Here is a 143,434-nt window from a genome sequence, read left to right as displayed (position 1 = left end):
TGGCTTCAGATGCCACCTGCATTGAAATGGGAACTCACAGAAGCGGAACATAAACCCACTGAGAAGAGCAGGGGGCTACACTTGCCACCCCTTTCCCAACACCCAGTTCCAGGAAAGGGACCAAGAAGAATGGAAAAGGTGGAGGAACCAGAGAGAGAAGAGAGAAATGACCGACCCAAGGGCTTTGCGAGCTATAGCTCTATTGTTATGATTATTTTAAGTTGGATCACACCTGGATGGTGGGGCAGGGTGCGTCTAGAAAGGTAAAAGTAGGAAGAGAAAGAGAAAAGGAGAAACCATTTCAAGAAACAAAATACGGTCAGGGCTCCCGGGTGGCTCAGTTGGTTAAGCAACTGCCTTCGGCTCAGGTCATGATCCTGGAGTCCCAAGATGGAGTCCTGCATCGGGCTCCCTGCTTAGCAGGGAGTCTGCTTCTTCCTCTGACCCTCCCCAGTCTTGTGCTCTTTCATTCTCTCTCTCTCAAATAAATAAATAAAGTCTTAGAAAAAAAGAAACAGGGAGCCTGGGTGGCTCAGTCGTTAAGCGTCTGCCTTCAGCTCAGGTCGTGATCCCAGGGTCCTGGGATTGAGCCCCACATCGGCCTCCCTGCTCAGCGGGCAGCCTGCTTCTCCCTCTCCCTCTGCCTGCAGCTCCCCCTGCTTGTACTCTGTTTCTCGCTCTCTCTCTCTACCAATCAATAAATAAAATCTTAAAAAAAAAAAAAGAAACAAAACGCAGTCTTTTCTTGCCTATAATCATGTCCGTATCATTACAAGTAAGAAATGACAAAAATGGTATCATCATAATCAAATAATCCATCATATGGGGAATGGAGAGAACCAGGAAGAGAAAGAAGAGCACCACCACTCACAGAGGTCACACCTTTTGCAAACGCCACCATACACACTGTCTCCACAATAACTGGGTGACAGGTGGGCAGGCACTGTTCCCCCGCCAGGGGACATAGTAATCTCACAGCTAGTGTGGGGCGTACCACACACGGTCACCTGGCCTGTGGACTGGCACTGAAAGGGCTGCACACAAGTTGGACAGGACAAACATTTTTGCTTCAATCCACTATCCATTTCCCCCCGTGCGGAGTCCTTCGTGGAAAGGTGGACAAAAAGAGGCCACCTCCATACAGCGTGACCTAGGGAATTTCCAGATAAAGTGTATGTATTTTTCCCTAAATATTAAAGAACCTAGAGTTATTGCAAAATAACAAAAAAAGGAAAAGGAAAACACAGAATAGTGTCAGTAAGAAAATAGATCCCACACGAGCCCACCATCAATAGACAATATTAACATGGTGGTGTGTTTTTTTAGTCTTGAGATGAACTGACGCATAGCATCCTGTGTGTGCAATTTAGAGTCTTGTTATTTTTCACTTAACACCACAATATACGGATCTCACATGCTGTTACAAACTATTTGTAAACATTACCTTACTGACCGCTGGTAATGTTCCAGTATGTAGAGTAATGCTCTATCAGAGGTACCATCATTAACCACTTTTCTGTTTTGAGACATTCAGTTTCTAGCTATTGCAAGTAAAACTACAGAGAACTTTTTCTTTTAAGATTTTATTTATTTGACACAGAGAGAGAGCACAAGCAGGGTGAGAGGCAGGCAGAGGGAGAGCGAGAAGCAGGCTCCCTGCTGAGTGGGGATCTCGATATGGGGCTCAATCCCAAGACCCCGGGATCATGACCTGAGCGGAAGGCAGACGCTTAACCGACTGAGCCGCCCAGGCGCCCCTACAGAGAACTTTTCTCTGCATAAAGCTTTTCCCTCCGCGCAGAACAGACTTCACAGTGTACAATTACACATCCAGGCTAGGGGCATTTTAGGGCTTTCCCAAGTGTCTGGGGTGGGTTTGTACTGGCACCCAGGTGCCAACTCCACCTCTACCCGCTGAACTGAGTCCTGGAATGTCACACGCGGACGGCGGACCCCTCTGAGAGCCTCCTCCCCAGGAGAGCACCCAGCCCAAGGCCCAAGAAGGAGAGTGAAGGAAGAAGATCAAGCAGAGGGAGCATCTTTGGGCCCTAGGTCAGGAAACTTCTTCGTTTGCTCCCCACCTGCAGAGGCCTGCAGAGCGTGAGCCTGGACCTCATTCCCCAGAGCTTCCACCGGCCTGTCCTTTGGAAATGGCCGGGGCCTGGTCTCCCCTCCCACGCTTGTGGGCAGCGGCCGTGAAATTTGCTGGCAGGTCACTGGGGCCCTTGTGCGGTTTGCCCCTCGTGGCCCGTCCCACTGCCCCCAAGGACTTTGGAGAGCCCCTGCCAAGGCGTGGGTGGCCCCAGCGACTGACTCCCGCGGGCCGGGATCATTCCTGTCCGGTGCACAGCTGCACCTCCGGCTGGGAGCTGGACGGACACCCAGTGCTGCATAATTTGGGCGCATAGATGCACGGACACAGCTGGGTTGCGGGATGCAGCTAAAAGGAGTTGCTGGGATTGTGAGTCTTTAAGTTATTGTTTGGAGCTGTTGGAAGGGACTTTTGTCCTGGCTCTCTGCCGAGGGTGGGGGTCTCCAGGAATGCCTTTCTCTTGCTTCTAGCCTGCCCACTGCAAAGTCCCGCGGGAAGGTAGATCTGCCTGTCTGTCTGGCACTTGTAGTAATACGGACCTTCGGCCGGTCCGGGGCGCGATCCCAGGCGCTCAGCCGGGGACGCAGGCAGCGGAGGGCCGGGTGGGCCGGGGCTGGTCCGGGGTGGGTCGGAGCGGGGGGTGGGGCGGCGGGCGGGGGGCCGGGGCGCGGCCGGGCTGCGCGGGGTCGGGGCGGGGCGCCCGCGGGCTCCGGGAGGCCCCGCCCGTCTGCCTGCGCCGCCGCTCGCCCGGTAGCGCGCTGCCTCGGGCTCGGCGGTGGGTGTCCTGCTAGCGGCCCGGCCGACCCGCTGCGCACCCGGCTGCCTCGGCGCCCCGGACCGGGTAAGTGCAGGCTCCCGCCTCCCGGCTCCTCCCCCCGCGCGCCGGCGCCCCAGTCGGGCCACCCTGATGGGGGCTCCAGGGAGCGGGTCTCAGCCCCCCGGGCCGGAGGCGCCGCGACCACCCCCTCCCCGCACCGAGAGACGGGACGGGATGGAGGATTCGGTCCGTGCCTCCCTTCCCTCTGCCCGGCCTCACTTAGAGACAAACTCGTCGGAAACTGTCTCACCACCAAATAGCAACCACATTTCCCCATTTTTATGAACTCGCAGACATTCTTGTAGAAAACTTGGGAACTACCTCAAAGCACCCAAAGAAAAGTAAAACCGCCCACGATCCCAGTCCCCACTGGGTTTCAAAGACCTCCATCCAGCTCAAGCAATACTTGCAGATACATTCGGCCTCAAAGGGAATTTTTTATTTTTTGAAGGTACTTGGGCCTTGGCATCTCCCTGGGGAAAAGGCGTGGGACGTGGAGAATACTGATGTATCTGCTCTTAACTGCAGTAACTGGGGAAAATGTGGAACTTCGGGAAGAAAGTTGACCGAGTAGCAGCCATGTGTATGTTCGGGGTCTGTCACCTGTTACATTGTCCCCGCCTGGATTTTTTTAACTGCTGTATGTGAACAGTTTATTTTGAGTCCACATTTAGGTTAAGAAGGAGCTTCTAGTTCCCTTAAGGAAAGTTCTGGTCAGTAACCACTGTTTTCATTTACGTCCCCGGTGGTGGGAGCTTTGCTGTGACCGCACAGCTGTTTTAATTCATATGTGGTGACTTGCCAGAAAGCACCTTGACTCTGACCTATGGATTGCTAAGGAGGGGACCAAAACCTGCTTTCTGTGGTCTATTTCATATACTCATTAGAGGTGAGGGAAGGATGGGTCTGAGGAAGGCGTTCTGCCTTTTAAGAATATCCCTGGAGGTCTGGCTTTGGACAGGTTCTTAGAAAGTGGATTTTTTTGACACTAAAGTACACTGTGAAGACATCAGCGGGACTCAGTCTTGTCATCTTAAGTCTCGGATGGTAGAGCTGGTGGTTCGGGGCTTTCTGGTAGTTGAATGGGACATTTATTCATTCACGCATTCATGCATGCATGCCTGCGTCCTGTGAATATTTATTGCACTCCTACCATATACCAGATACTCTTCTAGACCTTGAGATACATGCGGAAGAACACACGCAAACATCCCTGCCCTCAAAAGCTTGCGCTTTGGTGGAGAAGACAAACAAAACAGTAAGCAATGGACATAATAAATAAGAAAACCATATTATATTAGCAGGCTTTAAGTAATACGGAAAAAAGAAAGGGAAAGCAGGAAAGGGGTTATCAGGAGTTAGAAGAAGGGATAAAAATTCAGCCATACTATCAACAATTACTGACTGCCTTAAACCTTTTTTTTTTTAAGATTTTATTTATTTATTTGAGAGAGAGAGAGAGAGAAACAGCATGAGAGGGAAGGAGGTCAGAGGGAGAGGCAGACTCCCTGCTGAGCAGGGAGCCCAATGTGGGACTCGATCCCGGGACTCCAGGATCATGACCTGAGCCGAAGGCAGTCGCTTAACCGACTGAGCCACCCAGGCGCCCTGCTGTAAACCTTTTTAAGAGTTAAGTAGTTTGTGGATATGCATGTAACTATGTTAATAATATCAATTTTAATATACAAAAAAACCCCACTAATACATAAGTATAAGTAAAAATAGTTTACATTTTATTATATAAAAACATACTATATTGAAAGAGGTTTTCATTTGGCTACCCACCAATTTCTTTCAAGAGTGTATTATACTTTTTTGGTTATTTGCACTCACAAGCACATTGTAGTTGTATTGAATCTAATGCTTTGCATTGCCCTTTAATTCAGCAATGTCTTATGGAACGGTTCTGGGTGCTGGAGTGGGGACAAGGTGAGCAAGATAGTCTCTGACCTTCCTGAGCTTCTGGAAGGAAATGCCCAGACAAGTCTACAAATTATTGTGATGCAAATTAGAATATTAGTGGTATAGACAAGGCGCCATGTGATCAAAGGGAGGGAGGGGCTTTCACACCCAGGCTGGCATAGGACTAGGCATTTGGAGGACCAGTAGAATTTTGACAAGCAAATATGGCGGCCACGCCTCTCTTGCAGAGAGAGCAGCAAAATTTAGACGTAGCGAAGTTGTGGGTTTGTTTCATGCCTCACAGAACGCTGTGCTGTAGTCGGGGGAGATTCTATTATGCCCAGTGTTTGGATAAGAAAGCTGAGGCTCTCAAATTTATGTAATTTGCTGAAGGCGGTAATCCGTCTGCCCTCCTATGTGACTTCAGCTGCCCTCCAGAGTCTGGGAATCCTCCCGTCCATTCTCCCCGCCAAAATGCTCGTCCCTTTTTCCATATTGAGTTTGGCTGGGTCCCTCTTACCAGCTCACTGGTTCACATTCCCATCCTTCACACCCCGGAAGGGTCTGAGGGCTCCTGTTGGCTTTTCTTCTGCTTGGGGGTAAATATGTCTCCAGAACTTGTTGAGATAAAGATGAAAATAATTGGCAGTTGCATCCAGGAAAAATATGCTTGCAGAATTCTTGACTCCATAAGATCATATTCACCAAAATTAGGCTAGTCCATAATTGGTTTTACCCTAATTCTGCTTCCTGAAGCAAGTAAAGCTTAATGAGGATTTCAGGACTGGCTGCTCTTTGAGGAAATGCTTAAGGAATGCTGTTAAGATGACAGGAACCTTATGCCTGCTTACCGAGATAAGTAAACCGAGGCCCAGGGAAACGCTGTGTTTTATCTAGGCCTGAGCCAGGCCTGGAACTCAGATCTCCAAGCTCTGAATCGGACACCCCCCCTCCCCACCTCCCCCGCCCAGCATCTAACCCTCTCCACAGAAGTACGGATGGAGTCAGCCCACAAAAGCCTTGGTTGCTCAGTAGTAAATGCTTCAGAAAGAAGGAAAGGTAGCAGGGCTAGGAAATCTGTTCTAAAAGCCTCCAGGCCATCATCAGTGCTGACAGGCCACATAGCCGAAACGTGGGAGAAATGCAAAAGGGGGTGATGAGTGCCAGCACCGCGTGACATCACTCCCTGCCCCCTTCTCCTCTGGGTGCAGCTGGGGGCCTTCCAGAATCCCAGGGTGCTGGAGACCCAGTTGGTATGCATTTGCAGCTGTGAGCTTTGGAGAAAGAAGAAAATTGTACTAACCTTGATTGGGGGCAGTATCTGTTCTGCACGAGGAGTCTCAAGCTCACGCCAAAGAAGACACTTTTAGAAGCCCCCTCTTTGTAGGCCCACTAAGGCCAGTTTGAGAATATTCAGCATGGGCTGGGCATAGAACTGGTTGTGTTTAGAGTTGGACCTCCCCGGTTCCCGCTGCTTCTGCCTCTCCCAGCCCCCCTTGTCACTGTGCAAGCTACAAAAAGTTGTGGCTCTCCCCAGTAGGGGAGGGGGTCTTCTGATGGCATCTTTGGGCCCCAAGCCAGTCCTCATTTGGGTAGACCTGGTTTTACCTGATATCAATGGCCAGGTCCTCAGTTCCCTTGACCTTAAATATAGAATCTGTCTCCTTTCTGCTAAGTCCTGAGAACTCCTTTTTCTGTACTAATAAAATGTGAGTTCATGGCTACAGGATTACATTTTAGCTGTATTTGTGATAAGAGACATGACCTTGGGCAGGTCAGCTCAACTCTATGGAGCCCAGTTTCCTGTAAGTTAAGATTGCTGGCTTCGTTGCTCTTCAAATCCCTGTGAGTCCAGTGGTCTGAAACCCTGGCCAGTGGGCAGTGCGTTGGCATTATAATGGAAGTGAACTTGGAGAATGGGACATAAACCCCCAGCTGACATGCAGATGAGTTCGTTTACACCATGCTGACTAGTAAGAGGGCATTGCCAAACTCATTTTGAGACTCATTACAGAGAACACCACGTGACCCAGCAGGCAGGCCTTGGGGGCACAGAGGGCATTTCGCAAAAGCAATACAGTAAATTAAGTGTAAAGTAAGAAAAAGACTTTTTTCTTTAAAAATTCAGAGTTGTTACTTGAAAGGCAGTTAATGAACTTGACTTTTCGGGTCTGGCGGAAGGCTCCAACAGGCTCCGCATCATTTAAGGTGACAGCGTGAGTCAGGTGGGAGGCAGCTGTGCTTATAGTGAAGGCTTGAGAACTTCTCTCTGCATCTCCTCTTCAGATTATACCAGGGACATATAAGATCAAAAAAGAAAATCTAAAAAACAAATGAGATTAGAAAATTATTTTATGAAATCATTTCTCTTATCAAATTCTTCCTGGCACCTTGCAGCAAGATTGGTCAGTTCCCTTTTTTTTTTTTTTAAGATTTTTATTTATTTATTTGACAGAGAGAGTGCGCACAAGCAGGGGGAACAACAGAGGGAGAGGGAGAAGCAGGCTCCCCGCTGAGCAGGGAGCCCGATGTGGGACTCGATCCCAGGACCCTGGGATCATGACCTGAGCTAAAGGCAGACGCTTAACTGACTGAGCCACCCAGGCGCCCCAGATTGATCAGTTTCCTAAGGTTCCATAGCCCAGTGGGCCTCAAGCTTGACTACAAATCAGGATCACTTAGGAAGCTTTATGCCAGAAAGGAACCCACATGAGAAAGGACATCACAATCTTTGGAGGGGGGATCCGACCATCAGTATTTTTTTAAAGCTCTCTAGGTGATTCCGATAGGTCACCAAGTAGGGGGGGTCCCTGGACCAGAAACATCAGCAGCACCTGTGAATTTGTTGGAAATGCAAATCTCAGGCCCCACACCAGCCATTCTAGATCAGAAACTTTGGGAGTGGAGCCCAGCACTCTGCATTTTTAGAAAGTGATTCTAAAGTATGCCAGGGGTGCCTGGGTGGCACAGTCCAATAAGCAACCAACTCTTGGTTTCAGCTCAGGTCCTGATCTTAGAGTCATGAGATCGAGCCCCGAGTTAGGCTCTGCACTCAGCTCAGAGTCCGCTTAAGACTCTCTCGCCCTCACGACGTGGATGGACCTGGAGGGTGTTATGCTGAGTGAAATAAGTCAATCAGAGAAAGACATGTATCATATGACCTCACTGATATGAGGAATTCTTAATCTCAGGAAACAAACTGAGGGTTGCTGGAGTGGGGGTGGGGTGGGAGGGATGGGGTGGCTGGGTGATAGACATTGGGGAGGGTATGTGCTATGGTGAGCGCTGTGAATTGTGCAAGACTTGAATCACAGACCTGTACCTCTGAAACAAATAATGCAATATATGTTAAGAAAAAAAAGAAGAAGAAGATAGCAGGAGGGGAAGAATGAAGGGGGGGAAATCGGAGGGGGAGACGAACCATGAGAGACGATGGACTCTGAAAAACAAACTGAGGGTTCTAGAGGGGAGGGGGGTGGGGGGATGGGTTAGCCTGGTGATGGGTATTGAGGAGGGCACGTTCTGCGTGGAGCACTGGGTGTTATGCACAAACAATGAATCATGGAACACTACATCAAGAAATAATGATGTAATGTATGGTGATTAACATAACAATAAAAAATTTAAAGAAAAAAAAGACTCTCTCTCTCCCTCTGCCCCTTCCCCCTGCCAAATAAATAAATCTTAAAAAAAAAAAGAAAGAAATTTATTTTTATTTATTTATTTATTTATTTATTTATTTATTTATTTATTTATCAGAGAGAGAGAGCACAGGCAAGGGGAGGGGGCAGAGGGAGAAGCAGGCTTCCCTCTGAGCAAGGAGCCCGATGAGGGACTTGATTCCAGGACCCTGGGATCGCGACCTGAGCCAGGGGCAGACGCTTAACGACTGAGCCACCCAGGCGTCCCAAGAAAGAAAGAAATTTAAAGCATGCCAAAATTTGAGCACCACTACTTTATTTTTTTTTTAAAGATGTATTTATTTACTTGAGAGAGAGAGTACATGAGAGGGGGGAGGGTCAGAGGGAGAAGCAGGCTCCCTTACTGAGCAGGGAGCCCGATGTGGGACTCGATCCTGGGACTCCGGGATCATGACCTGAGCCGAAGGCAGTCGCTTAACCAACTGAGCCACCCAGGCGCCCGAGCACTACTACTTTAAAGCAAGGCTGAGGATGGTTGGCCTGGCAGGTTTTTTAAAGCAAATGTTTCTGGTTGCTTCCTCTGGCCATAGTAAAGTCCGTCTGGTTTTAAGTAACAGGTCTTCTCCATGATCCCACCCAAGTGAATTAGTTGAACTCAAGTTAACTTGCTGTGTGGAGCTATTAGCTCTAAACCAATTAACCTCTGGAGGTTGCCTACCATAATTCTATTTTTTTAAAGATTTTTATTTAATTTGAGAGAGAGAGCACAAGCAGGGGAGTGGCAGACGGAGAGGGAGAAGCAGACTCCTTGCTGAGCGGGGAGCCTGACATGGGGCTCGATCCCAGGACCCTGAGATCATGACCTGAGCCAAAGGTGTTTAACCAACTGAGCCACCCAGGCGCCCCCGTTGTCTACCATAATTCTAGTGTCATGTGGTCATGGAGCGACAAGAATGCTCTAACAGTAATTGGTAGCAGGATTCCGTGCTTGTGGTCATTCTGCGTTTTTAGAAAAAAATTATATTATCTGCTCAAGGGCTGTGTATTTTCTGGGGCAAGTTTCTATGCATTCATAAGTGGTTTGAAGTCATTTAAAAAGAAAATGTCAGGCATCGTGTTTGGAAAGCTCAGCTGCCCACAACCTTGTCTTGAGTGATTTCCAGCAGACTAGCAGCTCTGGGTCTAAGCTTCAAAGACAAAAAAAAAAAAAAAAAAAAATGTTACCAAACAATTAGAATGGGGCAAAATGCTGGTTTTGTAGAAGAATCAGTACCTGGGAGTCTTTTGAGCCTGTGTGGCTTAACCCATTCTAACAGATCTTAGGGCACAAACTCAAAAGCCCCAGAGATGTCAGGAAAACCCATTAAACACATTTGTTTCTTATTCATGAGCAGGCATGAGGTACCACGAGGTAAAGAGAGCCACAGTGGTCAGCCATGGAAGAGCCAGACCTAAAACCCCAAACCTCCAAATCTCTGGGCTGGGCTGCTTTTATTTTTCCTTTCTTTTTTTTTTTTTTTTTTTAAGAGTTTATTTATTCATTGAGAGAGAGAGCAGAGAGCGTGTGTGCACAAGCAGAGGGAGTCGCAGAGAGAGAACACAGGGCTCGATCCCACGACCCTGAGATCATGACCCAGAGTCAAAACCAAGAGTCAGACGCTTAATTGACTGAGCCCCCAAGCTAATATTTCTTAATGAGCTGGAAAAACCAATCCACTCACACTCAGGGCCCTAAGTGCACACCACTACATGTCATATGTTATGTCAACCCCTCTGCACGCTGGGTCAGTGGTCCAACAGCTGCAGATGTCAGTGATATTTCTCCCAGTTCCCAAAAGGTAAAAGACTGAACAAGCCTAAGGAACCTGACCAGAGGCCAGCAGGGCCAGACTCCAAACCTGGAGTGGAGGTGTAAGTCCAACGACCGATCGCTTTCCCCTTCTCCACTCCTGCTCCCTGAGCCTGTGGCTCTCAGAGGGAGACAGTGGGGGCCTCTGTTAATTAGGTACTCGGGTTGTGAAGAATCAGGTATTACACCGTCAAGAAGTATTAAGAAGTTCATGGACGGCTCCTGAGCTGCTGTGTGCCAGGCGCCAGGCTAGGGAAACTGAGGTGGGACAGGGTGGGGGACAGGGATGATGGCCGTGGCGAAGTCAGCGGGGAGCACAGCGGACTTCATGGGCATTCATGTTGGTACTAAGCCAGCCCCAGCATCAGAGAAGGCTGAACTGGATTAAAGCATGAGGAGGTACCACTTCCTGGTTCCGTGGGCCAAGAAGGAGGGCCTGCCTCTGCTGGAGATGTGGAAAGAGATGGTGATGTGTACAGGGCTTGGCAAGCATGGGGTCTGGGCAAGCGACAACAGTAGAGCAAGAGAGGGAGGCAGGTGGCCCTTGCATCTAGGCCCACATCCATGCTGAAGACAGGGTGTTTCACCCCGAAGGTAGGGAGGAACCTGGGGGGGCCTCTGAGCTGGGGACTGACCTATTGGGATTTGCAGTGGGGACCGCAGGTTTTGCGGTGGGTGGGTACATGGCCTCCCCGCTCACTGAGGCATGGAGCAGGAGGGGTGGGGGCTGAGGTGGAGGGGCCTGGGGATGGCTGAAGGTACATGAATCCTTGGCAGGTCATGGGGCACCCAGCTCTGGAGCTCAGAAGAGTACCTGGGGTCATGGCCATGTGGGTGAACCTGAAGGGACAGGTGCAGCCACACAGGGAGAGGGCAGAGTGAGAAGAAAGGAGGGCCAACGAAGGAATTCTGGGGTGCACCAACATCCCTGGGATGAGTAGAGGGAAAGGGGCCTAGGGCAGGTGCCAAGCATCTTGCCCAGGGCTGCGTTCAGAAGTTTCAAAATTAAGCCAATTCTAAAAAGTAGCTCTAGATTGACATTTGTCCTAGCAAGACAGTGTGTGATGTCACAGCCCCCATCCCAGCTGGGAGAGGCTGAGCACCTCCCTGCCCCATGTACATTGGAATTTCTCTTGCCACAGGGTTTCTGGCCAGAACCTATGGTCCCAAACTGTCACCCTTAGTTTCAACGGCCACCCCAGGGTGCCTCGAGTGAATGTTACACACAACTGAGAAATGAGTGAGGCCCTCGGAGTCTGGTCAGCCCTCGGTAGCCCCTTGTGGGTCGAGTTTCAAGGGTGGCCTCATCTGTTTGGCTCTGGATATTTTGTCTCCCAGCAGGACCTGGGGGGGGGGGGTAGAAGCCAGCATTTTCTCAAAGATACAAATGAAACCTGTTGAGCTTATCAGTGACCATGAGGTGGGGTGTCAGGACTCATGAACCCTCTGACAGAATTCCAGAGTTTCCTGGAAACAGCTCTCACAGTTCCCAGGCCTGTTCTCTGGGTTTTCAGGGACAGTGTCATCCAGAGTGAAATGGCCCGTGCCAGCCACTCAGCAGAGGACAGGGGACAGGGAGGGGACAAACATAGTACAAGCTGGAACACTGGTCCTTTCGAGGCCAAAGGCCATAAAACCACAGTGGATAGAGGAATAGGAAAGAGAGGCAGAAACGTAACCCAGCACCACTTAACGCGTCTTAGCTTGGGCCACCATGACAAAATCCCACAGCCTGGGGCTTACACAACAGACGTCTATTTTTTCACAGTTTGGGAGCTGTAAGTCCAAGATCAAGGTTCTGGAAGGTTTGACTCCTGGAGAGAGCTCTCTTCCTGGCTTGCAGGTGTTGCCTTCTCATAGTGTCATTGCGTAGGAGAGAGAGATTTCTCTCTCTTATTATAAGGCCATGGTCCTAGCAGGTTAGGGCCCCACCCTATAGCCTCCTGTAACCTTAATTACTTCCTGAAGACCCTATCTCCAGGTGCAGTCCCACTGGGGGTTAGGGCTTCCAGATGTGAACTGGGGGACAAAATTCGGCGCATAGCATATAAAGTAACACACACACACACACACACACACACACACACACACACACACAAAACCCAGGGTATATATTAGAGGAACTCATTGTGGGGGTTGCCTATGGAGATAGGCAGTGGGAGTGGTGAGTGGAAATAAGAGGGAATCGGGGCACCTGGGTGGCTCTGTGGGTTGGGAGTCTGCCTTCGGCTCAGGTCATGATCTCAGGGTCCTGGGATCGAGGCCTGCATCGGGCTCCCTGCTCAGCAGGGAGCCTGCTTCTCCCTCTGCTTCTGCTGCTCCCCCGTTTGTGCTCTCTCTGAAAACTAAAGAAATAAAATCTTAAAAAAAAAAAGAAAGAAAGAAAGAAAGAAGAGGGAATCAATTGATTTACTGATCAATCAAGAGAGGCGCTGTGCAGATTCAAGGTGGCACACGCCAGGGACGCAGTGGGTATATGTCCAGGCGCCCCTCTCCCCCAAGATTTCACAAAACAGGAGAGCATGTGCCTCTGTGTGGGTTTGGGCCAGGACACACTTTCTGATTTCAGATTGCACTTCTCTTTCAGAAAGTTTTCTCGGCCAGTTCAAGCTCCAGCGGTGGAAATTTGAAGCCCGGGATGATTCCGTCCAACACGACGGTGCCGACGCCCTTTCTGACCGCACTGTGGCAGGGGACGGTGGCGCAGGGTGGCAACACATCTGGCCTGGCCCGCAGGTCACCCCGCAGTGATGATGGCCAGCTGGCGGCACTCTACATCCTCATGGTGCTCGGCTTCTTCGGCTTCTTCACCCTGGGCATCATGCTGAGTTACATCCGCTCCAAGAAGCTGGAGCACTCCCATGACCCATTCAACGTGTACATCGAGTCTGACTCCTGGCAGGAGAAGGGCAAGGCATACTTCCAGGCCCGGGTTCTGGAGACCTACAAGGCGGGTTACGTCATTGAAAACCAGTTGGCGGTGGAACGACCCCACACACACCTTCCCGAGATAAAACCTTTGTCATGACCCCACGATTGGTTAAAACTGGGCCAATCCTACCTGGTGATCTGATTTTTCCCATCATGTGCCTTTTGTATTCTTTATGATTAGGGATGTCATTGGGGTTTTTTGCAATCGTAAGGGGTGAGGGGTGGCTTCATAACCCTGTCTCTCTATAATCACATTCCGTCTCTCATGACTGCCAGACGTTCTTACAAGAATCTGATGATTCCTTCTCTCAGGATCTGTGCCTGCCTTGTTGATTTTAGCAGCTCTGTTTCCCAGACTCCCTTGCAGCTAGCAAGGCCATGTAGAAGTGGGAGCGATTCTTGAGAAGGAAAGGGTGGGCCCTCCATTTGCCTTTGCCCCCACTTCCCTGTGGCTGGGATGGGGATGCGGTAGTGAGCCAGCCTTGCCTCTGGAAAAGGACAGCATCCTCACAGAAGGCAGAACATCAAGAGTCTAGGCAATGTCATGGGACAGGGTCTCTCTGCCTTCCTGCTCACCCACCAGCTCAGGCATTGTGGGAAAGAAACACTCTGATCTTCCCTGGGCCCCTGATATTTTGGTTCCTGTCAAAATAACAGAGTCACTATCCTAACTTAATGTCTTATTTTACAGGACTGAGACCAGAGGCATACTATTCCCATATTTGTCACAAGCATGCCCCCATCCTATCTTCCTCCCTGCCTCCTGCGTCTCCCTTACATCTACCCTTCACACGGACCCCCTCCAAACACACCCACACTCACACTCACAGATACACACACGCACACACAGAGAAGCACACACACCCACAGATACACACACGCACACACAGAGAAGCACTCACACCCACAGATACACGCACACACAGAGAAGCACTCACACCCACAGATACACACATGCACACACAGAGAAGCACACACACAGATACACACACGCACACACAGAGAAGCACACCCACCCACAGATACACACACGCACAGAGAAGCACTCACACCCACAGATACACACACGCACACCCACAGAAGCACACACACCCACAGATACACACACGCACACACAGAGAAGCACTCACACCCACAGATACACACACGCACACACAGAGAAGCACTCACACCCACAGATACACACATGCACACACAGAGAAGCACACACACAGATACACACATGCACACACAGAGAAGCATACCCACCCACAGATACACACACGCACAGAGAAGCACTCACACCCACAGATACACACACGCACACACACAGAAGCACACACACCCACAGATACACACACGCACACACAGAGAAGCACTCACACCCACAGATACACGCACACACAGAGAAGCACTCACACCCATAGATACACACACACACAGAGAAGCACACACACAGATACACACACGTACACACACAGAAGCACACACACCGACAGATACACACACGCACACACAGAGAAGCACTCACACCCACAGATACACACACGCACACACAGAGAAGCACTCACACCCACAGATACACACACGCACACACAGAAGCACACACACCCACAGATACACACATGCACACACAGAGAAGCACACACCCCCACAGATACACGCACACGCAGAGAAGCACTCACACCCACAGATACACACATGCACACACAGAGAAGCACACCCCCCCACAGATACACGCACACACAGAGAAGCACTCACACCGACAGATACACACACGCACACACAGAGAAGCACACCCACCCACAGATACACACACGCACACACAGAGAAGCACACCCCCCCACAGATACACGCACACTCAGAGAAGCACACACACCGACAGATACACACATGCACACACAGAAGCACACACACCCACAGATACACACATGCACACACAGAGAAGCACACACCCCCACAGATATACACACACACACACAGAGAAGCACACACACCGACAGATACACACACGTACACACAGAGAAGCACTCACACCGACAGATACACACACGCACACACAGAGAAGCACACACCCCCACAGATACACACACGCACACACAGAGAAGCACACACACCCACAGATACACACATGCACACACAGAGAAGCACACCCCCCCACAGATACACGCACACTCAGAGAAGCACACACACCGACAGATACACACACGCACACACAGAGAAAGCACTCACACCCACAGATACACACATGCACACACAGAGAAGCACACACACCCACAGATACACACATGCACACACAGAAGCACACACACACAGTACACACACGCACACACAGAGAAGCACACACACCCACAGATACACACATGCACACACAGAAGCACACACACACAGTACACACACGCACACACAGAGAAGCGCACACACACGCACACACAGAGAAGCACACACACGCACACACACTTCCTATTCACACATGTCAATCTCAAAATAGCTCATTTCCTACAGGACTGAGATGCCGGATAAAAAGTTTCCACTTCAGAACATGTACCAAGGGGAGGGTGGGGTGCACCGCCCACCTCAGAACCCAGGGGAAGGAGTGGGTCTGGGTAAGTGACAACACATGGGATCAAGGGCACAGGGCCTCTCGAGGCGACGAGCCCGTTGTGGTTGAATTGTGTCCCCCCAGAAGACGTGTTCCAGTCCTAACCTTGGTACCTATGAATGTAACTGTACTTGGAACGCGGGTCTTTGTAGATGTCATCGGGTGAAGATGAGGTCACTGGGGTGGGTCTACATCCAATATGACTGATGTTCTTATAGGACGTGAGAAGTCAGGTCATGGGCACGTGGGGAGAACTCATGAAGACAGGGAGAGACTGGAGTGACCCATGCATGAGCCAAGGATGGCCAAGGACTGACAGACACACCAGACCAGGAGAGGCACGGAGGGGCTCTCCCGTACAGGCTTCACAGGAACGTGGCCCTACCACACCATGATTTCAGACCTCTGGACTCCAGAACTCTGCGACAAGGAGTTTGTAATGTTTTATTTGGGTTCTGTTAAGTCAGCCACAGGAAACTCGGGCGGTGTCCCCCTTCCCCCCCACCCCCCACCCCCCGGGACAGCAGCTTTCCCCTCCACTCTCCTCCTCACTGGACAGAAGATTCTCTGGGAATTTTCCCTCACAGATGGGAGAGGGGAAGGGATTAGGGTGGAGGTGTGTGGTGCTGGGGCCGTTGCTCAGGGTGGTAGAAGAAAACCCCCTTAGTGTTCCCTGACCTTCGAGAATCTCAGAGAACACGCACCTTGGTTTCAGCATGCTTCTCCACGGGCTGCATTAGCGCTCTGGGACATCCTGCTTGCTTGCCCATTCCTGAAAAGGGTGGAATATTTAAGTAAAACATTAATTGTTGGAAACCTGCATATAGTATAAATGAAAACAACACATAAGCATTGTTGGCCGTCCTCAGTGCACGAATGACGCCCAGCTGACTGTAGCCCTTACTTCGTGGGCTAGCCCATGGTGCCTGCAGGCGAGCTCGGAGGCAGGGGTTAGGGCACCTCTGGCATGGAGGACTATGTCCCCGTGATGAGTGCTTCTTTGGGTCAGAAGCTTTTGAAAATCTAATGAAAGCTATGATTCCCTGTACCTGAAAAATGCACACGGACACATTTTGCCCAGCATCTCAGGGGCTCATGGAAACCCTCTCACACCTGCTTGCTCCTCATGGACCCTGTGTGAGCTCTCTGCTTCCAACAGATACACATTGCCCACGGGGAAGGCAGGCGGGCCAGGAGCGCAGGTTTGGAGGGGGACCTGGTGCGCACGCGACCCGCGGATGTGAGTCAGGGCGGGCACAGCGGCTGGGACCCCAGGCCCAGCAGCTAGCTGGCGCTTACCCCCACAGGGGTTCCTGAGACCTTAAAGGCAGAGGGAGGTCCCGTGATCTGTAGTCCTCCCAGTCCTCAAGAGACCAGGGATCCAGCACCTTCCCCGCTGCACCCCTCAAAGCTTTTATAAGCCACATATTTTCAGATGCCTGTGACCACACATTAAATTTGGTTCAACATGCACAGAGCACTTGGTGTGTCCAGGTACTGTCCTGAGCTCTTTAGAAACGGAATCTCAACATTTTGTATGCAATATTTTATGTGTTCCCCGGATAGGACAACATGCCTTGGAGGAATTAAGTTCTTTTTAAAAATCAAAGTCTTTCATCATGATCTGTGGCGTGCGTTTTCTTCAAATCATTAGGACACTTTTAGAAATGGAGGTGGGCTCTGGGGAGGCTCTGGTGCAGCAGCCCCAGGGGCTCAGGAACAAGGAAATAAGATCGCCTCTGGTAGTTAAACTCTGCCGTCAACCCCCTGATGTCTACAGATAGAAAGCAGAGGGAGCGAAGGGAGCCGTCTGGGAATGCAGACGCAGTCTTAATGGACCTGCGGGGTTTTAAGAGAAGCTGGAAATACAGATATTTCTTTGAAATCTCTTGATTTTGAAATGTTGGCACCTAATTCCATTTTTTAAAAAAAATGCGTAAGCCAAACGAAAAATGACCTTGAGTTGAATTCTATACAGAGACCACTGATTTACAAGCTTGGCTTTGAGGGACAGAAGAGCCACCCTCAGCCCCAGGTCACACTTGATAGAGAGCAGTGTGGGGGAGGGGTCCGGCCATCTGACAGGCAGCTGCCTCGCCAGCGGGATTCACTGGCAGCACTCCCCACAGTGTGGTCCCCTGGCCACCAAACCCTGCATCCCAGCCCCATGATGAGGCTCTGCCTCAGGCTGTCTCCCTTCATCAGACTCTCACATTCAGTCCCCTCACCCTGTCACCCTGCAAGAGTACCTTACAACCCCGATTCTGCTCCTCAGACTCTTGGGACCAGTTGTGAGGGTCCACCCTGGAGAGGTGGACCCACTCTACATGCAGACAAATCAGGCTTCAGAGCCTCTTAAGAGACTGAGGGCTGAGCGGGGACCGCAGTGAATTAGCCAGACGAGGAATGTCATTTCCACCTCTGCGTCTCCTGGAGCCACCTGGCCTGGCTGGGCAAGTAAGCGTTAGAACTTCTCCAGTGTAGACAGGCCGTGTGCAATTCAGTGGACAGTGGTCCCTGAAGAGTTAGCTCCAAGTTTAAATACACCTCCCGGAGGTTCAAGGACACACCCAAGGTCATTGGTTGCTTAAAGGAGGACGCCCGCAGGAGTGCTGCTTCCTTGACTTTGGACCCTGGCCCTCTGCCCTCCTGCAGCCGCTTTAACAGGCCAAGGGCTCCTAGAAGCCTTGCGGTGGGAAAGGGAATCGCCGCCCTTAGCCACCACAGGAGCAAGGACTTAGTGAACACTTGCAGGAGAGGGTGGAGACTGAATTTACTGATTTTATTCGTTTGCACACACTAAGTCCACCTAAGCATTTTTTATAGGATATCATTTAAAAACATCAGACAATTTACACTCAGAAAGGATCCTTTTTTTTTTTAAAGATTTTATTTATTTATTTGAGAGAGAGAGAGAATGAGAGATAGAGAGCACGAGAGGGAAGAGGGTCAGAGGGAGAAGCAGACTCCCCGCTGAGCAGGGAGCCCGATGCGGGACTCGATCCTGGGACTCCAGGATCATGACCTGAGCCGAAAGCAGTCGCTCAACCGACTGAGCCACCCAGGCGCCCTCAGAAAGGATCCTAATATCATCTCCTCTCTATACCCAGAGATCTGCTTAGAAAGACATAAGGTAGTCCAGTGTATCGATCGGCCAAGTCATTAAACAAAAAGTTGGGGCAGGGGGTGCCTGGGTGGCTTAGTCAGTTAAGCATTGCCTTGGGCTCAGTTCATGATCCCAGGGTCCTGGGATCGAGCCCCGCGTCCGGCTCCCTGCTCAGCACTGAGTCTACTTGTCCCTCTCCCTCTGCCCCTCTCCCCTCAGCTTGTGCTCTCTCTCTCTTAAAAAAATAAATAATTTTTTTTTTAAAGAGCAAACCAAGCCACAAGGAAGGCAAACTGCAAAATATGAGAATATGGTTTGAACTATTGCCTTTGCACTGGCCCCTAACTTCATCACTCCCTTCCCCTTCAGGATGCTGCCAGAATCCAATAGCAGTCATAGCCAAGAGTTAGAAATGAGCGGACAGGCAGAGAACATTGCTGTGGATTCCATAACCCTTAAACTCCCAGGCAAGGCCGTGCTGAGTACTGCTAATGTGCGTGGCTCACTGGAGACTACACCCTATTAAATCCACATCAGCAGATGACGTCTCTGTGGGCACAAATGAAATGTAAATACTAAATCAGACTAAGAGAGATAACCGAAGGCTGCAAGGACTGGCAGACAAAAGAAATGTACAGGAAGCTGTGAATGGATTGATAAGGGGTGGCAAATTCTTTAAGTAAGCCGACTGGCTGGATACATAAAAATCTAAATACGGAAAAAGGGAGTCTGGAGATTGAGAGTAATTGGCCCCTCAGGTGCACTGGTGTGTCTATTTGACGTCAGCAGAGCTGGTGCCAGGTATCGAGATTTCTAAAAATACTGGGTGTTGTGCTCGCTTCGGCAGCACATATACTAAAAATACTGGGTGTTGTTGGCCGGGCTCCGCGTGTGAAGGCACCGCGGGCGCGGCTGCCCCCTGGCGGTCACGTTGAGGATATGTCCCAATGCGCGGAGAGCCCTGAGCACCTGAGGTCAAGTGATGCTCTGCTTGAGCCCGGGCCAGGTGCTCAGAGGCTAAACTTCTTTTCTTTCTTTCTTTCTTTTTTTTTTTAAGATTTTATTTATTTATTTTAATGATTTTATTTATTTGAGAGATAGAATGAGATAGAGAGAGAGCATGAGTGGGTGAGATCAGAGGGAGAAGCAGACTCCCCGCCAAGCAGGGAGCCCGATGCGGGACTCGATCCCGGGACTCCAGGATCATGACCTGAGCCGAAGGCAGTCGCTTAACCAGCTGAGGCACCCAGGCGCCCTAAACTTCTTTTCACTTGTCAAGTTCCGCGAGACAGGGCTCACCGTGGGCACCATTATGAAACAGGAAGATGAAAGCCTGAAAAAAGAGCAGCAGTCCCTAGGAAGTGTCTTCTCTGGGCAGGGGCCCTGAGGCCTCCGAATTCTGGGGAAGTCACTAGGACCCTTTCCTTTGTCCTGGAATCTGCTCACCCCCTCCCCATTTCCAGAAACGACTCTATCATCCTTTCCAGTTTTGGAAAATGGTCTCTCATTTAGACCTAAACCCCTTTCACTTCCAGGCCTATGACCCCTTATGCTCTGCGTGGAGAAAGGTCTCTACACAGGCAACCTCCCAGCGCCTGACATTTTTCACCTCCTCCTCACCCCAGCGGTGAGGGAGGGATTCCTGCCCCAGGGTTATGGGGATGGTGAACACACCACACCCAACCCTGGACAGATGAGACCAACAGCAGGCTGTTAGTCTCATATACTGACAACCAGAGGGAGGGGGGACACCACACGCCACGGAGGGGCCACACGAGAGTCACAATCAGGAACAGAGTGAACAGGCAGGGCTCTGACAGGCAGGCTTCGTAGTACCAAGAGAGTGAGGTGGCCCGGTTCCCATGGGAGGGTGTGATGGGCTTGTCTGAATAATTCCACGAGCTGGGAGGGAACCAGAACCCACTACTCAGGGGTCTGCGGGCAAAGAGCTTCTGGGTGACAAGAAGAGGTGTTTGGCTGGGGGACCTTCTCCACAGGAGTGGCGTGGGGGAGGGGAAGCTGCCATTAGACCCTTCACAGCCCTCCGATTCCTCCAGATATCAAGGCAGCACATAATAATGGGCTGTAATTTTAGGCCTTGCACCACCGCTGGGGACGTCTAGGCAGGAGATGCACCGAGTCGGGTGCTGGGCCATGGGGGCAGGTGAAGGCCACATCCAGCCCCTGCTCCTCTAGCCAAGTTCTGGGCTCTGGAGTAGGACCGTGGCTGCTGAAGGAAGGAGCGCCTTTTGCCAACTGGCTCCAAGGACACTGTCTGGGCTTGTAGAGCTGTTGACTCTCATTTCCTTGATAACTTCCACACCTGCCACTGAGTGTGGACTTAGTTTCAAAGATAAGAAGTGGTGGGAGGGTGTGCAGGAGGTGAGCTGGGCTCCCCCCAGGAGGACGGAGGTGGCTCTGAGGTAACGCAGCAGCAAACGGCCTTAAAACAGCATGGAGAATGGAGAACGTGCCTGCTTTCTGGAAAACCCAGGAGATCCATAGGAAAGAACCTAGGGTTTCTAGGCTGCTTTTGAAACATAGCTTGTCTATGAGAATTCAGTGATTATATTAATCTTCTAAGGCTATCGTAACAAGTTCCCACAAAATTGGTGACTTGAAATGATAGAAATTTATTCTCTCACAGTTCTGGAGGCTAGAAATCTAAAATCTAGGTGTCAGCAGGGCCGTACTCACTTCCTCTGAAGGCTCGGCAGGGTGTGTGTGGGGGAGGGTCCTTCCTGTCTATTCTAGCCTCAAATGACCCCAGGCTTTCCTTGGCTAATGGCCGCCTCACTTGGTCTGGCTTCACTTGGTCTTCTCCACTGTGTGTGTATTTTTCCTCTTCTTCCAAAGACACGAGTCCTTGGATTGAAGACATCATCCTAATCCAGGGTGATCTCATGTAGATCCTTACTTTAATTACATCTGCCATGGCCCTATTTCTAAATGAGTGCCCATTTTGAGATTCTGTGTGGACATGAATTCCATTCAATCCACTACTGTGATTCTAGGCCAAGAGTTTAGAAAGTGCCTGGCCCAGAATGAGTGCAGAATACTCGGTCAGTGTTACTCGTTCTCACCAAATCAAAGTTGCTACTATAAGGCCAACTGTGATTTTTCTCAAGTGACATTGCCACTGCATATTCTCATCCCTCAGCAGACGTGCCTTATCACTTACTTTGTAGCTATCAGTCAGGGTCTGCTCAGGAAAACAGAAGCCTATTTGTTTTCACAGAGAAATTAATATGAAGAGTTCGATGTGAATATGAAGAAACAGATGTGAAAAAACTGAAGAGACAAAAAGGGAACTGGAGATCCTAACTGCATGGAGCAGTCTGCAACAGGACAACAGGAAAAGGTGGGGGTCTTGTTACCCTTTTACTGCCGTGTAAGGGATTGCCCTGTAAATCCTACACTGCTAGCTGAGCAGGGACTTGGAAGCAAGACTGTTTATTTAGTATTGAAGTGTAAACGCACCCATGGGAGCTAGTCCTTACAGGCTGGATGCTGCCTTTAAAGGGTACATGCTGTGCACACACTAGATTGATGCTTCCTGCCTGTTTTACTTTAAAGGGTGGCCTTTCCTGGGGGCACCTGGGTGACTCAGCTGCTTAAGCATCCGACCCTTGAGTTCCACTCAGGTCATGATCTCAGGGTCCTAAGATCAAGCCCCCTCGTCAGGCTCCACACTCAGTAGGGGGTCTGCTTCCCCTCTCCCTCTGCTTGCTTGTCCATGCTCTCTCTCTCTAAAATAAATAAATTTTTTAATAAAATAAAATAAAGAGTGGCTTTTCTGATAGTGGGGCAAAAAAAGAAAAGAAACACTCCACAAAGCTTCAGCTATTAAGGAAGTCCCCAACAGCTGGCAAGACTGAAGGCGGCCCAGTCAAGAATTCGTGAATTCAGGGAGCTGCTGAGTCAGGCACTCAAGGGCTGGCCCTGCCTTAGGAGAGAAAAGGAAAGGCATCATCATGTGGTCAAGTCAAAGGGAAAAAGCAAGGCCCACATAGAGCTGGCAAAACTAAGAAACAGAAACCTCATTTAGAATGGAGTCTGGAGGCAGGTAGGGGAACTAGCTTGCCGTACCACTTAGGGTCAACAGCCAACCAACCGGAAGACACATACTTGGCATTCCCAACACGAAGCGTATACTTTACTACCCCAACAGCAGGAAGAAAGACTTTTGTCTCCTCCTCCAGCAACAGTGCAGCCAATGAGAGACAATCACAGCCCAGCCAATGAGGGACAGTCATAACCCAGCCAATGAGAGACAGTCAAGCTCAGCCAATGAGGGACAGTCATAGCCCAGCCAATGAGAGACAGTCACAGCTCAGCCAATAACAGACAGTCACAGCCCAGCCAATGAGAAGCCACTACACTTCCACCTTGCAATTTTCCCCCAAGGACTTTGTGTTTACAACGACCCCTCCCAAACCGCTTTTACCTCCATAAAAGACTTCTCTCCTTTGTTTGCCAGACTTGCCTATGGTTTTGCGGAAGTTGGCTTGTCCTACATTGCAGTTCTCTGTTATTCCTGAATAAACCCATGTTTTGCTGGTAAAATGAGTCGAGTTTTATTTTTAAGGTTGACGGAGTCATGAAGGAAACGAGGCCAAAGATGTATTTTCTTTGTGCACGTGTGTTCACAGGATCTTAGGGAGAAATTGAAGCAGTTGTGTTTTGATGCAGCCAGATGAGGATGAACACATTTGATGACTATAGTTTTGGAGCCGACTTCTTAAATCAAAGACGTTGGGGCCATCTTCATAGAATCTTTTTTTTTTTTTTAATTTTATTTACTTGAGAGAGAGAATGAGAGATAGAGAGCATGAGAGGGGGAGGGTCAGAGGGAGAAGCAGACTCCCTGCTGAGCAGGGAGCCCGATGCGGGACTCCATCCCAGGACTCCAGGATCATGACCTGAGCCAAAGGCAGTCGCTTAACCAACTGAGCCACCCAGGCGCTCCGTTGGGGCCATCTTCAGCACTGAGGTATTCAAGGTGTCTTCTCCCCAGCTCACAAACGGTTATACCTTTACTCAGTCACCAGATGTCTGGACATATTGACCTTGGGACACACTCGAAATGGACATGCTAACTCAGCAAAGAGCAGCCACTTGTCCCCCTGCTGAATTGCACTCAATTCTGGGACAGCGACCGCAAAACATCACACTGCCAACAAGGTAGCGTATCATTGGATTTCGAAGACGTGGGGGAACATTCTAGACCAGAGTTTGGCCAACGATGGCCAACAGGCCAACTCTGGCCTGCCACCTGTCTTTATAGGCCTGTGACGGACATCATATGAATCACAAATCCAAAATTATTGACTATCGGCCCTTTAAGGAAGAAAAAAAAAATGTGTGCTGACCCCTGTTCTAGAACCATCCTAAATATTCTGATTATGTGGCCGAACTTGGTAACGTTGGCCACATATGGCCCTGTGGACGCACAGGCTGGAGCATGCCCCTACAGGAGTCGCAGGTGCGAGGCGCCGTGAGCACTGTCTGAAGTCAAACTGAGGCGGGTCCCGGCTGAACACACCCCACGGATCTTCATAGGAGTTTTGTCTGTTAAGCATAGAATACCAGAATTTGGAATTTAAAAAAAAATCAGGAACCATCATGAAGCCCAAAATAATGCACTTCGTATTTTTTTTTTTTTTTAGTGCTTTTGTGTCTGTTAAAATCAACATATCTTACTACTGTGCTAAAAAATACACGCCCAGCTCCCGCGCAGAAACACGGCTGTCTTATCAGCGCCCTCCATGGAAAACCCCTGGGCTGGATACCCAGGGAAACATCCGGAGCGGCTTCTGGTTGTCATAGCAGCCGCTTGCCACGCGGGGGCAGAACATCCTCGGCTACCACAGAGCCCTGCCCTGCAAGAAACCCTGAGTGCCAAAGTCTCTGCCTTCAGGCGGCTCTCGGGACCCGTGGGAGAGAGGAGGTCTAGTCGGGTGAGCATCGGGGCAGCGTCCACTGAATTACTGAATCAGTAATTACCTGCGGCACTGAATCAGAGGCAGAATGAACTACTGAATTTCAAAGGGCTTTTTTTGGTTAAAGTCCGGGCAGCCTGCACATACGGTTTCCACTCTTCATTTGATGCTATTGTGAGGCAGGCTATTTCTCTCGCACAGGGGAACGTTTCTACAAGAAGATGCAAATGGAGCTTTAGAGGATTGGATTAAAAAATGTTTGAAAGCAAGAATTTTAAACATGCTGGCATAGAAACGGCTGATTCCCTGCAAAGAGCTAATATGTTTATTGCAAACTCTTCACTCTTAAAAAAATAGATTTGTCTTTTTAATAGATAATGGGCACACGGTAAAACAAACAGACCCACAAATCATCAAAAAGGATACTGCTCAGAAGCAATACAATGATTCTTCGGTCTCCTTTCAGAGATAGTCTGTGTATATACCTTTTTATGTACAAAGGGTATACAACACACGCTGATCTGCCTCATGCTTATTTTTTCCTACTTAGCACTATATTGAAGATTGTTCCACATTAGTGCATGGACATCTTACCTCATTCCTTTGAATGCTTGAATGCTTCAATAAGGATCCCATTGAATGGATTTCCATGCTTTTTTTTAATGAGAAAGAGAGAGAGAGAGGCGGGGGTGGGGGGGTTAGTGGGGAGGAACAGAGGGAGAGGGACAAGCAGACTCTGTGCTGAGGGCAGAGCCTGATCTTAAGACCCTGAGATCAGGACCTGAGCCGTAACCAAGTGTCAGACCCAATCGACTGAGCCACCCGGGCGCCCCTCCAAGCTGTCTTCAACCAGAACTCTCTGGATGGACATTTAGATGACTTCCCAGTCTTTTATTGTTACAATGGGGTGATGACTAGGCTTGCACATATATCCTGGAAATCTGCTCACAGCTCAGTCCCCCAAATTCCTAGAAGATGACTGAGTGATCAGAGGGGATGTATGTTATAAAATTTTAGTGATGCCAATTGATCCTATAATGATACTAATAACTGACTTCTATGAGCTGTCACTATACGTCAGACACCATTCTGACCTCTTTGTAAACTGTGGCACTATGGGTAAATTCAACGCACAGGTGATCTTTCCTCATTTATTGGAGTAAATGAGATCTCTTTATAATTTCAATTTGCATTCATATTATGAATGAGAATGAGCGTATTTTCATTTTATTTTAAATTTTTTTAGTGTGCGAGAGAGAGCCCGTGCTCACGAGTGGGGTGGGAGGGTGGTGGTGGAGGAGGGGCAGAGGGAGAGACAGAATCTTAAGCAGGCTCCACACCCAGTGCAGAGCCAAGGCAGGGCTTGATCTCAGCATCCTGAGATCACGACGTGAGCCCAAATCAAGAGTCAGATGCTTAACCAACTGAGCCACGCAGAAGCCCCATTTTTTGTTTAGAAGATGATTGTACTTCTTTTACTTTGTGACTACTTGTTTATATCTTTTTACCATCTTTCTGTTGAGTTGTTGACCTATTTCTTAATGTTAAAATCCTTTGAATATTAAAAAATGCAAATGCTTCCCCTGGTTTATCATCTCTTGACTCTGCTAATAGTAGTTTGCTTTTGCCCCAAAGAAAATTTTAATTCTTATGTAGTTGGTTTTTATTGATCTTATCTTTTGCGATTTCTGACTTCTGTGTCATGCTTGGAAAGACTACCACAATCTGGGTTTATAAAAATAAATCCCCCGTGTTTGTGCTAGCACTTTCTTAGCTGTATTTTTAAAAATTATAACTTAGCTCCATCTGGAATTTATTTTGGTGAAAGTATTAAAGCAGAGATCCAATTTTACTCATTCCCAGATGTCTCCGCAATTGTCCCATGCCTTCATGAGATAACCCAGCTTTTCTACACTAATTTGAAACATCCTTTTTATTTAATATTATTTTCCTGAATGCTTTTGAGTCTGTTTTCGGACTTCATTCCGTTCCATTGATCTGTCTGCTTGTTTGTATGCTGGAATGAAGCCCTTTTAATTTCTGTCGCTTTACAATACATTTTAACAGCTTGCAGGGATATTTCATTACTCCTCCCCCCAACCCCAGAATTTTCTTAGCTATTCCTGCTTGTTCCATTTCCCATATAAATTTTTGACTCAACTTGTCTCTGTTAATTTGAATGAGGCCAGGCTCTCAAAGTCTGTTGAAATGAGAAATCTAACAGATTTATTTATCTCATTCCTTCTGTGAGGGAAGAGAGAAGCCAAAGAAAGAAAGTTCGTGAATGGAAAGTTCACCTTTGGAAAAACAGAGGCATCTCTTTAAAATATTTCTGTCAGAGCCAACTTCATTAAGACGACCAGTTGGCATCATAGCCTTTGGGGAAGTTAAGGTTGCCTTTCTCAGGGTAGAGCAGCAACCTTGGAAAACCAGGTGACTTGCCTACTCCTTTGTTGGGAGAACGTCTGCAACGATGGATGACGATGATGCAGGATGCCGTCTGCTCTTCTCTGCGGCTGCAGGGGGGCAGGAAAGGATTGCTTTCTCCCTTCGATTTTGCTGCAATTCTGCTGTGATTTTTTTTTCAAGACTCAAAGCCGGAATTCTGTTCATTGGCACTGAGAGAAAAAAAAGATGGGTCTGAAAAGCATAAAATAGGTTACTGGAAAGGAAAAGAGAGGAGTAAGATCATTAACAAATGGAATGTAGGCTGGGATTGTTTGACATTTGAGTAGTTCTGAAATACAAAACAAAACCAGAATGACAACAAAAACCAAATAAAAATCTCTGTTGATGTTTTCATTAGGATTATACTAAACCTACAGATTTATTTGGGAAGAATTTGTCATCTTTACACAAGTGAGCCTTTCTAGCAAAGTGTAGGAAATTGTTGCATTTAGTCAAATCTTCCTTTTTGTCTCTTTTAGATTTTCTTTGTGTATGACTCTTAAACATTTATTGTACTCTCAGGTGTTTTATCTTTTTTGGTTCTTAATTCTTTTTTTTAAAGATTCTATTTATTTGAGAGAAAAAGAGCACGAGCAGGGGGAGGAGCAGAGGGAGAGGGAGAGAGAGAATCTCAAGCAGATTCCATGCTGAGCACAGAGCCCGATGAGGGGCTTGATTTTATGACCTTGAGATCATAACCTGAGTCTAAATCAAGAGTCAGACGCTTAACTGGTTGAGCCACCCAGGTGCCCCATTTTGGGTTCTTATTGTAAGTAGAATCTTTTCTTTAATTATATTTACAAAGTGCTGTTAATACAGATCCCCAGATATTGTTTTTTTTTTTTTTTTACTATTTATTTTGTACCCACTCAGCTTATTGAATTATTCTACGGTTGCTCATAGTTTTGTCATTGATTCTCTGCATTTTTCCACCCACACAGTCAATAGTAATTTTTGCTCCCGCCTTTCCAGTTTTTGTACCTCTTGTCTGAGTCAGACAATTCCGCCATGTTAAATGGCAGGGGTGGTGACAGGTGATTTTGTCTCCCCATCAAGCACAAGTCTTATTTCTGTCTTGAGGTATATTTAATTTGGCATTTTACAGAATTAGCTATCTTCTTATTTATCAAGACTTTAAAAATCAGGGTGAAATTGGTATTTAACAAATACCTATCATCTGTGTAGATGAACACATCTTCTTTGGACTTATACATGTGGCAAATCACATCCATAGATTTCCTAGTACTGGACAACTCTTCCATAACTGGCATCAACTGCATTTGTCTGTCGCATTTATTCTTTTAATGCACTGTTGGATCTGTTGGATAGTATTGTATTTAGAATATTTACATCTGTCTCCATAAGTGAAGTGGGTCTGTGGTTTCCTTTTATCACAAGTAGTTTTGTTGGGTTAAGTTATCATTGATCTGCTAGCTTCATCAGAAAAACTTGGAAGTTGTTTTCTTTCTCCAGGCTCTACAGCAGTTTAAAAACAGTATTCTCTAATCAATAGAGGTTTAGTAGGATTCACCTGTTGAGCTGAGCCAGGTGCTTCCCTGGGTGGATGACTTTTCTTTCTTTCTTTCTTTTTTTTTTTTTTTGAGAGAGAGCATGCACACAGGTTGGGGGGAGTAGGGGGAGGGGGAGAGGGAGAGAGAGAATCTCAAGCAGCTCCACCCCCCGCATGGAGCCCATCACGGGGCTCGATCTCATGACGCTGAGATCATGACCTGAGTCGAAATCAAGAGTCAGATACTTAACCAACTGAGCCACCCAGGCACCCCTGGATGGATGACTCCTTAGCAAGTTTTTCAGCATCTTCTATGGTAACTGACATTTTCTGATTTTAAAAATCTCTTTTGGGGTCAGTTTTGATTATTTATATTTTCCCAGAAAGCCACTCATTTGCACAGAATTGAGCAGAAGGGCATCATTTCTTTGATTTTCTCTACAGCTATGGTTATTCCATTCACGATCCTTATTTGGTGTGTTTGTGCTTTTTCTTTTATTTCTTTGTTAGGGTAAATAATAGTTTCTCCATTTTATTTATTTATTTATTCTTCAAGGAACCAACTCTTAGATGTGTTATGAACATTATTGTTTTTCTGGTTTCTAAATTCTGCTCTTATCCCTTTTCATCTTTTTTCTCCCTGCTGTCTTTAGGCTCATCTTGTTATTTCTTACCCACACATCTGGAATTAGGTACTCAGTTTAAAATCTAAAGCAACTTTGTTGAGATATAAATTATATACCATAAAATCTGCCCACTCTAAGGCTAATAACTCGATGGCCCTTCTCGCTCAGGCCTGCAGGGGGCAGAACTGCAGTGGGAAATGGCAGCTGGGCTTCTTCCGTTCAGCACTACTCGTCTGTTTCCACTCCAGACACTTGTTAACTGTGCTGTGCCTGAGCAACAGGCCAAGTGTCTAGAGCTAATGCTTTGTCTCCTGGGCGCGCTCTTGAAGCCTTTGAAGACTTTGCACCAAGCCGGTGTTCAACAGCGGCCCCCCATGGCACCTGGAGGCAACAGCAGCAGAGGATTTTTGAAGCGCTGGGCCTCTGCGCTGGGCTGCCCTCCCCACCGAGTCTGGACCAAATCCCAGACAGTCCTGGTCAACCCGGAGGCCTTAAGAGGGAAAGAAATGTAGGATTTCCTGCTAACCAGGCACTGGGAGCTCAGGTAGTTAGTTGGGAGAAGACACGAGGTGTGACTGTATTTGTACCTTGGGTACAATACCTTGGATTTGTGGGGTGGTTCATGTCATCACAGTTTATTATTATTTATTGGTTTTAAAGCTAAGGTTTGGGGTGAGGAAGTGACTTGACCACATTCCCACAGTTAGTAAGTGAGAAAGCCCCAGCTAGAACCTGGAACCTCCAATTCCAAAGGCTAGGAGTGTCCCTCTGCACCTCCCTGGAGACAGGATGTGACACTAAATGTCCCTAAATGATGGAGACAATGACATTAAAACGGAAAGGAAAGGGGCACCTGGGTGGGGCAGTCGGTTAAGCAACTGGCTCTTGGTTTCATCTCAGGTGGGGATCTCAGGGTCGTGGGATTGATCCCCACCTGGAACTCCATGCTCAGCTCTGAGTCGGCTTAAGACTCTCTCTGCCCCTCCCCACTGTGAGTGCTCTCTCTCTGTCTCGAAAATAAGTAAATTAAAAAAAAATTTTTTTTAAAGGAAAGGCAAGAATGACATGTTAAAGATTTTTAAAATATGCAAAACATCTTTTAAATGGTCTCTGGAAGTTTGTACCCCCTGCAAAGGCAGAAACATTTGGAATCTGTGCTCCTGGTCAGGAGAACCTACAAGCATCCTTTGTCTGGGGCAGGGCAAGGAAGAAGTTTTGCGGCTGTCCGCAGGACTCCCGAACTGTCATTTTTAATGTCCTTTTGCACTGCAAGGAGTCAGAATTGGTTGGCGAGTTCTGCCTCCCCTGGAAAAATTCCTTCAAAAGAATGTCAAGTGTGGTTATGAGCATGTGTTTACTGACTTTTTTTTTTTTAAGTGCCCATTCTGACATCCTGAAATGCAAAGGCACTTTGTTGCTTTTCCTTTTTTTTTTTTCCTTTTCCTGGCTGGTCAAATCCACATCCTTGCTACCGTGGCCCCCCATTTAGACATCTTCTAAGCTGACTGGTTTTTTAGTAGAGAAAAGAAGAGAGATAAGAAAGAAAAAAAAAGAAAGGAAGGAAGAAAGAAAGGGAGAGGGAGAGAAGGGAGGGAGGGAGACAAGCCATGATCCTCTGGAAGAGTTTGGTCTCTAATGTCAGAGGAGCCAGAGGGTATTGGGGTCCCTTTCTCCCAGAACTGTAGCTCAGAGAAATATTTACCAGGTGAATGGCTTTGCTTGATTGCTCTTTGTCTAGACTGAACCAGAAGGTCTAAAGAGACATACACAAATAGGAGGAAAACTCTTGGCCCTCATGGTGGCACACGTTGTTCCATTTCACTGTTATGTAAGCATTCAGGAATGGCAAATAGCATCATCCACACTGCATCATCGGGCCGGGAGCTGCCCAGTCCCCAGGACCATGATCTTCATCCCCCTCCCAGCCCCAGGCAGGGCACTTTTCATCAGATGGTACCATGTGGCCATAGCCATGACAGGATATAGAATTCTTTTTCTAAAATAACATTTGTATTTTCTATATAAACCTTGAACTTCGTTTTCCCGTCGTCTGTCAGGGCTTTCCACGTGAAAGAAACAGGGTGAGGTGTACCTCGAAGTGAAATATGCATGCCGAAAAGCGAACACAGCGCGAGGGTACAATTCTATGACCAAACCCGTGAGGCAGAGTGTGACCGGCACCCTAGAGTCCTCCCGCCACCCGCCACCTTTCGTTACTTATCTTCAGCTGAAGGCGTTATCCTGACTTTTACCATCACAATTTCATTTTGGCCAACAGGCAGGGTTTCAAGGTCACGGATATCCCTCAGCAAGGACAGTCTGCCATTCAAGCTGGAGGGCGAGCGGTTGGGAGAATTCATAGGACCCTGGGTCCAGCCTGCGGGTGCCGTTCAGGGTGTGAGAGGAGACTGCCTTTGGTTTCAGCCATCCCCGCTCTGGGACCTGGGAGCTGTGTGACACTAAGACAAGTCACTTCTCTGAGCCTGAAAGAGTGTCCCCCCTCTTTAAGGGGGAATAAGACCCCTGCGTCCCAGGATTAGAGAGGCAGAAACCAGGCCGAGAGCACCTGGCGCAGAGCTATGCCTTCACCTTAGTGCCCCTTGTACGGTGGGGATGAGACTGAAGGCCACCTCTCTTTGTCCCCCTCCCATTTTTCTGGAGCTTCTTGCTCCCCACACCCCATGCCATTGTCCTGCTGGGCTGAATGCTGAAACCTTCTGACCTCACAGATGACACACTGCACTGCCCCCCTTCAGCTACCTCCACGGAGCGGGAGTTGCTCCTCCCCACGCCTCCCCAGGCTTCCTTCCTGCCTTCCTGGGACCAGAGGGGATCAGATCCTGCTCTCCTCCTCTGCCTTACAGGGGAGGAAACTGGCTCCACGCTGGGGAGGGACTTGCCTAGGGTCACAGGCAAGGGCACAGCTGGGACCAGAGCCCTGGCTGCTGACCCTGTTCTGCCCTTTGCTCTGTGTCACCTGGCATCCTCCTTTCTGCCCCTTCTCACCTCAGCTGGTCAGTGTGACAAATCCTTGTCTGTGTGGCAGAGAAGTGTGGGTCCGGCCATCCCTGGACAGAGAGACGGCAGGAGCCTAAATACAGCTTGAATGGAGATTTGCCTTTAATGAATGGATGTGGTCGTTATTGAATAGGGAACACACAGACATGGTTAAACTTCTTTGGATTCGTAAAGAATATACAGTGAGAATTCTCCCCCCACTGCTGCCCTCCATCTACCGAATTCTCTTCTCCAAGTAACTCCTGTTCTTACTTTCTCCGGCATCCTTAAAGCAGCTTTCCAATGCCTATACATGCAAACTAGAGCTATGTGATTTCCCCCCTACTCTTTTTTTTTTTTTTAAGATTTTATTTATTTATTTGAGAGAGAGAGAGAGCTCGAGCAGGGGGAGGAGCAGAGGGAGAGGAAGAGAGAGACTCTCAAGCAGACTCCAGGCTGAGCTCAGAGCCCGACGCGGGGCTCTATCCCACGACCCTGAGATCAGGACCTGAGCTGAGACCAAGAGTTGGACGCTTAACCGACTGAGCCAGGTGCCCCTCTCCCTTCCTCTCTTACGTGGAGGGTAACATGTTGTCTTCTTTCCTGTTTTCATTGAACCACACATGTGGGGCAGCTCTACACATCAGCACACAAAGAACTTCTGCATCTCTTGGTCACGGCTCCACAGTATTCCTTCGTAAACCTGTGTTACATTATTGAAGCAGAATTCATACCCCATAAAGTTCACCCACTTAAAGTGTACACTTCAATGGCTTTTAATATGTTCACCAAAGAAGAGTTGTGGAACCAGCACCGCACAATGAATTGTTGAACCTTATGTCGTCCCTGAAAGAAACCCCGTACCCCTTAGTTATCACCCTGCAAGCACCACCCTAGCCCTAGGCAACCCCTAATCTACTTTCTGTCCTTATAGATTTGTCCGTTCTGGACATTTCATACACATGCAATCATATACTATACTGTTCCTTGTGACTGGCTTCCTTCACTTGGCTTGACGATTTCAAGGTCCATCCATGTTGTAGCGTGTGTCGGAACTCCATTCCTTTTTACCATCAAAGAATACGCCATTCTAAGGATCGACTGCATTTTATTTACCCCTTCATCAGTCAATGGACATTTGGACTGTTTCCACTTTTTAGCTATTACGAATAATATTGCTATGAATATCCATATGCAACTTTTTGTCTGGGTGTATGTTGCCATTTCTCCTAGATACACGCCTAAGAGTGGAATGGCTGGATCATATGGCCTATTCGATAATTTACTTATCTAGTCCTGTACTGATGAAAATTTGATCAAATTCCATCTTACTTTTTAAATTTTTATTTATTTTTATTTTTCAATCTTTAATTTATTTATTTGACAGAGAGAGCAAGCGTGCACAAGCAGGGGGAGTGGCAGAGGGAGAAGCAGGCTCCTCGGTGAGCAAGGAGCTCTATGTGGGGCTCGATCCCAGGATGCTGGGATCATGACCTGAGCCCAAGGCAGATGCTTAACCGACTGAGCCACCCAGGTGCCCCTACAGCTTACTTTTTATTTTTTTCTAAAGATTTTATTTATTTATTTGAGAGAGAGAGAATGAGAGAGAGAGAGCACGAGAGGGAAGAGGGTCAGAGGGAGGAGCAGACTCCCTGCCGAGCAGGGAGCCCAATGCGGGACTCGATCCCGGGACTCCAGGATCATGACCCGAGCCGAAGGCAGTCGCTCAACCAACTGAGCCACCCAGGCGCCCTACAGCTTACTTTTTAAAAGATTTTATTTATTTGTTTGAGACAGAGTGCGTGCAAGACGGGGAGGAGGAGAAAGAGAGAGGGACAAGCAGGCTCTGCACTGAGCACGGAGCCCAATGTGGGGCTCAGTCTCACAACCCCGAGATCATGAGCTGAGCTGAAATCAAGAGTCAGACGCTCAACTGGTTGCACCACCCAGGCAACCCTCAATTACATCTTAAAAGCCAATAACCCTTACAAGTTTGGCAGGTGCTGGTCCTCTTAGTGAGGATTCAGGAGTGGAGTTGGGAACATCGGCTGCTCAGAACCTGCCAAAGCTCCCTGCTTTTCTTTTCTCCCAGACTCTTATTATTCTAGAACTTGCTGGTTAAATGTACTTAGATTCCAGTGTGGGCCATGACTCAGGAATGTGGGAAAAAGAAGCCCCACTCTGAACAGCCTGGCCTTCTGGCCCACTGTCCACTGATCCCTGAGGGGGTGTCCCCCACCACCTGCCCCACGCCTGGGCCTTCCTGTCTGGGTTTCCTCATCTGGGAGACAGTCCAAGAGGAAGCTGGTGACTCCTGACCCTGGAGTTTCCTGACCCTGTGACAACAGGCCTCTGCCACACCTGACCATCTGTCACTCCTAGGACAGGTGGAGAACAGGGGAATTCAGGAACCATCCAGGCTATAAGCTGATGAGCCAGCCTCTGGGCCAGCCTCCCACCACTGCAGGCCTGGATGGGACCAGGGAGAGCTGGAGGCCCCTTGGTACCAGCGTGTTTTTAAAAATTCTTTTGCTTTAGACCTTCTCAACATGCTTAAGCCAGGAAGTACTTTGTATTCCGAGCCAACAGTAGACAGATTGATTGCAATCCCCTGATGAACTAGAGAAAACTAGTCCAGCTCTTCTCTGCAAAGTTTCTATTTGGTACTGCCCTAAAATTCTCTGGGTATCGAGTTACTTCCAGCCCAGGAACCTCAGTGCAGCCCGATTTCAGTAGGACTGTGATCACCTGCAGGGGAAGACTTCTCATTTTATCTTCTCCATCCACGGCAGCCGCTTAAACTTGCCTCCCCAAGAGTCAAGGAAAAGACCGCCTCATGGAACGTGAGTATTCTGCTTTGATACAGGGATGGGCTGTTCTAGAAGGACTGCTGTATTTCCCATCAGTAAATTATAAGTGCAAAATAGCACAGAGGAAAATGTTTGTCTTTCTACAGGATGTGCTTATCCATCAAGATGCAACCAACTTATTCTTATTTTTTCACAAAGAAAAGTAAAGAACAATGTACTGCAATAATTAATATAGTGAGATTCTCTTATGTGGAAATGGACTAGTTTTAAAATAATGTAATGTCCTGTAGTTCTTGGTTGGGTGTATTTTATATGTATTTGAACATATCACATCATTCTATAACAACTCTCAGAAAAGCTCTGAGCTTATATACACGTGTTCTCTTGCTCTAGTTGAGATTTATGATGTTCTTGTTGGGTTGACTTTTTTTTTTTTTTAATAATGATGGGCATTTTCCCCCTTCTATACTTCAAGTTCTCAAACCCTTCCACCAACGGTGGTATAAAATTCCTCATCATTGTATCATTCCTTACGGGTGACCGATTTTATATAATTAAATCTGTTCATTTGGGCTTTGTCATATGTGGTTTATAGAGTTATTTTTAAACTGTTTCTCCCTTCATCTAAAAGTAATAAGATCATTCACTTATTCTGGCAATTAACTATAACTAAAAAAATACCAGCCTCTCTGCATGTTGCATTAGCAAAATGAATTAGCAACAATCAAATATCAGATAGACAACATTTGTGGAACAGCTGTAGTCCATGCTGCAGGCTATGGGATATAGCCTGTGACACCTCTGAATACATCCGTGTTTGCAGAGGGCAAGAAATGGGGATTTGAGCCAGTCAAGTTCAATTGGAAAATGTCTCACAGTTTTATGTACTATTTCTGTGGCTTTCATTTCATTGTGCACTGGCTCTTCGAGGAGAGAAAACAGTTTTGAATTAAACAGCAATTAAGATTTTAATCTTCTGGTCTTGGAAGGGCACACTGTGTCATTACCGAGGGGCACTTCACCAAGGAGACCAAGAAAGTGCCCACTTGTACCTTTTCCTTTTTAAATTAACTCCTTTTTGAAGATAAATATACAGGGTACACAATGTAAAAAAGGGCGCTGGTGAAAAGTACATCTCATCCCTCAATTTTCTTCCCCAAGGGCAACCGCAGGTGCTACTTGTGTGTTCTCCCAGAGATATTTTATGCATATATGAGCTTCGAGCAAATATCATGTCCTTCCTTCTTTTATGCATATGATTGCACACTATATCATGGTTAGTTTGCTTTTTCATATATTCATATTTAGTACCCCTCCCCCCAAAAGACCTCTCTTTATATATAAGTTGTTAGACTCCTGCCCATTCAACAGAGAGAGCCCCTTGAAGCAGTCCCCCATTTCCACCACATTTCCCACTGATCATTGGCTTGGCCAGGTAACCCTCAGCCCAGGATGCCCGGTCTCATCTGGCTCTCTCTGTTTCTCAGTGACCAAGTGGAGTCCTCAGGGAGCCCCCAACCAGACCCAGGACAGCACTGGCTTCAGCTACCTGCTGAGAGACCACATGGAGGGGAAGAGCAGCACCAACTCCACCAGGGCCCTGAAACTTCCAGATGGGACCAGTGCTGCCTGGTACATCCTCACCATCATTGGCATCTATGGCGTGATCTTCCTCTTCCGGTTGGCCAGCAACATCCTCAGAAAGAATGACAAATCCTTAGAAGATATTTACTACTCCAATTTGACCTCTGAACTCAAAAAGAAAGGTCTCCAAAGCAAGGTGGCCAAATGCTCTGCACTGATCATTAGCAACAGAGCTGTCCTGCAGCCCAACCAGGCCAGCCTGGGGCCAAAATATAAAAACAGTGAGTGCCAAACTGAAATCCAAGGGATCCCTTGAAAGTCAAGGCAAGCCGACCTCCACAGAAGAGGCCCAACCAACCTTCCTACAAGGGGAAGCAGCTTTGAGTTTACCTGGAACCTTGAGAGAAGAGTCAGGTCATTGAGTGGGGCTGGATGAGCATCACTGGGCTACTTAGGCCGATGGGAGTGTGACCAAAAGCCAGCATCCTGTTTCCTTCTCAGACTTTGTGGCACTTTGAGACAGGACAGCAGGGACAGCAGATTCTGGTCATACCCTTCACTGGGAAAGCTTGTGTTCCAAGGAAGGACTTGGAGCATCTTGTGTTCTCAGAGAATCTAGGAGATTCCTGAGGGTATACATGAAAGTATACATGAAAGTAGTCTCTTGTCATGGAAAGAAGGCTGAATTTGGAGTTGAGAGCCCTGGATTCAAGGTCAACTTCCAGGGAGGTCACATGAACTTTGATGACTGGTGGCTCTCACCTGGAATGCATGGCAGTGGGATATATGGTTTCAAAGAGCCATTCATTCTAGACGTTCTCACTTGAATATAAAACGAAGGTTGTTAATAGCAGAAGTTAGAAGTTCTTCATTTTCATTGAGGGCATGGGGTCCATTGAAAAAGAGCATTAGTTTTGGAGTCAGAAGAATCAAACGCTAGTCAAGAACCTCACAGCTCTGGACCTTAGTTTCCACACAGATAAAATGAGAATGATAATGTCTGTTCTGCCAATCTTATAAAGTAGATAAGAGCTAATGAGATCATGCATATGAATATATTTTTCAAAGTAAAATAAGTATGTAAAATATAAGCCTTGCGTTCATAGCAGTGACAGTGGTTGATGCTGATGGTGGTATTAGTGTTAGTGGTGATGGTAGTGATGGTTGATGCTAGTGCGTTGTTGGTAGCGGTGATGTTGATGGTGGTGTTGGTGGTATTGGTGGTAGTGTTGATGGTGGTGGTCGATGGTTGACGTTGATGATGGTCATGTTGGTGGTGGTTGATGTTGATGGTGATGGTGGTGGTAGTGGTGGTTGATGTTGATGATAGTGGTGGTGGTTGATGATTGATGTTGATGGTGGTAGTGTTGGGTGGTTGATGTTGATAGTGGGGGGTGGTGGTTACACTATTTGGAAAAGGAAATGACCGGTCCAATGGCAATTAGTCTGTAAGCAATGGCTACAGTACCTTGTTCTCTAAGAGGACCAATCTGCATAACAGTTGATGACCTGAGCTCTGAATCAAGTCCATGAGATTCAAGTTTTACATGTAGACAAAACAAACAGTCACTTTTAGGTTTTGTTATATGAGACATCATATGATTTAATAAAATGTTTTATAAATATCTGTTACTTATATGCTTGTCTCTGCCTAAAAAGAAATAAGACCTTGCCTAGATGAGTAATTAATTTAGAGACACCATGATTAGCCGAACTTCTGGAAGTGACTTTCAGCAGGCAAAGTGATAAATTATATGTTGTACCAACTTCTATGAAATTTATCCAGCTCTGTTGTTGGAGACATTCCCTGGACGACGAATGAAATATTTTTTCCCCCTGTCTGCAGATAGTGGTCTGCAACCAGCCCCACAATTTCATAAAAGTCAGAATTAAACCTCAAGCTTTTGTTTCTAGAGGGTGAGGTCAACTTCCAAGTATTTTTCTTTTTTTCTTTTTGTAAAAATATTTTCCACAGGTTATCCAACAAAAGTGGATATATACTTTATATAGTTAGGGCTGGGCATCATCTGTATGTTTGAGATGCTTATAGGGCAGGATAAAACAGAAGGAAGAAAAATAGACAAAAATGTAATCCACAGTGAATAGGAACATGGAATGTATTTACAATGGGAGTGAAAGGTCAGAACTTAAGTGAATTTGAAGATTCAATCCTCTCCTTTGGTTGCTTCCCCAGCATGCATTGCTGCCTTCTTTAACCCAACCACCCCTAATTTGCATTTGGAGATCCATATGGCTCTAAGGAAGCTGAAACTGCTCCCAGTTCAAGGGCTGAAATAAGAGACCTAGATTAATCCAACCAGCACATTCCATTTCCTGGCTTCACTGATTGGGCCCCAAATGAACTCATGACCTAAGAGAGCTGACCCAGTCAGAATGACTGGAAAGATTTTAAAGGGAGATTCTGGGACACTGAAGTTTTGTCTTGCTCAGGATGGTGTTAAATGCAGATCTGAGCCTGTAATTGCTGGAGTCTTTTTGCCAACATTAGAAAAGCCAATTTGAGGGCAAAAGCCAACATAGAGAGGAGAACTGAGAAAAATCACAGAGACCAGACTCCCAATCAAACTGTGCCCAAAGTCTTAATTTGCCACAGGACTGTTTCAGTTTGTGAGCCAATACATTTCCTTTATTAAGCTTTCTGACCCGCCTCAACCAAAAATATCCTATATGGTACTACTGGATAAATAATTTCCTGAAGGAAGTGGGCCTTGAAGTAGAATTTGAAAAGAGGAGCCCTGTGATGTGGTAAGTGGCGATCCCTTCTTTCACCAGGGTTTTGTATTTCTAGGATTTTTGTTTTGTAGGGAAAAGATAGATTTGGTATGCTTCTTACACCAGCTCAGTGATCACTTGTAAGATTTCACATTGCTTGACCCTTCAGGGAGCATTCAATGAGATTCCATTTCATTTAATCCCCAACCCTTGACTCCATCAATAAGCCTCCATGGAAACCCCAAAGAGAGCTTGTCACATTAGGCACGTGGTCAGGGATGGGCTCCTACGGTATTTCCTAAGGAGCAAAGCTGCCATCTTCCCATTGACACTCAGACACAGTTAGTTACATGAGATCCAAGGACATTTTCCCAGACCACCTAACTGTTTCTTCATCCAAATTCACCTGTTTTCTGGGGAGCTCATCTGAGAGTTTGCATGGGAAATGTGTTCCTGGATGGAGACAACATCCATGTAGTCTCCATTTTAAGCAAGACTGGTGGGACACAAGTATTATGAATATTTTATGCAAAATCCCTTAACTCTAAAATGCTCAGGCTCAGAGCAATCCACAGCTATCTTGGCAAACCCCACGTAGTTGGACTAGTGGGAAGGGTACCCGCACCACAGTGGGTGGGTGTTCAGTTCAGCAAGTGGGAAAGAGATCTGCACATTCCACCGACCCCGGTGGAGACAAGAATAGAGCAAGCTGATTCCTAACATTCCAGACACTTTTTCTTTATTTGTCCCTATGGTAAGTGAGCCCCAAGATTAGGGGATGAGGTCAGATAAAGGACTTTCTCTGAAATGGAAATTATTTAAAATCAATGCAGAATGGATCCAGTTACCAGTTTCCAGGAATGGCTCCTCTGGGGATTTGTGGCTGATGGTACTATGATTTCTACCAAATCAAATCCAGGTTCCCTGAGTTTTCCTGGGTGTTTGCAATACTTCTATTCTAAATGGAATTCTAATCGGCTCAGCTGCATTTCCATGTGTCTGGTGTGATGGTGGTATCACAACATTTTATTTTATTTTATTTTTTAAAGATTTATTTATTTATTTCAGGGGGAGGGGCAGAGGGAGGGGGGAGAGAATGCCAAGCGGACTCCCCACTGAGTGTGGAGCCCAACACGGGGCTCAATCCCAGGACCCTGGGATCACGACCTGAAGTGAAACCAAGAGTCAGATGCTTAACCAACTATGCCACCCAAGCACCCCATCCCAACATTTTCAAAAAAAGATTAAAAAAAATTAAAGACTAAGCATTTGTTAGCATTTACCCAGATCTTCCTAGAGTGGCTGGTGACTCTGATTCTCATAACTGATTCTGATTGTCTAGATTTCTACTGGAGCAGAAGAATATCAACTCACTCTTCAATTAAAATTAAAGTTCTTCTCTTGGCAACAATGGAAACCAACTCTAGCTAACTCATGGCCTCTCCTCCCCCCAAAAAGAGGATTTGTGGGAAGGCAACTGAGATAGCTCCCAGAATCAAAAGGACAGCAGCTTATCCAGGCCTTGGGAAGGAGAGACGTTAGTTTGCTTGAAGCCTTCACTCACTCATTCAAAGGCCCCCACTGGAGAACCGTATCTCTAGGGTCCTCCCAGAAGATGGTTCACCTTCCATGCTACCTCTCTGTACCTCTGCTCAAGTGTCAAATGTCAGAGAGAGTATTGCATTGGATCAGGTATAGCAGGGGCCTATCCCTTGGACCAATCACTGAGGGTGGGCCCAAGGAATAGAGAACTCTGATTGGCTGAGGCTGAGTCATGTGCTCCCTTCTGTGGCCTGAGGGCATTGACCTCTATGGAGGAAATACCAATAAAAAGACTGTTCCCCAGGTATTATCTTCTGTGAAACTTTCTTGACTTCTAAGGCAGAATTGGTGGCTCTTCAGGGCTGCTATCACACTTTGTAGACACTTGGATGAATCAAAGAGAAAAAAATTTTTTTAAAGATTTTATTTATGTATTTGACAGAGAGAGACACCGCGAGAGAGGGAACACAAACAGGGGGAGTGGGAGAGGGAGAAGCAGGCTTCCTGACGAGCAGGGAGCCCGATGTGGGGCTCAATCCCAGGACCCTGGGATCATGACCTGAGCCGAAGGCAGACGCTTAACGACTGAGCCATCCAGGCATCCCAAAGAGAAAATTTTATTTAACGGAATCTCTCCAAGGATGGGAACTGCATTTGTTTGCCAAGTGTTTGGTACAGGAAGTGAGACCCCAAGGGCTCATGAATGTAGGTGGAACCATTCTACAGGAGACCAAGAGAATTTGCTTCTCAAGGGAAGGGGAAAAGAGAAAGAGGGAGGAGTAGGTTAAGGACCAAGCAGGATGGCAGAACACATTGAGAAATGCCTTTCCAATGACTTGCCCACCACCAGAGAAGGACAATCATAACTCAAGAATAAGGACAAGAATAATTTTGACATTACCAATTCCTTGCAAAACACACAATAAATATTTGCTGAATGAATGAAGGAGGCCTACTCTAGTGTGTCAGCTTAGTTACTTATAATGAGAGCTATTTCCTTGGGAACAAGAGATCCTAACAATTTTCAGTGGGTACTTCAGTGGGAGGTGGAAATGTCCAATCTCCAGACAAAATATAATGAGCATGGAATTTGAACAAGGAAATTCGTTGTTCTTAAGGAAGTAGTTCCAGCAAGCAAAGGTAATTGGATTGTTACTGTTTACAATCTCTCTGTGTGTTTACAAAGTACATTTATCTGTCTATCTCACTTGGGTCCTTATAGCGGCCTTAGGAGCTGGGCGAGCGTCCAGGCTTGGCGCGGGTGGCTGCCCTTCTGCCCATATGCCCCGTTCATTTGTCTGTCTTCAAACCAGCTCAGATATCATTGCTTCCAGAAAGCCTTCTCCCCTTGACCGGCCTCCTAACAGATGTGCTTTAAAAAAAATAACAATACTCATGTGCAAATAATAAAAGTTAAAATAAAAGGACTCGTATGGACCAAGTACTAAGCGTGTTGTACCTCGATTATTTCTTCCGCCCGTTGCCCATCCTCCGTATCCCCATGTGCTATGCTGCCTCGATGGTAACACCAACAAATAAAGCGGGAGACAAACCATATGGTCATGTGAACAGAGGAAGTTTCATATAACGAACTATCCAGTTATGATAAGAAACTATAAAAATATAAAAAGAACTCTAAAGCATATCCTAGGGCTGAGGGAGAGTGCCCAGGAAAGGACAAACTTGGAAGGGGGTCCCCTCCCCAAGGCTGGGGTTCAGACCCCATTGGTGAAGCTCTGGTTAAAGCCACTAGATGGTAAGAAAAGTTTGTGGGGTTGCCTGGACCCAAGCTGGGCCACAGTCTCTGGGCAGCAAGAAACAATTTCCCAGGGCACAGGGGAGCCAACGCTAGTGGGCAGGTGCACAGAGAGAACTGGGGTGTAGGGAGCCCACTCACTGGCAGGAGGGCACCTAGTCACCCGTGATGAAAGGCAATGGTAACAGCTGTCCAGGACAGAGGCCAGCCGAGGATGGTGGATGCCACACAAGGGAGTCAGGGCATTGATAGTGTTCTCTGGACTGAATGTTTGTTTTCCCCCAAATGTGTATGTTGAAGCCCTAATTCCCATTGTAATGGCATTTAAAGATTTATTTATTTATTTGAGAGAGAATGAGAGTGTGCACGTGCACAGGGGGGAGGTACAGAGAGAGAGGGAGAGAGAATCTCAAGCAGACTCCGCGCTGAGCAGGGAGCCTGGTGCCAGTCTCTATCTCACGACCCTGAGATCACGACCTGAGCTGAAACTAAGAGTCAGACCCTTAACCAGCTGCACCACCCAGATGTTCCCCCTGCCCATTGTAGTGGTATTTAGAGGTGAGATCTTTGGGGAATGTTAGGTTTCGATGAGGTCATGAGGGTGGAGCCCCCATACGGGATTAGTGTCCTTATCTGACGAAAGACGCCAGAGCTCTGTCTTTCCACTGTGCGAAGCAATACGTGGCAAACCAGGAAGAGTCCTCACCAGACCCTCAATCTGCCAGCACCTTGATCTTGGACTCCTAGCCTCCAGAACTATGAGAAATAAACGTCTGTTGTCTAAGGTCCCAGGCTATGGTATTTTGTTATGGTTGTCCGACTAAGGCACATTGTCAAAGAAAAAACAGCACTGGACACTTACTAAAAAGGCAGCAAGGCAGATTGCATTCAGATGACTGCAGAAGAGGAAAGAGACTCCAGTGGAGACTGTGCTCCACTCCAACTGAGACAAAGGTGAGAACAGAAAAGGAACAAAAAGGGACTGGAGCTATGTGGACATGGAAGATTCCAGAAGGAGGTAGGTGGAGGATTACTGAAAATGGTTTGGCAAGACGGGTTGTACACAAGATGCACGTTGTGGGACAACGTACATTTAGTGGTTTGGCAGCATTGTGTTTTCTTGAGTGAAGACTCAGCATGGGGTTGGGGTCACCTTTATGGAGATAGCCTAGCGTGGGTGGAAGCCAGTTTGGTCAAGTCCCTTAACACAGTATGTGGGTGAGTCCTTTGTGCCAGTTGGAGTTCAGGTTCACAGGAGCCCGCTCACTGGCAGGTGGAGCCTGGCCTGGGCTGTGGGGCACGTGGTATCCGCATCGGAAGGGACACGGGAAACAACCCTCTGGGCCTCACATGGATGGCGGTGCCCAGCTCCCCTGCACCTGCCCACCAGCCTCGGCTCTCCTGAGACTGGGAAATCGTGTCCTGCTGCTCAGAGACCATGGCCCAGCTCCAGCCCAGGCAGCCCTGCAAACTTCTCCTCTACCCAGTGGCCACAATCTTCCAACAAGGTCTGAACCCCAGCCTTGGGAAGGGGACCCCCCCTCCAAGTTTGTCCTTCCCTGGGCACTCTTCTTCAGCCTTAGAACACCTTTCGAGTTCTCTTTACATCTTTATAGCTTCTCCCCTGTTTCAGTTTAGTAATTCTATACATTAAACATCCACAGCTGATCGTGTGGCTTCAGTCTCCTGAATGCCCCCAGAATGATACAAGGTCTGAGTTAAAGAATGAAAGTTCACGGCCAAGCAAGCTTGAGCAGTGGTAGATGAAACGAAGGCCAACAGGCTTCTGGACCCTGAGGTTACAGGAAGCCTTTAATATAATCTGCAGTGTTACCCAGACAACGGGCCACTTCTTTCGCTGAGCTTGGTGAGGGACTATGGCCCAGTTTGGGATGTGATCCACTATACCGAAACATTCGTCATAGAAAGCAAGAGACAGAGCCCACATGATCGTGAGCCTTTCACTTGTTCTGCATATACTCTAACTCGAGTTACATCACCCGATAAGCTAGTATGTACTCAGCACCCACATCACATACACTTTGCTACAGAAAGCCCAAGACTGCTTGGGTTTAGGGAGCTCACAGCGGGGAGGATGTAAGTGATGCAAGGTTTGCCTTACTCCAATACAAATGTTGAAGCAAAAGATGCCCTGTGACCGTATATAATGAACCATAAAACGGGGGATCGCATGCGCTCGGAAGTCAGGAGGGGAACAAACCACATATTTATTTGTATTGAGGATGCTTCCCAGGTAACAACCTATAACCCACTTTTTCTTTACCCCCCTCTCTTTTCTGCTCTCAACCTCATCTTTCTGAGGCAGGCCCATCAAAGTAGCACTTTACACCAGCGCAGTGCCCATAATTCTGGTCCTGAGGTCATGTGATTTCCGAGACACGTGGTAAGGGCCCCGAGCTATTTTTTGGCTCACTTGTGACACCAGATGTGTGGGATTTCCACACCAACAACCAGTTCTCCAGTCCTCCAGACCCCAGTTGACTGTCCTATAATTCAGTTCCATTCTGACACTAACTGCCCAGGGTTAGGGCAGACCCCACAGGCTGAAGGCTCAATCCCTGAGGACCATCCCCACTCCAGATGCCAGTCCCAAGTTCCCGAGGGTCACCAGTGCATAATAAGGGACACAGCTCAGGAACAGCTGGATGGAAGAGCTTAAGGGGTGAGGTGTGGGGAAAGGCGTGTGGAGCTTCCAGGCTGAGAGGCACCTCCCACATCCTCCCCAACACCTCTCTGTGTTCACCAACCGAAAAGGTTTCTGAATCCCATTTTTAGGGGTTCTTAGGCAGGCTTCATTATGTAGGCATAGAGAATTAAATCCGTGGCCACTGGTCATTTAATTCAATCTCCCGCCCCTCTCCCCACCCTGGAGGTCGGGTGTGGGCCTGAAAGTTTCAACCCTCTAATCACACCATAGGAACCCCTATGGCAGCCAGCACCCAACCTGCTATGTCAGGGCCCACCAAGGTCACCTTATTAGCATAAACTCAGGTCCAGTTGAAAAGGGCTTGTTTCAAATAGTAAAAGATGTTCCTCTCAGGATATTTCCAAGGGTTTTAGAAGCCTTGAGCTAGAGGGGCGTCTGGATGGCTCAGTTAACCGTTGGGTGTTGGACTCCTGGTTTCGGCTCAGGTCAGGATCTCAGGGTCCTGGGATGAGGCTCTGCACTCAACATGGAGTCTACTTGAGATTCTTTCCCTCTCCCTCCCTCTGCTCCTCCTCCCCTCCACCCTCTGCTTGCTCACATGCTCTCTTTCTCTTTCTCTAAAATAAATAAATAAATAAAATCCTAAAGAAGAAGAAGAAGAAGGGGGAGGAGGAGGAGGAGGAGAACCGTGCTAAGAACCAAAGCAAAGACCAAATATACATTTCTTATATAGCATGCACCCGGGCACTGTGCTAGGACCAGCAAGACAGAAAAACACAGTGTCCTGGAAAAGGTCAAGGGACCACACAGGGCAACACAACACAAACAAAGCTGGAGGTAAGCCAGGATCTTCGGGAGCAGGGAAGGGGCAGGTAGCCCTGGTCAGAAATAATGTGTGTTGGGGCGGGGGCAGGGGGGGATGATGTAAAGGAGGGCTCCAGGAGAAAGGTTGCCCATCAGGGACCTTGCATGTAATAAATGCCTCTCCAGAGGGACAGATTCTGTGCAGATCACTTTCAGAAGGCATCAGGGTCTCTCTTAGGTTCTGCGTGGCATATGGACCTCCCCCCAGTCAGGCTCCTCCTCCCAGACCCGGCCAGATGACTACATCAGTGTGTGACAGAAGGCGAGTCTTCCACAGGCTGGGAACTCTTTGTAAGAAAAGCATGGGCAAAGTGTTGATGATTCGGGACGATAGGTTACAACACAACAGAGAAATTGATCCATAAACCTCCGGTAAGGGCAGACAAAGAGATTTATGTCCTCCACCATCGGCATTAGCCATATAATTTGACACACTGGAAAACATAATGGAGTGAAGCCAACAAGCAGGATTATGTTGATAAGTCTTCATGTTAAAATGAAGTCGTAATGTTAAATTAAGCCACATCATTTCCATGACATGGATTTCTGTTTGCTCTCCCATGCACCCAAACGCTAAGGTTCTTTGGAGAATGTTATTATTGTACTTAGTATTTGCCAGGGAGATGCTGAGCTGTCTGCCCTCAAGTCATGTCCTTCCTGTGTGGTTTGAAACCCTGATTATCTCAAGCCTTCTGCCCCAAGCTGTCCCCAAGGCCCAGACAAGCACTTGCATGTGCGTCCCTTTATCCCACACCCCCTGCCTTGCAAACCCACTCAGTACTGTTCTATTAGGAAGTTTAATTAGCAGAAAAAAAGTGGGGGTCCCAGCTGGAGCCCAGGTTGCATCCCCTGCCAGGGTCGGACATGTTTGAACAAGTGTTGGCGAGGCTTTTTGCACAGAGGACAGGTCTGTTCCTCGGGAAAGAGAGATGCAGGGAAGCAAGGCTAGTCCTCTCTTGGAGCCTGAGTGCCCAGAAGTCCAAGCAAGAATCCTGAGATTTATTGGGGGGCTGCTTCTCTCACAGCACACCCCGAACCATGTGATGGGGGTGGGGAGCGGAATATGCGGATTGGCTTGAGTCTGGAGTGGGAGTTGGCGTGGCTTCCTCCAGAAGAACCTGAGCTTCATGGAAGATGAGTGAACACCTGAACCAAACTCACGGTACTGTCAGGAAGGGGGGTTGGGGAAAATGCATGCAGGGTGTACAATCAGGTGTAAGAGGAAGAGAAGAAGACTAACACTGCATGAATGCTACCAAATGCTAGGTGCTCTGACATAGACCAGCCCAGGCAGTCCCCTTATACATTCTGGAAGGTGGGAACTGAGGCTCTGAGAAGTTCAGAAACCTGTCAATCATCACACGGCTGGCAAGAAGTTCAAAGCTAGGTCTATCAGATTCAGAAGTCCATGTGATGTTTCTGTTAAGTCTTTGTCCAAAATACACTTCTGTTTTCATTCAAGGTAAGGAGTGGGGAAGGCTACTAGTTTGGTTGAGGTTTATTTTTTTTATTTTTTTTAAAGATTTTATTTATTTATTTGAGAGAGAGAATGAGAGAGTGAGAGCACAAGAGGGGGGAGAGTCAGAGGGAGAAGCAGGCTCCCCGCTGAGCAGGAAGCCCAATGCGGGACTCGATCCCAGGACTCCAGGATCATGATCTGAGCCGAAGGCAGTCACTTAACCAACTGAGCCACCCAGACACCCCTTGGTTGAGGTTTATGTCTCTCTCATGCCACAGGTGCACTGCAGGTCAGCTGGGGCTCTGCTCCATGTTATTATTGTCCTTATTCTGAGACCCAGGTTTCCAGAACAGTCCCTCTCTGAAACACTGCTGGTCTCAGTGCTGAAGGGAAGAGCTCTGGAGGGTCTCACTTGGACCATTAAATGCTCCAGGCTGAAGGGACACCTATCACTTCTGCCCGCCACTCCTTGGCTAGAATGAACCCATGGCTGTGCCCAACCACAGGGGGGTGGGGAAGTGCTCCTACCTACCATGTGTCTGGAAGGCCAAGAGCCAAAGTCTGGGGAACAGCACTAAATATCACATAGAGTTGAACCAGATAGATTCTCAAACCATGTGCTATGGACTGAACGTTCATGCCCTCCAAAAAGTCACATTGAAATCCTAACCTCCACTGTGATGGTAATAGGAGATGGAGCCTTGGGGAGGGTGATTGGGTCATGAGGATGGAGGCTGCATGATGGGATTAGTGCCCTCTGAAGAAGAGATGGGAGATCTTGCCTCTCTCTACTCTCCCCCAAGTGGGGATACAATGAGGACACGGTTGTCCGCAAGCTAGTGGTGGACCTTCACCAGACACGGGATCTACTGGGACTTTGATCTTGGACTTCCAGCCTCCAGAGCTGTGAGAAATAAATGTCTGCTGTTTAAGCACCACCTGAACCCCCACCCCTACTGCCCCAATCTGCAGTAACTTGTTATAGCAGCTGGAATGGACTAAGACACCATGTTCCATGGGGTTCCTCAGGCCACCAAAGGGAGCAAAGAGAAGCTCAAACCCATCCCCTACTTTCTCCCTTCTGCATTTATATAAAACAAATATTTCTATATTAAAAAGTCATTAAAGGGCACCTGGGTGGCTTAGTCAGTTAAGTGTCTGCCTTTGGCTCAGGTCACGATCCCAGAGTCCTGGTATAGAGTCCCACATCGGGCTCCCTGCTCAGCGGGGAGTCTGCTTCTCCCTCTGCCCCTCCCCCCACTTGTGTGCTCACTTGCTCTCTCGCAAAAATAAATAAAATGTTTAAAAAAGATCATTAAATGTGGTTCTGTTCCTTTCAGAATTAACACTGCTGGCTCTAAAATTCTGCTCCCCAGAGGCTCCCCACTAGGCCCTGATTAAAACTTGTTCTAAGACAGAGGTTCTCACCTTGGCTTCACTTCAGAATCACATAGACACTTGTAAAAATCTTTTTTTTAAAAAAAACTTTTATTTTATTTGAGAGAGAGAGTGAGAGCAGGGGGAAGGGCAGAAGGAAAGAGAATCTCAAGCAGACTCCTCACTGAGCATGGAACCCAATATGGGGCTTAATCTCACGCCCCACGAGATTAGGACCTGAGCCAAAATCAAGAATCAGATGCTTAACCGACTGGGCCACCCCGGCGCCCCCACTTGTAAAAATCTTGATGATGCCCAGGCTTCATCCTAGACCAATGGCATCAGAACCTCTGAGCTTGGGGCCCAGATCTAAACAATTCCGTAGAGCTCCCCAGACGATGCTTCCATGTACCCCATTGAGGGCCAGGCAGACCCTTGAGGAAGCTTTAAACTCTGAGGGCTGGTTCTTCTCTGCTGGGTTGAGGTCCCACGGGGAAGCCAGAGTTGGGAGTTTTGCTGCAGCCAATGAGGCAGGAGGTGAGCTGAGGAAGGTTGAAGGGAATTTGGTAGTTCCCCTGACTAATAGCTCCGGCCCCAGCCCAGCAGTGGGAGCTGGGAATAACGTGGGAAGAGGGCCGTGGGAGCAGTGTGGAGCAGGAAAGTGTTGTCACTCCAGGCCGGGCCTGAGAAAAGCATTCCCTGTGAGCAGGTCACTCAGCTGCAGAGAAAACAGGAAGCACATCCGGAGGTGGGTGTCCGGCACCAGGTTCTGGGTAGTTAAAATCCACACACGTGTGTATACACACACACACACACCCCACGCACACACTCATGTAAACACCCCCCCATAGAAACACATACCGATTTCCACACACATATACACATTCTAGACACACACACATACTTACATCTACACTCACACACATCTTACTTGTTCCACAAGAAAAAGATCAAATTTTAGGGCGGACGAAACTCAGCCTTTGCCTGGTCCAATTCTCTCATTCTACATGTGAGGAAAAGAAGCCCCAGAGAAGATCCAAGGCGTATGCCCCCATGGGCCCTCCCTTTCAACTCTCCTTAGCTCTAGAAAGTACACGAAGTGTTTTTATTAAGAGTCCATTTTGTAGGAAAAAAGGCAACTGAGGATCCTTCTCTTGGTTGGCAAGCAAGGAGAAGGGGTCCCTTTGCCCTCTCTTCCTAAACACTTCGTCCTGAAAATGGAGCAAGAATCCTTCCAACTCCATGGGCTGCATGGAGAGTTCACCAAGGTGCTTCGGGTAGAGGGCCCAGGGCCGTTCCCAACACTAAGTTTGCGCATTATTGTTACCCCCAGTCGCTGGCCGAGCACATCAGACACGTTTCACTGGGAGTATCCTCCCAACAGCGAGTTTGGGGAGTAGGCAAGAAGTCTGACATACACCTGCTCACACAGGTACAGGGGCAGGTCATTTGTGAGTTGTGAAGCTGGGTTCATTCTCAGCCCTTTTCCCTTCCTTCTCTGCCTACCGTAGGGGAGGCCAGGCTCTGGGCCTCAGAGGAGGTTCAAGTTGCCAGGCCAAAGCCCGAGGGCAGCCCCTCCCCCGCCTCTGTGTATGGGAGACCGAGCTACTTGTCCCAAGGTGGGAGCAGGGAGGCCAGGGCCGCCGAGGGGAATGGGGCAGAGCTATCCCCAAGCCCAGCTTTGGACAGAGGCTCTTAGGTGGGGGTGCTGGGGGTCTTTGACTTGCTCGTTCTTGGTCCCCCTGAATGTAATTGGGCCTCCTGGGCAGTGGCTTTGGGGCACAACTAGAAGTTCTTAACCCCAGCAAAACTCCAGGGCCCAGGAGACAGGACCACAAGAATTGGGTCTAAGCGTCTCCTGGGGTGCCCACAGTGAGCAGCATGGACGAGCGACCTCAGTGCCCTGCCAGGGCTCTGGCCTTGGGAATGGGGGTTAAGAAGCCTCAACAATGCCTGAGTCCAGCGTCATTGACCTAAATAAATGCACACATACACAAATCTATTTATAGGTGTGGCGACTGTTTCAGTTTTTTTTGTTTTGTTTTGGGTTTTTTTTTGGTGCAACAAGTTTCCAAATGTTTCTTTCTTTCTTTTCTTTTCTTCTTTTTTTTTTTTAATGCCAAGCACGATTTGTGTCCGGCAGAACTCAATAAAACTACAACAATCCTCACCAAGTTTAGGATCCCCCAACAACCCCTCCTCTTGTGAATTCAAGTTAGGACTTCTGTCACTTTTTGTCTTTGAATCAAACAAACTTGATTTTCCAATTATACAAAATTAATTTAAATAAGTTAAACACACTACAGTGTTCTACCTTAGAATATCAGTTACCCAGGCCGTAGAGAAGAAAGAACAGAAAAATTTTCTAGAAAAGCAGAGGGTAGTTACTATTAGGACTGAGGGAGAAGGCTGTGATTGGGAAGGGATGTGAGGGTACTTTTGGGGCTGGCAAGGCCTTCTCTCCTGGGAGGTGATTATGGTGTTGCTTATAAGTCATCATGGACACAGATCCAGACTGCCCCCTGGTGGTCTTTCCATCACCCTCCAACATCTCCAAAGTGGGAGGTAACCCCGAGTTGCCATATTCTCTCTCCCAAGCCCTCAGGAGCTCTCAGGAGAGCCTACAGCCAAGGAGGGGAAGCGGAGGAGGTGCAGAACCAAGGGAAGGAGGCAAAATGAAAGGTTCTCTGAGTTTCTCTGGCTGTGTGTGGTACAATGATTTGCTTGAGTCCAGGCCCCTCTTGTCCGGCATGTCAGGCTACTTCCTGGTCCTGCCCAGACGCTGGCGAGGTCTCCCACTAGCCCAGCGAGGGTGGGCTGCAGAAGGAGTCTCTTCAAGGGCTGCTGTGGGTTGGCATTGCATCACTCTGCTGATCACTCTGACTCCAGAACCCCCTCTCTGGTCACCTCCAAGGCCTGGTGGGCAGCCCACTGGGAGCCCACCTGGGCCCAGCCCCATGGCTCCTCCTTTGGCTGGTTCTTCCAAACCCATGGCCCCTGTGCCCTCTCTAAAAATAACCCCCAATGGCATCTAAATGTGTGCATTTTATACCAAATTCCTCTTGTCAATGTTTTCAAATTCTATGGCCGGATTTACTTATAATTAATGGAGTTAAAACAGTGAAGTGCCATTTTTGCCTATCAGATTGGCAAAGATTAAAGATTACTAATATCAAGTGGTGCTAGCAATCTGAGGAGTACAAATTCGTACAAACTTTTTAGTGGATGATTTGGCAATATCTACCAATATTTAAAACATTCATGGCTTTTGACCTCTACTTTTCCCTGCATATATCTACATCAGACCTTCGTAACTATGAGGAGATATTCATCATAGCATTATTTGAGATAGCAAAGACCTTGAAACAATCTAAATAACCACAACATAGGGCATTTTTCAAATAGTGTGTGTCACATCCAAACAATGGAATACAATCTAACTATTAAAAACAATTAGGTCTTCCGTATTAATGACATGGAAAAATGTCCGTGATTTATTGTGAGGTTTACAAAAGCAAGTTACAGAATATACAGTATGATTCATTTTTTGAAAAATTATACGTCTGGGGGTGCCTGGGTGGCTCAGATGGTTAAACATCTTCCTTCGGCTCTTGTCATGATCCCAGGGTCCTGGGATCGAGCCCCGCATTCGGGCTCCCTGCTCGGCGGGAAGCCTGCTTCTCCCTCTCCCACTCCCCCTGCTTGTGTTCCCTCTCTCACTGTGTCTCTCTCTGTCAAATAAATAAATAAAATCTTAAAAAAAAAAAAAAAGAAAAATTATACGTCTATTCATGGATCTGTATTGTACTCCTAAATCCAGGTAGAATAGTGTCTGAAAGACACAGAACAATCCAACAGCTTTCCGGCTGGTGAGCAAAGCAGGTGTGCATGAACAGTGACTTCTGTAAGGCTGGAAATTATCTACAACACCTATGTATTGTGTTTATAACTTAAAAGGTAACAGAACATTTTTTTTTTAAAGAAGTCTCCACACCCAACATGAAGCCCAATGTGGGGCTTGAACTCTCAACCCTGAAATCAAGACCTGAGCTGAGATCAAGAGTCAGATCCCCAACTGACTGAGCCACCCAGGTGCCCCCCAATTTTTTTTTATTTTCAATTTTGACGGTTAACAGATCCTCCCCTTTCCCCCTGCCCACCCCCTTCCAGCTTTCCAGAGCTTCCCAGTTCCTGAAATACCAGGAAGTACTCTCACCTCCCAGGTAGGGGTAAAGATTTAATCAACAGACCACTTAGCAAGCAGGAAGTGCACAGATAAGGTATAAACAAAGTGTCCCTCCTAAATAGCCATTGGTCCCTCCTCCCCTCCCCTGCTTTGCATTCATATCTTTGTGTCTCTCTACAGAGACCTAACCATCCCCCTCAATGGAGAAATCTTTGAATTCGGTGGCTGCAGTCCCCCTCTACAACCACCATTGGCTGCACATTCTCTGGGCTCTGTGGAGCTCACCCCTTCCTCAGCAATTCAAGCCGGAGGAGAGAGGTCAGGAGCTCCTTGAAGATTTATCTCAGCTGAAATACAAGCTCTTCCCCATGGCCACCCCATCCCTAGGTTTCCACACTTGGTCTGCTCCATCTCCTCCTTGGATGGTGTCCCTCCCGTGGGGACCCATTTTTAGAGCTTCTTTCCCCAACCAAGACCCATCTCCTTTTACTGAGACTCATTGTTGACTCTTCTCTCCCACAAGATGGCGCTTTCCTTGAGGGGACTTCAGGGAACTCAAGTTTTTCCAAGATTTACACAACCTGGAACCTGGAAGCATTCAAAATTTGTTGATGAGGTTGAGAGGGAAAAAGAGAGGAACGAAGGAAGGAAGGAAGGAAGGAAGGAAGGAAGGAAGGAAGGAAGGAAGGAAGGAAGGAAGGAAGGAAGGAAGGAAGGAAAAGAGGAAGGGAACACTTTCCATTTTTGTCTCGGGGTAGACAACTTACTTCATTTCAGTGTTAGTCCTCAGTCTTGATTTTTCTTTTTAACTTTTCCTTCGTTTTCTCCCCCTTTGCCCTTCCCCCCATGACTTTTTTCTTTTCTCATCAGTCACTGCCAAACTCTCTGAGGGTCTGTCTTCCCAGCCAGTCTGTCTCAACAATAGCAGGCATTTATTAAGCTCCATGCCAGGGAATTATATTTGCTACTTCATAAGTCCTTGCCTCAATACTTTGCCATAGGTATTCTCCCCATCTTACAGAGAGAGAAGTTGAGGCTACTGAGAGTGGAGCTAAGATTTGACCCCCAGGTTTATCTGGTACCAGAGCCTCTGCCCACGACCCCAGTGCTCAGATTTACTCTACTTCCCTACACGGCCCAGTGGGGCCACATTCACACCCATCACCTTGGACTGACATCTGCTTGGACTCGCCATCCTGGCATTTCCCACTCTGAAATGGAATCCCCACAGGAAAAAGCAAAGTAAGCATTTGATTCTTGTTTATTTATTAATGGGCAAAATAGTGCAATGATGCTCTCTAATGTCACCTCTGGGTAACAACAGATTTTTTGAGTGTTTTTTAAATTGTGTGTTTGATTTGTTGTTTGTTTCAGTACCATTATGAACTCAAAGATTTTTATACATTCATTCTGCTTCAATTTCTTGCCATCATTATTTATTTCTTTATTGATTGATGCTCAAATTCTTCCATTGTTGGCCATGGGAGCCTTTTTAAATTGACTCCAACAGAACCTGGTAGTCTTTGATGCCTTCCTTGCTTTCAAGCTGGACAAGATGTCCCAAGCTTGTCTTATACATTTCCTTCCCCTAGAACCAAAGGACCTCCAATTCCTCTAATAGGAGACAATATTAGGGGCTACAATCTGGGGGACAGAAGTACACACTACAGCTGGGTTGAGTGTTTTTATTGATGTTGCTATTATTGACATGATAAGCAGGTTCATTAGTTTCAGCTTTATTTCATATTTTTGTTTTATCTTTCCTTTTTAACTTTTGTTTTTAAAAAATGCAAAATGTTTATATTTTCTGGTTAGAACTATAAAACAAGTTACGTTCAGAAAAGACTATATTTCTTGCTTTTTCTGTCCTTCCTGTTCTATTCCTCCACTTGTAGGTAAGCAATTTTAATTCTTATTTGGTTCATTCTTCTGTTTTTCCTACTTGAAAATATAAGTAAATATGCATATTTATTTGTCACTTAGTTATATGTATATATTTACACAAAAGATAAAATATGACACATTCTGTTCTATACTTCTGATCATGTTTCTCATATCCATACTTGAACATTGGATGAAAGAAGCAAAGAACTGTTGTCTTAGAATTGACCTCATTGCTTTATATAGTGTTTTCACACTGCCATTCCAGAGCACAGGGGACTTTGGGACAGTGGGGAAAGGAAGTGGCTGAAAAGGGTGACTCGGGGGCCACCATTACCACTTCAACCACAGCAGCCACACCTCTGTTCTACATCTTTGGCATTCCTATCAAATTTGGTCTGAAAAATGGTCCCCACTATTAAAAGAAAAATCCTAAGAGAAAATGGCCATAAGCTAATAATCAACCCAACCTCACTGTTTCTGGCTTCTGAGAGGCTGTTCAGAGAGCACATGCTTCATGGTAACTAGGCTGGGGAAATCTTACTGTCAGGGTTGCCTAAACTTGAATCCCAAGAAGACCCTGGTGAGAAGAGAAATACTCATCCATTCAACAGTTGAGCGAAGGACCTAACAAATCACGTTGTCCACATTGTCGTTTGAGGGAAACTGCTTTGTCCATTTATGAAACATCTTAAGCTCTAAGGACGGGAACAAGAAAATACAAAGGCAACTGAAGAGGCTGCTGGGATTTAAAGAAAACTCTCTTTTGCCCTGTGTATATAAAATTAAAAGTGCTTTCCAGATAGGTTACTGAATTAGCTCAAGAACTCACAGCCCCAGTGCAAGACAGGCATGCTGGCTGAATTTCTTATACTCTTTGCCTCATCTTCCTCTGCCATCTGTGAACTCCACGCATGTGCAAACTTAAACCACACACATGTGCAGGTCTCACTGGACATGTCGTGGCTCTACCACTGGTACCTGGCACAATACCAAGTGCTTAGTAGGTGCTCAATAAATCTATCTGAACTGGATGAATGAATGTAAATATTCCTCTTCATCCTCACGAACCAAATGGAAAGGGGTCATAAATGTGGCTTATCGCTGTTAAAAGATTGTTGTGGTGGGTAGGATTGTGTCCCCCTCACCCAAATTGTATGTTGAAGCCCTAACCCTGATCCCAGTACCTCAGAATGTGACTCTATTTGGAAAGAGGGTCTTTCAAGAGGTGATTAAAGTAAAATGAAATCATATGGGTGGGCCCTAATCCAACAAGACTAGTGATCATAAGAAGAGATTAGGCCAGAGCTAGGTGTGCACACAGAAGGAAGGCCATGTGAGGACACAGCAAGAAGGCGGCCATCTACAAGCCCAGGAGAGAGACTTCAGAGGAAGAAACCAAACCTGCCGACACTTGAATTTTGGACTTCCAGCCTCCAGAAACATGACAGAATAAATTTGTTGTTTGAGCCACCCAATCTGGTATTTTGTTATGGCAGGCCTAGCAAACTAATACAATTGCCAATCTCTGTCCCAAACCATGGCAGAAGCAATATCAAAGAAACATTTTTATGGTTAGCACTTCCCATATTCTCTAAGCCAGAAGAAAATTGTGCTGAGTATGTGTTTCATGGTGCTTCATCCTGTCCTGCTGGAAAGTCAGGCTTTGAAAGTCAAAGTGTATCTATGTGACTGGCCTAGCTGTAAGAAAGCCCTTTGTGAGGTCATCATGCTACTCTTGCCAGATGTGCACAGAAAGAGACACGCAAGCTTTTAAAAAACACTTGAGGAGACACCATGCCTCACTTTGCAAACCCTCTTTTAAGAAACATCATCACCAGAAATCCATTTGATAGCATCAGGAGGAAGCAATGTCTCCAATATTTGAAAACCTTGAGAATGCTGCAATACGATGGATTTAAGACTATATATTTAGGAGAAACTGATATCACTGAAAGTCTTGTAACTGGAGAAGATCTTAGTGATGGGTATTTCATGCAAACTCCAACGTGGTGTATTGTGCATGCTGGTAGTAGTCAAGGATGGGTGCCTTGGAAGTATCGGATGTTCCTAAGAGATGAGTTATGCATCAAACAGGAAGACAGCCTCTTCTTTGAGTTCTGTGATGTCACAAAGAAGGCCTATGGGAAGTGTGCCATTGTGATCAAAGAGAGAAGACAGCAGGACGTGATGAAGCCAAATGGAGATGAAGAGCCAGAGGCCCAGGTCCATGCCCCATCAGTCATTAACTTAACGAGCATTGTGTGTAGCCCTGAGGTAGCCAAGTCCTGTGGCCATGAACTACTCTCTCTGCCTTCCCCTTACAATTACCTAAACCCTTTAGACTCAGCCTGGTCTTCTCTGAAATGGTTTATCATCAATAACAGAAAGGAGTTTTGTTTGCACTACATTGACAGTGTCTATTCTTACCAGTATATACTTCTCAGCGATGTAATTAGCAAAGGGATTGAAAGGATAAACCCAAGCAAATGGAAAACAATAACCAACAAAGTACGGAGATGGGAAAACTACTACCTTGGTAAATTTTCTTAAAGGTGATTCCTCTTACAAGCGGTTGGAACCATGGTATGGGCATAGTCTTTACCAACTCTGCTGAGCTCAACTCTGGACCACTGCAGCCAAAGATGCTCCAACGGTGACCTCACAGAGATGCTGTGAGGACTAAGGTTTCTAAGGCTGTTGGCAAAGTGCTTTAGGTTTACTGGAGGTTCCATTAAAGCTTGTTGGTAAATTAGGGATCTTGACTCCCATCTTGTTAAGGCCACCTTGAGAGCTATGTTAATGGGAGGATTACAACTAACCCAGCCCAAAAGAGCTCAGTGGTGAGCAGGGGTGAGCAGAGCTAAAGGTTGTGTAGTAGAAATTTAAGTCAGAACCAAGTGTGTGGTCACAAAAAGTTGAAAATAATGTACCAACCAGTTTCAGCCAACCAAAATAATCTACAGGGAGACAGTTTGCCATTAGCGGGAGATGTGGTCCAGACAGTGGCTGAGCAGGCTCTTTGCTTCCCACTGCTTGAAAAAAAGGTGTCGGAGGTTGAGTGAGAGACATCTGAGGTGAAACACCATCCAGATGCTCCAAGGCCAGTTGGTGGTCCCAAAAAGGCACCTGGAAAGCTATAGCAATTGATTGATTCAACTGGGACTTGGTGGGTGAATAGGTGAAGTGAATGGGGGTCTGTGGAGTCCACTTATTTAATATTTCATCCCAACTCCAAGAATCCTACCAGGAGGTCATTAGAGTTTGCCACGGAGTTGCATCTTGTGGCCCCGAGAGCCGAGACACCTATGGCTGGTGCCTCACCTGGCTCAAGTTTAAGGCCGTTGCTGATGCAGGTTGTAGGGATTTGTGGTGGTATGTTTCACCTTTATTGAAAAAGACCTGCCTCCAATTAAACATATCAGAAATTTCACTCGCATTTGTATATGTTCAGGCAGTAATTTTACAACAGACAAAATTATTCCAGAATATGTCAAAAGCAACTCATGAAAATCTCTACCTAACTCCTAACAGAATTACCCACATATAGATTGTGAGGCCAGGTTCCTGATAGCCAATTGCAGAAAATATCGGGTGATTTGCCTGTCTTCCTGTTCTGTTTCCCTCCAGAACCTCCCTGCTGTAATAAATTACACAGACTTGGTGGCCCCAAACAACAGATATGTACTGTCTCCCAGTTCTGGAAGCCAGAAGTCTGAAATCAGTTCCACTCCATCAAAATCAAGGTGTGGGCAGGGCCACACTCCCTCCACAGGCTCTGAGAATCAGTCATTCCTTGTTCTTCTGGCTTCTGGTGGCTGCTGACATTCCTTGGCTGGTGGCCACACGGGTCTAATCCCTGCTTCTGTGGCCACATTACTTTCTCCTCTTCTAATTTCCCTCTGCCTCCCTTTTGTAAGGACCCTCATGATGGCATGTAGGGCCCATCTGTATAGAGAATGGAAAACTACTACCTCAGAATCGTTAATTGAATTCCATCTGCGGAGATTCTTTTTCCATATAAGGTAACGTTTCACAGGTTCCAGGGATTAGGAGCTGGATACTTTTGGGGACCATTATTCAGCTGACCACAGATGCTAATTCAAGTCTTCTGCCAACTGAAGTATAGCATTCCCATCAGCAACTAACCTGGTGAAACAACTCTTATCGTGAGCTGTTTCTGGGGCCTTCTTCACTACCTGTTTCACGTTATGTTTTATTTTTTATTTTTTTTAAGATTTTGTTCATTTATTTGACAGAGAGAAACACAGCGAGAGAGGGAACACAAGCAGGGGGAGTGAGAGAGGGAGAAGGAGGCTTCCCGCAGAGCAGGGAGCCAGATGCGGGGCTCGATCCCAGGACCTTGGGACCACGACCTGAGCCGAAGGCAGACGCCTAACAACCGAGCCACCCAGGCGCCCCTCACGTTATGTTTTAAAGCAGGTAATAGGACTCAAACCTCCTTGGTGACTTCAATGAGTGGCACTTGCAGGCCCCAGTATAGCTGGACTGGGTTTGGGGGTATGAGTGTGTTTTGTCCCTACATCACACTTATTACACACCTATCCAGAGTTCCGTGCAGTCATAAGCACTGACAGCTACATGTCCTTAACTCATTTAGTTCTCCCAACAGACCGTGATGGAGGAACCACTGGTCTCTCTGTGTTTTAGATGGGGTAAACTGAGGCACAGAGAGATCATGTAACTCGGTCCAGTGTGGAGGAGTTAAGGTTCACACCCGGTGCTCACGCGTACAGCCATTATTCACGCCGCCTCTCTACTCCTGGGCAGTTCATCTAATCCCATAACCATCCCATCATGGAGGTTCTATCATTTCCCTTTACAGGTGAGGAAACCGAGATGTTTTGAGGTCAAGCAAGCCTGTCAGACGCTAAAGCCCATGTGCCTAGGCACCATGCTTGGCTTTGTCGTTGGAGCCCCGCGTTTTGTTTTTCTCTCCCACAGTTCACGTGGCGAAAGGGTCTCCTCTGACAGCTGACAAAGCGGCCACCTCCAAGTGGATACCACAACAAAAAGATATTTCAATGCAGAATTGAGCAAGAGGCAGAATACCTTGCAAAGACATTATTTTCAGGGAGGGGAAAGACATGGAAGGTTTTTAAGGTTCTCAGACAAATAAGATAAACTAACAGGAGCTATTTTTGTTTGAAAACCAAAATGATCTAAAAAGACAAGTTTATTCCCTTGGGACCTTGTTTGGTCATTAGGAAGGCAAGGAGGGGAAAGAGACGTCAGGACAACCAGAGAGATCAAAAGGACCTCCTTTAATGTGTGATTTAGTTACATAATACTGTATGCATAATTAAGAACGCTGCTTAATACTAAGCATGGAAACCTCCAGCAGAAAAGTAATGGAAAGTATGTTGGGCTTTGGGAATCCAGTAGACCTCGTTGGAATCTCAAGTGTCCAGCTTATTAACTATGAGACTTTGGACAAGTGACTTCAGTTCCCTGAGGCTCATTTAACTCATTAGTAAACTAGGGTTGAGGACTTTATTTTTTTTTTATTTTTAAGGATTTTTTTATTTATTCATTTGAGAGACAGAGAGCACACGAGGAGGGGGAGGGGCAGAGGGAGAGGGAGAAGCAGGCTCCCCACTGAGCAGGGAGCCTGACACAGGCAGGGCTCAATACCAGGACTCTGAGATCATGACCTGAGCCAAAGGCAGACATTTAACGACTGAGCCACCAGGTGCCCAGGTTGAGGATTTTAAAACACTTCACATAAGCCATGCCACTAAACTGCGTCTAGCACCTTCTTAGTGCCCCATACACTCAAGCTTCTGTTGTTATAGAACAGGCTGGGGGCCAGCAAGTGTGCCCACACTCAGACATGATGTCGCTGACCTCATCTCCTTTTCACTCTCTGGGGGAAATTCTTGATGCTTTTTATCACCAGGACATAATGAGAGTAGACACATCTTAAGATACTTCGATCAAAGGAACTTTGTCCTCTGGCATTTATTTTAAGACCATCTGTGACAGGTCAGGCAGCTAACGATAATAACAAGTTTTGTCTGATGGGGTGGACAGGGAGGATGGTGAGCAGAGCCAAGACTCTTTGAGAGCAACCTTGTGCTGTGCTTATATGAAACGAACAGTAGGTAATGAGGCATAGCAGTCCTGTGCATGTGGACAGGTCCTCTGGAAGAGACTTCATGATGTTGGTGGCACTGCTGTCCTTCTGAGTTTGGCTGATGAGACATTCCGCCCTCTTTGGCCCTTTACCTTCACCAACAACAGCATTTCCACTCCCACTCCATGGGCATGGGGACTCCCAAGTAGGGGGGTGTTGGAATGGTCTGTCCCAAAATGAACCCCAAAGTAAACAGGCAAATGGAGCTGGAGGCCCAGTGGATCCCACCTTGTCTACCCGAGAAGGTCCAAGCTCAACCGGGTTGAAGGAGCTGCACCTGGCCAGTCGGGGGGCTCAGTTGCCTACCCAGGCAGTGTGCACTCCTTTGATCTGTGATTGTTTTATACACCCAAGCCATTTGTACATTCTTGACCTCATTCAGTTTAGGCATAGGCAGGGCAGTGATCATTAAGCTCATTTATAAATGAAGACAAGTCCAGGCAGTAACTGACTCACCTAGGGGCATGCGCAACTGTAGTGACAGGAAGGCCAGAACCAGAATCCACATCTTCTTATCAAGGAGCCCTCTACCTGTCTCTAGCTGGATTCATGGGTCGGTTAGGATTAGGTCAAGCTCTGAGTAGTGGAGACCCAACCACAGACAGAGTTAAGAAGGTAGCCCACCTCCACTGCCAAAAATCAAGAAGTGCCAAGGGGGGCAGTTCAAGGCTGATATGATGGATCCATGGTCATCAAGAATCCAGGGTCCTTTTTACTCCACTGTCCCAACCTGGTTCCATCTTCATAGTCCCAAATGGCTGCTGAACAAGCCATTGCATTAGCACTCCGGGCAGCAAAGAAGGAGAAAGAGAGGAAGAAGTGTTCATCTCTTCCCTTTTTAAGGGGCCTTCCTGGAAGTCCCACATAACACTTCCACTTAAATGTCACTGGCAAGACTTAGCTGCAAGGGAAGCTGGGAAATGTAATCTTTTATTTGGGGGAGGCAATGGGGGCAGCTAAAATCAGGATTCTATTGCTAGGGAGAAGAGGAAGAGGAATGCTGAGGTAGGCCCCTGGCAATCTTGGCCACATTCCCTGCTCCCTTTCCTTTTGGTGTGACACGCTCATCTGCTCATTAACATTCCGGCCCCTTCTGTGTGGTGGAAGAAGGATACCAAAGAAAATAAGCCCTGGCCCTCGAGGCAGTCAGAGTCCGATGATGGGGGTAGCTCTCAGTCAGTGAGATGTTAGAGGTTTGGGGAGTGGGGGCTCCGAGTCCAGGGTCTGGCGCTGGCAGTCCTGGGCAGAGCTACAGAAGATAGCGTGCGGACCAGAGGAAGCGCAGGGATCTCATCACGGGCAGAAGCGGCCAAGCCAGGCAGGAGCTTGAACAAGTGCGCGGAGTCTACCCACCTCCCACTCGGGCAGGCAGGGGGTGTGCGAGTGAGTGTGCGTGCATGAGTGTCTGGGTGAGAAATGAGTGTGTGACCGTGAGTGTGACCAGGTGGGAGTTGCGAGTGTGTGTGTGAGATTGTGTCTGAGAGAGGTGTGTGTGTGTGAGACAAGTGTGAGACTGTGAGTGTGTAAGACGGTGTGAGAGCTGTGTGTGAGTGTATGTGTGAGATGTGAGCGTGTGCGTGAGACGTGGCTGTGTGCACACGGGGTGTGAGTTGGATGGTGGGGGCGGAAGGACGGGAAGAATGGGCGGGAGAAGGGCCAGGCTGGAAGACAGCAGGGCTGAGTGAGAAGGCGTCAGGCTTCATGCAGAGGAGGGACAAGCACTGGGGGGCAGAGGCCTCGCTTGGCCCACCGAGGGGACAAAACCCGGCGTGTGACTTTTCAGGCCTGACCGCAGGCAACTGCGAGGCTTTACCCCGCGGGCCACATGGGGGAAGCTGCCCTCCCCACACTGGGCGTGGGGACAACCGGGGCCCCACGACCTCTGACGGGTCACACATCTGCACCCCCAGCCTGGCACCTTCATTCCTGGGCTCCTTGGCCCGGGTCTTCAGGATCCTCTGAGGCTGAGACATCCTCACGGGGAAGGGGAAGGTTTGGGGACACTTTGCCCTCTGACTCAGTCAGGTGCTCATGGGGGAAATGGAGCAGGGCCAGCTGGTCCTTCCTCAGGTGCCATCTCGTACCCTCGGAGGAAGTGGTTAAAGGCTTAACTCTTCCATTTTGGGCTTGTCACCCGGATCAGCTACTCTGACACCTGACAGCTCAGTTCTCTCCCACCCACAAGCACCCAGAAGCGGGGAGACACCACAGAGGGTACAGGGGAACTGGGAGGAAGGTACCACTGTCTGAGGGGAAAGGCAGAAGGAGAGAGGGTTGGCAGAGCCTGGCTCCTCGCGGCTCTGGTCAAGCCATAATGGCTCTCCCCACTGCAACCCAGCAGCCCTCCCACATTGGGAACAGAAGGCCTTGTGCCAAGCCAGAGGGGAAACTGAAGTCACCCCCATGGCTTCCAAGGCCTTCAGGGCCTCGTCCCCAGATGCCCCCCCCCGTCCCTCCCACTTCCTCCTGCAGCTGGTCCCCCTTCCTCTGTGTCTCCTTCAGCTTTGATCATGCTCCAGCTTCCTCCTTCCAGAAGAGCCTTTCCTTCAATCCTGCCTTCCCCTAGGGCTACGGAGGTCTCTCTCCGCCCCCAGCAGGCACGCAGCTTGCTGCCAAGTTGGGAGTCACAGAACACTTCTTTCATAGTTTTCAAGTTATCAGCTCTCTATGTTTTCAGGGGAAGTACCTCCAAATTTCAACTGATGGGGCAAACTGTGAATCTGAAAAAAGGACAATCAGTACATTAGAGTGTCCCAAACATCTGGAAACACAACGAAAATACTGAGCCAATGATTTGAAAACTAAGCAGTTATTCGAAACTAACACATTGAGCAGAAATGTTTCTGTCCTGGCTTCGCACGCACACACACGCTTGAAATAGTGCACAAACGGCCCCATTTCTACTCCCTTGTACCCTCCCGGCTCCGCCGCTCACTACAGCCTGGCCTCTGTCCCTGATATGCCACTCATGCTGTCGCCCTGCACACCGGCCTACCCATGGCCACACACAGACCCAGAGGTCCTGCCCGCCTCCCCTTCCCAGGCCCGGGAGTGAAAGGGGCAGGCCCCGGGGGGGCTGATCTCCCCCGCCTAGCCCCCGTCTCTGCCTCTGGCCAACTGGGGACCTTAGACGGGGCTCTTAACGGCTCTGTGCCTGTTTCCTTATCTGAGGATAATGACAGCTGGTGGAGGAAATAGAAATAGAGCACGTGGGGGAATAAGGGCTGAACGAGGGGTCATGCCACCTCGCTGTCTCCGGATCGTCGTCGTCCTACCCTGGATGCTCTTTCCCAGACTCGGCTTCCGGGGCTCACCTCCTTCTGTCTGTTTAAAGCTCAAAAGAAGGATCCCCTGAGGCTGTTCCCACCACAGGTTCCTGTGGTGGGTCTGGAGTCGAGCCCAGGAATCTGCATGTTAAACGGCCGCTCGTGTGTGCTGACGTTGGAGGACTCAGCCTCAGTTCTCTTTTCCCGCCAGAATCTCTCCATCAGCCCCTGGCTTTGCTCCAGCACACTGGTGACCTGCACAGGACAGCTGATGTCAAGGAGCATCATGTAAGCAGGTCAGGTGTCAAGGCCCAGGCATCTCGTTGAACTGAGTCATTTAGACAGCTGTGTTTCCCTAGAGATGATCATTTGGACACTGTCTGGGGAGAGGTGACCCTTTCTAAAGCCTGCGAGACTTTTTGTTTGAACTATTCAGTTCCTGAAATACATTCTGTGTGTCTCTGCCACGTGAAGCAGAGTATGAGAACACAGCTGAACCTTCCTTTAGAGACTAAGGTCATCATTGGGAACATAACGTCCTAATGTGCACTGTTCCCGGTGTGGGGTTGTGGCGATCATACAGTGAGTTCTCAGAGACTCGGTGGGCTTTGTAAAGACCACCTCTCTTGCTCTAAGGTATTTCAATATGTTGTCAGCTTGAAACCAATAAAAAAGTGTTGGGGTGTGTCTAATAAGATTAAAGAAGATCTGTGTGGGGGGTTCCTGGGCTCCCCTGTGGGAAGAGAACACAGATTTCAGCTTATGCTCTCTGAAACATCTTTCAGCTACCCAGGGGCAGTCTCCTCCTTATGGATTTGCTGACGACTGTCGTCCAGAGAGGGGCTGGCTAGCTGCAGGCCACATGGAGTCCCGGTTGTGGGCTTTACCAATCTCTCCGCCTACATTCGCCCATGCGTGCATGCATCCAACCAACCAATTCTTTAAACTCAAACTGTAAAACTACTGACTTCGGGCATATGGAGTGGAATGGTGATCCATAACTCCAGGAGGTGTTACTCATCTCCCCCTGGTGGTAGAAGGGAGTGTGTAAGAAAGGTGACTGGGGGAAAAAAAACAACACTGTACAAAAAACCCATGGGTGTGTGGTCAATGGTTTAAGTTCAATCCTTAGGTCCCCCTCTACCAAATTTTCTAAGATGACCCCAGGTTCCACAAATTCCAGAGCCGAGTTTTAAGTCCCCCTAGGAAAGCACCTGTGTTTAAAATAAATGTGACCATCCACTGCTTAGGCATATTTAGATTCTCCAGGAAAGCCAACAGCCCCTGTCCTTGGGTTTCTGAGGAGTACAGCAGGGAGTGCACGTGGAGGAAAGATGCCCAGAGGTACTGGGTGTGATGCCGGGTGGGAGCCAGGAATGCCTTAGATCCCCAGAGAGGGAAGGAAGCAGAGGTAGAGTTCCTAGACCAGAAGGGGTGGGTGGCCAGCCAGGCTGCATAGGGCACCCTGACAAAGGCAGGAGGGTTGGCTGTGGCCCAGGGTCAGTTCTGGGCCCCACCTGAGCAAGTCAGGGAAGCGTTGGGGTTGGAGGGCAGAAATCCTAGGGCATTACACTTCTGTTCCGGCATCTCTTTGTGCACCATGAGACCCAGGCCACATTGACTATTTGGGGGTTTGTAGCTTGTTGGCTCAAGCTACAAATGTAAACTCTGCTTTCTAAATTGTGATTAAGAGCATCCAGCAATCACAGTAAAATTTGAGAAAGAACTCCTTTTACACCTCTTGTTTAAAATTCAGAGTTCCACCAACCTGGGCCAGAGTGGGGTGGACATCTATTAATATACAGTTGATCCTTCAACAACGCAGAGGTTAGGGGTGCCAAACCCCTGTGTGGTCAAAAATCCACGTTTTGACTCCCCAAAACTTAATAGCCTACTGTTGACCAGAAGTCTTACCAACTAACATAACGTTGATTAACACATATTCTGTATATGTGTTTTATATATATATATATATATATATACAATGTATTCTTCAAGCGAGAGAAAAAATATTAAGAAAAACATAAGGAAAATACATTTACAGTGCTGTCCTGTATTTACTGTAAAAAACCTGCTTGTAAGTGGAGCCCCACAGTTCAAACCCATGGGGTTCAAGGATCAATCGTACACTCATGCAAATTTTCCACGTGGCCACCAGCAAAGGCACCAAACCAAACACTGCACTGTATGCATGGCTTTGGTTCCTGCTTCCTCATCCCCCACCCACGCTGGTATCCAGAGAAGTGAGACAATGGGAATCTTTTAATAGAGATCTCAGTCTGTTAGGTGCTGAGTCAAAAAATTCTCAGTATCATTCCTCTCAGATCTGGAAGTCTCCTTGGCTCAGCGCCCTCCTTCATCTTTTACCAGTAAACCCCAACAAGCAAACTGGGGGAGAGGACAGTACACCCGCTCTTCTTACTCTCTCATGACAGGACTCAGGGATGTTAGTTCTTCCGAGTCTCCCACCCAGTGTGGCCGGTGGGTCTCACCCTGTAGCCCGCCCCACGGGGACCCAGCTGGGTCGGCAGAGGCGCCAACGCTCCCCGGGCAAGCGAGCGTGCAGCTTCCCTCCACCCCAACAGTGAAAACATGGCGGAAAGGCGGGCTAGAGAAGAGCAGTGTGCAGGAGGGCAGCCGAGGAGAGGGCCGGAGGGTCAGGGAGGGCTGGCAGTCAAGCCCTAGAGCAGAAGCCACTTCTCCTGCGGCCTAGTCCTGTGTCAAGAGCACCTGTGACCTGGCACCCAGAGCTGAGATGGGCTGGGAGGGGTGCGGGCTTGCAAAACTCCCTCCCCTCACAACATGGCAGGTGTGTGTCTGTGTGAGACTGAAAGACTTTGGCTTATTCCAGAGACAGAGACCCCCTTTTTTACAAAGGTATTTTATTTTAGTAAACAAAATATGGGTTCTTTTAAGAGCATGAAAAAGTCCATATAATTTTAAGTTAACCCTACAGGTTGGGAGTTTATCCTTTGACACACCATTCAGTAATTGTCTCTTCTTTCTTCTCAGCTGAAATCCGCTCAGGCTGACATTTAAATTGCAGATTCTAGAAAGGAAGACCAAAAGGAAAAGTATGAAATGTCTGAATGTTTTACTTGCTCGGCATTACCCCTCATGCTCAGCCATTTCAACTGAACAAACAGAAACCACTGAAGTCACCCTTGTGCCAACTCCAGAGTTTCAGTCAGAAAAACACCTTTTCCAAAAAAAGGAAGGGTCCCTGACAGGAACTTCTTCGGCCTGGCAGAACGCCCACCGGACATTCCGCACGTGCAAAGTCCCAGTACCTCTGATTTCCCTCTAGTTCTCTTTCTTCTCGGACTGCTGCTTTTTCTCAGCTTCCAGTTTTTGCTGTTTTGCTTCCAATCTTTTCCTTTGGTATATTTTGACTCCGGCAAATGCCAGGCAGAGAATTAAGGTTTTGGCTGCCAAGATATACAGTAGCAGGGGCACGTGTTCAAGGACCTTAAAGAAGAAAGCAAGCGTTCTAAATGTTCCATGATTGATAAGAAAGGTTTCTTTCGTGTTCCTTCATTTAACAAACCTTTACTGTCTACCTCTTATGTAACAGGCACGAGGCAAGGTGCTGGGGCCACATGGGTGACCAGGACAGACAAGGTCCCCTGGCCCACACCGATGAGTCGAGGCTTACCTCTGCCCTCCATCACTCCCCCGCCGCTGGCTTCACGAGAGAACCACCCGTGGGCCGCTGACGTAACTCTGGTCTCTCACAACCGGACCACGCATTTTGCCAGTCCCCCAGGCCCTCTGCTTCTGAGGCGGCCCCATGGTCCAGGGAAAGGAGATGGAGCCGGGGGCCCAACTGACCACGCGACTAGCGTCAGTCACGGGACTTTCTGAGCTTCTGCCCCTTTGAGGGAGGCGGGACCAGACCTTCCTTCTGGATTCTCCAACTTTAGCATGCTACCCTTTCTTCTTGGTTGTGGCTACTCACTAGCACTGGCCCTTGGAAGGTAAAATAAATATAAAAAGACAAAAAAATTCAAAACATGAGGGGCGCCTGGGTGGCTCAGTTGGTTAAGCGACTGCCTTCGGCTCAGGTCATGATCCTGGAGTCCCGGGATCGAGTCCCGCATCGGGCTCCCTGCTCAGCGGGGAGTCTGCTTCGCCCTCGGACCCTCCCGCCTCTCATGCTCTGTCTCTCATTCTTGCTCTCTCTCAAATAAATAAATAAAATCTTAAAAAAAAAAAAAAACCCATGGGCTAAAATGATACCTGGGGAATAGTTACGGATTTGAATTACTCTCTGTACTAGTAGGTACACTAACTACTATGATAGTCTCTGTAGCACAATAGCATCTCAAGGCAAACACTATACTTGTTTCAGAAACATGATTAATATGACCTGAATAATAATTAGGAGCTTTTTGTGTGATTAAAAATTCCTTCCCAAATAAAGGTATGCTTTTTTTGAGCGATCACCATTCTAGAGGACTAGGTAGGATTTATTCCAGTGAAATCATTCAGTTGCCAAACATCACTTATTATATGCAATTCCTATATAATGAGCTTCTACTATGGAAAGAACATTTGCTCTCCTTGTAACAGTTTAACTCAACCGGTCAGAGAAAACTTCAGTTGGGAACAACATGCTCCCAGAGCTGGAAGCCTGGGGGAGATTTCACAGATGACTTAGTCCACCACCTTGTTTCACAAACAAGGAGAGGGAAGCTCCCGGTGGGGGGCGGGGGGGAGGCCAACCCACGTCACACAGCGAATTCACAAGGAGGCCAGACTCTGAATGAACCGTTCTAACCCCTACGCCAGTCTTCTTTCCACTGCGTCCGGATTTCTAAGGAAATGGAATTAACGAAGTCATAAATTACGTGCACAGGTGTTTGTGCAATTTTATTAAAATTCTTGATGACACAGACCTAGACATAGATTTCACACGCAGAAGACGGAGCATCGGTTAGGCCTACCGGAAGCTTACTGTGCACTCAGTGACTCCCCTACATTTTCCCCTAGGGCCCTCATCAGATCCCCAGGAGGCAGGCCGACTGTCCTAATTTTGTGGCTGAGAAAGTGTAAAGTCTGGAAAGGTTAGGTCTGACCAAATCCTTGGACTGTTCCAAAGCCTGAACTCTCTTCATCATTACACGATGCTGTAATATCTACCATGTTCTACCCAACCCTCGCCGGTTTTACAGCTAAATTATGCAAATAAATGATGCCTTGGCTACTAAGTCTCCCTAAGGCAACTGGACTCACTACTGAAATTATTTAGCTGGTTACTTATGGATATTTGAGGAAGGTTGCCATGTGATGCAGAAGAAATATACCAGATCACAAAAGGAGGAACCCAAATATTTAAATTGTTTGAATTTAACTAAAACGGTTAAGAACACAAGAACACTAAGTAACCAGATAATAGTTTTCAACCACAAAGTCATTTTAACAGGAAAGAATAAATACAACATACACGCTTCAGAAAGATCACTCCAGCAGGAGCATAAAAGGCTAACAAAAATTGCAGGAGTGAACTTTTTTCTCCTGACAAATATAAGCAGCTCAGAACACAGGTCTTCCTCACAGCTAACCTCCACTACCTCCCCCAGACAACCCCCTAACTCATCTATATTCTTGAAGGTTCTCAGTCACAATGAGGCTTGATTCCATGTTTACAAACCAGCTTTTAAAGAAAAAAAATGTCAAATGTGCTTTTACTTTATTTCCTTGGAGGCAAAAATCAACAATTTTAGAGGTAGAAACCCCATTTTATGTTCACTAGGTTGGTCTAGGCCAACTGAAGCACTAATCCACATGGGAAAAGTTACTCTTCCAGTTGTCTCCATCTCTACAGCTGGGCCTTGTGGGTCCTATTAGGATGGAGCCCACACCACAGCCCACGGGTCCCTGTGATGTGAACAGGGGACAGCTTTAGCAGGTACAGGAATGGAGATCTCAACCGGAAGTTAGAAAATGCACCAAATTGGTAATACATCAATACATGGACAGAGGTAAGTGGTTTCAAGGCTTATTTTCTTCTTAAAGGTAGTGGACACAGGAGGCAGCAAGACGCAGAAGTTTCAGGACTGGGAGAGGGCAGGGCGGTGGCAGCAGAGGTCAAGGACACTACATGGGCTTAAAGCAAAGGGTTTCAGGGATCCATTCCTGCCCCGCTAGGGTACCAAGCTTCCGTTGTGCAAGATCCTCCTTTGATTTCTAACGAGCCCCTCATTTTAACTCTCAAAACAAACCAACCTTCAAGAGGGTAAATGAATAAAATACTGTGGGGGTGGATGAGATCTATACCAATTTTTAAAATAAATCCCCAATACTTGTGTAATAAGGATGGCTAATTTTTTCAACAATGAGGTCACACGCGGTTGCTAATGCACGATGTTAACTGTTACTGACGGCCACAGGCCCCCTGAGCCAGAAAGGGAAGCCCACAGGATGTACTGTGCGCTCGCTACCTGATCCTCCCGCCTTCCAGAGCTCTATGAGGTCAGGGTGCAAGGAGAGGCCACTTCCTTCTGACATTACAAGGAAAGGCCCCCTTTTAAACATGAGGATGCTCCCTGGCAGTCACAGAGCTGTGTATCTGCTCGAAGTTGGAAAGGTGTGGGCAGATTCTGTCCCTGACATCAGAATGAACTCTTTTTGTCACAAGCAAGACTGGCGTGGGTGCTCAAATGAACACTTTAATCCCCACTGACTGTGGCCACCGCAGAGAGGACAAGCCCTTCCCTAAATCCCACCCCACGCTGCTTTCTGCTTCTTCCTCTTATAACCCCTCACTGCCTCCTCTTTCCTTCTCAGCCTTTCTGCTCTAAGCTCTGGAACCCCAGTATAGGCTAAACAGACACTCCTACATTTTCAACTCCTTCAAGAAACCTTCACTCTGCCTCTTACCTTCAACCAGGCTTGTCCTGGAGAATAGTCCCCATGGTCCTCCTGGGTGGCCCCCAAACCCCTACCCAAAGGAGCTAGGGAAGGAAAGGGGTTCTCTCTCTCCCAGCTCCCTGGTCCTGCTTCCAGATCTTTCCAGTAAGCCTTGCAATAGAAAACTGGTGGATGTTTTGAACAAGGAAAGGTTCATAATTGAAAAAAAAATATACCCAGTGGGATCGTAAGTTTGAAAATACATACACTACACTTACATATATGTAAAAAGGACTGGAAGAAAACACACCAAAATTGTTAATAGTAGCCATCTCTGGAGGGTGAGACAACACGATTTTTACCGAATTTTATACTTCCAAAGAATCTATGATAAAATATATCTCAGTGGCTGCTCTCTTAACCGACCTTTACCACATCCCCATGTACTTCAGGGATTTAACGTGATGACTCTCCTTTCCCTCTGTGAGACCTGCCCACGAACGCCCACAGTCTGCAGGCTTCCGTTTGATTGCCCTTGGACCTGCGCTCCCGGAGGCTGAGTCTGTGCTACAGAGGACCGCTATGTTTATTCCCCAACCAGCTGAAGCTGTACTTGATGTTATAATGGATAATTTATCTAAACACAATACTTACAAAATATGGCTATGTTATATGAGGAAAAAATTGTTTCCATGAAAACTAAATTGAATGCTTTCAATGCATTTTCAAATTTAGGTTGGAAAAAAAAAGTGCTGTTGGCAACACAAATGTAAAAGATTAGGGAAGAAAAATATAAAAATCTGGAAATATCTTGTATGTAGATTGTTTCCTAAAATATTAACCCACTTTAAAGAAACCAAAATGTGAAACTGTAGGTAAAACATTAAAGGCATGATTTTTGCAAGAAGAGTGAGGCAGATCCGAAGTCTGTACACCCAGTCAAAGAAAGGGCCTCGCCTTCCTCCAAAAGTCTGGGGAATAAATGTACTTTTATCTGCCTTAACTGAAAATATTATTTTTAAAGTATTATTAGGATTCCTGCCTTAATCCACTTTTTTCTTTTTAATCAACCTACATCTACAGAACTGTTATTCTGAATTTTTACAATGAGGACAAAGGAAAAAAACCAAGCCATAATGTTGAAAACTATTCTCACCTTCCAGTTCATGTTGGGCCAATGGCGAATTCACTCTGGGTCACTGCAGGCCCACTCAGACAAGCACGTGAGGAGAGGAGCTGGAAGGGCAGCTCTTGCTGTTCTGGTAGAGAAGAGAAGAAACAGGTCACTCAGGGTTTTCTGGAGCAGATCACCATAGGAAGACCTCTTTGATGGAGAGAAAGGGCGCATGAGCCGAGAACGAGGGCTGCAGACAGGAGGAGCCAGTGTCCCCAACAAGGTGACCCAGAGGGAAGCAGATGGCCTGGCTTAGGGCTGACACAGGCTTGGGTCTTGGTGAGCAGAAACGTCTCCCCAGCTGCTCTTTGCTGGGAGTGGGAGCACAGCCCAGAGCAGAGGTAACAGTGCTGCTCCTAAGGGGACACGTGCGCCCATGCCTTTCATCTGTGGACAGAAAAACCAAGTCCAAAACCTACTTCTCCACCCACCTCCTGCCCTGGGCAAGAGCTGATTTGTGGATGAGTGTCTTTCTGTTTTTCAGGTCCTCCGTTTTTTGTTTTTGTTTTGTTTTTAAAGATTTTGTTTATTTATTTGACAGAGAGAGCTATAGCAAGAGGGAACACAGGCAGGGGGAGTGGGAGAGGGAGAAGCAGACTTCCCGCAAAGCAGGGAGCCCAACGCGGGGCTCGATCCCAGGACCCTGGGATCATGACCTGAGTGAATGCAGACGCCCAACGACTGAGCCACCCAGGCGCCCCCTCTGAGTATTAATGAAGCAAAAATTGGTTCTTAAAAAATATCTGGAGGGGAGTAAATGATAGGGGAAAAAATTGTCCTCTGAAAGCAATTCCTATCTAGAATTTCATCTCAACTGTGAGGGAGACCTAGGGGAAGGTAAAGCAGGGAGTGGAGGTCAGGGACGCAGCTGGAGCAAAGCATTTGCTCCAAGACCTTCTATGTCGCTATTTTTTAGAATATGGTACATACCCCAAGAGTCAGAAGACTTGAGCTCTGGATGAAGAACCTACACACTCTGGTAAGTGACTTCCCTCTTGGGGCCTTGGTCCCATCTGTAAATGAAGAAAGGGGGTGTCAACTAAATGGGCTCTAGGGCCCCGGTTTTTTATGAAATTTGGCAACTTAGAGCATAATCATAGCTTCACTTCACTGTGCTGGGCTGCACGAGGGCGCATCAGCTGCATAAACTCACGCAGCCCTAGGAGGTAGAGGTTACTGTTCCATTTCAGAGACAAGGAGACAAAGTTTATGTAACGTGTCCAGGGTCACACAGGGACTGGGATTTGAACCCACCCAGTGTGGCTCCAGAGTCTTATCCTGATGTAGGCGGAAAGATGTGCATTCAAAAATCATGCAGATGCTTGTCTTCACATGTACTTAGAATTAAGAAAAGCACAAGAAAATGTCACAGGCCTTTAGAATGGGGATAATAAAATAAACTTCGGGGAAAAATGTTTCACTAAAACTTTTACTTACAAAAACATCTAAATATAGAAAATTCATGCCTCATCTATTCAAGGTCATAGTATCTAGAAAACAGGCTGGTAGTTGGCACAAGATAACCAAGTTTTCCCCATGACTTCTTTCAAAGCCAGATAAGTTCATGATAGGAACGTACACCATAAATCTGTTTAAATGTGATGACGGTGACTGAAGGTGCTCGTTTTCTTTACAGATAAATGGCCAGGTTGTCTTTAAGTAGCAGCAGATTCTGACTTGCACTGGAGAGGTATGTTCCTAACGGATTACAACCTATTGCTAGAATTTTCACTTTCAGGAATCTCAGATAACCTCAGGGATTAGCCATATTGAAATCTGCAATGTTTAAAGTCACGTAAATTTTATTTTTACTCTAATCGAGTTGTGTACAAATACAGTAGGTGAGTTTGGCTGTTCCTAATTTTCTGAGGTCCTATTAATGTAATTAACATATCAATTACATAAATTAACATGAGAATTAATGGATTAATGTCCTATACATTAATGGATTAATGTAAGATATTGATTCCCAAGGTCAAGGACGACAAATAGGTCCAAAAAGCTCACAGGAGGAAATAAATGAAAAAGAACACCCAGTGGGGCTCCTGGTCAGCTCAGTCGGTAGAGCATGCAATTCTTGATCCTGGGGTGGTGTGTTCGAGCCCCACATTGGGTGTGGAGATTATTTAAGGAAATTAAAAAAAAATAGTGTTGACTTAATTAACACCACCACCACCACCCAATGGTCTGGCCCTCTAGCAAGCCAGGACTAAGATTAAGACTAGTGTGACCTTGGACAAGCCGTTTGGCCTCTTTGAGCCTCAGGTCCCTCATTTTTAAGGTTCCTCAGAGGCTGGATTGTAAACACAAAGCACCATACTCAGCATATGGAAAACATTAAATAAATATCAACCATTATTGTCACCCTAAGTATCTCTCTCTCTGCTAACGGACATGCCAAGCTTAAGAACCATAAACAAGAGGCAAGCAAGGCAAAATGCAGTCAGTGCAAGACAGCAGGGACCAAGAGAGCTGGACTCTATTCTTGGTGGCACCCCTGGCAGGCATGTGACCTAGGGTAAGCCATTCATTCACCTCTCTGAACCAAAATGTTCTCACTTTAAAAACCAGAATCCAAAGAACAACTCTGCAACTCTGGCATTCGTAAGTCACCATTCTTTGGTGGGACTATGGGACTATGAAAATTTACTGGCAGTTGCCTCGACTCCATACAGAGAGTGAGGGCATTCAAGCTCTTTAGAAAGAAACATATTTAAAGTCAACCTGCAAACAAAGTAGCGGAAAGGATGCAGTGAGAGTGGGAGACTAGAAGGCTGATCAATCCAGCTCATTCCCACCTGCTGCCTCCAAATGCTAACTTTCCCCATCCCCCTGCAATTACATGCTCCAACTCAGCCATTTCTGTAGCACCCCAGCAGGACTTTGGCAAATGAGAACAACTGAGAAAGCTAAAAATATCAGCAGGCTATTAGCTCCAAGCCATAGGCACACACACCTGCTGCAGCATCAGACACAGGAGACAGCTCGTATCTGAAGGCCGAACCGCAAAAGCCAACAAGATGGGAACACTTTTGAGGTATAAAATCTGTGAAGTGCAGGAAGGTTTTAGACTTTCCCTAGAACTATCCACAATCCTAGTTTAAATCTGAAAAATAGCAATGGCTTAGATAGAAATGATTCTGTCCCCTTTCCTGTAAAAATAGCCTCATTTTTCCTTTGCCAGTTTTCTCCTAGAAACCAGAAAAGCTATCCGCTTATTTGGGTTAGGCCAGTGAAAGCAATCTGGACAACATATTGTCCACAATCTACGTTTTCTTCTTAGCACACCTAACAAACTCCAGGATCATCTGTCTCTTGGTGTCCACGCTCTTAGAGCCGCTAAGTAGGGTATGTCAGTCTGAATGCTCCGAACCTGTTCGCGTTCCCAGTCTCTACTCTTGTCACCCCAACTCTTCACCCCATCTTTGGAAGTTGGAAGGTGCGGGGAGGAGGGAGTTAGTTGCAGGTGAACCTTGGACATCACTCCGTGGACCGCTGGGCCCCACTCCCCGGTCACCTCGGATTCCCAGGGCCAGAGACACTGAATCTCGGCTCCTCCGTAACCGGGGGACCAGGCCAGGGTCCTCTCCGCCCCGACACCTGAGGAACACCACCACCTAGCCCGCTCAGACCCGGAGATCAGGGCCACGGGCGACCGTTGCTTCCCCCACCCATCCACAGAACAGGGTGTCCACAACATTCGCTCATCCGCCCAAACCCTCTGGCCAGAACAACTCTGGGCCCCGCCCGGAACTCGTGCCAGCCTAAACATTGCGCCCCGGGCGCCGGGTCCACGGATTTCACGGCGTCTGGACGCCCCGAGCCAGGCAGGGACGCTCCGCGCGTGGGAGCCGCGGCGGCCAGCCCCCTCCCGGTCCCCACTCGGGGAGCTGGCGCCGCGCGGCAGGGGGCCGGCTGGCGGGCATCCTGGACAGAACGCGCAAAGGCGGGGCCGTCCACCCGACTGCCCAGGGCCCCAACGAGCTGCCGGGCTTCGGGTCAGGGTCCCGCTGACCGGACGCGGACGTCACCAACTTACAGCTCCAGGCCGCGGAGGCTCCAGCGCCGGGACAGCACACGAACCGCAAATCCCACAATGCGGCGGGGAAACTACAGGTCCCGAAATGCACCACACCGCGCGCCGGCGCAGTGGGCCCGGGCTGTTTTCGACGGCGCTGCCCTCGGCGCGCCGGCGCAGTGAGCCGCTGTGGGCCGGGCGTTGGGAGACTGAGCGGGGGTCACGGGTCACGATTGGCTGGGGCGGGCACTGCTGTCCAGGCCACCGTTCTGAATTTACCGGAGCTGGGGGAGGAGGGCGGCCGTGGTGCTGGGCCTCTCGCGTCCACTGCTGTCTGCGACTGAGGATCCTTGGCTCCCCAGAAGTTTCCAAATTTAGCGTTCATCTCCTCTGACGAAATGCTTGCATTTTCCTTTGGGAAAGCGCTAGCCCCCATTCTGGGTTCCCAGACTCCCAACAAACGCGCAGGACGCGCGTGCAGTTTGGGGACGCGCAGTCCCTGCCCCACGGGAGGGCGCAAGCCGGACCCCGAATAAAGACCAATGTTCACGGAGTTCTTTCTGTAGATTGAGGAAACCAGCGAGGGGAGAATAAGTGGCTGGCGCAAGAAAACGCGCGACTTGGCAGTCACAGGCGGACTGACTGCAAATCCCACTGTGACATTTTGTGGTGATGAAGTACAGATGTTAGGGGCGCAGAGGAAGGGACAAACAGGGTGGAGGGTTTAGTTGTGTCGACAAGCGAAGTTTTCCTATAGAAAGTAACAAAACTAGCTGTGTCCTGAGCACTGTGAAGCTCTGATCTCTCTGAAGTCTCGCCACCAGCCTATAGAAGGACATAAAATAACCAATTCACAGATGAAGAAGTGGAGACGCTAAGACATTAAAGTAATTTGCCCAGGGTTTGGAAGACAGCAAGTGCCACAGCTGGGACCTGACTCTCAGTAGTGGATGTAGATTCCCGTCAGGGCAGCAACTAACATGGGCTCCTTTTGCAACCATTTGTGAACTCTGCTTGTAAGAAGGAAGTGGGATTCAGGTCATACAGAGCCAGTCATCCAAGCAGAGGGAGCTCTAAAAGCAAAACGGGGCGGTGGGGGGGGGGGTGCGGTGTACCCAGCAAGTTGTTTGAATTAGCATCTTAGTTACCTAGTGGAAAGTGGCCAGCCTGGAATTTTGGGAATCCATGCTAAAGTGGCAGACTGGGGTGAGTGGTTTCAACTGTATACCCAGCATGCTTCTAAAGATAGGCCATTTCTCCCATCCCACAAAAGCAAAGTTGGCTGATAATCATCTACCTTGCCACTATACTTTCAGTGATGATAATAAAATGTACTTTCTTAGAAAAATCTAAATTTCTTTCCTTCCATTTGGTTTTCTGTGTCAAAGATCAAACCGGGCACCAGTGAAAGCCTTAAGGATAGACTTTATTCAGTAACGATTGCAGTAGAGAAGAGGGTCCAGTGTAAACCAAAGTCCACTTTGATTTATGCAGTGGTAACTGGGCATTTTAAAGGGAGAATGAGGGAGTGGGGTCAGTGGGGCAGAATCAGGCAAGTGGATATTTATAAAAACCAGAGGATTAGTCAGTCTGATCTGGTTCTGTTAATAGGCACTTATCTGAAAGAGAAACAAATTTCTGTCTTTATGCCAGAGGCAATGGTGCAGGTTAGAGCAAGGTTCCCCTGCTCGGTCAGGAGAGTTACCTCCGTGAATGCTGGCATTCCAGAGACAAGACAGTTCTGGGTAATAAAAGGTTTATATCCCAAAGGGGGAGAGAAAAGATTTATAATTACAAGTTTTCTAAAGTAACTGCTCTTAGAGGGAATTCAGGGAGCTGATCTGCTTATCTCCAGGTTTTGGCTGGAACCAACAGTAAATTTTCCTGGCAGCTTGTTGAGCTTTCTCAGGCAGGCACTCCAAATGGGCCTGGTGTCCTCTTAGGGATGAAGCCTTGAGCTGTTAGAAGCTATGCTAGTGTTTGTTCAAGTCTCGTAGCATGGAGAAGGGGACAAAATCATTTATACCAAGTGTCTGCGGTGTTCATAAGCCAAGGTTGAGGCCTCCTTGAGGGCCCAGAAGAGCCTGACCAGAGGTTAGTGAAGAAGATAGTGTTGGTCACCCGATTGAAACCTTGGATTTCGGTCTGGATCCAGACCCAAAGCCAGGATTTTGTAGTCCGGGTGGCCGCTCTGGGCACACTGGGATAAATGTTCTGTGTGCAATAGCATTTCTGGGTTTCTGATCTGAGGAAGGAGGCCACTCTTGCCACATCTGCTCTGGGAATATAAATGGCTTTCCATAACACTGTATGTAAGGCTTATGTTAGCATGATTGCACATTTATTACCAAGAAACAGATACCTTGTAGATATCTCACTCTGGCGATAGAATCCTTGTAGTCAATGGAAGACATCCTACAAGCATGCCTTGAAGAAGGGCTTCTTTTTTGAATTTTGTCTTAGTACTCTGAGACTTGAGGTCCTACTCACAATTGCTGTGCTTTGCCTGAGTAGATGAGGGAGGAGAAAGGTAAGCTGGGAGGCACAAAGCCACAACCCCATACATCTGTCTTCGCCCTGACTTCCTGCTCTCAGCGACTCAGAGAGAGTAGACTTTAAACCAAGTTAGGCCTGCCCTCCCGTCCCTGCTCTGCCCACTCTGTGTTGATCTCCTTTATAACCTGTCATGTTCTATCATCGTGATGTTTCTGTATGTACCTCATTCTCTCTAATGAGTAGGTGGCTCCAGCTCAGAGAGTCTCATTCATCTCCGCACTCCTGGGGTCTATGCTAGTGGCCCAAGTAGACAGGTGTTAAATATTGTTTGATTTAATTAGCAGGTGAAATCACCTAATCTGTGGAGTGCATCCATAATGCAAAATCTAGATATAATGAACTGTCTAGCTTTTCAACAGACACCAGCAATCACTTTCTGTACCATCAGTCTCTTGAAACATAAGTGAAAATAAATGAATATAAATGGAAGAAGATAAACTGAGTTGAAAAAATTTGTTATTTATAAGGCGATGTTACAACTTTTCCTTATTTTTTCCTATAATAGCAAGAGCTTTGAAGAGTTAGTTTTCTGGAAAGCTTCAGATGTTAATTTTAAAACATGTTTCTGTTGTACTGGATAATGCAACGTCTCCGTTGGGGACTATTTGCCCTTGTGGAATGTTTGTTCTGTCTTCAGACTTCCAAATAAGCAAAATGTCCGGAAAACAATGCCCATAAAGTAACCTGGTGATTCTGTTCATCCATCACTTCGGACTCTGCATTCCTGAATTAATAAATAAATGCTCGGATGTCAAGCTGGTGGAGCAAGTGATACGTTTTTGAACCACAGCTTCTGGGTAACACAGCTGGGTTATTTATAAAGTGAATTCATCACATACAAACCAGTGTTTCATAAGAAAAAAAGGTTCTGTGATTTATTAGTCCCCCCTCTAACCCCAGTGTCAGCACACAGGCACTTCACTTCAAATTTGACTTTATTTTCACTAACATGACAAAATTTGTCAAAGTGGACATTGATTAAGATTCCATTTATATTGCCCAGAAAGTAAAAGAGGTGTTCCGCATAAAATATTGTTCCGATGAGCAAGTATAAATCACTGAAATTAAAATGTCATCTGTCTAAAGAAGATGTGGTATATATATATATATATATATATATATACACACACACACACACACACAACGGAATATTATGCAGCCATCAAAAAATGAAATCTTGCCATTTGCAATGACGTGGATGGAACTGGAGGATATTATGCTGATCGAAATAAGTCAATCAGAGAAAGACATGTATCATATGATCTCACTGATACGAGGAAGTCTTAATCTCAGGAAACAAACTAAGGGTTGCTGGAGTGGTGGGGGGTGGGGGGGATGGGGTGGCTGGGTGATAGACATTGGGGAGGGCATGTGCTATGGTGAGCGCTGTGAGTTGTGTAAGACTGATGAATCACAGACCTGTACCTCTGGAAAAATAATACAGTATATGTTAAAAAAAAAAAAAAGATAGTAGGAAGGGAAAAAATGAAGGGGGGCGGAAATCGGAGGGGGAGATGAACCATGAGAGACTATGGACTCTGAGAAACAAACTGAGGGTTTTAGAGGAGAGGGCAGTGGAGGGATGGGTTAGCCGGGTGATGGGTATTAAGGAGGGCATGTTTTGCATGGAGCACTGTGTGTTATATGCAAACAATGAATCATGGAACGCTAGATCAAAAACTAATGATGTAACGTATAGTGACTAACGAAATAAAATTAGAAAAAGTAAAGATAAGAGATCATCGTAAAAAAAAAAATGTCATCTATCTTGGTTGAGCGGCCACATGATCTCCGTGAAAATTCTCAACAGCAAGCAAGGAACTGAGTATCTTCTAAGCAATTACAACTTGGATTTGCTCCATGGCACGGGCATCTCTTTGGATCTGGATATCAGATGTTGGCTTTATGCTTCTTCTGTTTCTCAAGGACCCATGTTGATCCCTGCTGCACCCATGTTCTCATGGATGGTGGTCTTTGATTCTTCTAGATTCAAGATTTGACTCTTGTACTTCTCTTGCCAATCTTCCACGATGTACTGGTGGTAGGGATCGTTGGAGTGCTCTTGCCTCTTGGATTTCACTGTGCTCACCAGGATAGCTACAATGATGAAAGAGAACATTCCGATCATCACCATGAGGTACAAGATGACATAGTAGAAGTTCTCAGCATCCAATTTGGCTTGTAGGGCCTCTTGCTCAGCTGTTGTGTTCCTGCGCCAATTGTCCATATAAGTAATAAAAATCTTTTTGAAGACATCTTCCAGCATCTGTGTCAGATTGGATAAAGTAGGCATATCTCCCTCCTGCTGCAATTTGAATGATAAAATAGATGAACAAGGTGAAGAACACTGATTCTTTCTGCATTTGGCTACTTTAAGGGATAAAGAGAGGGGAATGCAAAGGGGAGATAATACAATTTCTTCTTCACCTAGCTGGTGATTGATTGAGTGCATATATATTTTTTTTTTATTCTTTAAGCTGTGCACATGCATATTTATGCCCTTCTTGGATGCAGGATACCTTACAATAAAAATGTGATGGGGGACATAAAACTATATATACTATCCCCATTTACATATGTAAATAAATGTAAACATGCAAATGACAATGGAAAAAAGACAGGAAATCGTTCAAAATGTTAATAGTGGGTGGTATACCTAACGAAAATTTTTTCCTTCTTTATACTCTTCTCACATCCTAAATTTTCATCAATCATCTTGCACTACTTTGTTTTTAAACAGACAGGTCACCTCACAATAGCTAGCATAATGCCTTGTTCTCAACAGGCATTCCCCAGGGGTCAGCGGAATGAAGGGGCGACTCATGTTTGACTTGTGTTTTCAGAGAATTATGGGGCAGAAGATTGCAAGGGGCATTGACAGTCTTTGCAGTCTGCTCCATCTCCTTTGTCTACACAGTGCTTTCCCCAAGGATTCCAGAGAGGAATGTGTACATCCACATTTGAAGAAGCATCTTAGGCAAGTGGCACAATGAGATAACCTGAGAGATGGTTCATATTCCTCAAACCCACCTCTCCTCTCCCTCCTCACTGGCACTGCCCAGCCACCAACATCCCTCACCTTGAAGACACAATGCAGTGCAATGCGACCCTCCTCCAAACTGTCTCCTGGGGGCATATCTGTCCCTCTCTGCCCTCCACAGCAGTCATTGTGCTCTTTTAAAGAAGGAAATGGGATCATATCCCCTTGCTTCTAAAATGATTCAGTCCCTTCCTGTAGTGCTTAAAATAAAATCCTACTTACTTCGTGGGGTTCACCTGGCTTGGCCTGAGCTGGTCCCTGACCACCTCCCCAACAACTCTATCCTCATGACAACTGGTCATACTGGCCTTCCTTGCTCCAAGTCAATAAACGTTCTCCTGCTTCAGGACATTTGCACATTCTCTTTCCTCAACCTGGAATAATTTTTCCTTTCTCTTCCCTCTGCTACCTTCTTTACTCTCTTGGTCCCCGCTTAACTGTCACTTCTGAAAAAACTCCCTGGCTCTGTTCTAATCAGTTCTGCCCCCGCCCCTTTACTCCAATAGCATCTTATTTTTTTTCTTCAAAGCCCTCTTCACAATATGTGCTAATTATGTGTGTATATTGCTGGTGTGTGTGTGTATGATTATTGGCTTACGGTGTCATCTTTCCTACTCATCTGTCATTTCCATGAGGACAGGACTCATATCGCCTTTCCCTACCTTGAGACAGTGAATGTGGGCACAGAGCCCGACACATCAAAGGCACACAATGGATGTTGAATGAATAAATGGATGTGCCAGGCACATGAGGGGCATTGGAAATGCAGAGATGTTGAATATGAGATGTCTGTCTGTGGAAGCTCAGTGTCACAGGAGAACTGCAAACAAATGGCAATGAGAAGTAACAAAGAGTCATAAGCGGTCTGAACAAAGTGATAAGGGAGCTCAGAGAATGGAGCTGAACATGGTACATAGATGGAGCAAACAGGTGTGAATAGAACTGGAAGGAATGTAGACAGGAAGTGAACCTGGGATTAGCCAGGACCTACAGGTTTGCCCAGTCAATAAAAGCCCTGAACAAACCTAATTTGCCTAATGCCCTTCTGAAAACAATGCCTCTTCTCTTTAACATGTCTTTCATTTCCTCTTATGAGGAGAGAGGTTTCTGATCTCCCCACCTGCAGAAAGGGCACAAGTACACGTCCAGGTCTTTCTCTGACGCCTTCCCAACATTTCATTCATTGAGAAATATGGTAACTAAGTTAATAGATTTTTTCAATCTGATGTTTTAAGTCCTATTATTCAAAGGGCTCTTGGATCTTCCTCTTGCTCTTCCCTCCACACAAAGCCTAGAGAATTGAAAAGAAACTTGACAAAGAGATAAGATTGCCCCCAAAGTACATGCCAAGCACATTTTCCAAGCAATGCAACAGAGACAGGCTTTCTCCCCCTTAAAATAATACAGTTCACTGTGAAGAGTATAGCTAACCTGGCTTTAATCCTATGCAAGACATCACCACCGGCTCCTTAACCCTCCCGGAGATGAGATCTACTCAATTAGGGGGAGTTCATGCTTGTTTCATCAATCAAAAGACAACCCACCCCTGTGTGCTATGTCAGGGCTGGTTTTACAGGTATGATTCCTTCACCTGTGAGTGTTCTCACCCTCTCTTTCTGCCAACCCTTCTCCACATCTTCATCCAGTAAAGAAACTTGTGATTTGGCCAGCTTGTATACCCCTCTACCTTCTGCACCCTCTAGAGAGACTTCAGTTTCTTTTTGTGAAGCCAGATGGAAAACTGGATAGAACATAGACACAAGTAAAAAAAAGAACCAGGAGAGCTAAGTGTACAGGACGAAGGGCTGGTGGAGGGGTAGAGAAGTCCCAGGAGTGAGTGATGGGAGAAATTCGGTCTGGGGGAGGGTGCTGAGCCAATGCAGGGCAGCAGAAAACTAGCAGGGGGAAGGGGGATCCCCTTCTGGGCAGAGAATCAGCTCCCCTGCAGTGTTTTTTTCTAAGGTGCTCTCAAGATTGGAATTATTCTAGTTATTTTTGCTTATTGGACAGCACTTTTGGATACTACTCCAGTATGCACTGGGCCACATGAGGCCCTGCCTTGGATCTGAGTCTCCCCCCGCCGCCCCCCACAGAGGTGATAGCGTTGCAAGCTCCTAAGTGCTCTGAGCTCCTCTGCCCACCCTGCCTCCCACGTATCTCCTTTGTGAGCTGTGCCACTGTGCTTGGAATTCCACCAGTGACTCCTCTGAGCAGAGGATGCGCAGGAGGATAGGGCACGCTCACTGCCAACACCATTGTGCGAATGTTTTCATCAAAGCAATGACACCACCTATGAAAAATCTAGGCCAGTGCCTCACTTGTAAGAGCGCTCAATTGTGAGTCCCTGTCTTTTCAGAGCTCTGAGAGAATGGGGACATAGGAGAGCTATGTTTCGATGCTCGGCAAGGCCATCCAGGACAGGGTGCTTCAAGGGAAGCCTCGAGATTCCACAGCTAAAATGGGAATGGGGCTCTTTAAGTAAGTATTGAGGGGGAGGGGAGACGGAACACAAAAGAGAGAGGAGAGGGCATTGGAGTAACCTTGGTCTTCTGATGTCCCCAGTCACCCTGCAGAGGAAGAAAGAAATACAATTTCTATAGGACAAAGGAGCTGAGTCTCTCCAGACTCACACATAAAAATAGCGGTATGTTCTTGTAGTTTAGAAACCACCCCCTCCCCCCGCCCCGTGCGGGGTCACCTCATCCACAAGTTTTCCCCCAGACCTCTGTCTGAATTGGAGATCCTTTTCTGTGCTTCTGCAAACTGCCATGTTTGTCTGTTTGCTCATTTTCAATTACCCAGGTATTGTGAGCTCATTCATGTGATACTCAAAACCACTCTCTGACATTGGGATTGGATTATTAGCTCCAATTTACAGATAAGGAAACATGTTCAGAGAGCTGAAGTCATTTAGATCATAATTACATGGGAGTTTGAGCTGCTGGGGGGCAGGGATCTACTGTTTTACTCATCTTTGAATCCCAGGACCTTACATCATGGTTGATACATTGAAGATCTTTTACTAAATGTTTGGTGAATCGGTGAATGTTCCTCTCTCACGTACTATGGATTTCAGCTGGAAACGACTAGAACGGTGATTCTCAACCTACTTGCAGGAGAGGAAGGGATTCACAAACTCCTTGAAAAATGAAATTAAACAATCTGATCTTATTCTCCCCCCCCAAAAGTATATGTATGCACATACAAAGCTCTACAATCAATTTCAGGGGACTCCCGGGCCCCCTAAAGCCCAACCAAGTATCCCTGTGACAAAATATCTTTGAGTTGAGGGACTTCAGTGCTAGATTCCACTGGACTTATTTGGGTTTGTTTCAAGGTATGAGCATGGCAACATTCACCAACCTGCTGCTGGAGCTAATACTGATATTTGGTCAACTCTTCTAACATGGACAAAGGCTCATGGCAAAGCTTCTTGGGGCACCTGGATGGCTCAGTCGGTTGAGCGTCTGACTCTTGATTTCAGCCCAGGTCATGATCTCAGGATCGTGAGATCGGGCTCTGCGCTCAGTGGGAAGTCGGCTGGAGGTTCTCTCTATCCTTCTGCCCCTCCCCACTCCCCCCCCTAAAATAATAAATAAATCTTTAAGAAAAAAAAGCAGATCAGGAGGTGCTTCTTGATAAGACTTAATCATAGAGTGAAAAGGGCTCAGGTAGATGAAGTACCTGGCCCCTGGCCAGGCTGAAAAAATTAAGTCCAAGGGGGATTCATATTTTGAACACTGTTGCATGAGACATGGCTAAGTGGTCTGTTGTCTGTTCCATAACCAAGGGAAAAGTGAATCAGTGTGTGAAAGCAATTTTACTGATGGACATTATGCTAGAACATTCTAATAGGTTTAAATTTATGATACTCAGAATAACTACTTAACTGATAGATCTTGATCACATTTGGCATAGATATTATCCCTCTCTAAGTAGAACACCATAATAAGTGTTTAGTAATGTGAAGACTGTTATTTATGTTCTGTTGAACCATATGAAATTGCCACTTCTATCTGTTAAATATGGCCAGTAATGGCAATTTTATATGGTTCAACCTAACATAGGTGGACCTATATTTTCAGGCATTTTCAATAAATAGTTCTTGGTCAAAGAACAGGATGGGCCTCTAGAGATTATTTAGGCTGGCCTGCTCATCTGGCAGGTGCAGTAACTATAGCCCACAGAGCTTAAATCACCTGTCCAGCATCACAGTACTTACACGTTGACCATAGTGCTCTGACTAGAAACCCAAGTTACCCAGGCTAGCTACCAGCCCCCACTGGGCCCTAGCAGAGGTCACATGGTCCAATACCACCCCGTTTCCATCATCTGTGACAGGACAGCTCAACTGGATAAAAGAAATGAGACCACGACCATGGTTTCAGCTCACGTACACCAAGTAGTTGTGCCCTATCTTCAGGACGTATAATGATCCCCTAATTCCAGCTGTGTTTGTCACAGGTGTGTGTCATTCACAACAGAGACAATCTGGACACTGTAAGGAAAGTAACACCCACTTGATCCCAAACCCCAAAGTTCTGTTTTCTGGAAAGTTGGTGGTGGGGCGCTGGGATGGTACAGTTGGTTAAGTGACCAGCTCTTGGTTTCAGCTCAGGTTGTGATCTCAGGGTTGTGAGATCGAGCCCTGTTCAGCAGGGAGTCTGCTTAAGACTCTCTCTCTCCCTCTCTCTCTCTCTCTGCCCCTTCCCCCACTCTTTCTCTCTCAAACAAATAAATAAATCTTCAAAAGAAAAGAAGGAAAGATGGTGGATCATTAGCATCACCTGGGTCTAACAAGGCAGTGAGGTCTTTTGTTGTGTGTGTGTGTGTTTTTTTTTGTTTTTTTGTTTTTTTTTAGAGTTTTAGAGAGAGTGAGAGTGCACAGTGGCGGGGAGGGGGAGAGGGAGAGAGAATCTTAAGCAGGTTCCACATTCAGCATGAGCCAGAGACGGGGCTCGATCCCATGACCCCAAGATATGACCTGAACCAAAATCAAGAGTCAGACCCTAACCGACTGAGCTACCCAGGCGCTCTGAAGTCTTTCATTTTTATATCAAGAATAGAAAAGGGAGTCCCGGGATCGAGTCCCGCATCGGGCTCCCTGCTCGGCAGGGAGTCTGCTTCTCCTCTGACCCTCTTCCCTCTCGTGCTCTCTATCTCTCAGTCTCTCTCAAATAAATAAATAAAATCTTTAAAAAAAAAAAAAAAAAAAAAAAAAAAGAATAGAAAAGGATATGAGTATCTGCATTTACCATGAACATTCCATAAAAACACTTTCAAGTGGTGCCTGGGTGGCTCAGATGGTTAAGCCTCTGTCTTGGGCTCAGGTCATGATCTCCAGGTCCTGAGATCGAGCTCCGCATCCCATGTCGGGCTCCCAGCTCAGCAGGAAGTCTGCTTCTCCCTCTCCCCCTGCTTGTGCTCTCTCTGTCTCGCTCTGTCTCTCTCTCTCAAATGAATAAATAAAATCTTTAAAAAAAAAAAACACTTTCAAAATTTTCATCAGAGTATAAAGGAATGAGGAAGGAAAACAATACTAAAAATTAGAATAAGAATGAAGGGGATGAGGAGAAAAAGAAGAGGAAGGAGGAGAGGATGGAGAGGAAGGAGAACAGAGAGAGATTGAGAGGAAAGAAAGAACGAAGGAAAGGCCATCTTATGCCAGGAAAATCACTCCTTTTATAAATGTCTGGAAAACAGAAATCTATAGCTTTGTTCCTTAATTTCTCGAAGAATAGAGAATTTGCAATCGAAGCTTACCTAGGCAGTGCGTGAGCAGTATGAAATCCCCTGCTACAAAGCCAAGCTGCTCTAAACCTCCTGGTTGGTGTTGGCAAGCTCTCCGGGACTATGCATAAATCTCAGCCTGCCGGGTCCCCCTCAGCTTGCAGCCAACCAAGCCTTTGTTAGCTACGGTCTGCAATCTAGGCTTTTATGAACCCAAATGTTTAATCTAATCTTACGTGGAAAATTAAATACCAGCCGGCCGTTGGGAATTAACCTTGGTGCCTGATGGGGTGTTCCTGCTTGGAGGCTGGCATTGGGTAGAGGCAAAGTGATGCCAGCCCCAGCCAGGACACTGCCTGGCCACAGTGAGCCCCCTTCCCCAGGAAAAGGCTCAGTGGACAGCACCATTCCCCGCAGGACTTGTGCTGAGGGCAAGCATCCGAGAGAGATGAGATGAACACGGCCATCTCTGGGTGGGTGCAGGTTGAGGGGAAGGCCAGTATGCCTCCAGGCAAGTGCCCCTATTCTAACCACCTCCTCATAAACCTAGTTTTGTTTAAATACCCCACTTTGAGACAATTTTCAAGTGGCTTTAGAGAAACATTGTTATCTTGTACAGTAGAAAGCAGCCACAATAAAGGTACTATACAAAGGACATGGAGGCAAGTCCAGGGAATCATGTAGAGACCTCGAAAGAGCTAAACACTCTCTGCTTACCAAAAGATCCTTTTCTATCATGGTGGGAGTCCTTGGAATTGAGTAGAGCCAACACCTACTGAGTGTCAGGTCGTGTACCAGGTCCTTCTCAAATGCTTTTATTGTGTTAGTCTCAAGCAGTCGTTGTCACAACCCAAAGTAAAGGGACTCTGAGCTTTACAGCTAAGGAATCCAGGCACAGAGAGGTCCAGAGGTCAGGCTGACATAGAGGTAGAGCCAGGATTTGAATCTAACCCCGAAGTGTGGCCACAGTAGTGACACACCACCAAAATCACTTGGAGGTCATAGGGCTGCCTGTCACTGTCATATAGCTGTGCAAAGTAAGATGACCTTTATTTTACGATTGAATTTTCTCATCAAAGGGTGCTCTGGGCAATGTGGCTTGAGGTGCACTGGGTGGCAAGAGGAAGGTGGTTAGGATATCAAATTACCTACAACTCCTCGTAGTAGTTAACATAGTGGGTGTGATCTAAAGAAATACAAGGATCTCTGTAATTCCACGCCAGCTTCTCATGACACCATTTGTCCTCATAGATTGTCTTCACTGAACACTATTCAGTAACCTCAACCAGAACCCCCCCCCCAAAAAAAAGGTCTGATGGTCAATTGGGCTAAAAGTGTCTCCATAGGAACGGAAGCCTTTCAAATGGCTCCCAGGGACATTCCACTGGGGCAACTCTGCCACCTCCTGGTGGAAACAAGGAACAGAGACCAACGTCTCCCTCACTCCTGAAACAGCCTTGACCGTTTAATTTGGTGTCTTGCATTCTCCTAGTGGAAAGGTGAGGAGAATCAAAACAGCATGCAAGTCTACACTTCAGTAATTTGAGGTCGAAATGGAAGGCAATACATCATAGAGGCTGAGACTCTGGCTTTGGAGGCTGACAAACCAGGTGAGCAAATTGCTTAGGTTCCTGATCTCTGGATTCTTTATCTGGAAAATGGGAAGATTAAGAGCCCCTACCTCATTGGGTTGTCACCAAAGTTAAATGAGTTAATGAATGGAAAGCACTTAGTACAGAACCTGACACATAGTAAGATAGAAAGTGTTTTACAAGTATTAGCTTTTGCTATTATTTTTAAGAGAAGGACACAAGAGGACATGGCAGTGAGAAGCAGAGCTTGACCAGACTCACCAAGGAAAAGAATATTCTAGCACTGTGTGAAGAGTAGCTCCTTAGTGGTTTATTTTTAGATAGCTCCTACTCATGCCCTGATACTCAATTCACACAACTGGAACGAGATGAGGACCTGACAGAGTGGATGAAGAAGCGGAGTATAAATACGACCCAAGCATCAGCTGCAGGCTGGAGAAGAAAATGGGAAGAGGGTAGAGCTGTTTCATGTCTCCCCCTGACAGGCTTCAGCCCCCCTGGCCTCTGCAAAAGGCTCTCAGTAGATTCACCCTGCATTGTCCCCAACGGGAGAGTAAAATGGTATCTGAGAGAAAGCGAGGATCATAAAAGTAAATGTTCTCTTTGAAAATCAAATTGCAACCCACACCATTACAGAGTTCCTCTGCCTACGTATGGCATATGTTTTTAAAGCCCAGGGAGTTGAGTCTGCTTTTGGATTTAAAATTGGATGTTAGTCAGTTCCACATCCAGCACTAAACAAACCCCAAATTCCTTCGAAAGATAAGAACAGTGGAAGACTGTTTAGAATTGAGCCCGCCTTTCAAGCTACTAGTACGGTTTTTAGGGCACCACTATGATACAAACTAAAAGGCTAGCAACTGCTAGTGGCAAGTAATGGGGAAGGCAGGAAGTTGGGTAATTGTCTTTGGAGAATTTCAAATCAGTCAGTGCCTCCCTGCTCAAGGCAATCCTGCTAGGAGATAGCCCGTATAGGCTCTATCTACTGACCTCCTGTTATGGTAGGTAACTCAATGTCCACATCCTCTTTCCTCCCCCAGTAGATCACAATTCACAGTTAAATCCAAATTCAGACTTTGCATTTCTATGGTGTTGGAAGTACTGTTCTTTGATGACCCAGTTACCTCTCTCCTATACAAATTTTGGTTTTCAAGGAGTAAATTATGATTTTGTTGGTTTTTTTTTTCATTTTCACAAAGCTATACCCCTCAATGGCTCAACATCATTACTCATTAGGGAAATGAACTTACAACCACCATGAGATACCACTACACCTACTGGAATGGCTAAAATCCTTTTTAAAGAACTAACAACACCAAGTGTTGTTGAGACTATGGAGTAACTGGAACTTTCTTACATTGCCGGTTGGAACATAAAATGGTTCCACCACTCGGAAACAGCTTGGCACTCTCTTAGAAAGTTACCATGGGGCCTCAACAATCCCAATCCTAGATATTTACCCAGAATAAGTGAAAAAAAAGTGTGTCTACACAAAGACTCACACGTGAATGTTCCTAGCAGCTTTATTCATAATAGCTAAAAATTGGGAATAACCCAAATATCCCTCAATAGATAAATAGGTAAACAAATTGTAGTATATCTATACAATTGAATATTGCTCAACAATAAGAAGGAACAAACTAACCATACATGCAACAACATGGATACATCTCAAAAACGTTGCTTGAACAAAAGAAGTCAGATACACACACAAAAAAGCTGTATTGTATGATTCTGTGTCTAGAAATTCCAGAAAAGGCAAAAGTAATCTACAGTGATAGAAAGAAGGTCAGTTGTTTCCTGGGGCCAGGTAAGGGGAAGACTGACTGCAAAGGATTGAGTTTTATGGGGTGACTGAATTGTTCTAGATCTTGACTGTGGTGGTAGTTACTGGGTGTATACATTTGTCAAGATTCCCTGAACTGTACCCTTAAAATGGATACATGTAATTTTATGTAAAGTCTACCACAATAAAGTTGGTTTCTTTTCTTTTTTTAAAAGATTTTATTTATTTGAGAGAGAGAGAGAGAAAGCATAAGCAGGGGGGAGGGGCAGAGAGAAGCAGACTCCCCCTGAGCAGAAAGCCTGATGCGGGACTCCATCCCAGGACCCTGGGATCATGACCTGGGCCGAAGGCAGATGCTTAACTGACTGAGCCACCCAGGCGCCCAATAAAGTTGATTTCTTAAAAATCCATGTTTATGTAGTTGACTTATAAATTTATATCCCCAGCCCAGTTCTCTCTTCTGAACTTCAGACTCAAATGTCCAAATGCTTGCTTGACATTTCCATGTGTATGTCTAATGGGTATCTCAACTTCAATGCCCAAACAGAACTTTTAATTCTCCCACCAAATCAGCTCCTCCATCTGCCCCATCACAGCAAAGTGGCCCCACCATCCTCCAGTTCCTTAAGCCAAAACCCTAAAAATTAGTGTTGATTCCTTTCTTTTCCTGACCTCCCTGTTGGGGAATGTCATCAAAAAGATGGGACCACCCAATGACCTATGAACTGAACAGGGGCTCTTGGAGGCTCCTCAGACGGCACCCTGTCCTTGGAATGTGGGTTCTGCTCACCTTTCCTCCTCCCAGAGGCTGCTCCAAGAACATGGCCTTGAGATAATGATGTGGTATTGAGAACACCTGCACAGTATATGTGTCTAGATCCAGTTAAGGCCTCTTTATAAACTTTTAAGAGTTGGCAAGCAGGTGTGGGGATCCATTTGTCTTGATGCTGCCCAAGGTGAGGCTCATATGTACGTTCCCCTTGGAACTTTAAACCTGTCACCTACCAGCTCGAGTGGCCACTTCTCTCTTCGAGCTCTCTCTGCCCTCTGAATACAGGGGCTAGTTTCAGGTCATACAGGGAAGCTGCTGGGAGGGTTGCAAACCAATGCTCCCACATCCAATCCATTAGCAAATACTGTTGACTGCCTCCCATCAAAGAAAACTCTCTCCAAGCCTTGAGCATGGCCGTATGAATTTGCCTACTGGGTGACATTGAACCCCCCAGAACCTTGGCAACCCACCCCAACTTCTTTGAAAAACGTGCTGGGAGCTTTTGTGTGAACTAGTGTAACAGCCAAGTGCAAAGAAGAACTACAGTCCATTTCATGAGCCAGCCAGATACCTGTTCTCAGAATCTTGCCCTTTTTTGTTGTACTTTCTCCCTGTTACCCTGAGCCTACTTCTTCCCATTTCTGCACAGACTCTTTGACCCTGTCTCCTTTGCCTGGAAAGCAAGAAGTTCAACTTTGTTTGTTATTGCTCTGGTGGTGTTGTGTTTTAATTTGACATCTCAAAACACATCCCAAGTCAGTCTACTTTCTTCAAACCACCCTCGGCTTGTGGCTGAACTGTGTCATGACTAGTGGTATTCAGCTTTCCACTCTTTATCCCCATTCATCCACTTCTAAGAGGGACTGCATAAATCAGAACATGCCAGTCCTGTATGAATCTCTCCACTGGTTTCCCAGCATCTTCAGAATAAAGTCCAGAATGCCTGCTGTCATAGAGCACCTAGCCCCTTGTCCACTCTCTGACCTCTTCTTCCTCTTGTAGCCTGATCCTGCCTCCCGGCTCTTCTCATTTCTGCCATAGGGTCTGTATTATTTTCCTATTGTTGCTGTAACAAAATACCATAAACTTAGTGACCCAAAACAACACAAATTTACTATCTTGAAGTTCTGGTGGTCAGAAGTCCAAAGTGTGGGTAGGGTGGTTCCTTCTGGAGGCTCTGGAGGGAGAGCCTGCTTCCTCTGGAGGCTGCCCCAATTCCTTGGAAGGGGTGGTGGCCCTTGCTCATATCATGCCAACCTCTGCTTCCACTGTCACATCTTCTGACCTCTAACGACCCTCCTGCCTTCTTCTTCTGAGGACCTTGGTGACTGTATTGGGCCTGAGACAATCCAGGGTAATCTTTCTCATCTCCAGACTATTATTCAATCACAACCGCAATGTCCCTCAATGTCCCTTTTACCGCATAAGGGAAATATATTCACAGGTTCCAAGGGTTGGGGTGTGGACGTCTTCGAGGGGCCATTATACAGCTGACCACAGCACCTTTGCATTGGCTGCTCCCTCTGCCTGGAAAGCTCTTCCCCCAGATCTTAGCACAGCTCTCTTCTCCTCCGCTTCAAATGACATCTTCTCAGACAGGTGTTTTTCTGCTGTCCCAATCTGTCACCAATCACCATACTTTATTTTCCTTGTAGAATTTTTTATGGTCTGAGTTGTGCAGGGCTGCCACATACTGTGGCGTAGGTCGGGCACTGCACAATGGGAGGATGCCCTCACTGAGAGTGGGGATGGAGTCTGTGCACAGCCCACACCCTGTGAGTGTGGCATCTTGGAATTCTGAACTTACCCGATTTTATTGCTTGCTATTTCCTTTTCCTGCCTCAAACTAGACCTTGAGTCTGTGACAGCAAGAACTTTGTCTGTATTGCTTTTCCCGAGTCTGGTTGAACAAAAGCTCTCGATGCTTCCCAAACTCTCAGAAAAGACTACAATTCCAGATCCCGGTGCTGAGGAAACCAACCACCCCATCTATTTACAAGGTGCCGAGATTATTCTCCCAATCAGAAAGATACTTGGAATAGAAACTTTGCATCATTTCGAGAGCATTAACAATACTTGAAGTTTCCAAGTGGGACTCCTAAAATAGGACATTTTCTTTGATGGTTTTAGCACGAGCATATCAGTTTTGTGAAAAGCTGGGTCTGAATGTGCTGAGAAACCACAGGTACTTTCATGCAGCTGCACAACAGCTTCTAATTTCTCTGTCCCCAGCTTCAGAATATTACAAGAGCTGACAATGGCTCTGGAGCAATGACGCCATTTGACTGAGGAGTCACTAGAATGTTCTGTCTTCTTTATGTCTAAAAGAAGCTTAACCATTTCCAACAAATATGGCTTTATCAAGGATTCCACTCCCCAAACATGTGGGGATTTTGCGAAGAATCAGGCCTACTTTTGCTTAGAACCCAGGTCCTGTAAGTGCATCCAATGAACCTCTTTCCAGAAGGTTCTTTCCAGACGTGTCATTGGCAATATCTCCCCTCGTTTCCAAGCCCTTCATTTGGGCACTGTGTTGAGTGGGTTTTCTCTGGAGCTTCTGTGTTTAATTCAAAGACAGAAGTCCAGGCTGGAGAGTCTCCAGGGCAAGAAGAGACGCCCCTCCACCGGCACTTCCCACCCATCCCATTGCCATGGACTCCCAGCCCTCCTGCCCTCCTGACACACTCAGGGTTGGCCCCAGTGGGGGACATCTGTTAAACCCACACACCTGCTCCCTTAAGAAATCTTTTCTAAGAATTCTGTCTCCTTGGAAATTTAGAACAAACCCATGACTCCTTGCCTATTCTTGGAGAAAACCATCTCCAGGCCTTTGCTGGGTTCCAAAGTATGGTAGCTTTAGGAATTTGCTTCACCTCAGACCCATCAGGATGGCCCCTATCAAAAAAGCAAAAAGACAGATGTTGGTAAGGATGTGGAGAAACTGGAAGCTTCGCACACCATTGGTGGGAATTCAAACTGGTAAAATTGTTCCACAAAACAGTGCGGAGGCTCCTCTAAAAAATTAAAACTAGAACTACTGTATGATCCAGCAATCCCTGGTCTGGGAATTTATCCCAAAGAATTGAAATCAGGGTTCTCGAAGGGATATCTGCATCCCCATGTTCACTACAGCACTATTCACAACAGCCAAGATGTGGGAAAAAACCCTGCAAGTCCATCAACAGATAAATGGGTGAAGAAATAATGGTGTACACATACGATGGAATATTAGTCAGCCTTTTAAAAGAGGAAACCTGGGGCGCCTGGGTGGCTCAGTTGGTTCAGCCACTGCCTTCGGCTCAGGTCATGATCCTGGAGTCCCGGGATCAAGTCCCGCATCGGGCTCCCTGCTTGGCAGGGAGTCTGCTTCTCCCTCTGACCCTCTCCCCTCTCATGTGCTCTCTCTCTCAAATAAATAAAATCTTAAAAAAAAAAAAATAAAAGAGGAAACCTCTATGTGAGAACACGGAGACACCTGCAGGACATCATGCTGAGTGAAATCAGCCGGTCACAGAAAAACACTGTCTGTTTGCACTTCTCTGAAATGTCTAAAATAGTCGATTCAGAGAATCAGTAGCATGGTGGTTGCTGGGGATTGGAGGGAGGTGGAGATGGGGAGTGACTACGCAATAGGCACAAAGTTTCAGTCAAGCAAGATGAGAAAGTTCCAGAGATCTGCTGTCTAACATGGTCCCTGGAGTCAGCAATGCAGTATCGTGCACATAAAGATCATTCAGAGGGTAGAGCGCGTGCAAAATATTCTTACCACAGTAAAATAGAATTAAAAACGAAAGAATTCACTTCCGGTTAGCAATCTCAAGGAGATAGCACAGCTTTACCGAGTATCCAGAAAAGGGATGGCCCAGGGGCACCTGCTGTCCAGTTCTGGAGAATTTCTGATGACCATTTTCTATTGTATGGTCCTTCAAGCTTGATAGGCAGGGTGTTTCGACTAGGTTCCCCTCTGCTAGGGCTAGAGAAACAGAGTCTACACCAGAGGCTGCGGTGTTCGAAACAACCACACTGTGTCCCCACAGTGCTGTCAAGCGTGCTTGACTCATAAAGCTACTGAGCCCAGAAGTGTTCAGTTGTGCGTAGCTGATAAAAATGGCCTCGGACTGCTCTGGGTGGGAGAGCCCTCTTCCCTCAGTGCCGACAACCCTTAGCAAGGCTTTGGGTTGATTTCTTTTTTAATTTTTATTTTAGAGAGTGGTGAACACAACCATTCTATTTCTTGTTTATTATTTTTATTTTGAAATCAGACTCAGAGGAAGTTGCAAAAATGCTGAGTCCCACCTGCCCTTCACCCAGCTTCCCCCAATAATGACATCACACTTAACTAGAATATAATACCAAAACCAGGTAACTGGGGGCGCCTGGGTGGCTCAGAAGTTTAAGCATCTGACTCTTGGATTCTGCTCAGGTCGTGATCTCAGGGTTGTGAGATCGAACCCCGTGAGGGACACTGCGCTCAGCAGAATCTGTGTAAGACTCTCGCTACCGCTCCCTCTACCTACCCCCAGCAATGAATAAATAAATCTTAAAAAAAAGACCCAAACAGGAAACTGATATTGAGCCCACAGACCAAATTCAGATTTCACCATTTTTACCCGCACTCGTGTGTGTGTGTGTGTGTGTGTGTGCACGCACGCGTGCGTGGTTTGATGCAACTTCATCTGATGTATAGATTCGTGGAACCAGCACCACAATCAGGGTAAGAACTGCCCATCACCATTAAGGAACTAACCTTTACATGCCCCCCCTTTTCCACTTGAACTTCTTCCTCCTATCCCTATTCCCTGGTTGCCCTCTCTATAAATCTGCCACTTCTAGAATATTCAATAAATAGGATTATACATTACATAACCCCCTGAGACTGTTTTTTTTCCCACTCAGCATGATGCCTGTGAGAACCATGTGAGTTGTGTACGTCCATGGTTAGCTGTTGAATATTACTCCAATAAACAGATGTTGAACCACTCACCTGCTGAAGGGTATTTGAGTTGTTTTCAGCTTTTTGCTATTGTGAATAGAGCTGTTGTGAGCATTTATATACAGATTTGGGCATGAATATAAGTTTTCATTTCTCTGGGGTAAACATTCAAGAGTGCACCTGCTGGATCAGATCACAGATGTGTTTAGTTTGATAAGAAACTGCCAGATTAGTTTCCAGAGATGCTGCACCATTTTACATTCTGATCAACAATGAGTGAAAATTCTAGTTGCTCCGTATCCTCACCAGCAAAGCTCTGGGTTTTGTACCCAGAGTTATGAATCCTTAGGACTCTAGAAGATTAGAACTCTATGAGGCCTTAAAGGTTGTGCAGTCCAGTCCATTGGTTCTGCATAGGAAGGAGCCAGATGCAGAGGAGGGACCTGACCATCCTTTGTCCCTTCATCCAAGTCTTCTGTTACTCTTACCACCTTCCCTGTGTCCCAGTCTCAGGCAGAGCTGCCTCCACTTTATGACATCTCTGGAAACTTGTCAAAGTTGTGTAGGACCTGAGAGCCTTGGTCAAGCCTCGGGGGGATGTCTTGCCCAGGAAACTTGACCTTGTGCTTTGCTGCCATTGAAGAAACCAGGCTCCGGCTGCACTTTCCAATGCTCACACGGCTCTCAATGCATTGTCTTCTCTCAGGAAATTACTAACCGCACCAAATTTCAAATACAATCTGAAGTTACAGCCCACAGCCAACTTTCCCAGGCTCACCCGGCCTCCTGCCCAGCAGTAATGTCGACATCCATTGCCTCTAGCTCAGCTACTTCCATTTATGGAGAGCCTACTGTGTGCTAGGCAATGTGCAAGGCACTTTATGTCCCATGGCCTCTGGTCTTCACCCCAGTCTGCAAGGCTCGTGCAATGAGCCCCATCTGACAGATGAGGAAAAATGGTTGGGGAAGTCATGATCAAACTCAAAAGTTTCAGAATAAAAGACCAAGGTATAAGTTGTTATTATACACAGCATGCATAAAATACTCTTTGGGGTGATCAAAGTGGCCTTTCCCGTCATATTCTGAGCATAAATGGTGCAGTGTGCCTCTCCCTGGGTTTTATACCTGAAACTCGCATAGCGGACACCAGGTGGCGCCAACGCTGAGCTCTTCCCTCCGCCAGGACCACCCAGACTTTGCACCGAAGCCCTCCGCTCCTTCTATCACCGCGCGTGCTTCCAGTCCAACTATAGCATTTCTAGCACATTAAACTCTTTTTTTAAATAGCAGACATCCTTGCCTTCTTAAAAATCAAATAGTAAATATTAACATCTGCACATCTTTCTAAAAGGGTTACACTTTCACGGCAAAAAGCCAGGAAATGCAACATCTAGGTGGAACAGAGAACCTTTCCATTAAACATCAACTGTTTAAAATTGCGGGTTATCCTAACTTCAACTTTCCCATATATGGATGTTCTTGAGAAACAGATATCTGTTCCAGACCCTTCCTGCATTTTGAATGCTTGAAAGACATGAATTTCTCCGCAGTTCTCTGCGGAGACGGAGTTCAGACATATGTGCAGTTTTGTTTACTACTGAGCTTGTTTGGGGGATATTTTAAGAACTGAAGCCCTCTTGTTTTGCTTGCGATGCCCAACTCCTTATAATCTCCTAATTGCCCTGTTTCTTCCTGTGTGGATGAATTATGCTCTGGTTCTTTGTTCTCCCGAACGAAAACACGAACGGGGAAAGGCAAGGGTTTCTTACACGCCTCTGGTCCCGGCGCCCCCTTATTTCCCTCATTCAGATATTTCCTATTCAGGAATTCTTCTCCTTAATTCTGTTTGCTTTGAGGTTTCAACCAGCTGCCCAACTTGTACTAGTTTGGGAATTATTTTCCGTCTGCATCCACGGGAATCCCCTCGATCCCGGGCAAAGTGGGGCGGTTTGCGATTCTAGCTGTTAAGTTTGAGCAGAAGTGAACTTGCACTGAATTTTAGATGAAGATTTGACTTCAATCCTTGTAGCAGGCTTCCTTCTCCACCGCATTACTCCTTATTCATTCATTCGCTCTGCAAATGTGTACTCAGTAAACCTCAACTCCCTCTGCCATCCCGGATCTCTCCCAGTGGGTCTTGACGTTCCACCTTTGCTGGGTTTTGATGCCAACGATTCGTGTCATATCCCTTCTAAGGCTTACAGATGCCTTATTAATGGTTATTAATGAAAAGGGGAAAAAAATGAATGCCTCTCTCCCCCTCTGGGCTACCCTTCTCTGTGCTTCCCAGAATGTCGTTGCTTTGGAACCTTACAAGCCCCTGCTTGGAGCCAAAGAGGGACATCACGATGTCGCTCAGGGTCTCAGCTATGATAGGGACAGCAGCATCCGGTAGTTTTTAGAACCTGCCTCAAATTCCAAATTCCTGGTTATCCTTCTGGGAATAAAATCTCCCCGAGTTTGTTTTCCATGGGGTTTAGATTTAGATTTATGAGAAGCTAGCCTTTAGGAGGAACCCATAACTCAAGAGCAGTCTTCATTTTGCACCAGACCTCAACATTTCAGAAGAGGAGGTAGTGGTTCCAGGAGTGGGAGAAAGGAATTTGCCGGAGAGATTGTCCTCTATTCCCAAATAAGTTCTGTCTCTCTTTCCCAGCCAGACTCTCTATAAAAGGGAAAACTGGACAACAGGCAGTGGGAAAGGAGCGCGTCCTGGCAACTTGCTGCAAGCCTCGTACACCATGCTGTTTACAAATTCCTGCAGCCAGCCCCAGGATCCAAATGTAGACAACTCTGTTTATGTAACTAAAATAGATGCTTATACCGTGTGATTAAGGTGGCTCGGGGAGCTGGGCCACAGTGAGGCAACGTTTGCTGCAGCCGAGGCCAGAGGGGAGCACAGGGCACGGGAGCCCTGGGACCCTGGCAAGTATGAGGTTGATTAGATTGGTTTTCTGGCCGAGAAATCCCCCAGGGTAGGCACATCGCATGCAGGTGCATGGGAGAGCCGGAGGAATCACAGCCGGGCACCCTTTGTTGCTGTCGGTCACAGAGGATGGAGCTTTCCATCCAAGAGGGACCAGCCCAGCACCGTCCCCTCCCACTGCATTCTCTCCCTGAACAGTGTTTAAAGGAAGCCCCTCACCCCCCGCCCCCCTGCACCACCAGGAGAGGATTTGTTCCAACATGCGGTTCCACCGCCTGGGTCAATAAAGAAGCTCGGTAGACGTGCGGCTCAGTGAAACAGTCCCTCCACTCACCACGCCCTTCACATCCCTGCACCCCCGCTTCATGACTGGAAGGCTTGTTCTTCTAGAAGCAGGGCAAGTTTCCCCTCCGGACATTCTCCAACCTCTCCCCAGCTGGAAGTGGTCATGGCTCCCTCCTCTGGGCACTGAGGTCACCCGTCACTGGGTCCACCCACTGCACTCCTGGGTGAGCTCCTTGGGGTCAGGGTCTGCATCTCATCATCTTTATACCAGCCTTGGCCCCAGCATAGTGTCCAGCAGGGGCAGTCAAGTTGGCCAATGGCTTGTCTTTTTGAGTCATGGGCAGACAACATCCAGGGGCCGTGGGATGAGATAGAGCAGGAACAGAGGTGTCGCTCCGCTGGTGATCACCGTCCGGACTCCCTGAGTCCCAAAGAAGGAGGCCCCCATTCATGTGGCTTCCGGGCTGGGTGTGGCCGCCCATGCTGGGCTCCTCTTGGATCTTCCTGCTCCAGGATCCTTGGTCTTCTCAGTTTTGGAAGGAGCCAGGTACCTTGGGGCTCTTTATACACTGTTTCTTCTCCTGAGACGTGCTGTCCCGCCCACCCAGATCCACTCTCTGATTCATCCTAATCACTGTTCTGGTCTCCCCTCAAATGCCAAGGAAGGTGAGGACAACAGCCTTGATAGTACCTCTGCTCAGTCTAGATTAAGTCCCCTTCTTATATGTTTGCACCACACGCCAGGTACTGCTGTAACGTCTTATGTGTACCCACTGCCCTCTTGGGGGCAGAGATGGGTTTAATCCCTGGGACTCTGGCCACAGCTCCTTGTTCGTCCCCTCCTAGCATTACCATGATGGCAATCGATCACTGTGCAATTATCTGCTTACTGTCTATTTTCCTTCTTGAGTCTGGAGAATGAGAAACCCATCTTCTTCTTCGCTGTCTTCTCAATGCCCAGCCCAGTTACCTGGCTACATAGAAGCAAATTAACTAATGATGACTGGATGAATTAATTAATCAACCAGAGGAGGCCTGGAAAAACTCAGGAGAGACAGCCTGGAGCTGTCAGATTCAAGGTCACCTTGAGGCAGGCAAGAGCAAGCTAGAGCTTGATGGTGGCCCACCACAAAAGGAGCCTCCAGGGAACAAAGGGGTGACTGTCCTCAGCCCGAATCAATGGGATCTTATAAGGCAACACGTCCGAGGAGAAAAGGCAACAGAAAAACCCCACAGTTTTAAGCTGAGTGTCTTGTACTCTTTTTCTTTGGAAAAAATCAACAAAAGGGTTCTTCACAGAGTCCTGAAGGGGGAAGCGGGTGGCTGAGGCCTGCAGCAGGAGGAAGAAAAGTTCTGAACTGTCCACATCTCTGATCACAGATGCGGAGTCAAGGAGGAGGCCCCACTGAAGTCACACTTGGATGCCAGGCTCCCGGTGCAAGGGAGGGCACAGCGGCTGCCAGGCCCAGTGTGGGCACACACAGAGGGTATTCACAGCCCATGGCCACAGCCGTTCCCCGCCCGCCCTGCGCACCGCCCCCCCCCCCCCCCCCCCCCCCCCCGGCAGCAAACAGAACTCTCTGTCTCGGTTCCTGAGTCAAGCCTGCACAGAATTAACTGTAATAATTGGCAGGTGTGCTGCTGGCTTCTGGGTTTCAATTCACCGGGGGCTCATGAAGACTGGATGTTCTGCCGCAGCCAGTATTTAGCTTGGGCTCCGATGAAGCTTCAGCTTTCCATGACGAGCGACGAAGTGTGTGGCTGCAGCTGCCCTGGGCCAACAAGAGTTCCAGAACGGCCTTGGAGAAAGAGGCCCCTCTGGCCAGCAATCCAGTTCGCTCCTTGGGGAGAGAGGAGGAAATAGCCCTTGACCTGCTGCCCTTCTCAGGAGCACAAAATAATGGAGAAGAAAGGAGTCTTTCTGGGAATTGCTTTTGTTTCCCCCAGGATGGAAGAGAGTGATCATCACCTCCAGAAATTTTCTAGGGCAAGAATGCCCTTGGACTTGCTTCCGTGAATACCTAGTATGGTACGGATGCTTATCGAAACCCGCAGCTGAGCTACCATTCCACAAGAGCCCGCCGCCTCCACTGTGGCACCGCTATTCGCCCATTGCACGCCTCACTAATCAAGAGTGGTTATCTTTGCCGCCGAGTCTGAGACAGGAGCTCGGAATCCTCAACCCTGCGCCCCAGGAAACCATTACAATGAATAGACATTGGCATGAGAGAGGAAAAGCGTTTGCCACTTCTATTTTAGTAACTCAGAAGAGGCCAAAGTTAGAATCTCATCAGAAAGTTTTTTTGCAAGGACAGAAGTCCAGGGATGTCCTACCATGGACTGTGGCTTTGATGCCAGTTACTGGCCAAACAGAGAATCCTTATCACTGCCCTCCAAAGTGCCAGCTCCGATGATGATCCTCAGACGGGGGAACACTGTATGGAATTTCACTGGGGACCCAGGCATGGTGGCCCAGGGCTGGGAAGGCCAATGCCAAGGACACATCCTTTCTGCTCATCACACCCACACTTGAAGCTTCTTGCCACCGATCTGTTATAGCAGGGACACAGCTGGCTGCCATCTGGAAGTCCTTTCAGAGGACAGCTGCCCATGCATGGTGGCCCCCTGCCACGTGTCACCCCACCACTCTTTCTCAGCAGGCCTACTTGGGCCCTTTTTTGTAGGAACTAATGTGTAGTGCTAGGGAGAGAGGACTCCGGCCTCCAGGGCTGGGAAACACTCAAGAAGCGGCATCCCTCGGGTTGGACCCACATTCTCCATGGAGGAAGCCCTCTGTTCCCAATCCAAGTAATACCAGGTACTCCTTCGTGGACAATTGTCCTGTGACCTTGGGCTTCCTTCCAACAGGCTTTGGGAAGGTGTCTCCTTCCAGATGTCCTGTCCCATCCCTGTTTTACCTTTCATCAGAGACCAAAGCCTGAACAGGACCTCCCGCTGCTCAGCCCAGGGACGCGGGGAGGATCTCCCTCTGCTATCACAAGTTGGTCCTGTGTCCCAAGGTCTTATCTAATGTCCTAAGGAGGAGGGAGGACTTAGCAGCCCCTCGCTCTTTCTTACCTCGCTGATTGGGTTCCTGAGTCACACTCCCTGGGATCCGGGCAGTCACGTTGGCTACGTAGGTCTATGTCCTCCCCTGCAACCAGGAATAATGACACCACCTCCTAGGATTGCTAGGAGGCCCAAAGGAAAGCGTCTATACAAAATGGTAGCATACAGTAAGAACCCAGTGGGTACAAGCTTTAATATGGGGTAGATAGTCCAGCTAGCTATGGCACCTCTCCTATGAATTTTTGAATGTTGTAAAATATACATAATACAAAGTTTACTATTTTCAAGCATAGAATTCAGTGGCATTAAGTATCTTTACAATGTGCAACCATCACCATGATCTCATACCGGAACTTTCCACAACCCCAAATGGAAACCCTGCACCCACTAAGCACCCACCCTCTGCTTTTCTCCCTCCCTCCCAGCCTGTGACAAGCACTAATCTGCTTTCTGCGTCTATGGATTTGCCTATTCTCGACATTTCAAATAAATAGAATCATGCAATATGTGGTCTTTTGTGTCTGATTTCTTCCCCTCAGCATCATGTTTTCAGTGTTCATCCATGTTGTAACATATATCAGTACTTCATTCCTTTTTATGGCTAAGTAATACTCCACAGTATGGATAGACCTTATTTCGTTGATCTGTTCATCTGTTGATGAAGAGTTGGGTTCTTTCAACTTTTGGCTGTTGTGAAATTGTGCTCTGAATACTTGTGAACAAGTATGTGTTTGAATACCTGTCTTCAGTTTTGGGGGGTATACACCTAGGAGTGGAACTGTTGGGTCAGATGGACATTCTATGTTTAACTTATTGAGAAATCACAAACACTTTTCCAGAGTGGCTCTGCCATTTTACATTCTCATCAGCAACATAGGAGGGTTCTAATTTTTCCACAGCCTCAACAACACTTGCTGTTTCCCCCCTTTTTTAAATCTGACCATCCTAACCCTCTTACACTGTTGGTGGGAATGCAAGCTGGTGCAGCCACTCTGGAAAACGGTATGGAGGTTTCTCAAAAAGCTGAACATAGAGCTACCCTACAACTCAGCAATTACTAGGTATTTACCCCAAAGATACAAATGTAGTGATCCAAAGGGGCACCTGCACCCCAATGTTCATAGCAGCAGTGTCTACAATAGCCAAACTATGGAAAGGACCAAGATGTCCATCGACAGATGAATGTATAAAGAAGATGTGGCACACACACACACACACACACACACACACACACACACACACACTGGAATATTATGCAGCCATCAAAAAATGAAATCTTGCCATTTGCAACGACATGGATGGAACTAGAGGGTATTATGCTAAGCTAAATAAGTCAATCAGAGAAAGACAAGTATCATCTGATCTGGCTGATATGTGGAATTTGAGAAACAAGGCAGAGGATCATAGGGGAAGGGAAGGAAAAATGAAACGGGATGAAACCAGTGAGGGAGACAAACCATAAGAGACTCTTAATCTCAGGAAACCAACTGAGGGTTGCTGGAGGAGAGGGGGTGGGGGATGGGGTAGCTGGGTGATGGACATTAAGGAGCGCACGTGATGGAATGAGCACTGGGTATTATATAAGACTGATAAATCACTGAACTCTATCTCTGAAACTAATAATATACTATATGTTAATTTAACTTAAATTTTTAAAAATTTTTTAAAAATCTGGCCATCCTAGTGGGTTTGAAATCATTGTGGGTTTAATTTGCATTTCTCTGATGACTAATGACACTGGGCATCTTTTCATGTGCTTGTTGGCCGTTTATGTATCTTCTTTGGAGAAATGTCTATTCAAGTCCTTTACTCATTTTTTAATTGGGTTGTTTGTCTTCTTGTGGTTTCTCCTATAAATTTTAGGTCATCTTCTAACCAATGGGGTCAGAAAAAAGAATCAAAAGACATGAAAGTATATGTGTGTGTGTGTGTGTGTTTCCAAACTCCCTGTATAACCTGGATGAGCAGGGAATAAAGCTAGTTCCTTTATGTTGTCTAGAACTTATTTGTCTTCCTTCTGGTCTTTACTGTTCTGATCTGCTTTATTACCTAGATCCTAAATTTAAAAGGCCCTCCCAATTATGCTCAGTCTTTCTAGAAGAAAAAAAAAAAAACCCAAATTCTAAGTCTCGAGATTTCTTTTCCCTGGCCCCAAGGTTGTCATGGCCTCTGAGAGTATGGGGTGGTGGTGGTTTTATAACCTCAAGGCAACAGGGACATCTCAGCATTCTTGGTGTGGTGATTTCTGCCTTCTCTCGACTCCTAGGCCATATCCCTTGTCTGCTGGCTGAGCCTCACACACTGGAAATGGTGGCCAACAGCTGTGGCCATATGGTCAGTCTCCTTGGCTTCATCAGAGTCCACCTGCTCCTGGTTATTGGCTTCCCCTTTGAGGTCTGACTCTGACTTCCCTGGGGGCCTTCCTCTCAGAGATCCCACCTTATCCCAGCCAGACCTTTGGCTCTTCTTGAGCCTCACCTTCACTATAGACAGGTAAACCAAGGACAGCTCAGGAAAGCTATAGCCTCAGGCCTTCCTGCCAAACTACCCAGCAGCACTGTGTTTGTGTGGATGAGCTGCCCCCCCCCCAACCATGGAAGCTGCAGAATCTTCCCAGAGACCCAAAGAGGGAACAGATGGAGTGACATCATCCTGGTGGCTCCTAGGAGGGAGAATTCAGGATGTGGCAATCAAATAGATCCTTGAAGGACAGGGGAGTGTCTTGGGGTGGGGACTCTGCCCTCTGAGTCTCTTTCCCTCCTCAGAGCACCTGACAGTGTTAACAAAGAGGAGGGGCTCAAGCCACCAACTCCTTGAGTTGACCGTGACAGATGAAAGCCTTGGGAAGTTGAAGGCAATAGCTCAGTGACTATTTACTTTTGAATTAGAGGAAACATTCAAATTGTCACCCAAGCCCATCTCCATCATTGACCAGGAACTCCCCTAACTTTTGCCCACAAAGTGACAAAGGTACAAAGTCTATATTTATTTCCCTTCCCTGCCAGTCTTGTAGGTCAGAAGAAGGAATATTCCCCTCCTTTTGGAAGCTATTTCTCCTGCCTGTGCTCATAATTCCTAACCCTTCATCTTCTTTAAGATCTAGACCTTAATCCCAGGAGCTCAAAGAGAGGATGCCCTTCTCAGATCTTCAGAGCAGTGGTTGACCAGTTGGTTTACTGCTGACTCCTAAAAGCAGAAACTGCTGAACCTTCCATTAGCTGCTTCTTCTGCCACTGCTTGATAAATGTGCTTATCCTGATCTGCCTGCCAGTGGACTACAAAATCAGAAACATTTAAGGTTCTGTGATGAGAAGGAGAAAGATCGAGCCTCCAGCCCAAGAGGCCTCTGTTGGAGCAGGACTGACAAAAGGGGCTTGAACAAGCAAGTAACGAGAATGCTCAAGAGGACACAGAGTCTAAGAAAAGGACTTATAGAAACCAGAAGAAAATTCTTTTTTATTTTAAAAACTTGGGAAATAAACTGAAAGAAGGATGATGACTGCTTATCGGTGACTTAAAGGTCTAGGGGATCAAGTAGAAGAAAAGCTCATAATATGAAAACATAAAAATTTGGAAAACAGGGGGAAACAGTAAGAGATTTAGAGGACAGAACAGGAGATATGACATTCAAATAATAGAAGTTCCAGAAGGAGAGAGAGAGAGTGAAGAACAGATGGAGGAGAAGTAATATTTAAACAAATAACAGAAGAAAATTTCCATGGTCTGATGTGAGATTTAACACTGTAGGTTGAAAGTCCCAAGTCCCAGACAGGGTTATTTTTTTAAAGGCACACACCTAAATATAACTTGGTGAAATCTTGGAATTCCAAGGACCAAAAAATATTGCTTACCAAGATGAGAGAGGATGAAGATACGAAGGGAGATACAACTTTTTCTTCCTATATCTTTGCATTGTTTCACTAGTAAAAATGAGTACTCGTTATGTTCAAATTGACAAAGAAAAATATTTTAATGGGTTTCTAATGATTCTTATTTTTCTATGGACCCTCTTGACCCAATGTCTCAAGACATGCATGACTTTGGACCCAATGCCTAATTGTCTTATTTTTCTGATTCTGCCTCTCACAACATCTGGCTTCTGGCCAGCTTGAGCTCCTTCAGACCAACAAGCGCTTCTCGCGCCTTTATTTTGAGCCTGGAACTGTGCTTGACATTGATATACAAAGATGAAGAAGCATGATTCCTACACTCAAGGAGCCTAAGTTGGGAGTGAGCCGAATTTGTTCATTGGGGGAGGCCTCTGGGCCTTTGCTCTTGGCTGATTATCAGAGTAAGTGGTGACGTATAAAAGTTCATGCCAATTTCTTCCATCAGCCTGCCTAGAACACCCCCTCCACTCCCTCCCACCAAAGGAAGGCAGCCAGACACTATCGTCCTGTGGTTTCCATGACAACCTCAGGATAACATTAGCTGTGACCCAGCTGGGGTTCTTCTGAGACAAGATGGGTGACTTGGTCTTCCCCCACCCGTCCCAGCTCCTTTTCCTTCTCCCTGCACCTACCTTCCACATCATCCTAGTCACGATGTATTTTGGGATTTCCTTATTTCAGGAACACATTCCACATTTGAAAGTGGACTCACCCCCTGGGTTTGCTTTCCAAAGGCCATGGAAAACAGTCCCCAAAGGCAGGTCACCTAAAGCAGTGTCACCCAGGAGGGACAAGGGACTTGTCGAGGTTAAGAACCAAAGAGAGTTGAAGAGGACACTCTCTGAATAGGAGGGCTCCACCCTTCTTCTCTGGTCAGGGGAGCGAGATGGAGATATAGAAAGCTTAAGGGAAGCTAGCAGGAGAAGCAGCAGGGAGGACTGTAGAGGTGGCCTCTATAGAAGAACCGTGGGGGGGCCACCACCCAGGAGACTGACCTGCAGTGCCAGGATCTGCCAGGGGCAGCTCAAGAGGGTTGCAAATGATACCCAGTGAGACAGGAACATCGCCATATTGGACAAAGTAGGGTTTCCAATCACCACACGTGGCTGTAGAGCTAATGCATTTGCATACCTGGGGGTACCTGGCTAGGTAAAGGGGTACAGCTTCCCAGGTGTTCAGTGACTCCAGGTAACACCAGATGCATCTTTAGCACAGTTAGGGAATAAATTCACACTCCCTGCTTGTTTGCCATCGCCCCTCCCCTCCTTGCCATTCCAAAGCCCACCTCTCTGACTCCTTCTCCACCTGTCCAGTCAGAAACTGGCCAAGGTCTGGGGGGTTTGGGACTCTTCCTCACCCCAAAGCGTCTTCTCAATCCCAGAGGCCTAAAAACAAGACCATGGTCACCCTCTTTCCTTCTCCCTGAGATACGCAGCTTAGCTGGAGCAAAGACCCCAGAGGCCCAAATGAGGAAATGTCAAGACATCCCAGGGCAGCTCAAGGCCACGTTGCCAACCCTGGCCAAGGTCCGAGCCAAAGGACATAAAGAAACAGGCTTTCCATAGAGAGTATCTTCAAGGATTTGCACTCCTGCCCAGTTGACAAAAGCCCCAAAGTGCTGGCCCAAGGAGGGAGTGCCAGCTTTATGTTTAGTCTGGCACTGATCTTTCAGGCCTGCAAGGATCAGCAAGCTGCGAGTGTGGATTTCAAGGCCCCTGAGTACCCATGTTTATCTTCAGGCTCAGGTCCAAAAGCTCAGAAATGTGTCTGTTTCAAAATAATAATTACAATAGTCTGTCTTCAGTAAGATGCAGACTTTGGAATCCATGTCAAAGTACAGTGGGACAAAACAGCCCAAGAGAACGTGATTTGGGTGCATGAAGGATGGAGTTTAATCTAAGAATTCTCAGAATTCACATGGGCCTCACACACCTCAACAAGAAAAGGATGTGAAGACATTATAATTGGAAGAGATAATTAGGGGAAAGACTGGAACATAATGTTTTTTTGTTTTTGTTTTTGTATTTTTTTTGTTTTTGGTTTTGTTTTTTTCAAAATTGGGTGTTTCAGCTGGTTCTGGTCATCAGACAATGGAAGGACCAGCATTTGGATATTCAATTACCTCCTGAAGCTGAGGACCAGTTGAATATATTTGGTTCCGGAAATGTCCCAATGAAGCAAGAGAAAAATGGAACAAAAGGCTTTCGCAGGGGCCAAGCCATTCTCACAGCTGCAGAAATGGAAGACGAATCCCAGAACACCCTCCACCCCGCCCCAAACCCAGCCCCCACATGGCCTTAGGGGAGTGCATGAGGCAGAGCCTCACCAGAGCTTGGCTCAGTACAGCACGAGCCCCCCAGGAAGACTCCCTCTGTTGGCCCACCCGATCCCTAGGACACACCATCTCTGTCTCCCTAAGAATGAGAAATACTGAAATAACCTCTCTGACTATTGGCACCCAGGCACCCTGGCACCCAGGCCCTCACCAATTGGCCTCCCTGCCTCCTTAGAGAAAAATGCCAACTTCCCAACCACACACTGACATTCCTGGCAGAAAGAGCCTTATTATTCCACCTGAACCAACGAGAAACAAAGCCAGTCCAGAAATTTGCCTATTGGGATTGCAAAGCTTTGAATGCCATCAGTCATGTGGAAAATGTTGAGCCGAGCCTGGCAGAGTCCTCCAAGGCCTTCATGCAAAAAACAAAAGGCTGCTGAGAGCGTTCAGGCCTGCGTGGAGGAGGGATCGCTAATCACAAAAGCAGGCCCTGGCCTCCTCCAATGGCCCTAATGAGGACCAGGTGACCACCGATGAATGCGACCACACTGCGTTTGCATTTGTCAAATCTGAGATTACTGCAAAGCCTGGAATGAATGAGCCTGCAAACAAGAAAATCTATCTGTTCGGGAGCTGGAAAGAATAGAATGTGGAAAAGGCGGGGGGTGTCATCAATTACTTGTGGTTCTCAGAGAGCCAAGAATTATGCTTGGAAGTACAACTTTTGAGCATCTGGAGAAGTCTTTGGTCAGCATCCTAAGTCTTCTGGATAATATCAAAATCATTCCGACCGTCCAAGCGAGGCCAGATGGAGGCAACATTGTGTAGTGTGCAAACTTGTCTTGGGCCCCTCTCTGCCCTCCCCCTGCTTCTTGCCCATCCTCCTGGGCGGGGGGGAGGTGAGCACATGCCCTCCATCACCATCACCACCACCACCACCACCACCAAGAACAGCTTAGGGTCTCACCTTCTCACCTGCCAAAATCTGCTCCTAAGAAAGGATCAGATACAACTACTCTTGCACTAATCACAGGATAAGTATTAATATATTTACATTGTAATGGGAGTAAATGCCTTCAGATAAAGGGTCACAATTCTCACTGGGCAAACTGAGGAATTAACTGAGAGCAGAGGAGGTGGGGGTCCCAGGGACAAAGCCAAGGAGGCTTTGGAGGAGGGAGGAGTGACACTCACCCAGCTCTGCCCTTCACTTCCTGTGGGGCCTTAGACACTGGCCTCTGTCTCCTGGTCTCAGTCGTCTCTCTAAAAGGAGAGGCGTGGCTGTGCTCACCTTGGCAGCACACACACTAACATCGGAATGACGCACACACACTGACATCGGAATGACGCACACACACTGACATCGGAATGACGCACACACACTGACATCGGAATGACGCACACACACTAACATCGGAATGATGCAGAGAAGACTAGCACGGTCCCCTGCCCAGGGAGGGACAGGACTTCAGGCACTTGAACGCTCCTTCGATCTTGACCAGTTCACGGTCAGCCAGCCAGCGGGAGCTTCTTGTGAGCCCCTGAGAAGTAGTGAGGCATGTTTATGGGATGGGGAGAGCCGAGAGGAGGTGCTACAGCACTCCTGTGGAACACTCCAGAAAGGTGGGCCATGACATCCGCTGGGCCCAGGAGACAGAGCACAAGGGGGGACGCTCACCCACGGGAGCATTTGGTGGTCCTACTGATGGTGTGATATGACTTGGGCTGGGGCTGCTCCCGTGTCCCCGGGGGAGCCCCTGACCCAGGGGTACCTGGATATTACTCCCCTGCAGGGGTTCCACTCACACCGCGGCTTAGACAAATGGCTCAGCTTTGCCAGGGTAAAGGATGCCCCCCGGAACTGTTCAAGACCATGGCCTTCCCTTTTCCTCCAAATCATTCCCAAGCAACATTATATGCGTCAGGAGTTCCACTGTCCCTGCAGACCCTGTCACCTTCGTCATACTTCTCCCTCTTCCCTCACAGCAAGAGCTCATATCCCTCGTCTTCCTCCCTCTCTGCCCATCACGCGGGATGGGCACCCCAAACCCCAAAGCGCGCCGTAAACCCTGCCGACTTGATTGGACTAGAAGTCCAGGCCACAGATGACCATTCCTAGTTATTCATAAATGTTGTGGGTTTTTTTTTTTTTTTTATTTTTATCTTTTTTTATGAGAGGTATTTGGGTGTCTGGGCAAGGGGTTTTTAAATAACTTTTTATAGCTAATGAAGACTTTTAAATATCCTTTAACACAAAAGGCCTTTTTGAAGTTGGGTCTGCAGAGCAGTGACACAATGGACACCCTGTTTATTGGCTACAAATTGTTTACTTTGCTACAAATTGAACGCAGAGAGAGGGCTTTTTGTGCTTAGCGTTGCGTACATGTCAGCCTGGAAAAGAATTCAAGTAACTTTAGCCCCATGCCACACACTCCACCTCAACTATGTGCTATGGAATGATGTTGTGTTTGGAGCAGCTTGCCATCGATCTGATTTGGCCCTGGAGTGGGGTGGGGGGTGGCCGGGTCTCTTATTACAACTGTATTTTAGGCCCTAGGGTGAAGAAAATGAATTCAGCAACTCGGTATCTTTGACCTGTAGAGAAGACTCAAGATTTCACTTGAGATGGAAGGGAGGGCTTGCAGGAAGGAGGGAGGGAGAGGGGCACTCTCTCCGCACAGGTTCTTCTGGGGAGATACTCCTCACCCTCTGACCTCCCCACACTTCCCTGCCCTCCAGGGTGTGACATGATTAAGAATAGATCTTCCCTGCTTATGGGGTGGAAGGGTCCGATAGACTCTACAATCATGCCAATGCCTTTGTCTCTGGTCCTTCACCCTCCCTGCTGTCTGCTTTGGGCAACATTGTGTCCTCCCCCCCAGATTCATGCACTGAAGCCCTAACTCCCAGTATCTCAGAATGTATTTGGCAAAGGGGCTTTTAAAAAGGCCATGAAGTCAAAATGCTGCCCTAATCCTATCTGACGGGTGTCCTCATAAGAAGAGGAAATTTGGACACACACAGAGATACCAGGGCGCACGTGCCCAAAGGAAGGTCCGTGTGGGGACACAGTGAGGGGATGGGCACCTACAAGCCAAGGACAGAGGTCTCAGAAGAAACCAACCATGCTGGCACCGTGATCTTGGACGTCTAGCCTCCAGAATGGTGTGAAATACATTTCTGATGTTTAAGCCACCCAGTCTCGGGTAGTTTGTATGGAGCCCTAGCAATTTAGTACACTGTCAAAAGGACAAAGACCCTGGAGCTGTCTCCAAGCTTTTGTTCCTCATCATAAATAGAAATATCTGTCTTGCAGGACTCTTGCAAGTGTTAGGTTTGCAGATGACAAGGCACCTGGAGACATTTGCCACATAATTGCGAATGTTAACATTGTTACTACTTTGAGAGACCAATCAGTGTTTATATGTCCTTCCTAGAATCTCTCTCTATTGATTTGATGATTTACTACAAAAGAATTTAGTGCTGTTGGCAACCCTGGAGATCTCATCCTTGTTGCGCATTTCCAGGGGGCCCAATCACGCTGTTTGTCGTCCCTACACCAATCCCCTCTTCATGACTTTACATCCTCACCAATTTCACAGAAAATCAGTATTTCACAGTAATCATCAGCAAGACAAAGGTTGGTTGAAGGTCTATATAAATTATATCCACAAAGCTATTCACCTTCATGTCAAACTCTAAGAAATAAGTCAGGTGTGATTTTTGCCCTGATATAATCTGTTTTCTGTCGCAAAGAATTTTTTTTTTTTTTTTTTTTTAAGTATTGGTGATTCTGCTCTCCTACGTGTGCTTTGTGACATGCTGGTGAGGCAAGTCTTGTACACTGAGCCCTCTGTGATGTAGTAGGGGGCTTCCGGGGACACTGTGGCCACACTTAATGACAGGTTACATCCTTCACCAACAGTCTTGGCTGTTGATCTACTTTGAGCTTGCTTGTCTTTGGAAACACTGGACTTTGACCACCTCTGAATTTAAACCTCCAATCTGATACATTAGACTCTCCCCCAGGGCTCTCCCATCCAACACTGGCGTGGATCCTGGCCGCACACCACTCCTCTCCCTTAATATCTCTAAATGAAAAGACCCTCTTAGCCCTCAGTGTCTGATGGCCACAGAGTCTCTGCCTGGCTTTTGGACTAATCTTTCTATAAACACTCCGGCCCTGCAAAGTTAGCTCACCGCAGGAGCTATTTGAGCTTTCTAAGCGAGATGGGCACAACAAAAAAATCGGTCAATGGTACCAGCAGAGATAAATGTACGGTATTATATTTAATTAATGTTTTTCAACGGTTAAGCTGCTCTCACTCCTGGCTGATAACTTCACCCTCAGGAGTGTAGAGAAGGCGATGGCCATGAAAAGAGAGTTGTCTTCTTCTATATTAGCCATAGTTGTCTTCGAGAACTACTGCCCTCCAGATCTGGTGCCTTTCCCTCCCTCCACACCAGCTCCTTTCTAACATTACAAAACCATCTTCTCCTGAGCCCCCTGCCTTCCCCAGCGGGCCATTTCTCACAGCCAGCATTCTTTTTTAAACACTTAATTTTTCAATTTGTATTGAGATATAATTGACATGTCACCTTGTAGAAGTTTGAGGTGTAGAGCACGCTTAATTGATACATTTATATATTGCAATATGATTACCACCAGAGCGTTAGCTAGTGCCTCTTTCGTGTCATATAGTGATCACTTCTCTCTGTGGTGAGAACAGTTAAGATCTCGTCTCTCAGCAACTTTGAACTTTACTATATAGTATTGCTGTAACTATATAATCTCTATGCTGTGCATTAGATTTCCGGGACTTTTTTTATCTGCCAGTGGCAAGTTCATACCCTGAAATAACATTTCCCAGTTCCCTCACCCCTGCCCCCCCAGCCCTTGGTAACCACCATTCTACTCTCTGTTTTTACGAGTTCTGCTGTTTTTCGATTCCGTATATAAGTGAGATCATACAGTTTACGTCTTTCTCTGTTGAATTCCACTTCGCAGAATGCCCTCAAGATCCAGCCATATCTCAAATGGCAAGATATCCTCCGTTCTCCTGGCTGGGTGACATCCCACTGTATGTGTCTGCCACGTCTTCGTGGCCAAGGTTCCTGATCACAGGGTTGTTACCCACCACCACACCTCATAGCCGTGCGCTTGTTCCTGAATGTCTGAAGCCTGATTGCCCCATCCTACCACTCACCAAAGGAAACTCTCAGTCCCAAGGCCAAAGGCTGAGCCCCCCGGGGCAAACCTCCCCACCCCCCACCCCCCGGGGGAAGGAAGCAGAAGCACCCGGCTACCAGCAGGAGGATGAGGGGCCAGGCCTGGCTGAGATGTTCAGCCTCGTGGGAAATTACAGAATCATGCGCAGTGAGCTTCCAGGCATCCACACCACAGCTGGAGACAAGCACCTGCCTGCCAGACGGGGTCGCTTCCTCTCCCTCTCGGTGACCCACAGCTTCTGCCACCCCGTATCAGCCCACCCCAATGTACCAGCCTACCCTCCATCTCCCACCTGCTCTCAGGCTGCCCCACCCCTCCCCTACACCTTTCCACACCCTTCAGAGACCTCAGAGCCCACTCTACACTGAGCGCCACTGAATACTTTGGCCAAGTAATTGCATATTATTCTGTCCTCACAGCAAACCTACACGTTAGGTACTGTTGCCACCCTCGTTCCCATTTCACAGGCAAGAAAACTGAGTCCCTGAGAGAGTCAACTATACTTGCCCAGGGGTCACTCTTTTTAAAAAGTAGCAGAGCTAGAACTCAGTCGCAAGAAGTCTGGCTCCGTGGGGCCTGTCCAGCCTCATGTCTGAGTCTGTTTCGCTCTTACTATCTGTGTCTGCTCAGCTGCATGGCCCTTGGGGAAAGAAGACTCCCCAATCCAAGGCAAAGTTGGACCAGAGGGGCGGTCCTCCTCCAGGGAGCTCTGAGCAGTCTGGAGAAGACCTTGACATTGGCGGCTGAGCCCTTACTCTCCCTCCTGAATTCTGTTCCATCCCTACTTCTGCCCTGCCCCCACCCACTTCAAACCAGCTCTGCTGCACCCACTTTTCCTGTTGAGTTGCCACCATGGGAGAGGAACCCAATTTTGTCCCCAAAATGCAGAAAAGAGGAGCAGTTATGTCACAGACGTCGAGTGGATTGCCCAGTTTCAATTCTGTCCCCACCACTTATTCGCTGTGTGGCTTGGGACAAGTTACTGAACCTCTCTGTCCCTGGGACTCCACGTCTGTAAAACGGGGATGATAATAGCACATCCTTCTCGAGGAGATTGTGAAGATGAAGCAGCATGGTATGAACACTGAATAAGCATTTGCTCTCACTGTTTGCACTAGCAGTCTTTAGGAAATATCCCTTCTTTTAGAGGTAATATTTTGGTGGGAGGCTCTTAAAGGGGGAAAACACTCAAAAGAGCTGAAGAAATACAGCACGCGCTGTAGAATTCCAGGCACCCTGGAAGGCCAAGGGTCCTTCCTTGCACGCCCCAAATCATATCACCCCCATGCCCTGACTATGCTCACAGCGCAAGTAATAGCCACCAAGCCGGTTTGCACTAAGGGGCCCATCGCCTCTCACCAACACTGACTCAAAGTTTGTGTTAGTTTGATATGTGCAGGGGAGGTGTCCGTGCTGCTAAAAAGAGCTCCATGAAAGACTCACCTCTGTAGTGGTGCAGTGGTGACCATTAACCCAGAAAGTCAATGAGGGAGGGGCAGGGCCCAGCCCCTGCTAGCTTGCTCGGCCTTGCATGAATTCTGTGGGGAGCAGGGCAGAGTGGGGATCAGGGCAGAGGGGGCTGTGTAGAGGGAGAGAGATCAGCTCTGGAGCTTCCCCTCCCCTTTCTTCTGCTGTGCACAGTTGGACCTGTTACTGGTCCCAATCACAACGCCTTGTTTATTGATTCCGTGGGCTCAGGACCAGAGCATGATGAATATCACTTTTCCACTGGGGCTAAAGTCACAGGGCCAAGAGACTGAGGCAGTCATCCAGAAAACAAAATTGTTTTTGTCTGAATGTGCCATTGGACATACCCTGTAAAACAGGCTTTTCAGGTGATTATGGAACTTAAGCAAAGCCAGGCTCTTGCTTGAATTATCCGCATAATTGCCCTTGTTCTCCAGGGTGTCCATGCAGATGGGACCTCGCAAACCTCCAGCTCATCTAAGGGAGCCTCTGAAGTCAGGCAATGATTGTAAGGATGCCAATTTAATAAAGGGAGAACTAGGCTCTGCTGAGCCTCCAGCTGTAGCAACAGCCTGGTGTTTAAGGACTTGTGTTTAAGGACTTCCTTTGGCAGAGGTTTGATGAATGTTTTTATTGCTGGTTGTCCACAATAATCCTGGAAGGTGTAGTTCCTGCCTTGAGGATCATCTTGGTCCCTGAACAAGCTTGTCATCTGGGATGTCTTTCTCTGCTGGACGATCCCCTGTTCCTCTCCTTCTGAGGGTGTCCACGGCGGGCGGTTCCTGAGGTCAGCCATCTGCACCGCAGTGACCAAACTGGCTGCTATCTTGCAGTCAGTGTACTTCCTCTGACACACCTTTCTGGTCCCTGCCTTTGGCTAGCTGGGCAGAGTTACCGGCCCCTGGGGCATCCAGACTATCCAAGCACATGACCACCCCCACCAAGGCAGCGGCCAGGACCCCAGCAGAAAACAAGTGGCCTGGCAAGATAAGATCATTCAAGGAGGGGATAATTACAAAGGTGTGGGCTGGCTGACCAGCACCTCAAGGGGTGGTGCAGGAATGCAGCGTTGGCGCTGGCTTGTCTCCTCCATCTACCTGACTGAACGAGGGAAGGAGTGGTCCCTAGAACATGGAACATGAGGGTCATGTGGAGCAGGCCACCTCGAGAAGAGCGATGAGGGACAAAGCCTGCCAAGACCATTTTACAGTGAGGGGCCAGGGAAGTCAGACCAGGTGCCACCCCACTGCCGGCCTCTGATCTTAGGTTGAGCACCCTGCTAGGAAACGCAACTGGAAGGCAGAGTCTCTTCCATCCCATCTATGAGCCCATATAGGTCAGGCCCTCAGGGCAGAGAGCAGGGGTGGAGGAGGGTGGAGGGTGAATGCAGCAAGGTGAAGAGAGGGATTTTGCAAACACAGAAATCAAAATTCCATTATAAAGGAACCCAGCTTGGAAGTTCAGAATTGAATTTCCTTGGGTGTTGTAACCACACCCTACATCCCAACAGGGGTCAGTTGGTATAGAACCTAAAACCTGCTGTCTTGATTAGGCTGAGAGGATCCTTTGACTTTGGTTCTGATAAGTTATCATCAACTTGGGAAGGTAGAGAAATTACTGTCTTGTATGGTTACTGAAATCTCAGGAACGGATCAAAATAAAAATAAGTAGAAAAATAATAAAGAAAGAGCTCCATGGTACTAGTACTTTTATCAGGCAAATTTGATTAAAGAAGTTTGTGATCAATGTTTAAATATCAGGGAATTTTTTCATTTGGGAATTCCTAAGTTTTACGTTATTGGTTAGGTAAGTGGTGTTTGGATTTTTAGGAGAACAATATTTAATAGGCTTATGAGATTAATAAATTGTGCACTAGATTAAGCACACATAGTATTGAGTGTTTCTCTTTATGCTCAAAGCCATTGGACGTTCACAAGGCCATTCTCATGTGACGATGGACCTCGCCACGTAAGGTCCAACCCAAGTTCCTTCATGTCTGTGACGCATTCATGGATTCTTCCAAGGATTTCTTATTTTCTCATTCTTTTGCTACTACACCCTCTTTTTGGTCTCTGATATTATTTGGTTCTTGCCCTGTTATGCTCATGAGAAGTAATTCCTCTTAAAGAAGAGTAGCGTCTTGCCCTGTTATTATTTGGAGTATGTATGACTTGACTCCCCAACTAGACTTGTAACCTCTGGGAAACAAGCCCTTCTCCAGGAGCAATCTTCATCATTTCTTTTCCTTTTTCCATTTCTCCAAGCCCAGGGCTAGACATATATTAGGTACTCACTACATGTGTGTTATGTGGTTATTTGTTTTTAGACATGTGTGGAATGATGCTATTGCACTAGAGATACCCCTGTAAAAAAATCAAAGTTTTTTTGTCAAAGAAGGAGTTAATATAGAGGACCCAGATATGGCCGGCTTGAGTATTCAGTAATGAGAATGTTTTATTGGTACTTCCATAACTTCCATAAAAATACTTTCTCAATTCTAGGGTGATTTCTGTATCCTTTCCCCACATCACCATCACCATCATGCACAAACACCCACTTGACACCATGGATTTTTTAGGTTCTGGGCCTCTCTAAAGGTGTAAGGCACAACTTCTTCTTTTGAGGAGGCTCAAACCTTGTTAACAGAATTCATCTATTAAGAAAATGTCTGATGAATATCTACTGTGTGTCCAGCACTGGGCTAGATCCTGGGAATACAGCCGTGAAAGAGGCAGAGTCCTTGCACCCTTAGAAGGTCATGATCTAGTCAGTATCTCACAAAATAATACCAAGCAGCCCATGTTTAGTGAGATGTGGGTGAAGATAAGTGCTCTAGGACTTGAGAAGGAAGCCATTGCGGACTGACAAAGTAGTTGGGAAAGTTCCACAAAAGAGGTGGCAGGGTGGTGGGGTAGCCCTACGCGGATCAAGAGCAGGTGGAGGCAGGAGATGTCCTCTTACTCTATGGGGGCGAACAAGGTAATAAGAGAGGTAGAAGTGGATTTCTGTTTTGGCCATGCTACATGGGAGGCGCCATCACCTCAAGAGAAGTGCTGAGAGTGAAACTCCTCAGAAGTGATAGGACCACACCAGAGCTGACTGAGAGCCGTCTTGGAAAGGATGTCAGGGAGTCAGGTCCCCATCAAGGGTTGGGAGAAGAGGACAACGTGATGTTAGAAGTAGTGGTTTTAGTACCGGACATTCCTTTATGCTCACCAGCTCCTTCTTCTATGCTGTAAACTGGAGCATCCCAAAGTGAGGATTTCAAAATCTGACCCAGCCAAGCTGGAGGTGGGTTGTGGAGCGGGATGGGAATGACAGAAATGTCCAAGAGCATGAGGAATCCATGAGCGAGACGCTACTCTTCGTTAAGAGGAATTACTTCTCATGAGCATTCCTGAAAGGGAGCAAGCCAAGGTGGGGGGGGGGGGTGCCTCCACGCCAAGCATGAGTACTAGAGAAGCCAAAGCTGGGTGGCATGTCACCAGGCAAATGGCCCAGTCACATGTTACGGTTTCCCTGCACCTGTGTCCGTGCTGAGAGTAGCTGGATATTTCCCATGTGTCCCAGAGTAGCACAGAAGTAACAGAGAGAGAGAGAGAGAGAGAGCCAATTCTGACAAGAGCTCGGGGGGGACCAGGAGGACACCGTGGTGACATACATTGCTGAGGACAGGGACCTGACAGGAATGACAGAAGCCCCAGGGTGTGCCAGTATGTGAGTGCCCGAGGATGATGAATGGTAACCGGATCCCCACCCCACCCCCACCCCTCCATTTCAGCATCAGAATCCCAGGGGAAGGAGTGAACAGGGCAGCGGAAGGATCTGAGATGACCCCGAGTTCACCAAATTTCAGTTTCCGCTACCTGGCAAAATGAGAGCTTGAAATAGAATGCAAAAGTCGTTATTTTGAAAATTAAAATAATGAACATCTCTGAGTTTGTGATCTGAGATCTGTGCCACATATTTAAGAACAAAAGGAAAAGTGGAGATACTGAAATAAACACCAGAAAGTGGGACAAAAACCAAAAGAGACAGGCGATGTCACAGAAGGCAGGGGAGGGAAGAGCGCCACCAACTGTGGGCAGCAGCGCGGAGCGCCTCAGGAACCAATGCCTGAAGAACCAGGGAGGAGCCCCAATTTCCCTAAGAGAAATGAGGGACGAGCTTTCAGGGCACAGAGGCCACACATAGGATGCTTCTCTCGACTTTACCAGCTGTCTCCGCATGCAGCAAGTCATGCAGCAAGTCATGCATCTCGACCTTGAGATAACGACGCATGCGCATGTGCTCTCCTTCAGGAAGGCTGGGCTCCTGCTCAGACCAGTTAGCCCTTATTTGAGCCTGATAACAAGTCTCATTGTGTGCAGGTTTGACCAGACTCTGAATGTATATTGAAAAGCCACCATGAAGAGGATTGGGTCTGGTTTTAAGGTCATAGAGAACTTTCTAGGCATCCTGACCTTTCATGACCAGGGTGAGCAGCTGCCTAAATACAATGCTTCACCATGGTAGGAGGCAAGGGGAGTCAGGTAAGCTTGGGACAACTGTTAACTCATTGATCCCACGCTGTGACCAGGATTGGTCACTGTGTTGCAGGCCAGTGACTATACTCGAGTCCAGTGTCAATGAGACTCCAGCTGTTTATCTGTGTAACTCTGAGCAAATCACTTACTTCTCTGGGTCTCACTTTCCTCCTATGTAAAAGAGCCATTCTATACTCTCAGAGATTTCCTCTGTTCTCCCCACCATTTTCAGTGTCTGGTCCTTGTCCATTGGCATATTATCGTTAAATGCAAAGTACTACAACTCTCGATTGGCCAAACCATAAGGACATGTTTTCCAGGTAGTGTGGATTTGGTGAAATGAGCACTCCTATACCCCAGTGGTGAGAATACAGTTCCAGAGGACAATTTGATGATAATATCAAAAGCCTTGAAAAAAACAACTGTACCCATGACTCAGCGATCCCATTTCTAGACATTTATCCAGCAAATAATCATTTGTGAAAAGATATGCAGGCAAGGACGGATGTTCATAACTAGGAAAAAAATTGGAAACAAATGTCAAACAAAAGGAGATGATTAGCTAGATTATAATACATTCACCCAATAGAGTACTAAGTATAAAATCATCCATAAAATTATACTGTAGGTGAATATTTAGTAACAGGAGGAAATGTGTATAGTATGACGCAGGACAGGGGGTTACCATAAGATCTGTCTTTGGAACATTATCTGTTCCGTTTATAAGAATAAAAAATAAAGAAGTGTATATTCTCTAGATGTGAGGGTAGAGGTGGTTTTGATTTTCTTCTTTGTGCTCCTCTGTGTTTCCTGAGTTTTCTGCAATGAATGTGAACTATATTTGTAATCAGGTTTTTAAATACATCTTTTATAGAAGGCATTTTTCACCTACCCCCTTTTCATGTTCTGATGCCAATTAATCTCTCAGAAATATGTCAGTAAGTCCTTCATCAACAAAGCGTCTTTGTCTCTGCTGGCTCTGAATCTTTTGGAGTGTGGTTTCTCTGGATGTTCGAGAAATTCAGGTGGGTTTTGGTCAGATGGTTGGGATGTTTTTGTAGAGAAAGGTGAGAGGAGCTGGAGGTGGTCCCATTTGATGGAAGGACAGAGTTGAAAGAGTTCAGTAGTAGCTCTTTGTCTTCTCTCCAACCAGTCATGCAAACGGCCTGCTGCCAAGTTCAGTGCAAGAAACTCCAGCTCTACAAACAGGGACCAGAGTGGGTGTCTGTCCATCAAGATTATGTAGCCAGTGATAGTTTGGTAAACAGAATTAAAAAGCATTATTTCTACATGCCAACCACGGAAGCAGTTGCCCTCTCGGGCAGACCCCCAGCTTCCCTAGCTTCAGAAATCCTGAAGTTTCTCTCCCACTGCCTTCTCTAGGTTGCAGGCAAATCACCAAGGCCAGTGGAGATTCAGAAGGGGGGGAATTAGACCCTGTCTCTTGGTGGCAGAGCGACAGGGCCACATGACAGGAGAGTATGCCAGAGGTGACTTCTGTCGCATCTGTCTGGGGCAAGGCCTTCCGGAAAGGAACAGCGGATGCCTGTTGACATGGGGACCTATGGGTCTGGCATTGCCAGGCCTCCTCATTTTTCAGGAGTAGCCTGCAAAAATCTCAATGTTTATCTGAAATCTTTTATTTTTTTATTTCCCCCTTATCTCCTCATGAGAGCGCCTGCCTCTTCTTGAAGGGGTAGCACTTCTCTTTACCCTGATAAAAACAAGTTTTCAAACTTTGGGGAAAAGGGGGGCAGAAAGAGAATGCCCCTTAGAAAGGGGACGGTGCTGAGGGTAAGAAGAACATCGAGATGAGGATCCCGGGCAGGAAACCAGGGAGCACCAGGCTTCCGGAGGAGAGAGTGACGAGGCAGGTTGAGGTCATCCCTGATGAGAAGAGAGGCCATGGCTTCTTTCCTGGAGGGAAGGAAAGAGGAGATTCTCCCAAGGTGTCCTGACACTTTGTGGAGTGCAGATGAAGTCCCAGGCATTGCTTGGGCACTTTTCCAGGACTGGGGGCATCAGTGAGCCCAGCGTGATCTTCTGTGGCGCTTACCTGCTAGCGGGTGGCCCTGTCTTCTCTGTGGGACCCAGAGATGTGCTGAGAATGCGCTGTGAGGAGGTGAGGCTGCTGAGGGCCCAGGGGGGCCCCAAGGGTAGGAGGGGTCACTGTGGGCAGTGGGCTGGGGCTCTCTGCTATTGCTCGTCAGCCCTGTAGGGATTCTTGAGCACGACCTTGTGAGCAAGGTACCCATGAACAGGGACCTTTCTGAGGCTTGGGAGCAGGGACACAGGAACACTTGACATGATTCTGGGTTGAAGATTAGGGCAGAAGGCCAATGGGGTGAGGTATGAGTGGTTTTTACTATTTTTATCTTATTTTGTTTTTATGTTTATTTTATTATTATTATTATTATTATTATTATTATTATTATTATTTTATGAGTGGCTTTTAAACAGTGGCCCGAGGAGAGAGCCAGTGGAGCCCAGGGTGAGGACATGCTCAGGACACAGGATCCTCTCAGGGGGCTGCAGAAGCAGCTATGACTGAGCCCAGAGGCCATGCCCACCTGCCAGTCCTGCTGAAGGCCCGCATTGTGCCTGCACCCTTGGCCGGCTGGGTGATGGAGCTCCCCGGTCAAAAGACCACGTGGGCCCGTCCCTCTAGGGAAAAGCTCAGTGCCACAAGCAATCAGATCCCACTTTAAGGAAGTGGTACAGAATTGATGATGCTAACAAGCTCTCCATTTAGAAAGAGAAATAAAATATGTGACTTTTGTGTTTATTCCAGTTATTAAGGGCCTGAAGGAAAATTAACAGCCACAGCTTAACTGAGCCGAATGCATGATTTGGCGTTCCATCGCCCTATAATAAGCAAGGGCTTTATGGAAACTCCTGTTTTTTAAGGGCCTGCTGTGAGAACCAGGCTGTGACGGGACATGCCAAGATTCACAGGGAAGAATATTAGGATGCATTAGTAAGTGAACAAAACAGGCTAACCATATACTAAAAAGCAGGAGAACAATTTTTCAGAGCCTATAGACACTAGATAATCCAATCAGCTCTCAACTGGATACCTTATGTAAGAGTATTCAGGAAGTTGCTTAGTTTCTGTGAAATCAGGCATACCTTCCCAAGTTTCATTTCCAAACTTAAATTTGAACCTGGAATCAAATTTAATTCCTCACTCACCATGCTATGCATCTGTTGGAAGAAAATTTGAAACAAATTTTCTATTGTACAGCAAAATCAATGCCAGTTCATCCTGGTGTTTCTAATCAACATGTCTCATTTTCTTCTCTGTTCCCATAGCTTATAATTATTTGTAGTATACTCCAAATAAACCCTTCTGTTCTTCTCCTTAGTGTCTCCTTCTGGCTTGCAATTTATATATGTGGAAGTCATTTGAGGCTGGAGATCACTGACCTATTACTAAGCAATTTTGGGGGTCTTCAAGACCCCTGCCATTTTAAAATATGGAACTCTACCTCTTGGCCTTTCATAGTTCAGGTGGAATATCTTAACGATTACATTTTTAATGAGAAAGGTAAACATAGAGCCATACAGTTTCTCAACTTGGACTTTGAGAAAAGAGATCATTGCCTTGGTGCCACCGCTGCTCCCTGTTAAAATAATTTCCACAAATGCTGGAGGACTAAAATATTTGATTCTTGCTCAGAAATCTCATCCAATAATTTGACATTGGCACATTCCCACCTGGGCCTCCAGCGTGAGGCTGCCTCTTACCCAGCCCTGACATTCTCCCATTCTTAATCCCTTTGGGGTTGTTTAAAATATATAGGCATATTTTCAGCTTGAAAATATTGAAAACATTTCCAATAAGTTTTTATAATTATTGAGGTTTGAGTTTGGGAGAACAAACTTCTCAAGTGGGCATCAGACCAGGGGAGTTCTTGAGAAACCAGCCAGACCTCATGCACCTGAAATGCTGGGGGCAGAGCTGGGACTGACAGTAAGGTTTCTGTCCACAACCATCCCAACCCAGAACCTTCCTGCTTGCTTTCATTTCTTCCTTAATCTAAACGATGTAAGTTCAAAGGGGTAGCAGCCCAAGAACTAAGGAGCCAGGCACTCTCCACTGCTTAATTTAGGCAATTATGTGGTTGAATCAAAAGACAACAGAAAGACCCAGAAAAACACTCACAGCAAGTTAATCCACTGCATATTAGTGACTGGGTTGGAATCTCTTTTCCTCTGGCTGTAGCGGACCCAGGTGATGTGAATTGGTAATATACTTTCCCATTACAATTGTTCCCAGTGCTGAGTGGAGAAATGTGATTTTGTGGTCTCTCAAGCCACTCAACACCACTGCCTTTTGGCAAACAGAAAAATGCTTTCCTGCAGCACTCATTTTTATATCCCACTGGACTGAGTTTGCACAACTAGGGGGAAAAGCCCCACAAATTCGTGAGATGCTCACGGTGGTTAGGTTTTCATTCATCTTCAATCTTTCTCCACTGTATCTCCAGAAATGTCAGTGTTGTGAAATCCTCCAAACGAAACTGATTTTCATTCACTTTCGTCAAAAACAAATAAACATACAGCAATATGTGTGGGGTGGGGGGGAGACAGTAAGGAAAGCTTGTGAAATAATTTTTTTCCATTGTAGGTGGTCACAACATCCCCAAAGTTAGGGATGCTGCCTGGGAATCACCATCTGAAGATTTATTTACACGCTTGGATCATGTCAGGATTAGAAAACAGACTTACAACTGAAAGGAGGGGCAGACAGAATCTGGTAAGGAGAAAAGGAGACTGCGTGGAGGAAGCTGTATTGGAAATGGCTCTGAGGCAACAGGTGGAGATGGGGAGTGGGGTTTTAAGAAGACACCATTCTCCAAAGAGGGAGCTATGAGGGTGGGGAGCTATTAAAGGATGCTTACACCCTCTCTTTTAATTCAGGCCATCCAAACACCTTTGAGAAGGATCGACCTTTGTCAGTCATCTCACAATTCAGAAAAATTAAGCCATCCCTTCCCCATTCCATCCTCCTTTATTTTTGTCTGCATTCAAAAACAAATTGAAGGGGGCACCTGGGTGACTCAGTCTGTTAAGCGACTGCCTTCGGCTCAGGTCATGATCCCCGGGTCCTGGGATCGAGCCCCACATCAGGCTCCCTGCTCTGCGGGGAGCCCGCTTCTCCCTCTCCCACTCCCCCTGCTTGTGTTCCCTCTCTCGCTGTGTCTCTCTCTGTCAAATAAATAAATAAAATCTTTAAAACAAACAAATTGAAGTGATTTCTAAAGAGAAGTTTTAAAAAGAGGTGGTTTAATGCATAAAATGTAACTTCAGAGAGACCTAATGTGAACTAAAAGCATTCTATAAGACTAAGACAATCCAGTTAGCTTTATTAGAACAACACTTCCTGGGTTTCACCTTGGAAAGGGCTTCTCGGAGCCTGACTGGTTAGAGCTACAGGCAGGCAGATATCCAGCCAGGATGTACCCCTCCCCCTATAAGGCATAGCAACCATAGTCCGTTTTGATTGGCTGATTCCAGCCATTAAATATTTTTATTATTGCTATGAATGCTTTCACTCTCTGAGGGTGGTGAGATTTAAAACAAAACAAAATGAAGGACATTTGAGTTCCAGGAAGTTGAGCTGAAACGCCTGTTCCATTACTAACAGCGGGAACTTGAGCTTCACTTTCCTTTCTTCCCCCTTCCTTCTACCCACAATGAGACATAACATCTCAGGTAACTCGAACAGCATCAACCAATAGCCTCTCAAACTGGAGTGCCAACAGCCTTTCTTGTCCATTGGTCACTTTTCAAGCTGGTGAAAAAGAAGCTAACCAATAAACATCGATGCAGTAGGGTCCATGTCTCCAGAGGCCTTTACCTTTAAGATAAACTTTCCTAAGTCAGTATTTGGATCCCTTTGTTAGCCCACACTGGCACTGAAATTAGCAAGGCATTGCTACTCTCTTATAAAATATACAATGCCATTAATAAGGAGATAATGTAGCTTTCTCTTATGTCTCTTGAGGTATCAGTTCTTAACCAGGCATCCGGTTCCCCTTTGTATCTTTGTCCTTTCAAGTCTGATAAGGATTGCTCATCAATTATGTACTTCTCCCTCCTGGGGGTGGGGTGGGGGTGGGGGGAGGGGGCTCTTTTGCCTCCAAGCCTAGAGAAAAATTCACTACCTGAGGGGCTGAGCTGAGAGGGGCTGAGCTCTCTGTATTGTCAGGTTAGTTTCTTCCATATTATCAAAGAGAATTTTTAAAAGCTCAATTTCACAGTCTGTTAGAGTTTTATGGTGATGTCCCCATGTGATGCTCACATGTTTGCGTTTGCATAAAAAGCCCTTTATATTTTTAGGTATAAAAACATAAATGCAGGATAGCTGTCTTCACATTTTGAAAGACATTCCTGTTAAAGGGACATTGGATTTCATTTCTGTTGCTCCAGAAAAAAGAAATGGAACTAAGGGGTGGAGTCCACAGGAACAGATTTCTTCTCAAAATTAGGAAGCATTTTCCTTAATAGTTTGAGCTGCTGAAAAATGAATGGAACCACTTGCTTCAGAACAGGAGGGCTAGTTACTGGCACTGGAAGAAGACACCCTTACCACAATACTTCAAGAGACTGGAGGTCATTCATGAGGGAAGTAAATAAAGGGGGTTCGGCAGCAAATGATCACTATGATTCCTCCCAACTCAAAAACCAGTGAGTGCTCCCAACTTTGAGGAGATGGTTTATGCTATTAGGAAGTTGGCCCACTCTCTAGAACATAACAAACTTACTATAACACTTTTCTTCTTTTGTTCAAGTCTTCCTTTATTTCTTTTAATAGAGTTTTACAGTGTATTATTTTATTTATATAAATACTAAGTTCTTTGGTTTGGCTTGGTTTCTGCTTTCTGAGATTTAAAAGTTGTAGTGAAATAAAGGAATCACTTACACTTCCTTGTTTCTACAATTTAGAATTAACAAATGTTAATTTAATTTTTTTTCTTATTTGCTTCTTGTCATTTTTGTGGAAGAAACAAAGGGAGAAAGGAAGGAAAGTAGGGAAGGAGGGAGGAGAGAGGAGGGGCAAGCCAAGGAGAGAGAATGCTCCTTAAACCACCAACCCCCACCCATCCCTCTTCACATCCCCCTAGAGACTCAAATGTTTATGTATTATTCCATTTCTTTGAAAAGTTTTTTTTTCTACATATATGTGCATCTGTTAAAACACACACACACACACACACACGCGCACACACACGCACGCACACACACACGCACACACACACACGCACACACACACGCACACACACGCACGCACACACGCACACACACACGCACACACACGCACACACACACACGCACACACACACACGCACACACACACACGGGGGAGGAGAGGGAAAAGGTGAGGGCAGAGAGGAAGAACACAGCCTTCACAGCATTAACACACACACACACGCACACACACACACACACGCGCACACACACACGCGCGCGCACACACACACGCACACACACACGCACGCGCGCACACACACACGCACACACACGCACACACACACACACACACACACACACACACTGTATGGTTTGGTTTTTAAAACAAAGTACATTATCTGTATATATCCCATCAATCTGTATCTGGTGTTGACACTTTACCTTATGTTTTTAACATCTACTAATGCTGCCATATAGCAATTGTATTTATTATTTTTAACTGTATTAAATGTATGAAATGGTATTGCATCATGGAGAACACCACATTCTTTTTATTCCTATATTGAAGGGTGTTTCAGTCACTTCCTTTTTCCCCTACCAATACAAAAAATTGCTGTGTACAAGATGTTCATGACACCATGCAGGAGGCTGTCTAGTGTGATTCCCAAAGCAGAATTTCTAACACATGGGGTAAACACATTTTCCTACATGCCACCAATATTTTCTCCAAGATGCCTCTACCAATTCACGTTTCCCGCAACGATTTATCACTTCTTCGACAACCTTGCCAACAGTCGAGATAGCCTGACTACTAAATTGTACAAATACAACGAGTGAGAAATGGTCTCCCTTTGTTGTTTCTCTTTGCCTTCTCTGAGTCTGAGCATCTTTTTGTTTGTTTTTTTCCTTATTTGTTGACCATTCCCATTTCTTTTACAGACAGTTAATTCATTTTTTCTACTTTTCTTTATTATGTGTTTTGTATACTAATTCCTAGTCTATTAAATGTGTCTCCCAGTCTGGTTTTAATCTTTTGCCAATAGAAGTTTATATGTTTTTCTGTACAATTTTAAAATTTGAAATAGTTAAATATATTTATCTTTTTCTTTATTGTTGGGGCTTTGCAAATTCTTTTTTTTTTTTAAGGTTTCCTCTACTCTAAGATTCTGTAGCTATTGTCCTTTATTTTCTTTACCAGTTTTTGAAGTGTATTTTTCACATGTAGATCTACAACCCATGTGGTGTATGTGTAAAGTATATGGTGTGAAGTAGGGATCTAACTGCATTTATACTTCCCAACCCCATAAGATTTTTCTGGGATTGTTTCTGCCACTCCAGAGCTGGCCTATCCTTATCTTAGTTGAATGGTCTCTGCAACGTATTTCCTTGTGGGCCAGAAGGTGACAAAGTGATACAGTTCCAATTGACTCATACCATGGTCCACTTGACTATACCAAAGTAGAAATAACATGGAATTATGGTCAATCATCCTGACATGTCACTTCAGTGGTATGCACAGTTTTATCTGCTTGGCTGGCACAGACTCTCTCCTACCTGTACCTAGTGTAGATGTTATGGGTTGAAATGTGTCCCCCTCCACCCCCAATTCATATGTTGAAGCCCTAACCTCCAGGACCTAGGAAAGTGACCAGAAATCAGGCTTTTAAAAAGATAATTAAGTTCAAATTGCCTTTTGGTAATTTTAGGATGGGCCCTAATCCAATATGACTGGTATCCATATAAGAAGAGGAAATTTGGACACAGACATGGCCGGTACAGAGGAAAGACCACGTGAAGACACAGCAAGAAGGCAGCTGTGTGCCAGCCAAGCAGAGAGGCCTCAGAAGAAACCAACCCTGCCGATATCTTGCTCTTGGACATCCAGCCTCTGGAACTATGAGAAAATAAATTGCTGTTGTTTAAGTTCCCAGTCTGCGGCACTTTGTACGGGCAGGACTAGAAAACCCATACAGTAGGATAATCTCCAACAAAGATGGAAAAAGATGATTGTAGTTAGACAGTTAGAGTTAAGCCTCTCAACAGGGATTTTTCACATAGTGAAAAATATGTGAGCAATCCTAGTCTAAGCTCACCTGAACAAAGGAAGGCAGTCAAGGAAACTGTATGACGATCCACATGGAGCCAAAAAATCATTCCTTTTTTAAGCTAGCAGGTATGATCCAATCACTCACAATAGGTTGTATTAGTTTCTTATTGTTGCAGAAACAAATTCACGCAAACTTAGTAGCTTAAAACAAATTTATTATCTTACAGTGGTGGTGGGGGCGGGGTAAGAAATCCTAAAGTGGAAGTGTTGGCAAGGCTATGCGCCACACTTCCGGAGGCTACAGAAGAGAACTCATTTCCCTGCCTTTTCCAAGTGTCTACAGGCCACCTGGGTTCCCTGACTTGTTGCCCCTTTCTCCATCTTTATAGCCACCACTCCAGCCTTTGACCCTGCCCTCACATCTCCTTTTCACATTCTGACTTTCCTGCCTCCCTCTTAGGAGGACCTTTGTAATTCACTGGGCCCGCCTGAATAATCTAGGATAATCTCCTCACTTCAAAACCCTAAACTGAAGCACAGCTGATTTTTGATACGGATGGTACCTTATTCGCAGTTTCAAGGGATTAGGATATGAACACCCTTGGGGGCCATTATTCTGGTACCGTTGCAAAACCGTTCAGTAGAGTAATTTTATAAGGAAATAATTCTATTATGTTCAAAAGTTGAGAATTTTACTTTTTTCATTTTTTTAGATTTTTACTTATTTGACAGAGAGAGAGCACAAGCAGGGAGAGCAGCAGAGGGAGAGGGAGAAGCAGGCTCCCCACTGAGCAGGGAGCGGGACGCAGGGGCTCGATCCCAGGACCCCGAGATCATGACCTGAGCCGAAGGCAGCCACTTGACCAACTGAGCCACCCAGGCGCCCCAAAAGTCAAGAATTTTAAAAGAATGGAAATATTGAAAGTCTCCCGGCTTCTTAACTCAATGGAAGAGTCTTTAAAGTAATTTTTTAAAAATTATCTATGAGTACCAGAAGTTTTTCAGACTCGTTTTTCAGTCCTTGCTAAACTTGAAAGGTGCTGTTTTGGTGGATTTTTTGTTTGGTTTGAGCCCTCTGTTGAGCTTTTTTCCACATTCAGTTGGGTTCCTTCTGCCAATGTGCAAATGGGGCTGTTTCTACTTAGGGGATCTTCTTCTATGTGCAGCCCCGAAGCAGAAGTGTCCCAAACTCCTGCTAATCTCTCCAGCTTATGCAACCCTGGGAGTCAGGCTCCAAGTCAGAGGGGCCAAGCTTTTGGGGCCGGAGGGGGACCAATGCTCCTCTGGCCCAACATGACTCAGTCCCTTTACCACTCCTGTCACTGACCCTCTCAGGCAGCTGCAGGCAGCATGTTTTTGCCCCCACAGCCCTGCAGTGTCACATGAGGGAAGTTGAGTGTCAATAGCTGACAGCGCTAAATTACAACCTGCCTGGGGGGCATTGAAGACACGTGGGTGGGAAAGCCGCCTGCAGGCAGACGGAGATGAACACATGTGTGCACTTGCCAGAAACCATCCTGGGAGTTTCAGATACAGACAGAGCCCCACCACTTGCAGCTGACCGATGGAGGAGGGAGGGCTGATTGTTCTGGAAGGCTGTCTCATTCCTGGGAGACATGCATTAGAACAATTAACTCCCCAGGCTATCAAGAGAACATGTTTATCAGCAGCTACTGCTTGTATTCCAGAATGGCAAGCTGCCTCGATCATCTGGCTGTGTGTATCTATAATAGACCCGATCTCCGAATGTGCACACACATGCAATGGTGCAAGCGGATGCCGGGCGTGTGTGCATCAATATACGCCTGTCCATCTGTCTTCATCTGCGCAGTCGATCTTGCACCTGTTAGTGTGTGCCTGTGTGTAGGTCCTGCTTTTCACTAAGAAGCAAGAGAAGCCAGAGCTGGGATCTTCCAACTGCCCAACCAGCCTCTCCCCGCTCATTCTGATGCTCCCAGAGGTACAGATTCCTGCCCAACACACCAGCCTTCCCAGAAAGGCACCGTGGCCATTCTCAGGAAGGCAGAAAATGCCCGATGGCCCGAGTTCCTTTCTCGTCCTCTCTCATCCTGCACAGAGGCGATGTCCCGGGCTTGTAGGAGAAGGTCCTCATTTAATCCCACACTCTCCAAGCCCCGAGATGTCATTGCTCATTCCTCCCTCCCGGGACTTGAGATCATGTCCCCAGCCTGGTAGAGACACACAGAGGAGCAGGCATTCTGGCTGAGGACCCGTGTGTGGCTTCAGGTGGTTGTTTTTCCTCAGGGAGTAACAGCTACGCTGAAGAAGCAGCTGGGGTACAAAGGCATTCCATTCTGTGGTCTCTGTTTATTTTTTTAATTGATAAACTATTTTTTTTAAAGATGTTATTTATTTATTTGACAGAGAGAGAGACAGTCAGAGAGGGGACACAAGCAGGGGGAGTGGGGGAGGGAGAAGCAGGCTTCCCGCCGAGCAGGGAGCCCGAGGCGGGGCTCCATCCCAGGACCCTGGGATCATGACCTGAGCCGAAGGCAGACGCTTAACGACTGAGCCACCCAGTCTCCCCTATAAACTCTATTTTTTAGAGCAGTTTTAGGTTCACAGCAAAACTGAGCGGAAAGTTCAGAGAATTTTCGTATGTCCCCTGTCCCTGCATAGGCACAGCCCTACCCCCATTATCAAATCTGGCACCAGATGGGACATTTGTTATAATCAATGAACCTACATGGACACATAGTTATCACTCGAAGCCCACAGTCTAAATTAGGGCTCACTCTTGGTGTTGCATACTCTATGAGTTTTGACAAACATATACGGCATGTATCCACCATTATAGTATCAAGCAGAGTAGTTTTGCTGCCCTAAAGATCCTCTGTGCTCCCCCAATTCATCCCCCTCCCTGATCCAAGCCCTGGCACCCCTGATCTTTTTCCGGTCTCCATAGTTTTCCTTCCCCAGAATGTCATCTATTTGGAATCGTACAGTACATAGCCTCTTCAGACTGGCTTCTTTCACGTAACAATATGCATTTAAGTTTCCTCCATGACTTTTCATGGCTTGATAGCTCATTTCTTTTTATCGCTGAATAATATTCCATTGTCTGGATGTGCCATACTTTATCCATTCACCTACTGAAGGACATCTTAGTTGTTTCTGAGTTTGGGCAATTATGCATAAAGTTGCTATAAACCTTCGCGTGCAAGTGTGTGTGTGGACCGAAGTTTTCAACTCATTCAGGTAAACACCAAGAAGCTCGGTTGCTGGATCGTATGTTAAGAGTATGTTTAGTTTTGGAAGAAAGTGCTGAAGTGTACAGACTCTTTTTAAACTTAGCATTTCTGCTTAACTTTATTTTTCACAAAGCTATTTATTAATATGCAGTAGGCGCTTGAAATCCTCATGGGATGGCACTCTTGCTTCTTCCAGAATTCCCCAACTCAAGAATGTGGAAAATTTGTACAGGCTCTTGGCGTCTATCCGAATCACATTTCCATCAGGAGTTAAGTGTTTCCTGCACATCCAAGCACACTACAATCTAACTGCCTGTCAACTTTTACAAAACTTCTAGCTTTTACTTTGTGACCATTTTTCACATACACAAAAATGATTTATTGTTGCTTGATAACTTCGACAGACTTACTTTGTAGTGTAAGTCAAGGAGAGGAGATCAATACACTGCCCTGGGATGAGGGGTGAACTAGGCACATTCATGAAGCCAAAAGATTTGTCCCCAGTACAAGCCTCATGGCATTGTTGGTTCATATTGATGCCTCAGCAAAAGGACAAATTGCAACCTGATGTGGCCCTTCTGAATCACACAGGAAAGCTCAAACCTACAAATGGCAAGTATACAAATTCCATACAGTACCTTTTTGAAAAAAAGTCTATGAAATAGATTCATATTATTAACCTGGTCTAATCTGAGAAACATTTCATTAGTCTGTCCTCAGACTGTACAGCAGTATGATGACCGCATAACCCTGAGAATGCAGAGAACAATATAAAAATCACCGATTCATTCGTTAAAAAACATGTACCGTGCCCTGGGTCTGTTGGCCTCTCCACTGAGAGGTGAGGAAGTTACTAGCGATGTTCCTGGTAATCTGATGACACCATCCCTAACCAGACCACTTAAAATGCTGGAGATGATATTAATTAAAATAATTATTTTAAAGCACAGCTGAACGAGCATCAGATGGCATTCCTAAGAGATCAGAAACTTTGAGATAATGTGAATCCAGAAAGGAGAGCTAATGCTAGAAGCAGCGATTACCTGTGGGGGCATGGCAGTTTCTTGGGGGCCTAGCCCCGGCTTTCAGGGGTCATGCAGGCACCAGGGACAGGAAGGGGGAGGAGGGGGAGGGGGTGACTGGAAGACCTCTCACATAAAGCCAGGACCACCAAAGGTGATACCCTGAAGAACTGAACCAGAGCAAGCGGGTCTGCCCCTCTGAGGGGCTCTTTGGGTATAATAGGAAAGAAAAGTGTCTCCTGAGAATTTCTGATGGCGAGCCAAAATTCATACTACTTGACTAGCTCTTAAAGGCAGCAATTTATTTCATGTGAAAACAGGTTGGGACTATGCCCACACACCTGGTAGAAACAAACACAATCCCTCAAAGAATGGTCACAAATAAGGTTTTAAGGACCATGAGCTCAGGATCAAAATTCACCAAACTCATGAAGAAATAAGCTGCCATTAGTGAAAATCAAGAGAAATCATAAATCACAGGATCAGACCTTCAGAGATCACAGATGTTGGAAATGAGATCAGTTTATGTAAAAATACTTAAAGAAAGGAATGAGAGGATTGAATGTATGATGAGGATATAATAGGCAAATACATCAAAATACATTGATAAGGAGCCAAAAAGTACTGTCAGAAACGAAAAAGCAGATGTGGGTGCAGCACAGGGAAACAGAGGTAAACAATATAAAAGGGGTTAAGAGGCACGGAGGATGAAGGGAGCAGATCTGACATTACCAGATGACAGTGGCATGAAGACACAAGAGAAACAATGTGGAAGAGGCAGTATTTAAAAAGGTAATGGCCATGAATTTTACAGAACCAATGAGAGATATCAACCCCTAGATCCAGAAAGCCCAAAGAACACCAAATTAGATAATTAAAAAAAAAAAAAATCTTACTTAGGTACCTTGGTTGTAAAAGTGCGGAACAAGGGTCAGCAAATTATGGCTCCTGGGCCAAATCCTGCCTGCCACCTACATACAGTTTTAATGGGCCACAACCACGCCATTTGTTCACATATCATTTATGGCTACTTTTGTGCTACAGTGACAGAGATGAGCAGCTAAACGAGACTGTATGGCTGACAGAGCTAGAAATATTTATTATATGGCCCTTGCCTAAAGATGCTTGCCTACCCCTGTTGTAGAACATCAAAGCAAAGAGAAGACTACAAGTGATCATTCATATTTATGGTGAGTTAGCAGCATAGCTAGGATTTTTGCTCAGATATCTTGACCAATAGTTCTCAAACTTGGTTCCACAACAAGGACCAGCAGCCCCAGCATCACCTGAGAACTTATTAAAACTGAACTCACAGTCTTCCAAACAATTCGGATGCATGATGAAGTTTGAGAACCATCGCTCTTGACACTTGTACTAGACCCAAGTCCCTGGTTGTCTATTAGAAGCATCTGGGGAGCTTGTAAAAAACAATGCCACAGTCTGGCCTCACCCCCCAAAATTCTCACCTAACAGGTCTGTGAGGAGCCTGGGCATTGGTATTTTAAAAAATCTCCTCCAGGTGAGAATCACTGTGCCTTGTTTGATCACAGATAAAGTGGAATGGAGAAAATCTGATGAACTCCCAAAGCTTCATCCATGTTGTGTATGGTATTTTCGATTATGCAAACTAAATAAGAACAAGGGCCATTTTGGGTGTGGGGGGGGACTGTTCTGTTGACTTATCTGAACCACCCAAATAAGCCAAAGCTAAGTCTTACCCTTCTTTTATCTCTCCCCCCATCTCATCCACCACTCTCTCTCTCTCTCTCTCTCTCTCTCTCTCCTGGAAAAGGAGATTTCTTCTAGGAGAATCTCTCCTGGAAGAGGAGATTATTTCACTACCAAGGAGTGAAATAACCAAATGTCAAGCCATTTAAATGGGTGGAGAAGCAAGTTTTGTGAACAATTTTGTTGCAAACAATTCTGGGATAATGAGGCTTTTGGTAATGCTCACTACACCAACGGGGGAAGAAGGAACTAAGCGGAAGGAACTGAGACTTGTTGAGTTAAGAAACGACCCAGAGTCCTCTGCACAGCAGGTGCAGGGGACAGGGTCAAGCTGGAACAGAGCATTCATGGCAAAGTTCTCCCAGATGTGGGATGCTAGAAGAAGAGGGCTGACATCTTCCCTATTCACCCCTGATGACACTGACCTCTGCTCAAGGACATACCTCTTGGGCGTACCCACTGAAACCCTGCCCCACCTGCACCCTTTACACTGGTAGCTCTCCCAGCAGGCAAGGTCACAACCTGAGACCCAGGTGACATCAAATCACTACTGTCTTCTTAGCTTGTAGATGAAAGGAGCTATTTGGGGCCAAAAGCTTCTTTGGCAGAGGGTAGTAAAATTCAGGGGGAGAGAAAGAAGGGGCCAGGAAAAGGCTGAGAACACCACTTCTCAGGCTGTAAATGTGCACACGAGCCTCCTGGGGAACTTGTTAACCTGCTGATTCGGGCTCTGGGTGAAGGCTGAGATTCTGCATTTCTAACAATCTCCAAGGTGAAACTGATGCGGCTGGCCCTCGGACCACATTTTGAGTAGCAACAATCGAAGGTATGTTCTCAGGGTCAGCACCCCTGAAAATCTTTGCCCACGGAGTGTCTAAACTTTCTGCAGCCCCCTATAGCTGCTAACAACAAGAAGATGCAGCAGTGGACAGCAAGATGTGCTCAAGAGAGGTTCTCCACAGTTTGCTCAAGTGTAGGGATTGACTGATGTTCCCAAGCTTGACAAAATTCCACTCGCATAAAACAGAATCCTGGGAGTTTATCGAGTTTCTCACCTAAGATTTCAAAATAACATAATGTTGAACCACCAGGAAAACAAGTGGCTTTTATAATAGGAAAGCCCACAAAATGGCCACAGTAATTTACATCTTCATGGTTTATAGGCAAAAAGTCTTCAACTTGAGCTGAGGGAGAAGTAAAATAAATAACGGGTTCTTTCACCACTCACCAAGATACTTATGCACTTAAAAGACTAATGCTGGAAACCACATTCTCATCCACTCTGAGTTTCCACCCATTCCCTTGGAGCTGTATCTGGTGGACGTTATTGTAATGCCACTGTGAATATTTGTTTAAAGCTCACCACACATTTATGGGGACCAGATTTGGTTTCCCGCGGAAACCTTGCATGAAACAACTGAGAAAAATAATTGTCATGAGCGAGGTTTGGGCAGCAGGGGGAATGAGAGGGTAGTAGACAACCAGAACTGGAAGACAGGCAGCCCCCCCCAGGGTCAGGGGACTCCCCAGAAGTAGGCAAACTCAGGTCCAGGAAACCAGGAACTCTGATTCCAGAGAGCCGATCTGAATTTGAGTCTTTTTGTCTAAGGCAGAACTCAGGACAGCTGCAGGAGATGTAGGGGTCAGGCAGGGTCGCTGGGTCAGGGCTGGGAAATGGTCGGTGTGGGAAACAGGATGAAGAGAAAGGGCATTAGGTGGGTGAGGGGGTCCCTTGCACAAGCCTGGTCCGGCAGAAGCTGGGACTGGTCCCCAAGGATCACTGATGCCAGCGAAGGTCAGCTGCCAGGTGACCTGTCCCTGGGAAGCTAGGCCTTTCCTTTGACAACTCAACCGGGAGTCCATCCTCTCTTCTGACCATCGTGGAGAGTCTTCTAGGTTGTCCTTCTAGGAGTCTTCTAGGTTGTTCCTAGAGCACTGGTACACCCTCAAGGCATTTGATGAAGACCTGATGGGAAAGACACAGAGGCAGACTGGGTGTGTGTCTGCCTGGTGGGTTGGATCAAGCAGTAAGCACCATGGAGAAGTGGCCCCTAGAGACTGGGAATTCAATTCTGAAAGTTCATTCCCTGGGAGGCTGGAAGACAAGGATCAGTGTTCTCACCCCTGGCCAGACATTAAATGATTCCAGGGAGCTTTAAAATAAAATCTCAATGCCCTGGCTCATGCCCAGAGATTCCGGCTTAATTGGTCTGGGGAGCGTCCTTGGCACTGTATTTTTTAAACATTCTCTGGGTGATAATAAGGCTCAGTCAAGGCTGGGTTAGAGGAACATGCAGAGGGGAGGTAGGCGACTGTTTTTGCACTTGTCACCTCTCTCTTTCTACAGAAAGGCCGTCCTATGAATGTTTAGTGTTTGACAGTCTGAGTTGTATTCATATTATCTCTTTAAAGAATAATAACTGCTGGGTGTATTTGTTATTTTTTCCACTAAATTACTTCAAAATCCTAATTTTTAAAGAAGTCTTTCAGTTATTTCACAATGACTAATCACTATATACAAAGCACTGCTCTCCAAAGGAGAGGCACAAAGTGATGGGAGCTGACAGGAGGGGGAGGAGAAATGTTCTGAGCCCATGTGAGGATGTGTGTTCTAACCTGCCCACAGCTGGGCCCACCCTCATCCACAATGCCGCCCGTCTGCTGGAGGTGGTTGTCTTCCCCAGGGACCAAGCTGCATGGTAACAAGCCACAAGAAAGGGGCACCATCTGAAATGTTGTGGATCCAGAGCAGAATTGGAACAGCAATGCAAGGAGTGCACACCACTGTCCCGGGCTTGAGCCTCTCCGAGAGACATCACTTCAGACTTCTAGGCTGCAAACCAATGGCTTTTCCTTTCCCAGGCAACAATCCCCCTTTGATGTATTTGCTTTTTCTGAGACTGCCAAACCCAGATGGAAATGTTTGTGAGTTGTGTCCTCCACCAGGAGCTTCACAGTCTTGATCAGAATATGACCGTGCGCCCACCATGACCTCTCCAGCCAGCAAACCTACTCTGGCCATGCCCAAGTCCTTAGGTTCTCTTGAGTCTCCTCTGTTGACCAGAGATAGCCACTGCCTGCTAAATCATGCTAAGTGAGATAAGCCAGACAGAGAAGGACAACTACTGTATGATCTCACTTACGTGTGGAATCCAAAAAAGCCAATCCTCCGGAAACGGAGAGTAGAATGGTCTTTACCAAGGGTTGGGAGTAGGGGACATGGGGAGATGTTGGTCAAAGTGCATGAGCTTCTGGTTAGAAGATGACGGAGTTCTGGAAATCGAATGCACAGCATGATGGTTAGAGTTAGTATTATATTATATACTTGAAAGTTGCTAAGAGAGTAGGTCTTAAATGGTCTCACCACAAAAATGTTATGTGCCATTTGCAACATACAGGTATCAAATCAACTCGTTGTATACCTTAAATTTATGTAATGTTATATGTCAATTATATCTCGAAAAAGCTGGAAATAAATTTTTATTTTTAAAGATTTTATTTGTTTTTATTTGAGAGGGAGACAGAGAGAGCAAGCATGAGCAGGGGGAGGGGCAGAGACAGAGGGACAAGCAGACTCCCTGCTGAGCAAGGAGCCTGACATGGGGCGCCATCCTAGGACCCTGAGCTCATGACCTGAGCCCAAGGCTTAATTGACTGAGCCACCCAGGCATGCCCGGAAATGAATTTTTAAATAAAAAGGCATGTTTTTAAAATACCAGGAAATGTTCTTGAGAATGCTCCTATTGTATGTCCAATCACACTGGGTATATTTGCTATAGTTCTGGCCCAATTGTGCAGTTGGCTAGGCCCTGTCCATTTTTGTGTGCATCTTCTGACTTTCGAGTCAAATGGATATGCATTTTTATTCTTTTATTAGTGTAATTAAAATATAGTAGGGTTGAAGAAGTGGAATTATTTTTTATGCTTGGCATGGTTTTAAAATTTCTCATGTTTAACAGTTGGGGAAATAGTATTGGTATTCTGGTTTCAGTAGGAAATCTAGGATCGGGGAAATTAAAGAAGTCACCCAAGGTCACAGCTAGTCAGTGAAAAAGTTGCAGTTCAACCAAAGTTAATTTTGTTATTTATACATTAAGTCAATTTTTCTCTGTTTTGCTCAGAAGTAAGCCAAAATAAATATTTAACTGATTTGTTTTCTTTTATATTGAGGGCTGTATTCATTTTGTTAGTCTGTTCTTCCTTTTTCCTTTCCAAGAAAAAAAAAGTTTCTTGGGGAACTGAAACACAAATTCCTGAACCTGTGATTGGCAAAATGATGGTCCCTCAAAGATGTCCACATCCTAATCCCAGGAACCTAAAAAAATGTTATCCACGTGGTAAAGGGAATTTGCAGATGTCATTACATCAAGGATCTTGCAATGGGGAGATTCTCCAAGATAATACTAGTAGGCCCAATATAATTACAGGGGTCCTGATAAGAGAAAGGCAGGAGGATCAGAATGAGAGAGAATATGTAAGGGTAGGAGCAGAGAAGGAGTGATAAAATTTGGAGATCGAGAAGAGGCCATGAGCCAAGGAATGTGAGTGGCCTCTAGAAACTGGTAAAGTGAAGCAAATGGATTCTCCCCTGGAGTCTCCAGAAGGAAAAACAGCCCTGCTGACACCTTGAGTTTAGCCTAGTGAAACTGATTTCGGAGTCTTGAACTCCAGAACTGGAAGGCAATCTATTTATGTTGTGTTAAGTTGAGTTTGTGATAATTTGTTACAGCAGCGATAGGAACCTAATACTTCCCACTCCCTGCACCGTTGCTGGTTCTTGCCTACAATATTCTGCTTCAAGAGCAACCAGCTCCCCATTCCACCCCATTCCACCCAGTGAGGTGTTACTTGTAGGTGTCTAATCAGCTCATTTTTCCCCTATATTTTTTCCCAGTGTCCTAGATCCTAAAAACAACAGTCTTGTTGTTTCGTGCTGAAGCCACATAGACTGGACTAGGATGCTTTCAGGAATTCCTCGCCTTGGGTTGAACTTGATGGATTCAGGCCAAGTTGTGGGTAGGGGTCTCAACACTGGTGGATACTTGGGGGGAGATCTCTCTCCTCTTCTTCCCCTGCTCCAAGACACGCCACACACCCTGGCCGGCTGAATTATACTTGAGTGTCTGGGCAAAGTTCTGGAATGCACAGCCATTCCATCTACAGAGATGGCCAGGAGACTTCCCAGAGTCTTCTATCCCTGCCCCCATTCCATACGTTCTATTCACCCACTCACTCATTCATTCATTCATTCATTCAACTGCCACTAATTAACCACCTCTCAGGGCCAGATGCCATGCTAGGCTCTGGGGATGAAACACCGAACAGACACAGCCTGTCTCTGTGTAGCAGGATGGTGGGCAGTGTGTTCTAATAGAGATGTGGGGTCACAGAGGAGGGCGGGCCACTCTGCTGAGAGCTGGGTGGAGTCAGGCTCTGGGACAGTCTCCAAGAGGATGGGGTCCTTGAGCTAGGTCTTGAGGATCAAGAGGGTTCAAGAAACAGGCAAGGAAGAAAGTGGAACGTGGTGGAGACAGAACATGCTGCAGCCATAGAGGCCGGACATTAGGGAGAGGCTTGACCAAACTCGGCAGTGAAAATAGTTTGGTGTGGCCACAACCAAGGGTATACAGGGAAATGGGAACAAGTAGGTGGAGAGGGGACCACAACCCCTTGGGTCTAATAGGAATGTCAAGGACAGAATTTATAAAACTGAAGCCTGTTTTCCTTCACACTTGAATTGCAAAACTGTGACCTGCAGGTTGGCTGGTAGGGGAGTCTGGAAGCACCTCATCATTGAAAATCTTTGTTGGCTGATTTAGCTAATATAAGTATTACATGGAGGGTTGGTGTATCGTCAAAGAGGAAAGACGGGGTAATATAGTGTTTAGACTGTGGACTTTGGAGTCCCACAAACATAGGCTATGCATTTCTAGGTGCATAACTTTGGGCCAATAGATAACCCTCTCTGCTGAACTTCCCCCAGTGAGGTTCAAAGGTGGAAGTGAGGACTAAGTTTAATCACATATGTAAAGTGCTCAACCCGTGACCTAGAACACAACTGATGCTCATCAATCACAATTGTTAATTATCATGGCCCTTTATGCTAATTTAACGTGTCACCCTGTTCTCCTACCAGAGAAAGATTAGAGGGGAGCTGTCAACGGCTTCAGGATGGGATTTTAATAAGAAGCTGTGAGCAAAATGACAAAAGAGCCAGGAAATACAAATCTCTAGATTTTGAAAAGATTCAGGTTGAGAGCAGATGGGATTAATTGAACTGTCAGAAGATCCTCAGTTAGTTAGGGTAAAGTTTCAAGATTCTAGAATGACAGACCTTCCTCTAGCTCCTCCCAGGAAACCAAGAGCACAACGGCAGGAACTGGAAGAATTTCTGGAAGAATCTTCACTGAGAAAAGGCGGGCAGGGCGGGGTGGGGGGAAACAGGAAGGGGGAAAGATGCTTAGTCACCAGCATTGTGGCAGGACTGTGGTGTTTGGTCACCAGTGGAACCCGGATTCTGTGTTCTTTAAGGGCAAAGACACCATTGTGTCAGGTGTCTTTGTACCTGCAGTGTCCACCAGGTGGTAGAGAACTAAGAAATGTTGAATGGTTGAAGGAGACACTGCTGAGTATTTCCCCCTTAACCAGCTCATCTACCAACCCAGGCATTATTCAAGTGCTGATTCAGCACACGTAAGTCAGTGGTTGGCTGATTTTAAATGACACCTTCTCATCTCGATTTGAGCCCCTCTATCATTCAAATTCCTTAAATTACTCAGAAACTTTGTTATTGCTCTCGACCCTGCATCACCCGGGGATTGATGCCAGGAAGATGTGTGGTTGCATCCTTGGAAGAATTTTATAAGCTGAATTAAGCATTGCCCTTGGTCTCCCAACGAATACGGACTGATGATGAAAGGATACTTGAAAATATATCTTTAATGAGAGAGAGGTGGGTAGCATACTTCATTATCTTTGCAAGGCTTAGCTTTATACTTTGTGAAACAACAGAGCCTGTTTTGAGAGACATGGTGTCACTGGCTGGCATGGCTAAAAAAGTTACTGCCCCAGTATGAGAAAACCAAATGGAGGATGTGCATGTTTGTACTTTACTGTGTCAGGACGCTCACTGTTTCATTCTTTTTACCATCCATGACATTTTTCTTGAAATGGCACTTGGATGTTTCTTTTTTCTTGATACAACAGAACTTTCTTGCAATCTAAACAGAAGGTATCGGCCCTTTAATATTTTTAAGCAAGAGGTTAAAAACTCACTGAAATACTTCCTCTAGAAGACTGTGGAACGGGTTAAAAAAAAGTTTCCATTATTAAAAAATGTGCAGATATGAGTTTTTATAGGTAACACATCATTTTTGACA

At 46.7% G+C, this 143,434-nt stretch overlaps 5 protein-coding genes across 16 annotated transcripts; 3 read left to right on the top strand and 2 right to left on the bottom strand.

Moving 5' to 3' along the window:
• Positions 1–2,304: 2,304 nt before the first annotated feature.
• Positions 2,305–13,380, top strand: KCNE1 (potassium voltage-gated channel subfamily E regulatory subunit 1). 2 transcript variants are annotated; one of them, XM_027585931.1, is made up of 2 exons: positions 2,305–2,461; positions 12,889–13,380. In XM_027585931.1, exons 1-2 carry the CDS (start codon positions 2,435–2,437, stop codon positions 13,327–13,329), a joined length of 468 nt encoding a protein of 155 aa, XP_027441732.1. In that variant the 5' UTR covers positions 2,305–2,434; the 3' UTR covers positions 13,330–13,380. The 2 variants fall into 2 exon arrangements, with proteins under 2 accessions (XP_027441732.1, XP_027441733.1); XM_027585932.1 differs by lacking the exon at positions 2,305–2,461 and adding an exon at positions 2,817–2,933.
• A 21,540-nt stretch (positions 13,381–34,920) lies between these two features.
• SMIM34A (small integral membrane protein 34A) lies at positions 34,921–38,096 on the top strand. Its single transcript, XM_027586399.1, has 2 exons — positions 34,921–35,285; positions 36,740–38,096. Exons 1-2 carry the CDS (start codon positions 35,279–35,281, stop codon positions 37,150–37,152), a joined length of 420 nt encoding a protein of 139 aa, XP_027442200.1. The 5' UTR covers positions 34,921–35,278; the 3' UTR covers positions 37,153–38,096.
• Positions 38,097–57,066: 18,970 nt separating this feature from the next.
• Positions 57,067–58,047, top strand: FAM243A (family with sequence similarity 243 member A). The gene has a single exon (XM_027586478.1). It carries the CDS (start codon positions 57,100–57,102, stop codon positions 57,853–57,855), a length of 756 nt encoding a protein of 251 aa, XP_027442279.1. The 5' UTR covers positions 57,067–57,099; the 3' UTR covers positions 57,856–58,047.
• Positions 58,048–67,590: 9,543 nt separating this feature from the next.
• Positions 67,591–76,939, bottom strand: SMIM11A (small integral membrane protein 11A). 10 transcript variants are annotated; one of them, XR_003518642.2, is made up of 6 exons: positions 76,269–76,752; positions 75,708–75,797; positions 73,682–73,764; positions 72,734–72,836; positions 68,016–68,193; positions 67,591–67,774 (listed from the first exon to the last, which is right to left on the bottom strand). XR_003518642.2 is itself a non-coding variant. In XM_027587330.1 (5 exons), the coding sequence occupies exons 3-4, from the start codon at positions 72,743–72,745 to the stop codon at positions 68,029–68,031; spliced, it is 177 nt and encodes a 58-aa protein (XP_027443131.1). In that variant the 5' UTR covers positions 72,746–72,831; positions 73,682–73,764; positions 76,791–76,936; the 3' UTR covers positions 67,591–67,774; positions 68,016–68,028. The 10 variants fall into 10 exon arrangements, 4 of the variants coding, with proteins under 4 accessions (XP_027443131.1, XP_027443129.1, XP_027443130.1 ...); XR_003518641.1 differs by lacking the exon at positions 76,269–76,752 and adding an exon at positions 76,125–76,242; XR_003518645.2 differs by lacking the exon at positions 76,269–76,752 and adding an exon at positions 74,006–74,088 and having other exon boundaries at positions 75,708–76,063.
• Positions 76,940–81,139: 4,200 nt separating this feature from the next.
• KCNE2 (potassium voltage-gated channel subfamily E regulatory subunit 2) lies at positions 81,140–116,405 on the bottom strand. Of its 2 annotated transcripts, none has more exons than XM_027586701.1 (2): positions 116,300–116,405; positions 81,140–81,630 (listed from the first exon to the last, which is right to left on the bottom strand). In XM_027586701.1, the coding sequence occupies exon 2, from the start codon at positions 81,616–81,618 to the stop codon at positions 81,247–81,249; it is 372 nt and encodes a 123-aa protein (XP_027442502.1). In that variant the 5' UTR covers positions 81,619–81,630; positions 116,300–116,405; the 3' UTR covers positions 81,140–81,246. The 2 variants fall into 2 exon arrangements, with proteins under 2 accessions (XP_027442502.1, XP_027442503.1); XM_027586702.1 differs by lacking the exon at positions 116,300–116,405 and adding an exon at positions 88,129–88,240.
• Between the last annotated feature and the right edge of the window lie 27,029 nt (positions 116,406–143,434).

This window comes from Zalophus californianus, chromosome 1 (genome assembly GCF_009762305.2).
Source record: "Zalophus californianus isolate mZalCal1 chromosome 1, mZalCal1.pri.v2, whole genome shotgun sequence".
Taxonomy (NCBI): Eukaryota; Metazoa; Chordata; class Mammalia; order Carnivora; family Otariidae; genus Zalophus; species Zalophus californianus.
This window is presented reverse-complemented; position numbering and strand designations above follow the sequence as displayed.

Coding starts and splice junctions, on each gene's coding strand:
- KCNE1 (XM_027585931.1), top strand. CDS start 2,435: ATGCAGCTAAAAGGAGTTGCTGGGATT. Junction 2,462..12,888: donor TAAAAGGAGTTGCTGGGATT/GTGAGTCTTTAA, acceptor CTTCTCTTTCAG/AAAGTTTTCTCGGCCAGTTC.
- FAM243A (XM_027586478.1), top strand. CDS start 57,100: ATGCCTCACTTTGCAAACCCTCTTTTAAGAAACATCATCACCAGAAAT.
- KCNE2 (XM_027586701.1), bottom strand. CDS start 81,618: ATGCCTACTTTATCCAATCTGACACAGATGCTGGAAGATGTCTTCAAA.